We start from the raw sequence: 136,774 nt of genomic DNA on the forward strand, positions 1-136,774 counted from the left end.
CAGCTCCATGAAGTCTGTCTTCATCAGAGCCTGGTACACGTGGCCTTCAGTGAGCACTTGTGGTTGAATGAGCGAACAAACAAGTGAATGAATGGACGATTTCACGCAACTCCCTTCGTTCGACCCCACGTGTGTGGCAGTACTGGTACTTTGGTGCTTTCTGAGTCAAGGACACTTCCCATGTCTTCTGTGTACTGCATCTGGGCACAGAGATGACTACTGGTTCAGACACGACCCCTCCCTTCAGGAACTCACATCTGGGGGGACAAGCCAGCTGTAAGGCACACAGTGCTCAAAGGGACTGTATCAGCTATGTCAGTCAGGGTTGGCAGGAACCAGCAGATAGCCCACTGAATCCAGGAGTCTGAAGCGTGTTTAATAAAGGGGCTGTTTACAGATGTGCGGGCAGGGTGCAGAGAAACCACAGGGGAGTGTGCAGAAGCTGGGGCTAGTTAACAGTGGGGTCCTTACTGTCCTCTGGCTTGAAAGGTGAGGAGAGGAGACTTGTGCTTGGAGGGACACAGCCAGCCAGGGGACCCCTGGCTCCTCCTGCCCTCTAGTCTTCCGGGGAGGCGGGGGACTCCTCACTGGCTGAACCCAGAGGGATGGGCACAGAGCAGGGTGGAGAAGAGTGACAGTGGATCTGGAGCCACAAATGGAGACTAGCACAGAAATAAGCAAAGTACTTTCCTCTCAAAGCCTTTTGGGAACAAGACAGGGTTAAAATTACTGACTCAACTTGTGCTAGAGGAGCCCAGAGAGACTCATGGCGCCAGGAGGCTCAACAGACGGAGGAGGAGGAATGGCATCCAGGCACAGGGAACTGCATGTGCTAACACAGAGGCATGAAGGAGCACATCATGACTGGGAGACAGGAAGGGTGCGGCGGGCAGGGGCTGGGAGGGATGCTGGGGGGCGAAGCTGGAAAGGCAAGCTGGGAAGTTATTATTTAGGGCACCTGGATGACACCAGCTGCTTCTCTCGGAACAATGATGGAAGCAGCCCCTGTGTCCTTGGCTTCAGAATGAAACCCACTGGTTTCATCAATGACGCTCTTAGCTGTCATTGATGTCTTCTCCTGGGACACAGCCCACCACGTAGAAAGGCTCTTCATCTGTTGGCACCACGCAGGTTGTTGGGGGGTAAACCAGTTTATCACCGTGAGCTGAACCTTAGCTTCATGTCTGTCTCTGCTGCTTCCTGGCCAAGTAACCTTGGTTTGTCCATCCACCAGTTCTCTGGGTCCCCTTCAAGAGGCACTTCCCCAGCACCCACCACAAGCCAGGACCTGGGCCAAGGCTCTGGTGTCCAGAGAGGAATGAGGCACAGGTGGTGTCAGGAGTTGGACTTGGGAGTAGGATTCCCATCTTAGCTCTGCTACTAGCTTCCATAACCTCTCCAAATCCCAATTTCCTCATCTGTGAATTGGGAATCATAGTAGAAGCATTTTTTGGAGTTTACTCTATTCCAGGCATTTTTCTAGATTTTTTTTTTGCATTTACTTTCTCCTTTAATTCTCTAAACAGTAATTATTATTATTATTTCCTCAAAAAAACAGTGGAAGGAGGATTGAAACCCAGGCACTAGGTCTGTCTGCAGAGCCCAGACCTTACAGTAGAGAAGGTGAGGAGAGTCAATGAGAAAAACAGATAACAACTGTAACTCATGCTTGTAGCTGTAACAAAACACATTTTAGATATTAATACTGAGCGTTTTGTGCCTGGCGTTCTTCTAAGAATCTAAGCACTTTCCATAAATTAGTGCCTTTGATCCTTGTAATAATGCTATGAGGCATGAGTACTGTTATAAGGCCCATTCCACAGATGAGGAAACTGAGGCACTGAGGAGTTGAGTAACTTGCTTGAGGTCACAGCTTGTGGCTCTCGTTAGGTGAAGGCTAATACTGACAGCAGGAATTGTTCTAGACACGTCACATGGATCAACTTGTTTAGGCCTCACAGGAGAGGAGCTTGGACAGAGAGGGTGGGTGTCTTACCCACAGTCATATCACTAGTTAGTGGTGCTGCCAGGCCTCAAATCAGGAGTTCTGATTTCAGAGTCCAGCAAGACTAACACTATGGGGCACAGTGCCTAGTGCAGAGCACGAACTCGGTAAGTATTGACCAGTCCCAGCCTGAAGCTACAAAATGACTTGGGGCTCCTGAGGTCCCAGAGAGGCCCTGACAAGCTGCTGCCCCATCATGGCTGCCTTGTCAAAGGCTGCTCCCGGTGGAGCCTTCCAGGAGCCCCTGGCTACCCTGGCCTGCTGTTCTGTCCCTGCAGGCCCCGGAACACACAGTGCCCGAAGCCAGGCCCAGCTGTCCTGGACACTGAGCCTCAGGGCCTCCCAGGACCACTCTACATTCCCCTCCAAAGTCAACGATGCCCCAGCTGGCCTCCCTCCTGGAAAATCAGTGGGCTCACTGCCCTCGGCTGGCTTCCTCCAGGCCCACCCAGGCTCTGAGAAGGCTGCTCCGGTGATCTCAGCACCCTGGCTCCACCTGGGCCTGGACCCCACGGCTACACTGAACATCCCTGGCTACAGCTCTGGGGGCTGCACTGCAAAGAGCCTGGATGCCATCTCTTTCAGAGTTGCTGCAGAAATGGAGATATAGTAGCAATTGCTCCTGCTTACTGAGCCCCCCAGGGACATGGGTGCTTCAACCACCCTATTCTTCATGACTATCCCACTTTACAGATGAGAAAGCTGAGGCTCGCCAGGCTGAGGAGCTTACCAAAGACCACCTGACTGGTAAGTGGTGGAGGGGGAACTTGAGCCCAGCTCCTTCTGGGGGATCTTTCCACGAAACCAGAACCATATGGATTCTCCCAGATGGTCCTCCTGCTGTTTGTACCAAGAGGACAATTCAGGGATATTTATTCATGCCTTTGGGTGCTTGGCCCTGAACTTACGGCTGCTGGGGAGACAGGGCAATGTGAGTGGTGTGGGTAACCTGCTCCTAAACCAACAGTGACACAAAGCAGGTGAGTGCTGGGGCCAGAAGAGGAGCCCCAACACTGCCTGGAAGCAGGGAGGGTCCCCTGAAGGCAGTGATGCCTGGGCAGGGTCCTGGGGGATGAGGAGGCGTTAAACAGGTGAAAGGGGAGAAAGGGCATTCCAGGCAGGGCACGGCTATAGATCAGAGATTTGGGAGCCTCGAGGGAACCCCAAGTTCACCAGGTGGGACAGCACAGAGTGGGAGCGGAGAATGGAGGTGACAAGCCCAGAAAGGCACATGGGGACAAAGCCTGGCTGTCGAAATTCTTCCCACACAGCGAGGCCAAGGCCTGGGGGATCTTGGGTGGCCACGTCAGCTCTTGGTCCCCATTTGGTGCTGCCAGACCCCATGGAGTATAAAGGGCTCCGCAAATCATAAAGCCTGTGCACTGGCTTTATATTCGAAGCCCAGAGAGAAAGCAATTGGCCTAAGACTACCCTGAGGAGCCAGAATCACACCCAGGTCGCCTGACTCCAAGGGACACTCTATCCCTGCAGCGCAATCTCATGGCCCTTCTCCTTCCTGGGGGGTGAGTTTCCACCTGATCACCGTGGGGGCAATCAGGGCCCCCAACCCCTGGGATTCCCCTGGCAACTCTGTTGACCGGGCCCCACCCATATCACCTGGGTGAGGGAGTTTCCCTGTCTTTGAAATCAAACACAAACAAACCCCAAACAGAAACTGCCCCACACCTGAGCTGCAGGTAGTCACAGCTCAAGCCTGTGGGGTGTACACACCTTCTGGCTCACACCCAGGAGAGGGAAGGAAGCTGTTTGAATAAAAACTCCCCTGGATGGGTGCCCAGCATTTAACAGTTTGCAAAGTGCTTTCTCCAAATATTCTGTCTTTTTGATCCTCACACCTGTCCTGAGAATGAGGTGTTGCCCATTTTTTTAAAAAATTTATTTATTTATTTACGTATTTATTTTTGGCTGCATTGGGTCTTTGTTGCTGCGCACGGGCTTTCTCTAGTTGCAGCAAGCGGGGGCTACTCTTCGTTGTGGTGCACGGGCTTCTCATTGCGGTGGCTTCTCTTGTTGCGGAGCATGGGCTCTAGGCGCGCAGGCTTCATTAGTTGTGGCTCGTGGGCTCTAGAGCGCAGGCTCAGTAGTTGTGGCACATGGGCTTAGTTGCTCTGCGGCATGTGGGATCTTCCCGGACCAGGGCTCAAACCCTGGTCCCCTGTATTGGCAGGCGGATTCTTAACCTCTGGGCCACGAGGGAAGTTCCAAGGTGTTGCCCATTTTGCAGAGGGGGAACCTGAGGCCTGAGAGGTGAAGTGATGTGCTCAAGGTCACACTGAGAGTTGATGACAGATCTAAGGTTAGAAACAAGCGGCCGCAGGAGGCTGCATCTGCTGCCCACACATCGACCAGATGGCTCGTCCCTGATGAGGGTGGTGGGTAAAGCCAGGAGGCATTTGGTCTGAGTGGGACAGAGGAGGTGCCACTGAGGCCGAGTCCTTCAAAGATGCACAGCAGTCACCAGGCAGAACGGGGGGAAGGGATTTCTGAGCAGAGGGAACAGAGTGAGCAAAGGCCTGGAGGTAGGAAAGCAGGTGGACAGTTCCAGAACAGGGAGTATTCCAAGGCGGCTGGTGCACAGGGGGTGTGGGGATGTGGGCGGTGCTCTCCCTCCATCGCAGGGGCCCCCTTCTCCCTTCCTTTGTCTCCAGTTGCCTCTCAACATCTGCTTTGCTGTCACTGTCAGTGTTCAAATCTGTCTCCCCCGTCATGCTGGAAGGTCCTGGAGGTCAAGGACCCGGTCCGGTTCATCTCTGTGTCCTCAGCCTCCAGCACAGGGCTGGCCTGGCATAGAGACGGAGTCAGTGAATGAATAAAAATGAATAAATGAATGGGTCCACAGTGCTGGGGCTGCGTATGAAATAGCAGCTAACAGCTTTTTGAACACCAACTGTGTGCCACCAGGTGCTTGGCTAAAAACTGCTTTTTACATGTATCCTCTCTTTAATCCCTTGAGGCCTGTGCGAGCATTTAAATTGTATTATCCTAATAATCTCCATTTTACAAATGAGGAACCAGAGGCACAGAGAGGTGAAGTATTATCCTAATAATCTCCATTTTACAAATGAGGAACCAGAGGCACAGAGAGGTGAAGTAACTTGGACAAAGTCACAAAGCCCAGAAGTATCTCTGGAATTCAAACCCAAGCCACAGGCTCATCGGAGAAATTTTGCACACACTCTCAGGCATGCGGAGAGATGTCCTCCTGCACACGTATGTGCACACACACACACACATACACAGATATAGATGCACACAACATGGACGCCCAGGCCACAGCCCCACGCTCAGGTGGGCTCTGAGTCTCTCACCCACTTCTCCTTGGGTTGCAGCTCCCTGTCCTTAGGCAACTCTAGTTCTGTCAGGGTTGTGGAAATGCTCTCTTTACAGTCATCCCTGTCCACACAAACCCCAACACAAAATGCTGGTTCCCTATCATGAAGGAAGCAAAGATTTCCCATCTGCCTCTGGCGTGCCAGGCCATGTGCCAGAATCCTTGCTAACAGTGTCACCCCTGGAGAGCACGCCCAAGGTCGCCCAGAGTCAGAGGTGGAAAGGGAGCTCCGATTTAGGTGGATGGGACCCTCCAGAGCAATGTGTCCCCCACTGCCCAAGTTTCTCACCAGGACCCCCAAGCCCCTTTAAGGTCTGTAGAGGGCAATCCAGTCTCAGGGAACAGAGGAGGGACCAGAGAGGGGAAGGCCTTGCCTGAGGTCACACAGCCAGTGGAGGGAGCTAGAACAAGGGCTGGCGGTGGGGGACAGGTCTCAAGAGCACGTGTCCATCCAGAGCTGAAATTGAGGCTGGCTGGGGGCTTGTCTGGAGGTTTGGGGAAACTGCCTGGACACTGGCTCTCTTTGCCAACTCTGTTTCAAAGCTGAAAGGGACCCTGGAAGGGAGGGGCCCGCTGGGTGTCAGGTGTGCAGACCAGGCCTGCAGTGCTGAGCAGCAGGCGACTTTGCGTGCATGAGTCCCTGTGCTGCCCTTCACACGTGCGCTGGACGGGATTCCTCTCGCGTGTGGCTGGGTCACATGTGCGAGAGGCTGCATGTTGCTGCGTGTGCCGGTGTGTTTGGAAATATATGTGTGTGTCTAACGTTACCCCCACTGCACTCTCACGTGTGCCCGACCTGCTTTGCTCTATGAAACCCCATCTCCTCCAGCGTTTCATTTGATCCCCACCAAAGGGCTGTGAGGGGGTCGTGGAGAAAGGGAGGTTGAGAGGGAAGCGAGGGGAGGGGCACTTGACTGCAGGAGACAGCTACATGTGTTCACGTACAGGGGTGTTCCCGTGTGTGTGTGCGTGCATCACTAGACGGGACCGGAAGTGGTGATCCCTCAGATGCCTCCTGGCTCTGCCGAGCATGTTCTCGCAGGGCTGTCGGGTTTGGGGTATTTGGGGAGCCTGTGTGGGCAGGAGAGTGTGGTGTACATGCCTGGTGAGAGAGAAGAGAAAACCCCTGTGTGCACTGTGGGTGCATTGGGGTGTCTTCCTCCACCAGACGTTTCCTAAGGGCCCGAGGCCTGGAGAGAATGGGGGAGCCAGCCCAGAGGGTGGGGGGGGAGGCCCCTCTGCCCACCCGGCAGAGTCCTGGGCTGGCGTTGGGCACAGCGCCACCTTGTGGAGCCGCAAGGAGGGATCCGTGGCATCACCAGGAAGCTGATGGCCTCCCTGGGGAGGACAGATGGTGATGGGGAAGCGTGGCCTGGGGGACCAGGAAGGCCAAACCACCCCTGGAGCCAGACCCAGCCACTACATCCGTGTTGTGCCAGTTTCCCAGCAGGAAAAAGGTTTGAAATGCCTCCTAGAGGGTTTTCTCCAACATCCCCAACACAGCCCTGAATCCTCCTGGCATCCTTCTCCTTCCCCTGACTCTTAAATCCTATTACACTGACCAAATCCTTAAAACTGGGATATGTGAAAGCTGACCAATTGTCCAGGCTTGCCTTGGTTTGCCAGGACTGAGGGGCTCCCCAGGATGTGGAACTTTCAGTTCTAGAATCAGGGAAGTCCTGGGCAAACTGGACTTGCTAGTCTCCTAGATGAGTGAGTGTGTCAAAGGGGAAACAGCCAGTGTAGTGGAGACAACTTCCCAGGAGCTTAGCTAAGTCTGAAGGGCGAGAGGAGGCCTCTGCCCTCACCCAGTAGGGTCTTGGACGATCTTGTTTTTCCTGGGGGTTTTGGTACCATCTTTGTGGTATTTGGTGACTCCCAGCCTGTGTCTCCACCCAGACCTCTCTCCTGGGTTCAGTCCCCTCATGCGCTGCTTTAGGTGACAGTTCCAGGCTGCCCCACAGGCAAAGCCACCCCGTAAGCCTCAAATGGAATCATTACGTTCCCCGAGCCTCTTCTTCCACCTGTGCTCCTATCTCAGTGAGTCACCCGACAGATACCCGGGCTCATCTTTGATCCCTCCCGTTCCCTCACTTCCCACATCCAGCCTGTCAATTCCATATGCCCCCATGTCTCCAGTTCGTTCCCGTCTCTCTCATCCCCGCTGCCACTACACTGCCATCATTAGCCTCCCCTGCCTCCAGCTATTGCCTGGAGTTCATCTAGACCATGGGCAGACCGTGGAGTCTGGACACAGCATGAGGATGAGTAAAAATGTTAGCTTGGACTTGGTTCCAAGTTCTGGGTCCTGAGAATTCTTGCCATGCCTGCCTGAGGACACTCCTTACCTACCCTGCACTGGAGGGGCTGCGAGGATCCCATTTCCATCCTTTAGGGCCTCTGTCTGGGCAGGCTGACCCTGGCTGCAGGCCCCTCTACTCCATCCCCACACTGCAGTGGAGATCTTCCTGCTGAGGCCCCACCATGGCTCCGCACTGTCCTCAGGATGAAGGTGGAGCTCCTCAACCTTGCCCACAGGCCCTGATGACCAGCTCGCATCACTCTCAGAGTGATGCTTACCTCCATTGCTCTACCTGCACCTGCTATGCTGCTGATTTTCTTTTCTTTTTTTAATTTAATTTAATTTATATTTTTATACAGCAGGTTCTTATTAGTCATCAATTTAATACACATCATTGTATACATGTCAATCCCAATAGCCCAATTCAGCACACCACCCCCGCCACTTTCCCCCCTTGGTGTCCATACGTTTGTTCTCTACATCTGTGCCTCAATTTCTGCCCTGCAAACTGGTTCATCTGTACCATTTCTCTAGGTTCCACATATATGCATTAATATACGGTATTTGTTTTTCTCTTTCTGACTTACTTCACTCTGTATGACAGTCTCTAGGTCCATCCACGTCTCTACAAATGACCCAATTTTGCTCCTTTTTGTGGCTGAGTAATATTCCATTGTATATATGTACCACATCTTCTTTATCCATTCATCTGTCGGGCATTTAGGTTGCTTCCATGTCCTGGCTATTGTAAATAGTGCTGCAATGCACATTGGGGTGCATGTGTCTTTTTGAATTATGGTTTTCTCTGGGTATATGCCCAGTAGTGGGATTGCTGGGTCATATGGTAATTCTATTTTTAGGTTTTTTTTTTCGGTACGCGGGCCTCTCACTGACGTGGCCTCTCCCATTGCAGAGCACAGGCTCTGGACACGCAGGCTCAGCTGCCATGGCTCATAGGTCCAGCCACTCTGCAGCATGTGGGATCTTCCTGGACCGGGGCACAAACCCGTGTCCCCTGCATCAGCAAGCGGACTCTCAACCACTGCACCACCAGGGAAGCCCTATTTTTAGTTTTTTAAGGAACCTCCATACTGTTCTCCATAGTGGCTGTATCAATTTACATTCCCACCAACAGTGCAAGAGGGTTCCCTTTTCTCACACCCTCTCCAGCATTTGTTGTTTGTAGATTTTCTGATGATGCCCATTCTAACTGGTGTGAGGTGATACCTCACTGTAGTTTTGATTTGCATTTCTCTAATAATTAATGATGTTGAGCAGCTTTTCATGTGCCTCTTGGCCATCTGTATATCTTCTTTGCAGAGATGTCTATTTAGGTCTTCTGCCCATTTTTTGATTGGGTTGTTTGTGTTTTTAATATTGAGCTGCATGAGCTGTTTATATATTTTGGAGATTAATCCTTTGTCCTTTGATTCATTTGCAAATATTTTCTCCCATTCTGAGGGTTGTCTTTTCATCTTGTTTGTAGTTTCCTTTGCTGTGCAAAAGCTTTTAAGTTTCATTAGGTCCCATTTGTTTATTTTTGTTTTTATTTCTGTTACTCTAGGAGGTGGATCAAAAAAGATCTTGCTGTGATTTATGTCAAAGAGTGTTCTTCCTATGTTTTCCTCTAAGAGTTTTATAGTGTCCGGTCTTACATTTAGGTCTTTAATCCATTTTGAGTTTATTTTTGTGTATGGTGTTAGGGAGTGTTGTAATTTCATTCTTTTACATGTAGCTGTCCAGTTTTCCCAGCACCACTTATTGAAGAGACTATCTTTTCTCCATTGTGTATCCTTGCCTCCTTTGTCATAGATTAGTTGACCATAGGCGCCTGGGTTTGCTGCTGATTTTCTAACTGCGTTCTGTAGAGAAAGAGGATATGTGTGTAATGGTGCGTGTGTGTGTGAGAATGGTGTGTGTGTTGGTGGTATTTATGTATGTGATAGTTGTGATGATGGTGTGGTGGTTGGGACGATGGTGGGGGGAAAGAATAGGGCTTTCAGACCCCTCAAGTCTACCTCAACCAGAGCAGATCCACTTGCATCTGTTTTAATGCATTGGTTTCTCACATGACTTCCTTTTGCAGCTCTGAAAGGCTTATGAAGAATCGCTGCCCTAAGATGACTTGCTGTTCTCTACTCCTCCTTGCCAAGCGGGTTCCCATCTCTGTGCTTTACCCACGCTCTTCAAAGACCTCCATCTCTCTCTGTAGAAATGCTGCCCTCTCAAATGCCCCTACCTCCAAGAAGCTTTCGGGGCTCAATGGCAGGGACGGGATTGCTCCCTCCTTTGTACACCCTGCTTGGCTCTACCTCCTGTATTCTTGTCTTACTCACATGCCTAGCCTGAGAGCTTACCGCCTCAGTAATCTCCACGCTAATATTCCTTCTTCTCTGCTGACTCCTGCACAGAGATGAACAAAACTTCATCAGGGTTTTCCTTCAGCACAAAGCCTGGGGGCAGGGGGAGATAGACACATAAATGGATGGTACTGTGACATGAGTATCGTATGATGAAGGAGAGCCCAGAGGCCCTGGACCAGGGACCGGTGGAGCAAAAAAAGTCTTCCTAGAGAAAATAATCCCCAAGCATAATTTAAAGGATGGCATGTGAGCCTGAAGAAATGGGGAAAAGTGTCCCAGGCAGAAGGAATAGCATGTGCAGGGCACCCAGAGCGTTAGAGAAAATGGTTGGCTTGTGTGACAAACTATAACTAGAATGTGGACTAAAGAATGTGTGTGGCAAGAAGCAGAACATGAGGCCTGAGAAGTGGGTAGGGAGCCGGGTCATAGAGGGCCTTGGCTGCCAAGCTGTGGAGCTGGAACTTAATCTTCAGAACAATGGGGCCTTTGCAGGGAACTGAAAAGATACTGACAAGGTCAGATTTACTTAAAGAATTTTAAAAAAAAAGAGTTTTTTTATTGTGGTAAAATACATATAACATAAAATTTACCATCTTAGCCATTTTTTTTTTTGCGGTACGCGGGCCTCTCGCTGTTGTGGCCTCTCCCGTTGCGGAGCACAGGCTCCGGACGCGCAGGCTCAGCGGCCATGGCTCACGGGCCCAGCCGCTCCGCGGCACGTGGGGTCCTCCCGGACCGGGGCACGAACCCGTGTCCCCTGCATCGGCAGGCGGACTCTCAACCACTGTGCCACCAGGGAAGCCCCATCTTAGCCATTTTTAAGTGTGCGGTTCACGGCATGAAATACGTTCACATTGCTGTGCAGCCATCACCACCATCCATCCCCATAACTCTTTCCATCTCGGAAATCTGAAACTCTGTACGCATTAAACAAGATCTCTCCATTCTCCCCGCCACCCACCCCCCAGCCCCTGGCAACCGCCATTCTGCTTTCTGTCTCTATGGGTTTGACCACTCTAAGCACCTCATATAGGTGGAATCATACAGTATTTGTCTTTTTGTGACTGGCTTATTTCGCTTAGTATAATGTCCTCAAGGTTCATCCATGTTGTAGCATATTGCAGAATTTCCTTCTTTTTGTAAGGCTGAATACTGTACGTATGGACCACATGTTGTTTATCTGTTCATCCTTCTATGGACATGTGGGTCGCTTCTACCTTTTGGCTCTTGTGAATCATGTTGCTATGAATATGGGTGTACAAATATCTCTTGGAGACCCTGCTTTCAGTCCTTCTGGATATATGCCCAGAAGTAAAATTCCTGGGTCATACGGTAATTCTATTTTTAATTTTTTGAGGAATCACCATATTGTTTTCCACAGCAGCTGTACCGTTTTACATTCCCACCAACAATGCACCATGTTCCAATTTATCTACATCCTTGCCAACACTTGTGATTTTGCTTTTTTGATATTAGCCATCCTAATGTGTGTGAGGAGGTATTTTAAAAAATAATTTACTGAGGTGAAATTCACATGACATAAAATTAACCACTTTAAAGTGCACAATTCAGTGACATTTAGTACATTGACACTATTGTGCAACCAACATCCAATTCCAGAACATTTTCATGGCTCCGAAGTAAGACCCCTTACCCACTAAGCCGCTTCTTCCCATTCTTCCTCCCCTCGGCCTCTGGCAACAATCAACCTGCACTCTGTCTTTATGGACTCTTATCTATTCTGGACATTTCATTTATAGAGCCATACGATATGAAACCTTTTGTGTCTGCTTTTTTTCCCTTTGCTTAATGGTTTCGAGGTCCATCAGTGCTATAGCATCTATCAATACTTCATTCCTTTTTATGGATGAATAAATTCCATTGTAGGTGCAGTCATCCTTTGGTATCTGTGGGGATTGGTTCCAGGACCCCTGTGGATATCAAAATGCACAGACGCTCAAGTCCCTTATATAAAATGGCCTAGTATTTGCATATAAACTAGGCACATCTTCCCGTGTACTTTAAATCATTTCTAGGTTACTTATATTATCTAATCCAATGGACTTAGTTGTAAATACAATGTAAGTACTGTGGAAATAGTTGCCAGCCCTCAACAAATTCAAGTTTTACTTTTTGGAAACTTCTGGGATTTTTTTTCCCCCAAATATTTTCGACCCACAGGTGGCTGAATTCACAGATGAAGAACATGTGGATACAGAGGGCCAACTGTATAAACCACAGATTGTTTATCCATTTATCCGCTGATGGGCCTCTGGGCTGTCTGGGTTTACTTTTGATCCCTCTAGCTATGTCCATGCAATGGTTTGGAGGGGACAAGACTGGATGAGGAAGATGGGCTGGAGGCTGTGTCTGTGATGCAGACCTAGGTCACTGACTGTGAGAAGACAGAAGGGCTGCATCGGTATAGAGGGCAGATGGTTGTAAGATGCTGGAGGGAGGAGTTCAAAATGACTCCCCAGTTCATTGCTCGTGAGACAAGCTATAGGGGAGGAGAACTTTGAGGAGAAGGTCATGAATTTGGTTTGGACCTTGCAGGTTTGAGTTGCTTATGGACCAGATGGAAGCGTCCTCCAAGCAGTGAGAGGTGTGGGCCTGGAGCTCAAGAAGAAGGTCTGGGCAGAAGATTGGAGTCTGACAGTCATCAACCTGTAGCTGAGATTAACAGGAGGGAGTGGGGAGGTAGCAGATGTGGGGAGGCTCAGAACAGGACCCTGAGGGTCCCGTTATACTGTGTGCTCTTGAAGGCAGGTCCTGACCATCTTGCTCACCACTGACTCACCAGGCTGAAGCACAATGACTAACACATAAAAGTAACCACATACATCCTAGCTGAATGAATGAAGGAATCCACAGAAGCCCAAGAGACCCAGGAGGAGAAACCAGAAAAATACGATGTTGGAAAAATCGAGAGGAATGTGTTTCAAGGATGAAGTGGTCAGCGGGGCTGATGTTGCAGCCAGCCATCATTCTGTTAAGATCCAGCAGCTTTGACTTATATTTAGGAAGGAGGAGAGCACTGGTGACACAGGCAAGTGACATGGTGAAGGCGAAGGTCAACGCCCAGTGAGCGTGGAGTCAGATTTGCAGTGGTGCAAAGTTGGGGCAATCCCGAGAGCCCTTGCAGGAGAGGTGCTCGGAGTGGAGAGGGTGAGCTGCAACGTCCCATCTGGTCAGCCTAGGCCCTGGTCAGGAAGCCAGGATCTGACTGAGTGACTTGGCTGAGTCCCCTCCCCTCTCAGGCATTTGAACAGCTGCTCCTGGAGAATCTGCAGTGACTCTATTACATCCTCACTAGCTGCACATCCCCCACCCCCGACTCTCCCCAGGACCCCCTTACTTGTGAATGTGACCCAGGCCCCTTGGCTCTGCATAGGGAAGAGCTCCCTACCTCAGGGAACGCTGATGGGTCTCCTGTCTTTAAGTGGCCCTGGGAAGCAGGTAAGTGGAGAAGGCAGAACTAGAAGCTTCTGGCTGTTCTGCCAGAGTTTCTAGGAATCCATAATAGTTTTCCTTCTCTTCTCTGAAGCTGAGATTTTTCATAAGCCGCAGGCACATCAGATGGGAAGAGGAAAGGCATCTGGGAGAGGCCGAGAGACCCCAGGAGCACCTAAAGTTAGAGGGAGGGCTGGCCTTAAATCCAGATGGCTCACAGGACCCCCACTCCCACCTGCTGCTAGCCCAGAGGTGATGTCCCCATCGGTGGTAGGAGCTGAGGGAAGAATGTGGACACCGGGGCTCTGGGTCTGGCTTCTCACTTCCTCACTGAGTGGCTGCGGGCTAGGACTCCTCTGTTCCAGAGCTGTTTCTTGTCTCTACCATGGATTCACTTGACTGTCTAATGCCCTGACATTCTAGGGCTTCAAACTGCCGTACAGAGACCAACACAGACACAGCACAGCAGATCGCAGCCAATGAGTGGCGAATACACATCCCAGCTCCCTTGCTCCTTGACTGGGACAACTTTGAGGCACGTTCTACACTATCATCCAGAATCCCTTGGTGGAATCCTTGGTTATCAGAAACTTATTTGATAACATCCTCCACTTCTTTCCCTTCCTTGTCTCACCTTCCAACATGTCTGCAGGTGCTTCCTCTCGTCTCAAATCCTTGTTTCAGGGACAGTTCCTGGGGAAACCCAGCCTCAGACAGTATAATAATGATAATGGTAACTGCCTTTTATTGAACCCTTACTATGTGCCAGGCTTCATGTATATTGGCTTCATGTGATCCTCCTGACAAACCTTCCAGGTGGACATTGTCACCTCTGTGTCACTGTTGAGATGGCTCAGGTTCAGAGGGGAGGTGGCCTGACCAAGGACTCTTGGCTGGCAAGCTTTCAATCCACAAGGGGGTGAGGGTCCACTCCCTGCACTTGGTAGGACTGGGTACCAAGGGGCCCAGCCCCAGTGGTTGGTCGCACCCAGAACAAAGGCAGTGTGGGGCACTTTTAAGGCCTGACAGTCCTCACGGCAGAGGCACCATGAACAGTGGCAGCAGTGGGTTCCTTCCAAGGGTGTCACTAGTTGAGGATATTGACGAAGATGTAGCCCTGAGCTGCAGAGGAAGAACAGGCAAGTACCTTATGATGACTGCCATCAACAGGCTGTCTTTTGGCTACTCTTGGGGATTCCCAGGAATAGCCGGGGGACCCTCTGAGAAGGGTAAGTTCCCGCTTATGTAGAAGGAGGCTCAAGATCATTGTCCTTTGGACAAAAATGGGACTCCATTTTGTAATCACAGGTCGGTGAAGCCAGGCAATGTTTAGTTTGTGTCTAATACATTCTTTTTTTAAAATTTATTTTTATTTATTTTATTCAAACAGAAAGTCACAAAAATTATAGTCATCCTCATCAGTTCACTCAGTCCCGTGTAATTAATTTTTTTTTTTTTTTTTTTTGCGGTACGCGGGCCTCTCACTGTTGTGGCCTCTCCCGTTGCGGAGCACAGGCTCCGGACGCGCAGGCTCAGCGGCCATGGCTCACGGGCCCAGCCGCTCCGCGGCATGTGGGATCTTCCCGGACCGGGGCACGAACCCGTGTCCCCTGCATCGGCAAGCGGACTCTCAACCACTGCGCCACCAGGGAAGCCCTAATTTTTTTTTATCTTGATCTTTTGTTAGCACTTTTATGAATTCATCAGTTTTCCATTAGAGTTCTGGAAATGCTTATTCATTCAGCTCAGCAGTATAGTCAGTTACCAGAAACCTGTACTTGTCAGAGTCTTTTCCATGAATTCCTTGAAGATAAAACCCTTTTATACGAACATTTTTGCAAAAACATCAGAGTCCACCCAGAACTGTCTGTAAATGACAAAAGACTTAAAAATGACCACGGTTAAAGATTTGATGAAAGTTCATAATAATGCAATTGATAAGGAAATTTAGTTTTTTCTGAGATATACATTTTAAAGTAATAACTAAAATTATGACTTATAACATTATACCAGAACATATAAGATTTTTCGAAATTTCATGTAATGTCTGAAACATTTATATTAACATATTCCCATACAAATAACCCAAAGAAAGTTTAGTATTAGTTGTTTTTTGGTTTTTTTTTTTATACTGCAGGTTCTTATTAGTCATCAATTTTATACACATCAGTGTATACGTGTCAATCCCAATTGCCCAATACAGCGTCTAATACATCCTTAATGTGTTTGTGTGGACAGAATATGGTCTTTGTTTATGGCAGTCAATGTCTTGCTTTAGGTTTGAGTTTTAAAGCATGGTTCCATATAAAATATTTTGTTATATAAAAAGAAAGCTATTGAGACTTCCCTGGTAAAGCAGTGGTTAAGAATCTGCCTGCCAATGCAGGGGACACGGGTTCCATCCCTGGTCCGGGAGAATCCCACATGCCGTGGAGCAACTAAGCCCGTGTGCCACAACTACTGAGCCTGCGCTTTAGAGCCCACGTGCCACAACTACTGACGCCTGCGTGCCTAGAGCCCGTGCTCCGCAACAAGAGAAACCACCGCAATGAGAAGCCCGCACGCCACAGCGAAGAGTGGCCCCAGCTCGCCACAACTAGCGAAAGCCCATGCGCAGCAGCGAAGACCCAACGCAGCCAAAAATAAATAAATTAAAAAAAGAAAGCTATTTGGGTAATAATGAAGTCATACACTCACGTACAGTAAAATAAGCTCCCTTGACGGTACTCAGGGGCCCACATTAGACTTTACACTGGGCCCATTTTCCCAAGAGGAGCTTGGAAGGCCCCCCCCCCATTTCTGGCCTCAGTTTCCTGATGTGTAACAAGTGAGGCAGCCAAATGAGCCTCAAGCTCTCTGAGGTCCCAGGTTCGATAGGGCCCGTGGCTTTCCCGTGGGGCTGTTTGGCAAATCTAGGCAGGTTCCTGCCCCCCGCCCGTCTAGCCTAGAAGCAGATCTGTAATTGAGCCTGCAGGGTCACTGTGACAGGCACAGCCTTCAGATCTCAGCTGGGGAAGTGGCCCAAGGAGATAAATTGTACTGCGGCTGGCTCTTTCCTGGCTCTGGGGGCAGCCTGGCTCCGGGGTTAACATGGAGAGAAGGGGAGCTGACAAAGCCATTCCCCATGGATGAGACACCCAACAGAGTGGGCGGCACGAGGACCCAGGCCACCGCCGACGGGGAAGGAGTGGGTGCAGAATGCTCTTCTCCTCAGGGCCCGTGAACAGGGGCACAGGATGGTTTAAGCAAAACAGCGATTCGGTCAGAATGAATGCTTTGTCATGGAGTGTTCACACGCCTCTTTCCTCCCCTGGGCTCTGAAGCCAGACACTGTGTGTGAGTCAGCTTGTTGTGCTCAGCACAGGGACAGGGAGAGGATAGGCATAGCTGAATACCAATAATAGACAATAACAATGATAACTAATACTGAGTGTTTATTCTGTGCCAGACCCTGTGCTTATTGTTCTACATATATTATTTACTCCTCACAACAGTGCCAGAGGTTACCCTCATGAGAATAGTTGAGAACATATAGCACAGAGATGTTAAGTAAATTGCCCAGCATCACTTAGCTAGTTGGTGGCTGAGCCAGAATTTAAACCCAGGTAACTTGGCTCCAAGCCTGGGCGCTGGATCACTCTGCAAAATGGTCCATACAGTAGTGATGATAACAACAGTGATAACTTACTGTGTGGGGCACCCATCACAGGGACTATAGGAGGAATTGATGAAGGATGGCCGGAGTCCCCTAGGCAGCCTGGCAGAGGGAACACTGGATGCAAATACAAGGGACTGAGAAAGGTCATTGCATGTTTGAGGAACAATGGTACGCTTGGAAGATAACGGGGTGTGCTGAGAGATGCATGTGCTGGGGGAGGGCAGGGCCCAGATCCAGATGAGCTTTGGTGCCAGGCTAAGGAGCACAGGCTCTCTCCTGTGGGCAAGGGTGGGGCAGAGACATGGCCGGGTGTGAGGACCTCCTCTCACCAGCTCTGTGACCTCAGGCAAGGCACTACCCCTCTTGGAACCTCGGTTTCCTCACCTGTAAACTGGGAGGGATCATTCCTGTAGCATTCTGCCTCTCGGGGCTTGGGCAAGGACTAATAAGACAATAGACCAAAAGGATTTTATAAGCAGTAGCAGATTTGACAGATGCAGGTTGGTGGGAGGGATGAAAAGAAGTGAACAGACAGCAGTTGTGAAAGTAGCCAGCTGTTTTTATCTAGACTACCAGATTGCCTCCAGCTTTTATTGTTATTAAAAGTAACAGCATTTGCATGAGGCTTTGCTACTTGCCATTCGGTCTTTATCACCTCACTTGAGGATCCTCAGACCTTTTAAGTTAGATGTAATCATTCCCATCTTACAAGTGAAGACACTGAGGCACAGAGAGGTGACGTCACCCGCCCCAGCCAGTGCAGGTCAGGGGCAGAACTGAGGCACAAGCTGGGGTTAAAGCTGCACAGTTGCGTTTTTCACTGTCTCACGTGGCCTTGCTTATACTGAGCAGCTTGTCAGAGCCGACACTTCCAAAGTGCAAACCAAGGGCCTGAAAGTACAAGGAGGCAGGAAACAGCAAGGACTGATGACTAGAGCTATTCAGGGTTGGAATAATAGGTCAGTAACCTCGAAGGTCTGTGACAGGTCATAATTTGTCATTTTACTGAGGCCCAAATTTGCATTCTTTGCTGCAAGACCAGTAAGTGGGGAAAAGCCTGTCAGTGGGCCCGTCCAGCTGACTGTGCAGTGGACGCTTCTCAGCTCAACTTTCCGGTTTGTTCCTTCTTGTGGGAGGCAGGGTGGCCTGGGGTTGAACGCACACAGGGTTAGAGACAGTCCCAGCTCTGCCACTTGAAGCTGTGTGACTTTGAGTAAGTAGTTTCCTGTCTCTGAACTTGTTTCCTGATATGTAATACAAGGATAATAATACCTACCTCCAAGGGCTGTTGAGAGGACTAAATGAGATAGTAGTAATTGATGGGACTCTCAGGATAATCAAGGAACTGGGTGGTGCAGTGTGGCCTCTGGGAGGAGAAGTGGGAGACAGGTGCAGAGGAGGGAGGGAGGCTTTCTTCTCCCCATATACTCTTTTGTAATCTCTTGTTTTGTTTTGTTTTAATCATGTGTAGGGGGTTCCTTTTCAAATAAATTAATAGAATTTCAAAAAGTGAGTTAATACACATAAAGTACTTAGCACGGTCTTGACATTTAATACTCCATAAATGTTAGCTTTTATAGTTATTATACATGTTAGTATAAAGCAGTTTTTATGAACTCTGTTTCTCTGTGGAAAATGACTCCCTCCCCACCAAAGGTGAAAACCTTGATGGAGCTGAAGAGGAAGAGGCTAAAACCAGGGATGCTTCTTAGCCAGAAAACAGGAGTTTCACGGGGCAAATGCCTGCCTTTGATTGGGCTTCTTGCTGAAGCAGGCGAGGCTGACACCTGGGTACCTGGAGAATCATGGCAGCTTCTCTGGAGAGGGAGGCTGGCCTTGAATGTGTGTCAAACCATCCGTCCACAGGCCTGGGCTTTGCGCCTGTCTCTGCGGCTGGTGGGCGGAGTGAACTTGGGCAAATCAAGGAACCTCTCTGAGCCATCAGATTTTCATTTGACAAATGAGGGCAATGAGACTGGTCTGCCTTGCAGGGCCGTTGGGAGGGTTTTGAGAGAGTTATGTGGTACCTACCATCATCACCTCTTCATCTTTATCATTGTGAGGCATTTGGCCTTCACCCGGGCACAGTGGGGGCCATTAAAAGGCTTTCCCCCTGGTGCGGTAAGGTTGGATTTTAAGCATTCTTAGAGAGGTTGCTCTGGAGGTCAGTGTGGAGAGGGGACTGGAGGGGGAGAGCGAGGAGGGGACTGAAAAGGATTCTGCTTGTGACCCTCACACCCACCCCATTTGACCTCTCTGAGCAGCACCCCCAGCCATGAACTGGACTCGCCCCGCAGAAGGAGAGTTCTGGAGCATAACTAAGAGAGCTTTTCCTTATCCGCTTGCCCGGGACAGTATTTATGCTAATCCTATTCCCAGCAAAAGCATCTCACTAATAAAAGCGGCGCCTTGGCTTTGGCCTCCACTCCATCTGTCAGTCTCTATCAAGAGGAGCTCTTCCTGGGTAGCAAGGGCCCTACCGCTGGGCTGCGTGAGCCCTCGTGGGCCAGCCTGGAGGTGCCATTCATTGAGCACATATGTACGGAGCCCTGATGGAGGCCAAGCCCTGGGCCAGGTGCAGGGGACCCGGTGGAGAGAAAACAGACAAGGTCGCTGCTCCCATGAAGGGTGCGCTCTGATGGGAGAGGCGAAAACACAAATGAATAAATAAGTGACTAAGGTAAGTTCAGATGGGGTTAAATCCCATGAAGAAAAAACTGTGTCAGAGAGTGACCTAAAAAGAGGGTGGCCAGGGGAGACCTCACTGAGGAGGTGAGTCACCCGGGGCCGTCAGAGTGCGCCAGGCAGAGGGAACAGCGGATGCAAATGCCCCAAGGAAGGGCCACGGTCGGTGAGTTTGAGGGACAGAGACCAGAGCACTGGAGCCAGGGTAGGAGACAAGATGGAGACCCCTGGTGCCACGTGGGACCCTGTAGGCTGTAGTAGGGACTTTGTGTGACGGGAGCCACTGGAGGGCTTTGAGTGGCATGACCTACAGTTTGTTTTAGACATTCATGCTGGCTGCTGGGTGGAGAATCCATTACAGGAGGGACAAGAGTGCCCCCAGGAGACCAGGTAAGAGGCTCTGGCACTGGAGATGGGGGAAGAGTTAGGATCGGGGTTACCTTTTGGAGGTAACAATGTGAATAAGATACAGAGTGTGGCGTACATAGCACAGTGTCTAACATGCAGCAGGAGCTCACTCCATGACGACTGGGGTTTTGATTATTTTGATTTTCCTCTGCCACACAGCCTCTCCAAAATAATATGCTTTAAAAATCCTGATGTTTGGTTAGCTCAAGTACTGGCCCCGAGGCCCCCAGGACAATGCTCTGGGCATTTTCCCTGGTGGGCTGGCCTCAAATCATGTCCCTGAAAGCCACATGGGCTGCTTTCCTCTGAAGTGAACCTCCCAGGGGCCATGCGATCATTTTCTGGCTCTGAAGCAATCCAACATTTAGTGCTTCCTCAGGGAGACTAGCTCTCTGCATCAGGCAGGAGGGGATGCGACTCTTGAACGTAGAGAGATTTACTGACCCAGCACAAACTTCAGAAGCAAGAGAAATCCACAGCTGAGGGAGGGTTTGGCCCCAGGCCAGCAAGGGGAGATCCCAAGCAGGACCCAGGCCAGGATCTCCCCTGGTCTTCCAATCACACTCATCCAGGGCATGTGGACTGAGTTCCTGCTCTGTAGCAGACTATGCTGAGGACCCAGAAAGGAACCAGACACAGTCCCTGCCCTGGAGCTAGCATTAAGGTGGAGGGAGAAACAAATAGTGCCTGACGGTGGTCAATATCAGTAGGTGATCAGTATTTGTTAATTAACAGTTACCCACGCAGTAAGCCCCTGATACTGTACCTATAATTTTTTTTTAATTTTATTTATTTATTTTTGCCTGCGTTGGGTCTTCGTTGCTGTGCGCGGGCTTTCTCTAGTTGCAGCGAGCGGGGGCTACTCTTCATTGAGGTGCATGGGCTTCTCATTGCGATGGCTTCTCTTGTTGTGGAGCATGGGCTCTAGGCACATGGGCTTCAGTAGTTGCGGTATGTGGGCTCAGTAGTTGTGGCTCGCGGGCTCTAGAGTGCAGGCTCAGTAGTTGTGGCACACAGGCTTAGTTGCTCCGTGGCATGTGGGATCTTCCCGGACCAGCGCTCAAACTTGTGTCCCCTGCATTGGCAGGTGGATTCTTAACCACTGTACCACCAGGGAAGTCCCCTGTACCTATAATTTTACTTTGGTATTTCCTCATCTCAAAATCTTTAAAGTTCTCCAAGTAGAAACTCCCAGCCCAGAATCCAGGCCCTTCATAGATTGGGCCTGTCTCATTCTCCAGTCTCCAGTCTCACTCCATGCCATTCTTCCTCTTCATGCACTTTGCCTCCTGCCACACGACACTTAATATTGTTCCCTGTTCTCTGATCTTTCTCTGGCTTAAGCTACCTTTCCTCGTACCTGGAATACCACTTCTCCCATTCACTACCTGGTAAACTCCTATACACCCATTAAAGCCCAGCTCCAAAATTAGCATCTTGGCAAAGCCTTTTTGATTGGCTCCAGACCAGGCCCCTCCACAGGCACAGTTTGCTCCCTCCCCACGATGCTCCTACAGTCCTCCACTCATCGCTCTAGTATGTCAGATTGCTACAGGTCAATGACTCAGTCCCCACATTGGACTGTGAGCTGTGATAAAGAGCCCTTATCCAGTTCACCTCTGTGGCCTGGGGCCCATCACAGGGCCTGGCGTAGAGGAGGGAGATAGTCAATAAGCATTTTTGTTGGGTGATAAGCCCATCAGTGTGGCCATGGTTATAGGTGGATAAGAGGAGCAAGCATGAGGGCAAAGAGGCCAGCAGACACCTGCTAGGGCAGGGCCTTGAATGCCAGGCCTTGGGGTGGATTTCAGCCACTGGAGAAAAAGCTGAGGAAGAACAGGAAAACCAAATCCCACTTAGAGAGATGAAAGAGCAAGGAAGGAGAACTATTTGGGATTATGATAGGGGATATAAATATTAATTATGTTTACACAATGTTGTCAAAGGCTATTAGCTCTGGGTCCATTTTCCAACATAAATAAGAGACGATAACCCTTGCCATTAAGAACTTAAGGTCTATTAATAGACAACAAAACACCTGTACACCTATAAACATAAAAAAATCATCCCTTTCTTGGCCTCTGACTCCATCTCATGAAACATTCCCTCATTCAGAAGCAGAAATCAAGTCATGGAGAGTTGCAATAGCTTTGCCTAAAGTTGTTAGTTGAACAGCAACAAGCCAATGACTATTTTACTCAAAGTCAGTCATGAAGTGCTTTGGAGGAAAAAAGTCTCACCAGTCATAGAATTTATTTTTCACACAGCATCATTGTTTATATGTTTTCTGCATTAAAAAAAATACAATACAGGAGTTGATATTCACTGTGAAAAAAAGTCAGATTGGATTACAAGCCAAAGTATAAAGTCCATACTCATATCAAATAAATAATAAATAGGGGAGAATTCCAAATAATATAAGTAGATACTCCACCCTCCCCCAGGAGGTGGAGTTTAATTCCCACCACCTTTGAGTAGAGTCTGGACTCAGTGACTTGCCTCTAAAGAATAGAGTATGGAAAGGGAAAAATAGAAAACTTCACAGCGGAGAGACCTGGCAAACTCCACCTCAACCAAGCAGTCAAGGTTAACATCACCAGTGATAAAGTCTGAGGATATCATGTACCCCCGGAAGTGACGTGACGAGAAGGGCACCTCACCTCTGTGGTATTCTTCCCCCAAACGCATAACCCCAGTTTAGTCATGAGGAAATCATCAGACAAAACCAAATTTAGGAACATTCTACAAAATACCTGGCCGGCCCTGCTCAAAACTGTCAAGGTCATGGGAAACAAGGAGAGACTGAGACACTGTCATGGAGTAGGGGAGACTGGAGCGGCATCATGACTAAACGCAACTCAAGCTTGGACTGACTCCTGGAACAGATACAGGACATGAGGGGAAAAACTGGCGACGTCCGAATGAAGTCTGGAGTTTAGTTAACAGTAATGTATCAATAGGGGATTTTTAATGTTGACAAATGCACTACATTAATGTATGATGTTAACAATAGGGGAAACTGGGTGAGAGCAGATAGGAACTCCCTGTGCTATCTTTGCAACCTTTTGTAAGTCTAAAATTATCCCCGAATAAAATTTTTTTAAAAAAAATCAGTAAGGAGAGAGCAAGTCCCGCCCCCCCACCCAGACCAGCCCCACTCCATTCAAAGCCTCTCCCTAATTAGGGTATATAGCTGTATACATCTTTTTCTTTTTTCTCTTTTTTTTCAATATATTCCTATAGAAATCGTTTTTTTCCCTTTACATAGACGCATCATTCTGTACATATTATTCTGTAACTTCCCTTTGACACGTAACAATATGTCTCAGTGGTGTCTTCATGTCGGTACTTACAGACTTGTGCTGTCATAATACAGTAGCCACTGGCCACAAGTGGATACTGAGTGCTTGAACATGTACAGATCTTCCTTGACTAACGATGGGGTTGCTTCCTGATAAAAATACACCTAACCTACCGAACATCAGAGCTTAGCCTGGCCTACCTTAAACGTGCTTAGAACACTGACATGAGCCTACAGCTGGGCAAAATCACCTCACACAGAGCCTATTTTATAATGAAGTATTGAAGAGCTCATGTAATTTATTGAATACTATACTGAAAGTGAAAAACAGAACGGTTGTCTGGGTACTGAATGGTTGTAAGTGTATTGGTTGTTCACCTTCGTGGTCGTGTGGCTGACTGGGAGCTGCGGCTGCCGCCCAGCATCGCAAGAGAGGACCCACCGCACATAACCAGCCTGGGAAAAGATCAAAATTCAAGCTTCGGAGTATGTATAGCTTTCATACCATCTTAAAGTCGTAAAATCTTAAGTCAGCCAGTTGTAAGTAGGAGACCATCTGCAGGTAGCCCAAACTGAGATGTGCTCTAAGTGTAAAATGCACATCAGATCTCAAAGACTTGGTACCAAAATAAGAATGTAAACTATCTCATTAATAATTTTTATTTTGATTACATGTTGAAGTGATGATGTTTTGGGTTTATAGGGCTCAAAATCTATTATTGATTTCATCTGTTCCTTTTTACATTTTTAAAGTGGCTCCTGGAAAATTTTAAATTACCTATGTGGCTCACATTATATTTCTATTGTACAATGTTGTTACATAGATCTAAACTCATTCTTTTTATGTGCCGTATAGTATTCCAAAATCTGCATGTACCACAATTTATTTAACCATTCTTCTTTTTTTTGTTGAATTTTTGAATTTTATTTTATTTATTTTTTTATACAGCAGGTTCTTATTAGTCACCTATTTTATACACATCAGTGTATACATGTCAATCCCAATCTCCCAGTTCATCACACCACCACCACCACCCCCGCCGCTTTCCCCCCTTGGTGTCCATACATTTTTTCTCTACTTCTGTGTCTCAATTTCTGCTCTGCAAGCCAGTTCATCTGTACCATTTTCTAGGTTCCACATATATGCGTTAATATATGATATTTGTTTTTCTCTTTCTGACTTACTTCACTCTGTATGACAGTCTCTAGATCCATCCACGTCTCTACAAATGACCCAATTTCATTCCTTTTTATGGCTGAGTAATATTCCATTGTATATATGTGCCACATCTTCTTTATCCATTTGTCTGTCGATGGGCATTTAGGTTGCTTCCATGACCTGGCTATTGTAAATAGTGCTGCAATGAACATTGGGGTGCATGTGTCTTTTTGAATTATGGTTTTCTCTGGGTATATGCCCAGTAGTGGGATTGCTGGGTCATATGGTAATTCTATTTTTAGGTGTTTTTTTAAAATTTATTTATTTAGTTTTGGCTGTGTTAGGTCTTCGTTTCTGTGCAAGGGCTTTCTCTAGTTGCGGCGAGCGGGGGCCACCCTTCATCGCGGTGCGCAGGCCTCTCACTGTCTTGGCCTCTCATTGCGGAGCACAGGCTCCAGACGCACAGGCTCAGTAGCTATGGCTCACGGGCCTGGTTGCTCCGCGGCATGTGGGATCCTCCCAGACCAGAGCTCGAACCCATGTTCCCTGCATTGGCAGGCAGATTCTCAACCACTGCGCCACCAGGGAAGCCCCTATTTTTAGTTTTTTAAGGAACCTCCATACTGTTCTCCATAGTGGCTGTATCAATTTACATTCCCACCAACAGTGCAAGAGGGTTCCCTTTCCTCCACACCCTCTCCAGCATTTGTTGTTTGTAGATTTTCTGATGATGCCCATTCTAACTGGTGTGAGGTGATACCTCATTGTAGTTTTGATTTGCTTTTCTCTAATAATTACTGATGTTGAGCAGCTTTTCACGTGCCTCTTGGCCATCTGTATGTCTTCTTTGGAGAAATGTTTATTTAGGTCTTGTGCCCATTTTTTGATTGGGTTGTTTGTGTTTTTAATATTGAGGTGCATGAGCTGTTTATATATTTTGGAGATTAATCCTTTGTCCTTTGATTCATTTGCAAATATTTTCTCCCATTCTGAGGGTTGTCTTTTTGTCTTGTTTATGGTTTCCTTTGCTGTGCAAAAGCTTTTAAGTTTCATTAGGTCCCATTTGTTTATTTTTGTTTTTATTTCCATTACTCTAGGAGGTGGATCAAAAAAGATCTTGCTGTGATTTATATCAAAGAGTGTTCCTCCTTAGTTTTCCTTTAAGAGTTTTATAGTGTCTGATCTTACATTTAGGTCTCTAATCCATTTTGAGGTTATTTTTGTGTATGGTGTTAGGGAGTGTTCTAATTTCATTCTTTTACATGTAGGTGTCCAGTTTTCCCAGCACCACTTATTGAAGAGACTGTATTTTCCCCATTGTATATCCTTGCCTCCTTTGTCATAGATTAGTTGACCAAAGGTGTGTAGGTTTATCTCTGGGCTTTCTATCTTGCTCCCTTGATCTATATTTCTGTTTTTGTGCCAGTACCATATTGTCTTGATTACTGTAGCTTTGTAGTATAGTCTGAAGTCAGGGAGTCTGATTCTTCCAGCTCCATTTTTTCCCTCAAGACTGCTTTGGCTACTCGGGGTCTTTTGTGTCTCCACACAAATTTTAAGATTTTTTGTGCTAGTTCTGTAAAACATGCCATTGGTAATTTGATAGGGATTGCATTGAATGTGTAGATTGCTTTGGGTAGTATAGTCATTTTCGCAATATTGATTCTTCCAATCCAAGAACATGGTATATCTCTCCATCTGTTGGTATCATCTTTAATTTCTTTCACCAGTGTCTTACAGTTTTCTGCATACAAGTCTTTTATCTCCCTTGGTAGGTTTATTCCTAGGTATTTTAGTCTTTTTGTTGCAATGGTAAATGGGAGTGTTTCCTTAATTTCACTTTCAGATTTTTCATCATTAGTATATAAGAATGCAAGAGATTTCTGTGCATTAATTTTGTATCGTGCAACTTTACCAAATTCATTGATTAGCTCTAGTAGTTTTCTGGTGGCATCTTTAGGATTCTCTATGTATAGTATCATGTCATCTGCAAACAGTGACAGTTTTACTTCTTGTTTTCCAATTTGATTCCTTTTATTTCTTTTTCTTCTCTGATTGCCATGGCTAGGACTTCCAAAACTATGTTGAATAATAGTGGAGAGACTGGACATCCTTGTCTTTTTCCTGATCTTAGAGGAAATGCTTTCAGTTTTTCACCAATGAGAATGATGTTTGCTGTGGGTTTGTCATATATGGCCTTTATTATATTGCGGTAGGTTCCCTCTATGCCTACTTTCTGGAGAGTTTTTATCATAAATGGGTGTTGAATTTTGTCAAAAGTTTTTCTGCATCTATTGAGATGATCATATGGTTTTTATTCTTCAGTTTGTTAATATGGTGTATCACATTGATTGATTTGTATATATTGAAGAATCCTTGCGTCCCTGGGATAAATCCCACTTGATCATGGTGTATGATCCTTTTAATGTGTTGTTGGATTCTGTTTGCTAGTATTTTGCTGAGGATTTTTGCATCTATATTCATTAGTGATATTGGTCTGTAATTTTCTTTTTTTGTAGTATCTTTGTCTGGTTTTGGTATCAGGGTGATGGTGCCCTTGTAGAATGAGTTTGGGAGTGTTCCCTCCTCTGCAATTTTTTGGAAGAGTTTGAGAAGGATGGGTGTTAGCTCTTCTCTAAATGTTTGATAGAATTCACCTGTGAAGCCATCTGGTCCTGGACTTTTGTTTGTTGGAAGATTTTTAATCACAGTCTCAATTTCAGTGCTTGTGATTGGTCTGTTCATATTTTCTGTTTCTTCCTGGTTCAACCTTGGAAGGTTATACTTTTCTAAGAATTTGTCCATTTCTTCCAGGTTGTCCATTTTATTGGTATAGAGTCGCTTGTAGTAGTCTCTTAGGATGTTTTGTATTTCTGCGGTGTCCCTTGTAACTTCTTTTTCATTTCTAATTTTATTGATTTGAGTCCTCTCCCTCTTTTTCTTGATGAGTCTGGCTAATGGTTTGTCAATTTTGTTTATCTTCTCAAAGAACCAGCTTTTAGTTTTATTGATCCTTGCTATTGTTTTCTTTGTTTCTATTTCATTTATTTCTGCTCTGATCTTTATGATTTCTTTCCTTCTGCTAACTTTGGGTTTTCTTTGTTCTTCTTCCTCTAGTTCCTTTAGGTGTAAGGTTAGATTGCTTATTTGAGAATTTTCTTGTTTCTTGAGGTAGGCTTGTATAGCTATAAACTTCCCTCTTAGAACTGCTTTTGCCACATCCCATAGGTTTGGATCGCCATGTTTTCATTGTCATTTGTCTCTAGGTATTTTTTGATTTCCTCTTTGATTTCTTCAGTGATCTCTTGGTTATTTAGTAACATGTTGTTTAGCCTCCACGTGTTTGTGTTTTTTAAGATTTTTTCCCTGTAATTGATTTCTAATCTCATACCATTGTGGTCAGAAATGATGCTTGATATGATTTCAATTTTCTTAAATTTACCAAGGCTTGATTTGTGACCCAAGATGTGATCTATCCTGGAGAATGTTCCGTGCACACTTGAGAAGAAAGTGTAATCTGCTGTTTTTGGATGGAATGTCCTATAGATATCTATTAAATCTATCTGGTCTATTGTGTCATTTAAAGCTTCTGTTTCCTTATTAATTTTCTGTTTGGATGATCTGTCCATTGGTGTAAGTGAGGTGTTAAAGTCCCCACTATTATTGTGCTGCTGTCGATTTCCTCTTTTAGAGCTGTTAGCAGTTGTCTTATGTATTGAGGTGCTTCTATGTTAGGTGCATATATATTTATAATTGTTATATCTTGTTCTTGGATTGATCCCTTGATCATTATGTAGTGTCCTTCCTTGTCTCTTGTAACATTCTTTATTTTAAAGTCTATTTTGTCTGATATGAGTATTGCTACTCCAGCTTTCTTTTGATTTCCATTTGCATGGAATATCTTTTTCCATCCCCTCACTTTCAATCTGTATGTGTCCCTAGGTCTGAAGTGGGTTTCTTGTGGACAGCATATATATAAGTCTTATTTTTGTATCCATTCAGCAAGCCTATGTCTTTTGGTTGGAGCATTTAATCCATTCACATTTAAGGTAATTATCGATATGTATGTTCCTATTACCATTTTCTTAATTGTTTTGGGTTTGTTTTTGTAGGTCCTTTTCTTGTCTTGTGTTTCCCACTTAGAGAAGTTCCTTTAGCATTTGTTGTAGAGCTGGTTTGGTGGTGCTGAATTCTCTTAGCTTTTGCTTGTCTGTAAAACTTTTGATTTCTCCATCGAATCTGAATGAGATCCTTGCTGGGTAGAGTAATCTTGGTTGTAGGTTTTTCTCTTTCATCACTTTAAGTATATCCTGCCACTCCCTTCTGGCTTGTAGAGTTTCTTCTGAGAAATCAGCTCTTAACCTTATGGGAGTTCCCTTGTATGTTATTTGTCATTTTTCCCTTGCTGCTTTCAATAATTTTTCTTTGTCTTTAATTTTTGTCAATTTGATTACTATGTGTCTTGGCATGTTTCTCCTTGGGTTTATCCTGTATGGGACTCTCTGAGCTTCCTGGACTTGGGTGGCTATTTCCTTTTCCATGTTAGGGATGTTTTCGACTATAATCTCTTCAAATATTTTCTCGGGTCCTTTATCTCTCTCTTCTCCTTCTGGGACCCCTATAATGTGAATGTTGTTGGATTTAATTTTGTCCCAGAGGTCTCTTAGGCTGTCTTCATTTCTTTTCATTCTTTTTTCTTCATTCTGTTCTGCAGCAGTGAATTCCACCATTCTGTCTTCCAGGTCACTTATCCGTTCTTCTGCCTCAGTTATTCTGCTATTGATTCCTTCTAGTGTATTTTTCATTTCAGTTATTGTATTGTTCGTCTCTGTTTGTTTGTTCTTTAATTCTTCTAGGTGTTTGTTTTTTAATTCTTCTAGGTCTTTGTTAAACATTTTTTGCATCTTCTTGCTCTTTGCCTCCATTCTTTTTCCGAGGTCCTGGATCGTCTTCACTAACATTATCCTGAATTCTTTTTCTGGAAGGTTGCCTATCTCCACTTCATTTAGTTGTTTTTCCGGGGTTTTGTCTTGTTCCTTCATCTGGTACATAGCCCTCTGCCTTTTCATCTTGTCTATCTTTCTGTGAATGTGGTTTTTGTTCCACAGGCTGCAGGATTGTAGTTCTTCTTGCTTCTGCTGTCTGCCCTCTGGTGGATGAGGCTATCTAAGAGGCTTGTGCAAGCTTCCTGATGGGAAGGACTGGTGGTGGGTAGAGCTGGCTGTTGCTCTGGTGGGCAGAGCTCAGTAAAACTTTAATCCGCTTGTCTGCTGATGGGGCAGGCTCGGTCTCCTCCCTGTTTGTTGTTTGGCCTGAGGCGACCCAACACTGGAGCCTACCCAGGCTCTTTGGTGGGGCTAATGGCGGACTCTGGGAGGGCTCACGCCAAGGAGTACTTCCAAGAGCTTCTGCTGCCAGTGTCCTTGTCGTCACTGTGAGACAGAGCCACCCCCCAACTCTGCAGGAGACCCTCCAACACTAGCAGGTAGGTCTGGTTCAGTCTCTATGGGGTCACTGCTCCTTCCCCTGGGTCCCGATGCACACCTACTTTGTGTGTGCCCTCCAAGAGTGGAATCTCTGTTTCCCCCAGTCCTGTCAAAGTCCTGCAATCAAATCCTGCTAGCCTTCAAAGTCTGATTCTCTCGGAATTCCTCTTCCCGTTGCCAGACCCCCAGGTTGAGAAGCCTGATGTGGGGCTCAGAACCTTCACTCCAGTGGGTGGACTTCTGTGGTATCAGTGTTCTCCAGTTTGTGTCACCCACCCAGCAGTTATGGGATTTGATTTTATTGTGATTGCACCCCTTCTACTGTCTCATTGTGGCTTCTCCTTTGTCTTTGGATGTGGGGTATCTTTTCTGGTAAGTTCCAGTGTCTTCCTGTTGATGATTGTTCAGCAGTTAGTTCTAACCTTTCTTTTTCTAATGTATATTTAGCTTGCTCCAAAAATTTTGTTATCACAAACCATGTTGCAATTAAAATCTTTGTACTTGCCTACTCTGTGCACATGTAAAACTATTTCTCTAGAGCAGGGGCTGGCAAGCTAAGGCCCATGGACCAAATGCAGCCCACTGCCTGCTTTTGCAAATAAAGTTTTATTGGAATACAGCCATTCCCATTCATTTACATACTGTCTATGGCTGCTTTAGCACAACCAGGGCAGAGTTGAGTAGTTGTGACAAGGACCATATGGCCCACAGAGTCTAAAATCTTTATTATCTGTCCTATTTTAGAAAAGTCTGCTGACGCCTGCTCTAAGAGTTGTTACCAACAACTACAAGAGACATGTTTCAGGCCCAGTTCCCTAGGGAGGAGTCTCTGAGATGGAGATTAGCATACAGGAAGTTATTAGGGGTTGCTTTTGGGTGGTGGAAGGGAAAGGAGCAAGATTAGGCAGAGACCAATAGTAAGACCAGTAGTAGTAAGACCTGGTGCAGTAGTTTTGCCACCGCAGTAGTAAGACCTCAGCTGGTGCCACAGAGCTGTGAAGCCCTGGTCCTTCAGAGCTGTGCTGAGTTGGGGCAGTGGAAATAGGCCTTTATAACCCTTAATCAACCTGCCCTGGGGGAGGGTCTGACCTGGGGTGAGGTAACTCTCTTCAGCTGAGGGAATCCCCCGCTAGCTGCTAGCTGAAGGGGAATAGGGTTGGGGGTCTGGGCAGCGTAGGACAGCATCTTCTACAGCCCACAGCTGTGCCATCCAGCCCCACTTCTTCATTTAAGTTCTGGGAGCATCTCTTCCAGGATTCTGGTGGGCCTTTTTTCCCGGGGGAAACTTACAGAGGAAAGTTAGTGGAACAAACTGCAACCCTCACCACCGTGACTGGTCTTGAGACCACAACTGACACTCATCACCTTCCACGTCTGTTATCCATTCTAGATTCCCCTTACCCTTGGTTAGCACCTCTTCTGGTCTCAGTGACCTACATGGTGGCATGATATAGACCCTCCGTCCTGAGACGTCTGAGCCTGTGGTCACCTTATCCGTCTCAGGCCATGGACCCTGCACTTGTCTATTTCCTGTAAGTATTGGGCAAGGGAGTACCAAAGGGATTCCAAATGGATCGACTGAGTACCAAAGACATACCTCCCTGCTCTCCAGTGCTTAACAACAGCCTTACCTCCTCTGGATTATCAGGGTTAATTATGCCTGAAAGAATGGTGACTCTACTTTTTGCGTGCTGGTCCCTTGACACCAGGAGCTCAAAATGCCCAGGTGTCAGACACGGCGAAAAGTTCAAGAGTCATCTTGATGTTTCCCCTGGCTGAAGAGTTGCCTCTTTGGGAACCAGGGCCTCTAAACCTGCAGAACCCAGAGCTGCGGGGACAGGAAGCATAGATGCTTCCTGGGAGTGATGGTAAGCAAGAGACCACTCCTGCTTTCATCCCTTAGTTCCTGGACCCATGTATTCTATAATACCTATTGGAGACAAAGCACTGTGTAATGGTCTTTGATTTAGAATATATGCTGCTTCTAGGAGGACGACATCCTGTCCTCACAGAGTATTGTTTCTGAGCTGGTACCTCAGCCGTGCCTTCTACACATAGTTCCAAGCTGGCAGCTTAAGGATAGTGCAGTATGTGAAGGGATGAGTTGCCTCCATGTCCGTGTGCCCACTGCTGTAGAGTCATGAGAGATCCCATGCCAGTAGATTAAACACTCTGTAACCCTTGGAGAGTTACACAGGATGAAGCCCTACAAGCAAAGCAATACCAAGGATATATGTCTATTTCAGTGAAGATGAATCACAGCTCTTTCCAGGGTAGAAGGGGTTTAACATAATCAACTTGTCAAGTGGCTGGTTGTTTTCCTCAAGGGAAGGAAACATCTGAGATTCAGAGTTGGGTTTTGTAACTGGAAGGTTGAACACTTAGCATCGGCAATAGCTACATGAGTCTTGGTGAGAGGGAACCCATGCTAATGGGCCCATACTTGCCCTTTCTCCATGCCATCATGGTTACTCTGTTTATAGGCACCTCTTTTGCCAGCACTGGGGTGGTCTTAGAGGCTGGCTGATATCGACTGCACATACGTGGTTGTTTAATGCTTCTTCTATGGTATACACTGTCTGGTGGGTGTTAACATGGAATACAGTGACCTTCACGCTTGGTGCCCATTTCCATAGGTCCATCCACATGCCTCTACCCCAGGTCTCCTTGTCCCCGGTTTTCCAGTCTTATCCTTCCAGATCCCTAACCAAACAGCCAAACCATTCACTGCTGCCCATGAGATCCAGTAATAGTCTAACCTAGGGTTCCTTTTCTTTCTCCAAAAAGTGGACGACTATTCAAAGCTCTGCCCACTGAAACTATTTTCTCCTTCCCTGTCTTTCAAGGACACCCCTGTGTGGGGCCTGCAGTGCAGCAATGGTCTATTTTTGGCTTGCTCACATGTACTGAGCCGACTCTCTCATGAACAGATTTTGGCTTTTTTTCTCCTCCAGCTGGATATAAGGAGCTCCCCAGACAATCACAGGTGAGCTGAGGAAGACACACTGGTGCAAATGTGGTGGGTGACATAGGTGTCTGGGCCACCTTTTCATGCAGCTACCTTCTGCCCTGTGGCCCTGCTGTGCCCAATCCCACTTGTGCCAGGTCTATCTCATGACGAATTGCTGCTGGCCTTGTCTGACCTTATGACTTGGTGGATCTGAAGGAATCCAGCTCACGCTGAGCAGCTTCGGCTGCGTGGTCAACTTGATGATGCGTGGTCAGACGGTCTGTCTCTACCAAAACCCTGCAGCGAACCAGGCCCCACGGCGTGTGGGACCTTAGTTCCCCGACCAGGGATTGAACCCGTGTCCTCTGCATTGGAAGGCGGACTCTTAACCACTGGACCACCAGGGAAGTCCCTGGGAGCTGTGTTTTGAAAAGTGTGTCATTCCTGGCTACAGATGACATGGCCCTGCTCCAGAACCCCAGGGGTCTAGACTGTGACTCTCCTACTAGGCCTTGTCATAAACTCCATAGGCATCTTTTCCCACTACAGATACCTCAGATACCATGGGTTCTGCCAGATCATATGGTCCACACAGCAGGGCTACTTGTCTTATAGCCTAGACCTGCTGCTGAGACCTTTCCCACTCTGGGTCCCCATCAAAATGGGCAACCTCTGTGTTATCCAGTATATGGGATGAAGCAGTATTCCCAGGTATGGAAGGAATATGCTGCCTCCAAAACCCAAAGAGGCCTACCAGGCATTGTGCTTCCTTCATAATGGGAGAGTAGATGCAATACTGTCTTTTACTTCGGAAGGAATGTGCCTGGCCTATCCCAGATGACAGGTCCCTAAAAATTTCACTGATATGTCAGGCCCCTGAAACTTCATAGGGTTTTCTCCCACTGTCTGCAATGCATGTGTCTCACTAAGGCTTCTGATATACTCGCTGTTTTTTTCTCGTCTGGTCCAATTAGCTGATGTCTTTACACAGTAGATATGTGTGATGTTCTGCAAGATACCTAGGCAGTGCAGGTCTTTCCAGACTAGGTTGTGAGACAGTGGGAGAGTTAACAGTCTTGGAGCAAGACTAAATGTATACTTTTGTCTGTTCCAAGTGAATACGAACTCTGATCTTCCTTTCTGATAGGGAAGGAAAAGAAAAACATTCACTACCTCATTGGCTACATACTATGTACCTGAGAACATGTTAATGTACTCTAGGAAAGATGCCACATCCACAATTAGAACTACCACTTGGTTGATCTTGCTGTGGTCCACTGTCATCTTTCAGGATCCATCTGAGTTTTGTAGGGGCCAGACCAGTGAATTAAATAGAGAGTTAAAGGGAACACTATCCCTGCATCCTTTAGGTCTTTAAAGATGGCATTAATCTTTGCCATTCCCTGATTACCAGTGAGGTTGAGCATCTTCTAATATGTTAATTGGCTTATTTCCTCCTTTTGAATTCATAATTCATAATTGTCTGCCTTTTAAAAAATGGTTTATCTGTCTCCTTCACTAGACTGTGAGCTTCCTGGGGCCAGAGACTGTTTTATTTATCCCTTTGACCCTTGGGTTTGGCACATGAGAACTCAGTAAATATGCCCTGAATCCAAGATTTTTTTCTTATTTTTTTTTTGGCCATGCTGTGTGGCTTGTGGAATCTTAGTTTCCCGACCAGAGATTGAACCCGTGCCCTCGGCAATGAAAGCACCGAGTCCTAACCACTGGACCACCAGGGAATTCCCTAAATCAAAGATTTTAACAAGATGAAAAAGTAGCATTTGATTGGACATCCTGGTCTTCTTGGATCTTGCAACCAACCTCCTTAGCTTATGGGTAAAAGCCTATTCCTGGCAGCAATTGTATCATTTTGGTTGATTTAAAAGAAAATACAAAGTCATCCAATCAAATCATCTCTCTTCTGAAACCAAGGCAGTGTCACTAAACTAATCGAAGCTCCAAAGCCTTGTTTTCTGGATGGACTCCCTTCGATAGCAATAATGGGCAGTAACAAACTAAGCCCTTGGCCCATCTGGCTGTGATAAACGCATCCAAAACACATTACAAATCTCAGGGTGAGGCTCTGAGGCCTAAGGCTGTAGCAAAAGAAAACCAAGGTTGACAAGCACAAGTTTAAAAACCTGATATTCTATAAATGAAAGAAGGCCAGCTGCCTGTTCCTTCACCACTGAACACAGTAAATGCATTATCTCAGCTTTCTGCCATTTTTCAAACTTGGGACTCTCTTATGATATCTGTTTGGTCAACTCTAAACTTCATTTGTCAAAAAAAAAATCTCTCATTTACTGAATCTCAAGTGTTTCTTTCCTTTGTCTTAAATAGTTGTGTTTCTTTTTCATTACATTTTTTTCTTAAATATCTGTTTATACAGGAACATTTTTATCGTTTTAAAACACATATCTTATTAGGTCCCTCACCTCCTCAGAAACTTCTCATGGCTTCCCATGATCTGAAGGCCAAAGTCCAAACTCTTTCACAAGCCCTCCAGGCTTTTTTTCGTCCCATTTCTCTCCATTACTAAGACCCTTATGCTTCGACCACCCATTTTATTTGCCTTTACTGAAACAAGCCATGCACTTCACACCTCTGTGCTTTTGCACACATACTGACCCCTCTGCTAAGATCTCATAACTGCCCTTCGAGATGTGGTTCAAACGTTAACTGTGTGAAGACTTTCCTTCCCTTAGAATGGTGTTAATCACTGCTTTCTCCACTTTCTCAACATTTTAAATATCTACAGTAAACAATATGCTATACTGTAATTATTTTCCTACCTGTCTGTCTCCCCACCAAACTAAGAGTTCCTGAAGGGTAGAAATTGTATCTCATTTACTGCAGTTTCCCCAGAGCCAGTCTAGTCCCTGGAACACAGGAGCTGGGCAACATTTTTTTTGGGGGGGGGCAACATTTTTTTGTTGAGTGAATGAAAATAGACAAGCTCCCTACTCCAAAGACCAGGACCTCCAATTTAACGACCACAAGAAAAGGATCAATAAGCTGCTGGAGCAGATTCTAATGGTATATAGTCTCCCAAATTTCCCCTAGCAACTGAACACATTTAGAAACCATATTCATGCCTAGGCTTACAGGCAACTCAGAGGTCCCAGGAACATCTCTCACCTCATTTCACGAGCTGACCCTTTCATTTTTAAGAGGCTGGAACTCAGAGGTGCTTCTTAGTGGGTGGGCAAGCTTGCACAGATGTCTGCAAGCCTCCTTTCCTTCAGCAAGCACTAGAATAGCTCCATTAGTGTTCATGGAAATTCTGCACATGCACCAAGGAGAAAACAGCCACAAATAACATAGTCTGCCTTCCAAATCTCCAAAGCACATCTCTGTAATCATTGTAGTTTCCAACTATCACCACTGAAGCCTTTCAGCCAGAGAGCAATTTGTCTTCAACTTACTCTGGGTTCCTAAGTTAACAGAACCTTTTGGTTGTTTAAAAATGAAGCTTCCCACTTCCGGTCTCTCTGCCTGCTACAGCTTCTCTTCTACACAGCCCCTTAACCAGAAACTAAGCGCATAGTTCCTGCATGGAATCAGTCCAAACGCCTTCGCCTAGTGCTCAAAAGGCCCTTCAAATTTGATCCTGGTCATCCAGGGTCTGAAACTTGGGGGACAGGGATGGGCTGAAGATACAAACTGGAGTTGTCATCAGCATGTAAAAGATGCCTGAAACCACAAGAGTGGATGAAATCAACCTGGGAGGCTATATACAGGCAAATAGACCTGTTTTTTGTGTTTTTTTTAACATCTTTATTGGAGTATAATTGCTTTACAATGTTGTGTTAGTTTCTGCTGTATAACAAAGTATAACAAATTGTTTGTATAACAAACAATTAATTAATTTTTGGCTGCTATATGTATATGTAAATCCCCATATCCCCTCCCTCTTGCGTCTCCCTCCCACCCTCCCTATCCCACCCCTCTAGGTGGTCACAAAGCACTGAGCTGATCTCCCTGTGCCATGCAGCTGCTTCCCACTAGCTATCTATTTTACATTTGGTAGTTTATATATGTCCATGCCACTTTCTCACTTCATCCCAGCTTACTCTTCCCCCTCCCCATGTCCTCTTTATTCCTGTCCTGCCCCTAGGTTCTTCAGAACCTTTTTTTTAGATTCCATATATATGTGTTAGCACACGGTATTTGTTTTTCTCTTTCTGACTTACTTCACTCCGTATGACAGACTCTAGGTCCATCCACCTCACTACAAATAACTCAATTTCATTTCTTTTTATGGCTGAGTAATGTTCCATTGTATATATGAGCCACATCTTCTTTATCCATTCATCTGTCGATGGACACTTAGGTTGCTTCCATGTCCTGGCTATTGTAAATAGAGCTGCAATGAACATTGTGGTACATGACTCTTTTTGAATTATGGTTTTCTCAGGGTATATGCCCAGTAGTGGGATTGCTGGGTCATATGGTAGTTCTATCTTTAATTTTTTAAGGAACCTCCATACTGTTTTCCATAGTGGTTGTATCAATGTACATTCCCACCAACAGTGTAGGAGGGTTCCCTTTTCACCACACCCTTTCCAGCATTTATTGTTTCTAGCTTTTTTGATAATGGTTATTCTGACTGGCGTGAGGTGATACCTCAATGCAGTTTTTTTTTTTAACATCTTTATTGGAGTATAACTGCTTTACAATGGTGTGTTAGTTTCTGCTTTGTAACAAAGTGAATCAGCTATATATATACATATATCTCCATATCTCCTCCCTCTTGTGTCTTCCTCCCTCCCTCCCTCCCTATCCCACCCCTCTAGGTGGTCACAAAGCACAGAGCTGATCTCCCTGTGCCATGCGGCTGCTTCCCACTAGCTTTTCTATTTTACGTTTGGTAGTGTATATATGTCCATGCCACTCTCACTTTGTCCCAGCTTACCCTTCCCCCTCCCCGTATCCTCAAGTCCATTCTCTAGTAGGTCTGCATCTTTATTCCTGTCTTGCCCCTAGGTTCTTCTGACATTTTTTTTTTTTTTTAGATTCCATATACATGTGTTAGCATACGGTATTTGTTTTTCTCTTTCTGACTTACTTCACTCTGTATGACAGTCTCTAGGTCCATCCACCTCACTACAAAAAGAAATGGATTAAAGACCTAAATGTAAGGCCAGACACCATCAAACTCTTAGAGGAAAACATAGGCAGAACATTCTATGACATAAATCACAGCAAGATCCTTTTTGACCCACCTCCTAGAGAAATGGAAATAAAAACAAAAATAAACACATGGGACCTAGTGAAACCTCATTGTAGTTTTGATTTGCATTTCTCTAATGATTAGTGATGTTGAGCATAGACCTGGGTTTTGAATCTTAGATCTTCTATTCACTATCCGTGTGACCTTGAGTAAGTTACTAAACCACTGTTGAGCCTCAATTTTCTCACCTTTAATTGGGTATTTTTAAAAATGTCTAGCACAGTGCTGAGCAATCATTATTCCAGCTCCCATAGTCACTAGCAGTGGGAAACTGAACAAGGTACTTCTGCTTGGTGAGCCTCAGGGTCTCATCTGTAGCTCCTGCCAGGTATCCACAAGGCCTCATGGAATGGGTACTCAGCAAATGGTTGCTGAATAAAAGAAGAAATCTAAAAAACTGAAACAATACCTACTAATACAACGAGATGATTCAACAGGATTTTTAAAAAACTATATAAAGATCAATGTAAATGCTAACAAATTATCTTAGAAAAAGTATCTAGCACCTAGAAGGTAGACAATGTTAGTTCCTTTCTTTCTGTCCTTGCTTCTTTTTTTAAATTTCTCTAAAATAAATCTCTGATAAGCTTAATCCATTAAAAGAACAAAAATATAAACATAAATACACACAAAATCATACAAGTATATTCAACATCATTACATTGGCAGATTTCATCTTGATACACTTTTTTCTTCCCCAACTCCTACCTCCTCTCATGCCATCTTCTGACTCCCCTCTCCTCCCTAAGGCAGCCAATGGAAATGACCTGATATATATCGTTTCATACATTTCTCTGTGTTCATATAATCCTGTACAAAGACATACATTCATATATAGGATTTTTTTGTTTCCTTTTTATGAAACTGGGTTCTTATTAAAGACATTTCTCTATAAATTTCTTTTTTTTTTTCACTTAACAATACATCTTGGTCAACCCTTCAGGTCAATGGATACAGCAGTCATTCATTCTTTTTTAAAATTAATTAATTAATTAATTTTTGGCTGCGTTGGGTCTTCGTTGCTGCGCGCAGTCTTTCTCTAGTTGTGGCGAGCGGGGGCTACTCTTTGTTGCAGTGCGCGGGCTTATTGCAGTGGCTTCTCTTGTTGCAGAGCATGGGCTCTAGGCACGCAGGCTTCAGTAGTTGTGGCACGTGGGCCCAGTTGCTCTGCGGCGTGTGGGATTTTCCTCGGACCAGGGATCGAACCCGTGTCCCCTGCATTGGCAGGTGGATTCTTATCCACTGCGCCACCAGGTAAGTCCCATTCTTTTTAATGACTACTCATTGTCAGTCTTCCCCACACACAAATAATGCTGCACAAAACATCCTTGTATGTATTACTTTAGGAAAACTCTCTGCTGGGTCAATGTACATATATGTTTAAATATTTGTAAATATCGGCAGATTATTTTCCAAGAAGGGTGTGGTAATTCATATTCCCACCATCAGTGTATAAAAGTGACCATTTCCCCACATCTTCACCAGAAGTTGGCATTTTATTTTTTAACATCTTTATTGGAGTATAATTGCTTTACAATGTTGTGTTAGTTTTTGCTGTATAATAAAGTGAATCAGCTATATGTATACATATATCTCCATATCCCCTCCCTCTTGCATCTCCCTCCCACCCTCCCTATCCCACCCCTCTAGGTGGCCACAAAGCACCGAGCTGATCTCCCTGTGCTATGCAGCTGCTTCCCACTAGCTATCTATTTTACATTTGGTAGTGTATATACTATGACATATATACTATGTCAGTGCTACTCTCTCACTTCATCCCAGCTTACCCTTCCCCCTCCCTGTGTCCTAATTTAAAATGTTTTCCAGTTTTATCGGTGAAAAATGGCATTGTATTATTGCTTTATTTTGCATTTTCTTGAATATTTTTGAGGTTAAGCATCATTTTTCTTTTTTTTAATATTTATTTGGTTGCACCAGGTCTTAGTTGCGGCAGGCAGGCTCCTTAGTTGCGGCTCACTGGCTCCTTAGTTGTGGCATGTGAACTCTTAGTTGCAGCATGCATGTGGGACCTAGTTCTCTGACCAGGGCTTAAACCCAGGCCCCCTGCATTGGGAGAGCGGAGTCTTACCCACTGTGCCACCAGAGAAGTTCCTAAGCATCATTTCTTGTTTATTGGTCATTTGGGGTAAAAATCTGTGATGTATGCAACTTACTGTCAAAAGAGTGTCAGAAAAAAGCTGAGTGTGTGTGTGAGTGTGACAGAGAGGGTGTCCTTCCTTTTTAATCCATCTCTTCTTTTTCTGAATTTTAAATCTCTCCCCCTTTTTTTTTTTCTGGCCACGCTGCGAGGTTTGCAGGATCTTAGTTCCCCGACCAGGGATCGAACCTGGGCCCCCAGCAGTGGAAGCACAGAGTCCTAACCACTGGACTGCCAGAGAATTCCCTAAATCTCTCCCTTTCTACTGGCTCCTTCTTTTCAGATTACAAACATGCTCCAGTCTCCCCTAACCTAAAAAACCTTCTTTGGGTCTTGCTATCTCCCTCAGATTCCTGTCCAATCATTCTTTATTTTCACCAACTATACTCTTTCTCAACCCAAAACACTTTTCAGTGAACAAGCCATACCTTTGGTTTTAGGGACAAAAAAGCCCCAGTTTATTATTACTTTTAAAAAAAAGCAAATATCACTTACATAATTGTTCAAGCAAGTCTATATACGGGTATTTCATTTGAAAATACATATGTATATAATTTTTCTCCTACAGTAATTCATTTCAAGAGCAATTTCATTATGTATCTTCTACAGAGCCCTAAACCGAGACAGCCAACATATTCAAATAAACCCCAAGGTGTGGGGATGCTTCAGGACAGTTCCTCATTAGAAGCCTCAGCATGGGGGCTCTGGAGACCAACGCAGGTCTTCCAGGGAGAGCTGAAACGTTCAGATAAGTGAGTTCTGGAAAGAAGGGGTAGTTGGCGGGCTCTGGCAGGCTCACCCCTGGGGTAGAGCAAAGAGTACAGACAGGGGAGTTCTGAGAGGCACTGGAGCTATCTAAACTCAGGGGGATGGAACTGAGTGAGCAGCTGTGGTAATTGAGTTTCAGTTACCTGCAGGGTGGCAAAATAAAGTAGTAACTTCATCTGCCTGACACGGAGGAAGTTTAGAGGTGTCCCTGGCATATTCACAGTGGAACTCGTCACCCTTTCACTGTGTGGGGTGATGGCAACCGTACTGCGCTTCCTAGCGCCAGCAAGCGCACATCCTGTTAGGCAGCACCAGCGCACTCCAGCTAATGAAGCATTTCCTGCAGGTCTGTCTCCCAGGGCTCTCTGTATCCTCTGTCTGAAGGAATGGCACCATGGGAAAATTCAGCACCGCCAGCATCAGCCATCGCCCAAACTCAAAAGAGTCTTTGAATGGCAGAGAAAGGCCCATTTTCCTTTCTGCCCAGCCCAGGGTTGGAACCATCCTCAGGTCATTTTTTGTGGGTCTGTACAAACGTGCCGACTGGCAGCGTGCCGTTCTTCACCTGAGCCCGGATTTCAGCTCGATGCTTTAATGTGAAGACCAGGGCTCTCACTGTCCGCCGGTATGGCCCATTAATGAGGCGGGAGCAGAGATGAAACGTTTCCCGTTCAATATTTTCAACCAGTAGGTGATCCATCTGAAAAAACAGCAAAATTATCAAATTAGGGCCTTGCATTGCATAAGGATTAAAAGCAAGAGAGGCTGGAGCACTTTGCTCAGAGGCCTCCATTAATCAACTGAAATTCAAAGACATCTACTTCCTGTCACAAAAGAAACAGGAAGAGCAAATTAATTCCACCCTGGCAATTAAGGAACAAGGCCATGTGCTTTGTGACAGGGACCTCATTCACAACCCCTGCCGGGTGGTAATATTTGCCATTATAACAGGAAACTGGCTTGAACCAAGCAATGGGTTCTGGGCCCTGGGCCCTGTACTTTACCAACCAGGAAACGAAGACCAAGGATAATAAATCAGTATAACAGTTTATACTTTTTTTGTTGTTTGTTTGTTTTTAAAGTGACTTTTAACCCCTTACAGCATTTTAAAAACAATGAGTCTGGATCCTAATATGTGTGTAAAGCAGTTTATAAATCACTTTTCACATTTACTGCTCACAACTCCTATTATCTCATTTTATAGATGAGGAAACAGGTTCAAAGGTAAAGGAATGCTCCAGATCTTACAACTATTAAGAGGCAGAGTTGGGACTCTAACTCGGAGCCCCCAACTCCAACACCCATGTTTCTTCCCTTTCACCATACTCACTGCCCCCTTAACCTTCTGACAGACCAGCTGAGTCTGGAGAGACCTCTGCAGGGTCAGCCAAGCAGAAAGTGGCCTAGAGGATAGGACCTATGGCAATTCTGGGGTGGTCTGGCTCAGGCCCAAGCCCTCCTGAAGTCACAGGCCTAATGAAAGCAGGACAGGTCTGAGACTTTTGCCCACATGATCTGGACCCAGGCCAGACCGGGTTGCTGGTCAGAGACCCCCTCACTTCGTTCCTTTCCAGGTGCATCGCTCACTATTCGCCTCCCTGGTCCTGACCCTGGCCCAGCCTGAACAACCTCAGCTGCTTTTACACACCTCTACGCCCCTGCACAGGTACACATTTCCTCAGCAAGGCGCAATTTCCCTAGGAAACTCATTCCTATTTGTATGTCAAAGCTTAGCTAAAAAACAAAAAGCAAAAAAGCAAATCCTAGTTTAAAGGACTGAAAGTTCCCCTTGGGGCTGCCACAGTGTCCCGAGCTTCCCTTAGTCATTTTCATAACATATTATAATGATCTATTTTTTTGAGTTTGTCTTCCCTGAGAGTGAGTTCCTTGAAAACAGGAAACAAATTTCTCTCACTTGCTTTTTTCCCTTCAACTCTTTCCCTCCCCACCCTACCACACATTCAAATACTTACTCAGCACTATGTGCCTGGGCTGAGGAAAGAGCAGTGAACAAGGTCAACACAGCTCTTGACTCCACAGAGAGCACTGGTTGGCTGGAGACAGATAGAAGCAGGGACTGCAAGTGTACCGAGGGCTGGGAAAGAGGATATGAGCGAGTTCTGGGGCACAGAGCTACAGCAAAGGGACCCAACCCAGGAGGGCAGCTCCTGGCCTCAGGAGGGAATGGCACTTGACGTGAGACCTGGAGAATGACAAGGATCAGGCCAGGTGAGGTGGGCACTTGCTTGGTGATGAATTCAGTGAGTTGTACATATATCTTTTGTGTGCTTTTCCATATATGTACTATACTTATATTTTATTTTATTATTATTTTTTTATTTTTATTTTTTTTTTTTGCGGTACGCGGGCCTCTCACTGTTGTGGCCTCTCCCGTTGCGGAGCACAGGCTCTGGACGTGCAGGCTCAGCGGCCATGGCTCACGGGCCCAGCCGCTCCGCGACAAGTGGGATCCTCCTGGACTGGGGCACGAACCCGTGTCCCCTGCATCGGCAGGCAGACTCTCAACCACTGCGCCACCAGGGAAGCCCTATACATATATTTTAAAAAGGAAAAGTTTAAGGAAAAAATGCACCAAAATAAAAAAAGGATCACCGGACATTTGATAAGTGTCCTAACAAAAGAGAGAGACCAGCAGACCAAAATGAATATAATAAAGAAACCTGGAAGAAATGAGGACCACGCAGGAAACAGAACAGGACTGAGAGAGAGAGAGAAAGAGAAAGGGAGAGAGAGAATGAATATCCAGGTCCAGACATCTGCCTAGGTGTAACAGACAAAAGGTGTTCAGGGAAGTTTGGGGTCCTGATGACTGACTGATTATCTCCAAGGCTGGTGCTGGAGTGAGTGGACGTGGTGCCATGGCTCTCCAGAACCTAGACTCCTTGAGCTTTTCATGGCCTCCTGGGTGGGCACTGAACTAGCCCCCAGCCTGAGGCAGCCCGGGTACCAGACTACTTTACAAGGCTATAAGGGTGGCTGGCCGTCTGCCCAGCATTTGTCCAGCAACATTTGCAAAAGAGGCTCCTCACCCCAATGAGGGTTCCTCGTCCCAGTGTGAGGATGGTTAGTCACTGACTGTTTAGAGATTCACTTAATACGACAGGCAAGAAAAAAGGCTCTTTTTTTAAATTTTTTCTTTTTTTGAGGGGAGTGGTTGTTAGGGGAAGAAGGGTATGTGTACATTTGCAAAAATAAGTCATGGCCATTCCATCAAACTGTAGTATATATAAAAAAGAACCTTGAGAGTGCCTTGAAATTCACAGAACTGGATATTCATACTTCATTCAGCAAATAGTTATTGAGTCGCTACTCTGAGTATGGTCTGATCTAGGTATTAGAGATACCCAAGCAGAAAACACCTGACCCCCTACCCTCTAAGAAGTCACAGCCTAGAAAGGAGAGGCATGTACACAGAAAACCAAGGGGCAGCAGGATAGGTGCTATACCAGCAATGTGATGGGAATAAGAAGCAAGTAGCTAGCAATTCTCATGCATGCTTCTTGTTAAATGAAGGCCAATCGGAATGAAGAAATGAAGAAAAACATTTGTAATATTAAAATGTAAATCATAAGGGAAAATGATTCATCATGCATCCTTGTGTATAACATGTTCATTGAACAAAGTGAAGAATGCCTACCTTATAACTGCCTTTGGATAATCCAAACCTACCCAAGTTGAGAGTCCTTCCCAATGGGTCCTAATCTGGTAATTTAGGTAAGCCCTTTTGGGTGAAAGGACCAGAGTCTTACTAAGACTTTGAGAAAAAGGGGTTTTACTATGAGATACATGTGTATGAATGGGAACAAGAATGCTGTAAGAAACCTAGGGATTTATTTACAGACCATATCCTTTCTCTGTGTCTCTCATGATTTGCCTGGTCTCTTTTTCAAATGTTTTTCCTCCTCTCCATTTGCCTTACTATCAATTCTAACTGCCTTATTCTCTCCCCCTATTCTACACATCTCTACCCATAGCTTCTGCTTCCTCATAACTCCTCCAATATCTCTTCTGTTTCAAAACTCCCACTGTTGCCTCTTGGTATTTCCCAGTTCAGTTTCCCAGAGACAGAGAATCTGATTTGCCTTCCTTATCTATTTGTACCTGTGAGTTGAGTATGTGTTATTCAGTTGTCCAATCCTGGACAAACTGGCAATTGCTGGGTGAAGATATAAAACACATCCACCCAGAGCTGTCTTTTGTCAAGGATTCTGGACTCAGAAGAAATGCTGCCATAATCAATTAGTGATGTCTGCCACATCTGTTAAGCTCTTTAAAAACAAGGGAAGAAGCTCTTCTTCATGTGTATACCTTAAGTGCAGAACTTCCCACACTGTATTGTGACTATTCATTTGCCTACTTCCCTCAGAGACTGTGAGCCCCTCCAGGGCTGGTACCATTTTGGATGCACTTCTAAGTTCCCCATGCCTAGTAGCATAGGTACTGGCACATATTAAGTGCTCAGTAAATATCTGTGAAATGAATTTCCTCTTTCCCCATGTATACCTCCCTCCTTTTCTGCTCTTTTAGTAACATCCTATACATAGCATATGAAATATGTTTCTATTTTATATGTATTTTCTAGTTAGCGAAATCCAACCACTCTTACAAAGGCCAGTTCAAGTGCTGTCTTTTTCATGAAAGCTTCCCAGATTTCCCCATCAGATTTCATTGTTCTGTCCTTTGTGTGTTTATACCACTTGCTAGTAACACTATTTCAGACATATTTCATCCTGCCTCGTATTTAGTCAGTCATTTACAGGCTCTTAGTCAGGAGACAGTAAGCTTTCTTAGGATAAGGACTGCAACTCATTCATGTTTGCATTCTCCTCTGGCACTAGTAGTAGTAGAACTAAACATCTGGTGAGCTGAATACCCACTAGAAGCAAACTTTGTATGAGTTTTCCAATAGCATGATTGGATTTGTACATATATACCCACACTCCTTTTTGACCACTTGAATACATTTATTAAAGAGCTGGTCAAAGCCAGAGGTACAGTCTGAGGCCATTAAACAAAGAAAAAACTAACAGTCCCATATGGGGATGTACCCCTGACCTGGATCTCATTAGCACCATCTGACAACCAACTGGGCCAACCAGCCAGTGTTTCATAACTCTTAACGATAACAGGCTCACTTTGAGAATCAGATTCATTTTTTTAAAATGACATAATAGGAAAATGATCACAGGCCGTGAGGTAGGAAGGAGAGTGGATAATGAGGAAGGGGAAGTAAGAGAATGACACCACAGGGGACGTTCATATGAGGAAAGATCTAAAAGACAGGGAAGAACAAAGAAGATCTGGAAGGGAGAAAGTAAAGGGGAATGGAGTGTGGGTCTCAACAATGGAGATTTTATTCATCTATTCCTTTATTCCAAGAACAAGGAAACAATCCATGAATCTGGAAAGCAAGATGTGTAGAGTAATAAAGAGATGCACTTTTGGGCTGTGTGTGTATATTCTTTATCTGTGGCTTTCACTACTAAAGGATAAGACCAAACAAATAACATAGAAACGTTATTTTCTATAAAAATGTAATGAGTGGATTTGAAAAAACACATGCTAAGATCAAATTGCAAAAGCTTTTTAGTTATTAGGCCAATAACTTATCCAATGGTTTACTACTGCCTGATATAGTACATTTATGGAGATCGGATGTCTGATTTGAATGCACTCAACATTGGTTACTGTCAAAGACCAGATACTGGATTAGATGGTGCTCACCGATCTGCCCTAATATGAAAATGTTTCATATGATGATGGGTGCTAAGAGTTAACTTTATGTAAAAAGTGTTTGTATTTATATTTTCTGACATACCAAACTGATAAAAAAATACTATAAAATGTTGTTTATGCAGGGAAAACAGATTGACTTTCTTCGGCCAAGGAAGATGGCTAAGATGCACACTTTTAATTTTTAAAATTTACTCTTTGGGAACAAAACCATTCAACTATGCTTAATCTGATATTTTTTCCAATTACACTGGAAAGCACTAACGAATGTATCACTTTTTAAACTTTGCTTTGTAACACTTGAGTGCTTACCACTTGATGTGCCAGTTAAAGGATAATTAATGGATAAACTAAAAGGATAATTATTATTGAGTTTAATATAGCAGGCAAACTGCTCATTAATCCTTACAAGCATAGCTTCATTATTATCATTTACTTAAAAAGATACCACAGGGAACTGGTATTTACCACCACATTAACTACATATTATATACCCACACTCTATGTTTCTGCAATAATTTTGGTTTATTTTAAAAATAAACTTCTTTTAAAACATCAAATAGCGAGTCTTGTTGGCTAATCGATACTCCAGAAAATTAGACTTACAACCTTCCTATTTTTTTTCTCTCTTCCAAGGGCTTAATATTCATATTAATATTTCCTTGGGAAAAGTTAAGCAAACACAGTATATTAATTCACTGAACCATCAAATAGACATTAAAAATTATAAATATAAGAATAGAAATATATAGAAAAGTATATACAAAATGACACTAGCTGATATTGATCAAGATTAAAAATACAACATAAATGTGAATAATTGTCAATTTTCTGCAACGTTTTTTAAATAATCAATAAAAATATCTTATGGAACAGTTGGTACATAATTGGCTCTTAATAAGTCTGGGATAATCATAACCTGCCCAGTATTCATTGAAAGAGTTACAGGGACTTCCCTGGTGGCACAGTGGTTAAGAATCCGCCTGCCGATGCAGGGGACACAGGTTCGAGCCCTGGTCCGGGAAGATCCCACATGCCACGGAGCAACTAAGCCCGTGTGCCACAACTACTGAGCCGGCGCTCTAAAGCCTGCGAGCCACAACTACTGAGCCCACGTGCCACAACTACTGAAGCCTGCGTGCCTAGAGCCCATGCTCCGCAACAAGAGAAGCCACCACAATGAGAAGCCTGCGCACCGAAACGAAGAGTAGCCCCTGCTCACTGCAACTAGAGAAAGCCCGCGCACAGCCAAAAATATAAATAAATAAATAAATTTATTAAAAAAAAAAAAAAAAAGAAAGAGCTACAATAATTTACCAAACAGGAAATGCACCAAAATGTTAACAAGACTATGTCTGGATGGTAGGTTCAATGGTGATCTTATTTTTCCTTTCCATATTTTTTCATTTTCTGTCATAAGTTTGTATTAAAAAACCCCAAACTTTATTTTTTAAAAGTAAATAATATACCACAAGCCAATTTGCCTTTCTTTTGTGGATACATAACAGAGATAGAAAGGTTAAAATATTTTTTCAGAGAATGCAGTGACAGATCAGGTATTTAAATCAGACTTCTGAATTGCTTCTTTTGTTAATAATATTAAGTTATTCTTTAAGGATACATTATTAGGGATACCCTGAGAAGAGGAAAAAATATGGATGTTATATGTCTGATTTTTCCAGAATATTAACTGACCTATAAGATTTATTTGATGATGATTAATACTATTGCTAATGAGCAAAAATTCTTCTTCCAGCACGTGTACCTCAAACCACTAACACCATTCTAACTGTTGGTCATGAAGATGATAGGGATTGTGCAATTGACTATATACATTAGAACTAAAGGTACGAGTGCTGACCGAAAATGGAGTACAGTCTTTTCAAAAGACAGCTATGTATTTTGCCATTGATATTCCATAACAGAGTCCATCTCAGAATTTTTGCTTCAGTGGAAAGGGAAAGAATTTTTTTTATTTATTTTTATTGAAGTAGAGTTGATTTACAATGCTGTGTTAGTTTCTGGTGTACAGAAAACGGATTCAATTTTATATATTCTTTTTCATATTCTTTTCCATTATGGTTTATTACAGGATATTGAATATAGTTCCCTGTGCTATACGGTAGGACCTTGTTGTTTATTTATTTTGTATATAGTAGTTTTTATCTGCTAATCCCAAACTTCTAATTAGCCCTCCCCTAACCCCTTTCCCCTTTGGTAACCATAAGTTTGTTTTCTGTGTCTGTGGGTCTGTTTCTGTTTTGTAAATAAGTTCATTTGTGTCATATTTTGATTCCATATATAAGTGATATCATATGGTATTTGTTAGGGTAAGAATTTTAAATGGGAAGGAACCAACATTCATTAAGTGACTTCTAACCACCAGGCACTGTCCTATTCTTTTGTATATATGGTTCATTTAATCTTTCCAATAATCTTAGGTAGTAGGAATTATAACCTTCATTTCACGGATAAAAAAATCAAGTCTCTGAAATGTTAAGAGATTTGCCTAAGGTGTCACAACCAGCACATACTAGAGCCAGGGTTTTAATTCATGTCTTGCTAATTCCAAAGCCTGTACTCTTTATACAATACTGTCCCCCAGAACGTTTACAAATCCAGAATCTTTAAAAAAAAAAAAAAGTTAGAATAAAGCCATAGCGCTTAAGACTATGAAAGTTCATTATGAAAATATGAAGGTCATTTAACCCAGAGTACCTAGTCATCACATTCCAACCAGGACATTACCTCCAATTCCAAGGCTTCTGAGAGTAATTTCTGGGCGTTTTTCCTAAATGTCTCGGTTTTGGAATCACTTCGGACTTCTATAGAAGGTCTATCCTTGTGTTTTTCAATGAAAGTTCTCCACTCAGTGTAAACTTCTCTGGCAAGACAAGCCACTTCTGAATCTGGGTGTTGACGCATCTTGTTCACAGTGTGACCTGAAACAAGAGAACAGAAACCAAAGAAAAGGTTGTTCTGTATTCTTCTGAAAGGTACAGAACTGGAAGGACTAATGTGTGGCACTTAGCAAGTCATTCACACACCTAAGGATGTAAAGGCTCTTGTGCAAATGAAGACCTGTTTCTCAAAGATAACAAGATAATCACTGGGGGAGAATCGCTGGGCTAGCCAATGAAATAAGTCATAAAACAGAAGCACGATACTTAAAATGGAACACCTAAAGTACCAACTCCTTAATCCAAAAATTGCAATAGAAGAAAATGAATTAAGCATTTATCTTGTCTTTTCAGTACATATTATATTTCAGGACAACCAAACAGTCCTAGTTTTTGACAGAATATTCTTTATTCAGCTAATAAATGTGATAAAATTGACAGAATTTAAAAAATTTTTGTGGCCCATGATGAAATAATTCATTCAGGTGACAATCAACAGGGGATGAAATCAGTCAATGAAAAGTTGATGGGGACAATGGTAAAATGGAAAAATGAGGTGTCATCATCTCCACGGATCAATCTTAGCATCCCTAAGAGTGGCACTATCAGATAGAGGTAGCACTTCACAGCCCTGCCCATGAAGTAGTCTTACACCCTCCTCCCAAGGAAAAGATGAACCATAACCCTAGTAACTAGTCGTTCAAAGCTAACCTCCAGTTTATAGAAAATATGAGAGACAGAGGAATAAGTTAAATTACAGCGTAAGAAACAAATCCAGAATGTGGGACATTCTGCAGGACAACATTCAATCATCAATGGCACTTTTAAAAAAAGGGAGTAAGGTTACGGATTGCTAAAGATTAAAAGAGTCTTTTGAGTCCAAACTATCAAATGTGATGTGTGATCCAAATCCTGACTGGAATAAACCAATTAAAATATATTTTGATATAAACAAGAAATACGAATATACACTGGTTATTAAATTATATCAAAGAATTATTGTTGATTTTGTTGAGCACGATGATGGCATTGTAGCTATGTAAGAAAAGATCCATATTTTTTAGAGATGCATACTGAAGTATGTAGAGCTGTAATGACAAAAGGTCTGAGATTCTGCTTTAAAATACTTCAGTAACAGCACAAAAACACAAAAAAGGGAAAGATAAAGTGAATGCGACCAAACCTTAATAGTTACTGAATGTAGGTGAAAGGCCTATGGGGGTTTGTACCATTCTCTTTATTTTTGTGAATGTTTGAGATTTTCATAATAAAAATGGAAAAAGAGGAAAGGGTCAAAAAATATCATATGCAAAAGTACTTAGATAAAAATAAACACATAGAAAAGCAAAAGAAATCAAGTAAACATTTAGAATTAAAGTTCAAAAAGTATTAGAATATAAGGTAAGTATACTTTTAAAAACAATCGATAGCTTTTTTATGTCAGCAATAAACAGTCAGTATAATAGGGGGAAAATCATGCTTAAACTGGTAAAAACCATAAACCACTTAGCAACTCATTAACAAGAGGGGGTTGCATGCCCATGTGCTGTTTGTGTATGTGCCTATCTCCTTAATAGCTCTGGAACCGCTCTTAAACTCCATCCCCATCACCACTGACCTTGCCTTAGGGCATGTCGCCTCCAGATGACTCCAGCAGCCTGACTGGCCTCTCAGCCAAAGTCTGGAACCCTTAATGCCACCTTCCACACTGCAGCCAGAGTGGCCTTCATTTAACTTTATTCGTTTCTCTTTCAGGGATATTTTTTAAAACATTAATCTGACCATTACGCTCCACCACTTAAATCTTTCAATCCTATATCCAAATTCTTGTCTAGTCACACAAGTACCTTCACTATCTGCCACCCTCCCACCTACCTTCTAGCTTCACTTCCAGCTATTACCCCACCGTCATCGATCCTCCAGCTACCTGCAGCTCCTAAGACACTTCAATAGTTTTCTCACCTCTTTACTTTTGAACATATACTCCAATGAGCATTTTGTCTGCCTGGAATATTCCTTCTTCTCTCTTCATCTGGTTAACTTACATTCTGCCTTTAAGACTCAGTCCAGGAGTCCCCTTCTCCAGGAAGTCTTCCTTAATATAATAACCCCCAGTCTTGGCTGGTACCTCTCCTCTGTGCTTCCTTAGCACCTCATGCTCCTGTTCATCACAATAACTATTATAATTAGTTGTAATTATCTGATCAGTTATCTCTCTTGCCCACCAAAGAGAGCTCCTTGAGGGCAAGAGCTGTGACACGTTTATCTTTGGATCTCCAGCAGAAAACAGGGGCAGGAGAGGGGGTCGGGAGAGTGGGTGTTTGGTAAATGTTGGGGAATGAGAAACCCAGATGAGGAAATACATATGTTTTTACTAAAATATGTAACAGAAAATTTGAATGAAAGGGGAAAATATACCATATTATATGATGGAAAGACCAGTACAGAGATGTCAATATAGAAATTAATTTGTAGATTTAATGTAATTACAATAAAAAAATCTTAGTAGGCTGCTTTTATTAGAATACATCCAAATAGCTTTAGACTTATTTTAGAAAAACAAATGGGTAATAGCATAAAATACTCTTATGTATTATGAGGTATAACTAGCCTTATATGCTATTGGAACATATTATAAAGCAACTAAAATTATATGGACTGGCACCAAAACAACAGATGGATAGATCTGTGGAATAAAAAGTGAAGCTCAGGGGACTTCCCTGGTGGTGCAGTGATTAAGAATCCACCTGCCAATGCAGGGGACACGGGTTCAAGCCCTGGTCCAGGAAGATCCCACATGCTGCAGAGCAACTAAGCCCGTGCACCACAACTACTGAGCCGATGTGCCACAATTACTGAAGCCTGCACGCCTAGAGCCCGTGCTCTACCAACAAGAGAAGCCACCGCAATGAGAAGCCTGAGCACTGCAACAAAGAGCAGTCCCTGATTGCCACAACTAGAGAAAGCCCGTGCGCAGCAACGAAGACCCAACGCGGCCATAATTAATTAATAAGCTCAGGAACAAACCCTATTGTATATAAAAATTAATATATAATAAAAGAGGCATCAATGAACAAAAGGAAATGGAAAAGAATTCAATTTTGGGAAAATGGTCAAAACATTTAGAAAATTTCTCAGATCACACCAACTGCATAGCTCAACACTTGCTTGATTTATTTACTCCTCACATGTCGACTGAAGGCCTACTCTTTGTACTAGGTACGTTAGGTACTAGTCATGCAGGGCTGAACAAGAAACTGTCCCTGCTTTAAAGGTTCTGTGAAGAGCATCCTGGAAGTAACTTTGAAGGGAAGACAAGATTCTTTAACTTCTCTCTCTATCCCATTATCTCCCAGGAATTTTTATCTAGTCTTTCTACTGACCAGGGAAAGAAGTACATCAACACTCATCACAAGGAGGAAGGTGAAGGGGAGGCATGCAGAGCCCTCATTAGAAATATCTCAAGGTGCTTCCTAGTTAGCGATGCTTAGTGAGGTGCTTCTGAAACACATGCCACTTAAAGCTGAAGTCACTACTCAACACTTTCCTTTTCTGGCTGGAGTTCTCCATATCCTTGAGATTATTCATTCAGAAAACAATTTTTTGTGCTGTTGGTCACTGTTGTAGATGGTAAAAACACAAAGGTAAATGAGACACTGCAGGACCTCAAAGACCTAAATTCAGGGCATTTTAATACTTTTACAGAGCACCTACTTAATGCCTGGTGCTGAGGATACAGACATGAATGAGACACAGTCCCTGGAATTTAACCTACACTCACCCTGCCAAAGTGTGCAAAGAAGATTTATGTATAAAAATATTCATTACAGTGCTGTGTACAGCAGCAAAAAGTTAAAAACAACCTACAAGCTCACCATTAAGGGTCCAATTTGTTAAATGAATTATAGTCCCTTCAAACAATGAATACTTGGCAGCCATTAAAGACTGCAATAGCGGGCTTCCCTGGTGGCGCAGTGGTTGAGAGTCCGCCTGCCGATGCAGGGGACACGGGTTCGTGCCCCGGTCCGGGAAGATCCCACATGCCACAGAGCGGCTGGGCCCCTGGGCCATGGCTGCTGAGCCTGCGTGTCCGGAGCCTGTGCTCCACAACGGGAGAGGCCACAGCGGTGAGAGGCCCGCATACCACAAAAAAAAAAAAAAAAAAAAAAAATACAGGTAAAAAAGACTGCAATAGCTCTACATGTAGTAACATGGAAAGAGGATTACTTTACTCAGGTTCTCAGAAGAGCATGCGCAGTATAAGCCAATATTTATTTTTAAAATTACATTTGTATATATATATATATATATAAACAAACACATATATTTGTTTATACACAGAGAAAAAGAGTCTAAAAGAATTTATAATGAAATTATTAACAAGGGTCTCCTCTGAGCAGTGGGACTGTATGTATCTATGCAGTTCAGCTCACAATCTCATGGGCTGGCTCAACCTGTAAGCAATCCTAACAGCACGGGATATGCTATACCAGAAGTGCATTCAGGTTTCTTTGGAATAGAGATCCTTCCCTTCATGTGTTCCCCACCTTATCCTTTTCTCTCCCCAAGACAGGCACCGTTGACCCACCTTTATATACAAGAAATGAAGATGCACAAGTCCCACAGAGAGTCCTTCTTCTTGTCAAATCCAATGGACCTTTTCCATCGTGACATTACTTGATACCTCTGTGGCATCTGTCACTGCTGCCTTTTTCCTTCTGAAATATTCTCTTCCATTGCTTTTTGAGATATCACCTGTTACTGATTCTCCTCTTCCTTCTCCATCTCTTCTGCTGGCTGTACATGCCTTGCCCAACCTTTAATTACCTGTGAACCCCAGCTGGGACATTGTCCTTGGCCTCTTCTCTTCTTTCTTCACCTGTTTTCCCTGAGTAATCTTACCCACTCCTGTGGTCCAACTACCATCTGCAAGCAGCTGACTCCCAAATACGTATCTCTAGCCTAAAGGCTCTCACTGAGCACAATACCCAAATATCCAGTCCCCTACTGGACATCTCTACCTGCTTATTTTGCAAGCACCTCTAGCTCAACATTTCTAAAATGGAAAATGGAACTCATTATTATCCCCCTCAGTCCCTCCTCCTGTATTTCTTGTCACACATGGCACTAGCATTCACCCATTATTTTAGGCTCCTTAACATTTTTTTTAAGATTTTTTTTTTTGATGTGGACCATTTTTAAAGTCTTTATTGACTTTGTTACAATATTGCTTCTGTTTCATGTTTTGGTTTTTTGGCCCCAAGTCATGTGGGATCTTAGCTCCCCCACCAGGGATCAAAGAGGTGGGGGAGCTAATGCACCCCCTGCATTGGAAGACGAAGCCTTAACCACTGGACCGCCAGGGAAGTCCCTAGGCTCCTTAACATTTCTTGCATCTTTTCCTTTTCCTCACGTCCCTCTTTATTCTCCCTGCTGCCCTGATTCAGGTCCTCATCACCTCTCCACAGGTCTACTGCAATGACTTACTAATCAATCTCTGTCCCCAGAGTGGCCTTCTCCAATTCATCCTCTATATTAAAGTCAAATTAACCTTTTAAAAACACAGTTTAATCACATCATTCCCTTAACAGAAGCCCTTCAATGGTTCTCTCCTCTGTCCTCAAATTAATTTCTAAGTACAGATTCAAGCCCTCGATGACCTGGAACCTCTTTGGCCATACCTCTCACCATATCTCTCTCTTTCCTTCCTCTCCTCAGTCCCAGCCCTCCTACCCCTTTGGCCTCCAGATGCTAAGTTCTAGCCATAGAAAGCAGTTTGCGTGTCCTTGATAGGGTCAGGCTGTCTGGCCTTCTTACATTTCTGTACTTAGCTCACACTGCTCCCTCTGCCTAGAAGGTTTAAATGCCCACTTTTCCCTCTAAACTTGATGTAAACATCTTGGGTGCAGAGCCCCATACCTTACTCCTTACTCCAAGATATATTCCCAGCTCCCAGCATAGTGCCTTACCACAAAACAATCAAGAAATGTTTGCTGAACTGAATCAAACAGGTATATTACAAAGAAAAAGAAGTTTACATTTGGCTTTCAAATTGGCTTTGTACTAACATTTGAATATGGATGCAGTGGATTGGGAAAATCACACAATTGCAAACAAAATAATGGAACTATACTGTAAAGAATTGAATGAAAAGTTTCTAATTCTTACCCATTGCTAAGAACCCTTCCTGCTTACTACTCCAGATTTTACAGGAATTATATCATTTAATTTTTTATAATTACACAATGAAGTAAATACTATTATATCTCTTTTTACAAAGAAGCTCAGCCAAGCAATTTGCCCAGGGCTTCATGGCTAGTAAGCATGGAAGCCAGGATCTGAGCACAGCAGCCTGACCCCAGAGCCTGCATACTTAATGCCCCAACACCCTGTCCTTCTCTGTTATTAGGGACTGGCACACAGAGAGTGTCCAATAAAGTTCTGTTAAGATAATGTTGTTCACCTTCTTGATATTCCTAAATCAGAAGAGCCAAAGGGCAGAAGTCTTCGACTCTCAGGCCAGGGCAAAGGAATCACTGCTCTTGGCCTGCAGGGGGCAGTACACCTCACAGATACTCCCACAGGAGCCCCACCTGGACTGGTCAGGAGGCTCTCCCAGCACCAGGGAAACCACCCCAAGAAGGGCAGGGGCTATGAGGAGACCTGGGGGATGCAAGCTTTGCAAGCAAGAGGGTGACAGAAGGAAGAGTAACAGCAGGGAAGGCACTGAGTCTGGGGCAGGAAAAGAGGAGAGAGAAGGCCTAGGGAACCCTCTTCTATAAAAAACAAGACAGAATGACAAACTTTAAATGAAAAAGGGAATTTCATGATAACAATAATGACAGTTAGCCACTGCACTGAATGCTTTACATTTAAGTCAATGAATTCTCAGAACAACCCTATGAGGTGCTATAATGATTCCCTGTTTAACAGGTAAAGAACTAAGGAACTAAGAGGTTAAGAAACTTGTGCAGGACATGGCAAGTAAGAAGCAGGGACAAGTTTCAAATGCACGCAGTTTGGCTGCAGAGCTCAAGTATTAACCCTATACTGTTGCCTCCAGTGATCATACAGTCCTACCTCCTCCTGATCCAGATGGAAAAAATGAGGCTCCATGACCTTTCCCCAAGGTCACAAGTTGGTCAGTAGCTACATCGAGGAAGTTAATGATCTGCAAAAAGTCATTATTTGCTCCATGAAGTTTATGTTAAAGCAAGCAGTGCCACTGGCTGGTCTTATGATCTAGGTCAAGTCCCTTGGGTTTAAGAGTTCGGGGCTTCTGCATCCCAGCACATTAAGACAAATTCCCTGCAGGAAGCGGTCTTTTGCTCATTTAACAAACATTATCAAATACTTAGTAAGTACCAGGCCCTGTGCTAGACTTTGGGATAGAATGTTGAACAAGACACAGCCCTTTACTCAAGGAGCTCCAGGTAGGTCTAAGCACAGGAGAAGACACCTAAACAAAAACAGTGCACCAAAGTGTTACAGGTCCTAAGATAGTACTGAAGGGGGAAACCAAGGGCCAGAAGGACAGAGGAGTCAATTTGGCTGGCAAACGGGCCAGGGAATCCATGAAAGAGGCAATTCTCGTCCAGAGTCTTGACAAGCAGTAGAGTGAATAAGAGCATAGAACCTGAAAGGGCACAGAGTAATTGAAGGGCTGTGGCGGGCAAAATAATAGTCCCCAAAGACATCCATGCCCTAATCCTCAGAACCTCTGAATATGTTACCTTACACGGAAAAAGGGACTTTGCAGATGTGATTCAGGTTAAGGACCCCGAGATGGAGAGATGAGCCTGGATTACCTAGGCGAGCCCAATCTAATCACATGAGTCCTTAAAGGCCGAAGAGACAGAAGAGTGGGTCAGAGAGATGAGGTGTGAAAAGAATTCGACCCACCATTGCCAGCTCTGGAGATGGAAGAAGAGAATCACAAGCCACAGAATGCAGGTGGCTTCTAGAAACTGGAAAAGGCAAGGAAACAGATTCTCCCCTAGAGTCTCCAGAAAGGAATGTAGCCCTGCCAACACCCTGATTTTAGCTCACTGAGACCTGTACTGAACTTCTAACCTATAGAAATGTAAGATAATAAATCTGTGCTTTTTAAACCACTAATTTTCTGGTGATTTGTTATGGCACTATTCACAGATAATGAACACAGGAGCATATCAGCAGTTCAGGATTGCTGAATCTATGGGACAACTTAAGAACAGAAGGCCATTTGAAAGTTCCTTGCCACTAACTTATCCCATGAACTTGGGCAAGTCAAATCATAAACCCATTCATTCACTCACTCACTAACTCATTTATTCATTCAACAAACACTTTTTGCTTCACCAAGACGATTATGTTTCATCTGGGTCTTAAAGGACAAGTAAGAGCTTGCCGTGGACAAAGGTGCATCTTTGGGTTTCAGGAGGTGGCATGACATGGCATAAGTCCACCTTAGCTTTGTCGCTTATTATTTGGTTTTCCGACCTGGGGCAAGTTACTTTAAACTCTCTAAGCCTCAGTGTTCTCATTTGTAAAATGAGGAAATCAGTGTTCTCATTTGTAAAATGAAGAAATAATAATATTTACCTTATAGAATTGTTATATGGATCAAATGAAGTCGTAGATGTGAAAGCACTTTGTAAGTACAAGGTTTTTTGTTGTGAATCAATTATAAATGAAAATCAGATCAATATGATGGACTTAAAACTTCTCCCAGAATATTTATACCTACAGTATTGCAGAAGTGGGGCATGCCTGCCTACCAGGTTGAGTGCAAGGTCTAACTCCACTGCCTCATCAGCCATTTACTTAATATCCCCGCCCACTGGTTTCCTTTATAATAAAGGTATTCAGACACAGAGGCCCCATTAGGTGCTAGATCCAAAGGCTTTTGCCCAGCTGGCCCTCAACTTCCCAGACCACTTGAGAACAGGGAAGTTACTCACTTCCCCTGCCTCTCAAAACACTCTCCTTGGGCTTCCCTGGTGGTGCAGTGGTTGAGAGCCAGCCTGCCGATGCAGGGGACACGGGTTCGTGCCCCGGTCCGGGAAGATCCCACATGCCACGGAGCAGCTGGGCCCGTGAGCCATGGCCGCTGAGCTTGCACGTCCAGAGCCTGTGCTCCGCAACGGGAGAGGCCACGGCAGTGAGAGGCCCGCGTACCGCAAAAAACAAAAACAAAACAAAAAAAACCACTCTCCTCCTTAGCCCGCGTGTCACTGCACAGCCCTGGTTCTCATCCTCTCTCTAATTACACTCTTGCCTCTTCACCGGCTCCTCTTCCTCTTCCCATTTCCCTGCCACGGATATTCTCCCCAGCTCAATCCTTCAGCCCTTTAATCTTTTCTTTTACTCAGAGAATTCATCCACTTAAGTGATTTTAAGCAAATGCTTCCAGGCAAATGTCTTCCAAATACATATTTTTAGTCTAGTCTCTCATCTGAGCTTCAGTCCTACATCTCCAACTGCCTGCTGGACATTTGCACCTAAAGAGTTTATGTCAGAGCAAACACTGACTAAAATGAAAATACTAGGAGAAAACTCCCATTTGAAGTACACAAGAAAAGGCACTAAATTCTGATTTAAAAGAGGTGAGCTTGAGCAGATGGCAGAACCCATAGAGATGGTCCAGTAAAATTAAGGCACATATGGCTGGGATTCAGGGCACAATGGCAGTCTGCTAACCAAGAAAGAACACTGCCCCAAGAGACGTGGATTCTCATTACATCTCTGGTGCTAACTCACTATATGGCCCTGGATAAGTCACTTCATCTCTCTGAGTCTGAATTTCCTTGTTTATAAACTGAGGTAGCTAAATGGATTTAAACGTTTATGACATTGACATTTATAAAGTTCAGAAACAGAAAACAAAAACTATAAGATCTCAACAGTAAATGGACAAAGAACACAAACAATTCACAAAAAAAGGACAAAGTGCCAATAAACAAATAGAAAACAATCCATTCTATACAGCAAATGAAAACAAGATGCTATTTTTACCCAGTAAATTAGTAAGATTTTAAGAAAACTGTAGCAATGTAAATTGGAACAGTATTTCTAAAAATCTAAGATTCAGAAATGGATCAGGACAGGAGACGCATAGCCAGGAGTTTTCTGAATTAAGGCCTCAGTTAAGCTGGAGAAGTGGATGGCCTCTCTGGCTAAGTGCTCTAAAGCAGCAGCCAAAGACTGAGGTCTGAGCTTTCTGGAAAAGTACCTCCTGTGAGAGGACGGGGGACAAAGATGGACGAAACAGAGAAAGGCGAGAAACAGGAATAAAGAAAGCTAGAAAGCGCCACAGAGAAAATCTTGTTTGACCCTGTCATGTTCATTAATTTGATGAACATATCCTGAGCATCTGTTATATGCCACACTAATGCTTGAAATGCACTGCTGAATAAAGTATATTGCATGGTCTTGCTGGCATAGAGTTACTGTACAGTAAACAAAAAATAACTCAGTAAATAATTAAATAAGTAATTACAAACTCAGATAAGGGCTTGAAGGAAATAAACATTTAAAAAATAGATAAAGAACTGGCAACAAGTTCAGTATCATTCATATTGACAGAAAAGAGAGTAATCAATGGTCTCAAGTTCACGGTTCTGGGAAGATGAGAACTGAGGTAAGACTACTGGATTTGGATAGAATGAAATCTCTTGTGTCCTTAGAGAGAAGAATAGTGTTTGTGGGAGAAGCCAGCATGGAAATAATTTAATGAAGGAGGGGAAGGGGCAGAAATGGGAGTTGTGATTTTTAATCATATTTAAAGGAATTGGCTATAAAAGGAAGAAGTGAAACGAGGTATCTGGAAAAGATGGCAGACAATTAAAGGAGAAGATTTAAGTGTATCCGAAGGTAGAAAGAGAGAGCCAGTAAAGGGGGTATGGGTGACAACAAAATGAGAGGCATCATGGCATCCTCATCTCCACAGTCAATCTTTACTAAGTCTGGTCCATTCTCCCTGATAAGGTCTCCCTACGAACCTGTCACTCAACAGGTTAGGTTCTTTCCTATTTTAAAAATTAGAACTTTCTTCAATTCCACATTCCTTTCTGATATTGCCACCTCTCTCTTTCCTTTCAATACCAAACTTCTTGAAAGAGTTGTCTGTTTTCACAGCTCATTTCCTTACCTCCTCCTCACTCCTCAAGCTTCTGCCCTTAACCTTGCCTTTGAAACTGTCCTTACCAAAATCATTAATGACCTTACTTTGTAAAATCCAACGTGCAATTTTTAGAATTCACTTCTTTGGCCCTTTGACAACGATGGACACTGCTGACGAATCCCCTCTCAGAAGCCCTCCTTCCCATTCCATGACAGCGTTCTCTCCCATTTCCCTGCTCACACCTTCTCCATTTCCTGTGAGCCTCATATATTGATGCGCTTCAGGATTTGGGACTTGGCTCTTTGCTTTTCCTACATACTCTCCCCGGGCAACTGCCTCAGTTTCTAACTATATGCTGATGATGACTCTCAAGTATATATTTACTGTCCCTCCTTAGCTTTAGCCTTGTACATCCAACATTCTGTTGGACATTTCCTCTTGGATGTCCCACAATAGTGGGACACTAAAGAAACTGCCCAGAATTTTTTGAGAGACAAGGAGACATATGAGCTAAGGGGCACGGAAAATAAAAGATCTAACAAATTTCTAATTGTAGAATGCCAGAACAAATAAATAGAGAGAATAAAGGAGACGTGCTTTTGAAGAGATAATGGTTGTAAAACTTCTACAAATGAACATAAATCTGCAGGTCCAGGAGGTAGAATATATCTAGGTTAAATTAAAAGAAATACATGCTGTGATAGCCTGTCTACAAGATAGCCCCCAATGATCCTCACCTCTTTGTATTCATAACCCCTGTGTAGTTGTCTCCCAACTGTACCCAGGTTGGTCTGTGTGATCAACAGAATATAATAGAAGTGATGGTATGTCACTTCCAAGATTAGATGATAAAAGACACTATGGTTTCCATCTCGGTTATTCTCTCTCGGATCACTTATTCTGGGGAAAGTCAGCCACCATGTCATGAGCAGCCCTACGGGGAGGCCCAGGTGATGAGAAACCGAGGCCTCCTACCAGCAATCCCAAAAGTGAGGAGTTAGGAGCAGATCTTCAAGCCCTGGTCAAGCTTTCAGATGACTACAGTCCCAGCCAACAGTTTGACTATAACCTCTTAAGAGATCACGAGCCAGAAGCACCTAGATAAGCAGCTCCTTGATTCCTGACCCTCAGAAAACCTGTGTGAGATAACAGACACTTAAGCTGCTAAATTTGGGCATAATTTTTACACAGGGACAGGTAACTAATACGCATGCTAAGACCAAACAGTTTTGAATGGCTTACAAAGAGTCTTCTCCATCTGGTCCAGACTCTGTCTCCAGCTTATTACATTTCAAGTACACAAAACTTCTTTTAGTTTTTGCAGTGTACCGTGTTCTCTCCCACCTCCAGCCCTCTGTACAGCTCACGTGATATACCCAGGCCTGACACATTCTTTAACATCTTTTCTACTCCCAACACATATACTCCTTGGGCTAACTTCCCCTCATCATCAGAGCACTCATTGCATTGTATGATAAAGTCTTGTTAAATTGCCTGTCCTTCCATTAGACTGCAGGCTCCAAAAAGGTGGGACAGTATCTGTCTCCTTCATCATTATGCCAGCATAGTTCCTAGCACAAAGAAGGTACTCAGTAAATATTTGTCCCTTACAGCCCACAGGATAGGGACAGGCAGGAGGCTAAAGGTGGAAGAATGTAAACATTCTCAGGCAATGATCCAAATGAATCTTCAGGCTAGCAACTGACCAAGGAACCCGTATATTCCACACAACCTCAGGTTATGGAAAGGCCTGGGATAGGGTCAAGACTCAAAAGTTGGATGGTTTCCAGCTCCTCTTAAGTTATACCCCCTTGTTGTGGTTTCATTATGATTCTTGAATTGGAATCTCTGAACATCAGACACACCCTTTCTTGAAAGCATATTCACAATGGTACTCAAAGGACAAATAGAAATGATTTTTTAAAAATTGTCATCTGTTCTGTATTTGTAGGACAATTCCAGACTATTATGTTGATATTTAAGATCTGATTGTAAGTGGTATTTGTGGTGTGCCTAAATATGAACATATACATACACATATGTACATGTATACATGTCATAAAATATTAACCACTAGTACCCTCTACTGGTGGAAATACCTTATCTGCTCATATGAATGGTCTTATTGCCCTCTAGCGACCACAACCTATAAAGAGAAAATCTAGCAGCAGATGGGAGACTCTCCTTGGCTATAATGATAGGGTTTTATGTTCTTTAAGCATCTAATTTTCTCAGATTCTGGTTTATATTACAGGGGTGCAACTCTCAAGACTCTTGGGGGAACCTCTGGGGAATTTCACACAGCTCTTGCCAGCTGTTAGCGCCAGTCTGAAGCTGCTTTCTCTCCTGCTTCTCATGAACAAGAGGTCAAGGGGAGGCAGAGAAGGCAATGGCTGCACTGGTGAGGGCAAGAACAGCAGCTGTGAACGACTACCCTGGACTCCCCGGGGACTTGGGAGCAGCTTGAAGAACACATGTTGGCCCTCCCTCGCATATTATTCACAGTTGTGTACTGTACTAAAATGGTAATTCAACGCAGTTCCTGACTTACCTCTTAAAATATCTCCAATGCTGTAATAAATGATGTAGCAGCAAATGTTGCTATTATTTTGTTTTTACAAACCATGCTTTGGAAGTTATTTCTACTCAAGATGGAAAAGCCAAGATTTAAGTGAAATGTCGCCTCTTCTATGGAGCCTTTTCTGAATTCCTCAGATGTAAGACTACTCTGTCCTCAGTGCCAGCATATACCTTGTACAGATCAGAATGGTACCATGGACAGTATTTATATGCTTTTATTTTTAACCTATACTATTTTACTACTCCCATTTGTCTACCTGCTTGTTTCTCCACCAAACCCTAAGTTCCTTGAGGTCACAAATCATGTCTTCTTCATTTTTGCACACCCAAGCATCAAGCACACTCAAAACGTTATCCACAGATCATGCTAGTTACAAGTTCATGCAGTAAGTACAGAAACTGAAGCAAGCATTTAAAACTTTGACAAAGTACTTCTACATTTGTTGAGTATAATTTTTTTAAAAAGTAGGGCTTACATTTTGTATATTTTAATTTCATTTTTCTGGTAATTTTTATTATATTTTAAGAGTATTAGTCTGTAACCAATGGAGAATTTTTTAAACAATGATCTCTTACCACAGATAGTTTGAGAAGCACTGATATGATAGATAACGTCTGAGGGAGGGAGGAAAGGAGAAAGAAGGAGATAAAATATAAGCACTTATAAAATTCGGAAGGAACATACCTATCCTTGTTGATTTTAACACTTCCTTGGAGGGTATTTTCTTCTTTAATTCTCGTAAGGCTTCAACTAGATTCTCTTTGGTTTGATCAGGAAGCTCCAACATAGTTTTCCATCTTTTTATGTCTTCTATAACCACAACTCTCTGAGAAAAAGAAAAGTCATTTGGAAAATGGAACATTTTCATTAGAAAGACATCTGCCTTCACCTGAGCTAATGGGGCTCCTATTGACATATGAATTATTGATTATGACCTGAACCAAAGCACAATATATGTGATGGCCCCAAATGATGGGTAATTGCTTAAAAGCAGCTCCTGCTTACTGCAAATCAGGAAGAGGGTTACATCTATTAGGAAAAGTGCAAGTTTTAATCTTACCATGTCAGACACCACTGGGCACTTAGCACTGAGAGGCAGTAAGGAGGGGAAGAAAAGAAAAACGATGCTGAGGTGAATCAACCTTATAGCTCACTTAAGTATCTTAATTCATAGGCAAGGACAGAGAGCAGAGAAGTCATAAAGACATATTTATTTCAACAATAAAAAGCACACTTCAACAGCTCCCTACTTCCTAGATGGTAAAACTCAAACCCTCTCGTTTGAAGAATTTTTTAAAACTTTAAACAAATAAAAAGGTAGAGAATAACTCACTATTTATAATGAAAAAAAGTTAACATTTTGTCATTACACATAAAATAATAAAACACTGTAAAGTTCAAGTCTCCTTACACCCTTCGCCCTTCATTCCCTCCCTTCCGTTTCTAGAAGAAACCACTATCTTAAAGTTGACACGAATCTTTCCATTAAGTGTAAAATATTAACAATTAAGGAATCTGGGTGAAAGGGATGAGGAAGGTCTTTGTACTGTGTTGCAACTTTTCTGTAGTTTTGAAATTATTTCAACTAAGAATTTTTTTTTTAAGTAAACTGGGAGACAAAAAAATAAAGTAGCTTTTATAATTGCACAAAAAAATTTTTTTTTCTTGCTTTTATCAACATTACCCTGGGGAGGTGGGCCCAGGTAGGGACTGGGAAGGGGCACAGGGGCCTCTGATAAATGTCCTGTTTCTCGATCTGGATACTGGTGACACAGGTGTGTTCTCTCTGCGAAAATCTGTTAAGACGTACATATTTGTCTACTTTTCTACATGCATGTGATAGTTCAATAAAAAGCAACCCAAAAAGTCTCAACTCCCTCCCTGGCTGGGGTCTAGCCTAGCTGCTCGTGGTGGGAGAAGGGGATGTCTGGGGACTTCTCTATTTCCCCACCTCTGCTTCTCCTCCTCCCCCATCTGCTTGTTTGCTTTGGTCTTTGGCCCTTCCAGGTTCGAAACTGGGAAAAAAAGAAGCAGTAAGGGAAAGCAAAAGCCTTATTTTTGGTTGTGATGCTACGCTCATCAGGTTTCAGTGCTCTCTAGACTTGGCAGATATTCATGAGATGTTTTTGTGGTTCCGTGGAGAGCTCCCATGGTTGAGATCTCACCTGCAGTTCCCACAACACTAGCAAGGCCTCTTCCAGCCAGCTGCTTACAGGTCCACCCTAAGTCTCCAGTTTCTGGCAACTGCTTCACCCACTCTCTCTGTAGGGGTCCCACTGCCCTTCCAAGGATCCTTGTGAACTGAGCTCCTTTAATTCAACTCCAGGCCAGTTAGCATTTTCTCCACTACGCCCACATCTTTGCCCTGAAAAACTCTGTGCATAACAGCTTTCCCACAGCAGCCACTTCTCCTTCTTGTGGCATCAGTTGCCACCCTGTTTTTAGACTTTCCCAGGCACAGGTCTGGTCTCTGTGCCCACCAACTCCAGGAACTGAGGTCACGTTCTCCGAGTGAAAATACCATAGCCCTCCCACTTTATCCAAAGGAATTCTATCTCCTCTCTTTCTTTACCTTCAACATTCTTTTTTTTTTTTACCTTCAACTTTCTTTATTGCCTAAGGTAGGTGATAGGTTCAGGATTCCAAAACTGGTCTTCATTATCTGCCTTCACAAGCTCTGTATAGATGGTCTAGAATAACATTTGGGAACACCATTTTATAGCTATTCCTTTGTTCTCAGCCTTTAGGAGCCCTAGCCAAAATTGAGACAGAGCCCTTTTTTATGATCCGTTACAATATAAAATAGTTTCAGTGTTAAATGGTATGACAAATAAATCGATGAAGCCAGGTAAGGGATGTTTTCAGTAGGAAGAAGGTGTAAATATAGTGTTCTGCAGCTTGCTTTTTGCACTCAGTATAATTTCTTGATTTACCCATACTGATACGTATAAACCCAGTTGATCTATTTTAATAGTATTGAATATTATTCCATTATTTTTATATACAATGTCTTAGAATTTTAAAATCTAGTCCCCTAATGGATATTTAGGGACTTTTTCCCCCCTCACATTTTCCCTATTATAAACATTGCTTCAATGAACTCCTGCCTATTATACATTCATATGTCTTCCATCCTTTACTTTCAACTTTTTTCTGGGTCATTATGCTTTAATAGCCTATGGCTGCTTTATTTTGCTCCTCCTCCCCTATCCAATCTGAGAGTTTCTATCTTTTAATAGGCATGTTTAATCCATTTGCATTTATTATGGTTACTGATACACTGGACATACTTTCTCTTTGCTTTTTTCTTCTTTTCTTATCTTTTATTTAACAGCCTGAGTTTTCTTTAATCTTGTTTTTTCTTTTATGGTTTGGAAGTTATACATTCTATTTCTATCATTTTAGTGTTTGCCCTTACAATTTTTAAGATACTCAATGAAATCTATACCAGTATCCTCCTCACAAGTCTCTACCTTCTGAAACGCTTATTAGAAATATACATGGTCTCTGCCTGTCCTTCAAGTCTCTTAACTTGTCATATTTCTATTTCTGTGGGATGCATTCTAAGTGATTTCCTCAGATCTAGCTTTCAATTCAGCATTCCTCTCCGTAGCTATGACTTACCTACTTTTAACCTGTTCAATGTGTTTCTTTGTCAACAAATATGCTTTTTCATTGGACAAATTCTGTTTTTTTCTCTAAATCTGCCTGTTTTCTTTTCATACTATCCTATTCTTATCATTTCTATTACTTTCATTATCCTGTGAACGTTTTAAACATATTTAAGGTCTCTTTCAGACTGTTATCTCTGCTTCTTGGAGTAGAAATCCTATTATTTACATCTGCCTGCTCATCCTCCCTCCTGGTAATTTATTTTATTGTAGAGTTTTGTAATTTTTGACCATGAATTCATCTTTAATGGAGACTGTTTTCCACAGGAGTCCTGTGTACTCTAGGTTGTGAAGTGTCTTAACAGGGAAATCTCACCTTTGCCTTTGCCAAGGCCTTTGGATTTCCCTGGTTCTGGGCCAGTTTTCATGTTAATTTTTCAGCTTTGCAGATAGCACGAAGTTAAAAATATATATACACACATAGTAATAAGTGTGAGGTTCTAATTTATTATGGTCAACTCTTTTTGAACTCAAACCCTGAGATGATACAATCTTCATGCTGATTCCTTGGACTGGTGGATGGAATTTTTCTAGTTCATTTTTCAAAAGCATAGTAGCCCTGTGTTGACTCCCAGCTTCATGTGGCCTGAAGCCTTATCTGCTGTCCCCATACTGGCCCTAAAACCCCAGCCCCTAAACTCTGTACCTGGTTTGCATGGAACTATATACAAGCATACCCTGTTTTATTGCACTTCACTTTATTGTACTTTGCAGATACTGCATTTTTTTTTTTTTAACAAATTGAAGGTTTGTGGCAACCCTGCAATGAGCAAGTCTACAGATGCTGTTTTTCCAACAGCATTTGCTCACTTTGTGTCTCTGTGTGACATTTTGGTAATTCCTGCAACATTTCAAACTTTTTCCATTATTATTATATTTGTTATGATCTGTGATCAGTGACCTTTGATGTTACTATTGTAATTGTTTTGGGGTGCCACAAACCATGCCCATACAAGACAGCAAACTTAACTGATAAATATTCTGACTGTTGCACCAACCAGCCATTTCCCCATCTCTCTCCCTCTCCTTGGGCCTCCTTGTTCCCTGAGACACAACAATATTGAAATTAAGTCAATTAATAGCCCTACAATGGCCTCTAAGTGTTTAAGTGAAAGGAAGAGAAACACGTCTCTCACTTTAAATCAAAAGCTAGAAATGATTAAGCTTAGTGAGGAAGGCATGTTGAAAGCCGAGACAGGCCAAAAGCTAGGCATCTTGCATCAAATAGTTAGCCAAGTCATAAATGCAAAGGAAAAGTTCCTGAAGGAAATTAAATGTGCTACTCCAGTGAACACACAAATGATAAGAAAGCAAAACGGCCTTATTGCTTATATGAGAATGTTTTAGTGGTCTGCACAGATCAAACTAACTACATTCCCGGGGAGGGGGGGTGATGGTGTGATGAATTGGGAGATTGGGATTGACATATATACACTAATATGTATAAAATGGATAACTAATAAGAACCTGCTGTATAAAAAAATAAAATAAAATTCAAAAAAAAATAAAGAAGTATAATTGATATGTTAAGAGAGGAGAGAAATCAGAATCATAAAAAAACAAAAAAACTAACTACAACATTCCCTTAAGCCAAAGCCTAATCTAGAGCAAGGCCCTAACTCTCTTCAATTCTATGAAGGCTGAGAGAGGTGAGGAAACTGCAGAAGAAAAGTTTAAAGCTAGCAGAGGTTGGTTCATAAGGTTTATGGGAAGAAGCCGTCTCTATAACATACAAGGAAGCAGCAAGTGCCTAAGTAAAAGCTGTAGCAAGTAATCCAGAAGATCCATCTAAGATAATCAGTGAAGGTGGCTACACTAAACAACAGATTTTCAATGTAGACAAAACAGCCTCATATTGGAAGAAGATGACATCTCGGACTTGCATAGCTAGAGAGAAATCAATGCCTGGCTTCAAAGCTTCAAAGGGCTGGCTGACGATCTTGTTAGGAGCTAATGCAGCTGGTGACTTGAAGTACAAGCCAATGCTCATTTGCCATTTTGAAAATCCTAGGGCCCTTAATAATTATGCGAAATCTACTCTGCCTGGGCTCTATAAATGTAACAACAAAGCCTAGATGACAGCAAATTTGTTTACAACATGATTTACTGAATATTTTAAGCCCTCTCTCGAGACCTATTACTCCGAAAAAAGATTCCTTTCGAAATATCACTGCTCATTGACAATACACCTGGTCACTCAAGAGCTCTGATGGAGATGTACAACGAGATTAATGTTGTTTTCATGCCTGTTAACACAACATCCATTCTGCTGCAAGGAGTAATTTTGACTCTCAAGTCCTAGAAATACATTTCTAGGATACATGCATCTAGAAATAGATTAGAAATACATTTCGTAAGGCTATAGCTGCCATAGATAGTTGAGTCCTCTGATGGAAAAGTAAATTGAAAATCTTCTGGAAAGAATTCACCGTTCTAGATGCAATTAAGAACATTCATGATTCACAAGAAGTCAAAATATCAACATTAACTGGAGTTTGTAAGAAGCTGATTCCAAACCTCATGGATGACTTTGAGGGGTTCTAGACTTCAGTGGAGGAATTAACAGTAGATGTGGTGGAAAGTGCAAGAGAACTAGAATTAGCAGTGGAGCCTAAGGATATGACTGAATTGCTGCAATCTCATGATTAAACTTTAATAGATAACGAGTTACTTCTTATGGATGAGCAGAGAAAGAGGTTTCTTGAGATGGAATCTACTGCTGGTGAAGATGCTGTGAAGATTGTTGAAATGACAATGAAGGATTACATAAACTTAGTTGATAAAGCAGCAGCAGGGTTTGGTAGGATTGACTTCAATTTTGAAAGAAGTTCTACTGTGAGTAAAATGCTATCAAACAGCACTGCACGCTACAGAGAAATCATTCATGAAAGGAGGGTCAATTGATGCAGCAAACTTCATTGTCGTATTTTAAGAAAATGTCACAGCCACCCCTACCTTCAGCAACCACCACCCTCATCAGTCAGCAGCCATCAACATCGAGGCAAAACCTCCACCAGCAAAAAGATTCCAACTCGCTGAAGGCTCAGATGATGGGTAGCATTATTTAGCAATAATTATTCAGCAAGTTTTTAATTAAGGTATGTACATTTTTTTAGACATAATGCTATTGTACACTTAACAGATTACAGTATAGTGGAAACGTAGCTTTTATATACATTGGGAACCAAAAAAAATCGCATAATTGCAGTGGTCTAGAACGGAACCCGCAATATCTCCAAGGTATGCCTGTTATCTCCAGCTCTGGGTTTGGATTTCCTCTTTCTTCCTGGCACCTGAGTGTTTCTCTTTCTTCTTTTCAAGCTCAGTTCTGTATTGGAGACTTTTTTTTTTTTCGTTTTTGGCCGCACCATGCGGCATGCAGGATCTTAGTTCCCCGACCAGGGATGGAACCCACGCCCTCTGTAGTGGAAGAGCAGACTCTTAACTGCTGGACTGCCAGGGAAGTCCCTGTACAGGAGACTTTTTATTGAGCATTTCTACATGGCTGGAATGAGGTTGGGGTTTTCATATCAGATCATTCCAGCATATGGAACTACAGAAGCCTAAGCTCTTTAGTATGGCATAAAAGGTCTTAACAAACATGACTTGGCTCTTGACATCCTTTTCAGCCTCACCGTTGGCTCAACATACATCAAACTATTTGAAGCTGCCTAAACAAACCACAGTATTTCACATCCTCTGCCTCGGATGCTCTTTCTCTGCCTGAACCACATGATAACACCTACTTATTTTGAAAGACTCTTCAAGAATCACCTCCTGTATGAAGCCTTGCTTGCCTCTCTCCAACCGCATCTGACCAAACTCCCTTTTGAGTTTGTAATCTGCACAGGCTTCAATTGCCCCATCTGTACTTTCTGCAAATAGTTATCTACAAAGCTGTCTTCTCCATTAGACTATGAACAACTTGAGGGCCAGAACAATTTCTTACTTGTCTCTCTATCCCCAGTGTGCAGTAGATGTAATTGAACAAAGTTATATCTACCCTCAAGGACTAAGTATAGTACAGCCTTCAAATCTGAAATATTAGGGCAAAAATAGAAAAATATAGCAGCCCGTTCCAGAGAATTCCACATACATACAAAGAATGTTTCCCTATTTTTGTCCACATATGGGCCCCAAAATGGATACTGCAAGTTCTTATCTGAATTATTTAGAGGAAAAAGGGAAGTGGAAATAAAATATGAATGGGGAAGCTATAATGAGTAGTGGAATGGTTACTGCCAGAAAGAAAAGGTGCTCTCCAAAATACCATCTGGTCTTACAGTTGTGGATAGCTGGAATATCAGGTTTGGTAAAACCAATTAAGGAAAATGTTTCGCTCATAAGCAATAAAATGGGCACCATTCCACTGGTGGGGGCAGGGGACAACATATTGGCTAGTCAATCCTACAAAGGGAATATAAAGATTTATAAAGCATTCTTAAGTGCAGAACCTAAAATAATTAGCATCTTTTCAGAATCTTTGCATTTAAAAAAATCTCCCATTGCAACCAACAGAAGAAATCACTTTCCCTTAGGGAGAAAGAAGAGATTAACCAAATTAACCTTTACTATTCAAATGTACACCACATGAGCTTATTGAGTGTCACTTTTATTGAATGTGATAAGGCTATGGCAAAATTACTTGTAATATGCTGATAACAGAAGTACAATGGTCCTAATATTCCAAGATTTTTACACCTCCTCTGCTGGCATTCAGAAACCTCCACTTTTTTTTAGTTCACAGACTGTGGAACCAGATTTTCTAGTTCAAATCCCAGTTCTGCCACTGAAAGCTTCATAACTTTGGACAAGCTACTTAATCTCTCTGTGCCTTAGATTCTTCACCTGTAAAATATAAATGGTAAAACCATCCATTTCACAGAGCTATTATTAGAATTTAAAGAGTTAATATATGTAAAGCACTTAGCACAATGCCTGGCCCACAGAAATGGGCTCAGTAAATGTAAGCAGGAACCATTATTACTATCATCATCATTCTCATCTCTAGTTTTACTACACAGCCTCTTGCTTTCCATACGAGAAAAGAGGGAACTACTTATTAGCTTTTATTGTGTGCCAGGCACAATGCTTAGCCCTTTCAATATGCATTTATTTATTCAGCCCTCATAACAACTCTGCAGGTTAAATATTATTTCTGATGTTACTGATGAGGAAATTGAGGCTTGAATATTCAGCAGATTCTTGTCATTAAAACATGATAGTGGTGTGTGGGAATAGTCACTTGGCAGAACGTGGACCTAGTTAACTCTCTAGAATTCATATTTAACTCAACTTGTTTTTAATTTGCCATTGTATACACAGGAAAGTAAGCATGTGTGCATGCATAAACGAAAGAGAACAGCAAGTACCACTTACTGAATGGTTGTATGTTGCTACTTCCCTCTACCTAGCCAAATCTTTCCATCTCTTTAAGGTGCTCTGACCACTAAAACAGATGCTGAGCTCTTTTCCCTCTTAACTCTTTTTTTTGTCTGCGTTGGGTGTTTGTTGCTGCATGTGGGCTTTCTCTAGTTGCAGCAAGTGGGGGCTACTCTTTATCGCGGTACGCAGGCTTCTCATTGTGGTGGCTTCTCTTGTTGCGGAGCACGGGCTCTAGGCACGCAGGCTTCAGCAGTTGCAGCACACAGGCTCGGTAGTTGTGGCTCGCGGGCCCTAGAGCGTGCGGGCTTCAGTAGTTGTGGTGCACGGGCTTAGTTGCTCCGCGGCATGTGGGATCTTCCCGGACCAGGGCTCGAACCCATGTCCCCTGTATTGGCAGGTGGGTTCTTTTTCTTTTTAAGGCTCATACTTTTATCTTAAATTTTTCTTATGTTCCCTAAAGTACCTAGCATAGTACTGAGCATAAAGTTGTTTCACAGTAACATTTGTGGAGTAGCTTACCATCCAGACCCAGCAAGGGCATCCCCAAATAATGATTATTGTTTATTCAATAAATTTTTACATACAATGTAGCAGGCACTGTGTTAGGTCTTAAAGCAGAATCAGAACATAAGAGACTGCAGTCCCAACAGTCCTAACAGTTCATAATAGATTGGGGAAACTACAGGTAATCAGATAATTACAATACAGTAAGGTAAGTGCTACAACAGATATTTGAACCAAGTGCCAAGAGAGTATCAAAGAGGGAAAGATTAATTCCCCACAAAGGACCCAGGAAGCATTTCATCATTCACTTATTTAAAAAATATTTATTGACCACTTAGTATGTGCCAAGCACTGTGACAGGTCCAAGGGTGGAGAGGTAAATGAAACGCCCAAGGTCCCTGTACTCATGAAACAATCTAAGATTCACTTGAGCGGGATGACAAATGGGTAGGAATTCATTCTGTAAAAGATGCAGGAAAGGGGACCAACATCAAGTCAAAGCCCTGGAGACATGAAAGAGAATAGCTTAGATAGAGAAGAGCAGAAAATGGGGTGTGGCTGGAATGCATTCCCGTGAACGGGGAGCTATAAGAGATGAGGTGAGATGGCACCTCAGACAGAACAGAATAAAAGGGTCTCATATGCCATGCCAAGGCTTTTAGAGTTTAATTCATTTGGTCATTCAGCATGCCGCAGGGTGCAACCAAAAACAAAAAACAAAAAACTAACCATTTCGTCATTCAGAAAAATGCACCATGGTCTTCTATATGCCAAGCCCCGTGCCAGCTACTGGGGCCACCAAACCAATAAGACATAGTCTTTCAAGAAGCTGAGAGTGTAGCGGGACACAGGCATGTAAAGAAACACTTATTATATAGCACAAGTAAGTGCGATGGTAGAGGCATGTTAAGATATAGGGATGGCTTAGAGAAGGGAGAGATTAGATTGGCTCTGTATCTGGTGGACAGAGGGTGGTTAGGAAAGACCTTATAGCAGAGGAAACTTTTGACTAGGTCATGGGAACAAAGGATTTCATAAAGTAGCTGATAACAGCAAACACTTACATAGTATTTAGTATGTGCCAGGCTCTGTTCCAAGCACTTCACATACATCGACTCACTCAAACTTCGTAACTACCTTATAAAATAGATATTATTATTAATCCCATTTTATAGATGAGGAAAGACACAGAGAGGTTAACTTGTCCAAGGTCACACAGGTAGTTTAAGTGACAGAGCCAGGATTTTAACACAGGTAGTTTGGCTTGAGTCTGTGTTCTTAATTACTATACTATATTGCCTCCAAGACAAGAGAAAAAAGCCGTTCAAGGCAAACAGGACAGCATAAGCAAAGGTACAGAGGTATGACAGAACACAACATCTTTGGGAAATTGTGAGTGGTTGACACTGGAATGTAAATAAGAAGAGCAGCAGGGCAAGCAGGTACCAGGTCACAAGAGGGCCTTGGGTACCACGTAAAGAAATGTCTTTATCAAAAGGTAATTTGAAACCACTAAGGGAAGTGGTTTCCTCAGGCAGGGAGGTGACCTGAGTAGATTTTCTTTTTTTTTTTTAAAGACTTATTTCTCTGGCATAAGTGTGGAGGCTGGAATGACAGGGGATGCCAAGGGCACAGAGACAAGTTAACAGACCATGGCACTGGTCTAAATTCAACAATATTTTTTTAAAATAAATTTACTTATTTATTTTTGGCTGAGTTGGGTCTTTGTTGCTGCACAAGGGCTTCCTCTAGTTGAGGCAAGCGGGGGCTACTCTTGGTTGCGGTGCGTGGGCTGCTCATTGCTGTGGCTTCTCTTGTTGCGGAGCACAGGCTCTAGGTGTGCGGGCTTCAGTAGTTGTGGCGCACAGGCTTAGTTGCTCCGCGACATGCGGGACCTTCCCGGACCAGGGCTCGAACCCATGTCCCCTGCATTGGCAGGCGCATTCTTAACCACTGCGCCACCAGGGAAGCCCTCAACAAGATTTTGAATTTAAAGTGGGAGATGTTAAGGGCAAAAAAGGATTTTTAGGAGACAGAATTGAAAACTAGATATAAGAGAGAAGAATTAAGGATCATTTCTAAGTTTCTAGTCCCAGTTTCTTGGTATATGGATATAAAATAAATACAGGAGAATAAAAAACAGGTTTGGAAGAAAAACTATTGCATTTAAAGAGAATGTTATTCCATATGTCTATTGTTTATTCTGATTCCATAATCTTCACTTGGCTCATTCTCATCATCACACACAGTGATTCTCAACTGGGGCCCACGTGGGGACACAAAGGGCAGAAGGGTCAGGTGAAGGTATATTAGAATCTGGGTATTTGTATGTGAGTGTACATGTAGTTCAATTACTACCATCCTCTTTTTCTTCCAGACAGTCTAATATCACAATCCTGCCCACCACCATCCCTCACTGAGAATCACTACTGTGTACAGTTATCCATGGATACCCTGACAAACAGTTGAAAACCTTGAATGTGTTCCAGGAAGTCACAAAACTGCAAAACTAGGAGAGATTTTAAAGACCTTCTAGAGCTCAGTAGGTCTCAACCAAGGGGTACTTGTAAATATGTAGGGCATTTTTGGTCATCACAATGGGACATTGCTACTGACATTTACTGTCTGAGTGCCAGGGATGTTAAATTTTGTGCAACTCACAGGACAGTTCCAAATGATGAACAATTATCTTGCCCCAAAGGACAACAGTGTTCCTTTGAAGAAACACTGCTATAGGTCAAACACTACATTTTCTAGATGAGGACAAAGTGAGATCCCAGAGAAGGAAATGACTTACTAAAGATCACACAGCTGCACAGTAGGGCCTAGAACCCAGGGCTTTTGTTTATACTCCCCTTTACTGCTTTCTAATCTGGGTCTGGTAAGCCTGTGGCACATCTAGAAGAGAAATCCAACTGAGTATATCAGTCAAGTACTCAGGAGGCCACCTTGTTATCACAGTCCTTTGTACATTTTCTCTAGCCCCAGATCTCACTCTCACCTTCAGAGATCTAGTCTAGAGGTGCAAGTTTGGCAGTCAGCAGCATGGGAAGCCTTAAGATGAATAAGATCACCCTGGCCAAACACATAAAATGTGACAAAGCTCTGGGGAGCACAAACATTAGTAGTCTAGTTGAGAAAATAGGAAGCAATAAAGGGAACCGAAAAGAAAAAGTCAGTAATGTAGGAGGAGAGGTTCAAGAAGACAAAGGGAACTAATTACAAACGGTTTTTTGTTTGTTTTTAGTGAAGTAATAATTACCACTAATTGGGTACTTATATCCATTGATTCAGTGTTGGTTGTCTATCCTGTATCTATTCCTTGCTTCTTCCTTGCTAACAGAAATCAGACAGTTTGAGGTTGCAAAGAATCTATTTTAACAGTCTCTCTTCCAATCTCAGCTGTCGCTGTAAAGGCCACGTGATATGGTTCTGGTCAATAGGATATGAGGGTATGGTATCATCACCCAATCTTACTGAGTTTGTACAGGGAACACAAAACCATATTTGGTACTTTAACATTCCATTTAATAGACAAGAAAATTTTGCAAAAGAAGAATAACTTAGGGGGCTTATCCTACCAGCTAGCAAAACATACCACAAAGCCAAAGTAATTAGAAGAGTGTATCGTAGTGCAGGAATTGATAAACAAGGTATGACGGAAACAGACCTGGAGTGGTCAGGAACACTCTGGGGAGGACGCACAGAAATAAGTAATTCATAGGTCTTCCATAGTAGAACTCCTCCAGACCTCCTGGCTATCAAGTCCTTTGCACATTTTCTCCACTCCCAGATCCCCTCTCACCTTCAGAGATTCAATCGTGGCCTGCTTGTAAATCTTTCCTCCAGGAGCTTTCTTCTGAGGACTATTCTGGATTCTGGGTGTTCGAAGGACGAATTTATCCATTGCTAGGGGACTCCAACTACCTTCACGTGTTTGCACCGTGTTCTGCTCAAGAAAGAGGGCAGGTTCTAAAACGTCATCAAAGCTTCTGTGATGTGTGTTCCCTAAAGTGACACAATTGGGTTCTACACACTCTGGAAGCATTCCTGAATTATTAGGACTCTTGGGTGAAATTCACAGGAAGATTTCCTCCTGAAAAAGAAACATCTTCCTAAAAACTGAAAACTGTATACAATGATGGGTCTACTTCCTGAATTAGGAGGTGTCTAGCTTTCAGAAGTGCACACTGTAGAGGGGCTTCCAATACTGGGCCAGGCGTTGAACCTGGTGACTTCTAAAGCCTCTTCCAACTTAGGTTGGGTTGTGGCAGGGTTAGAGTTCCCCCGGGTTCAATGAAGCTGTCTTAATTACCGCACCATAGCCACAGCCCCAAGGGTTCCCCTAGTAACCAATAACCAACAACCTCCTCCAGATCTCAGCAGGGTCCTCACTGCAACCAGTCATCTCCAGGAACTACTCCGTGGTCAAAGGACCCTAACCACGACGATCCTGCTCTGATCCCAGAGCAAAGGGAACCACCACCTTCCTCTGCCCTCAGCACTCAGGAGCCCAGGAAGGGGAAGCCTAACAACGATGTCATGTGAGATGAGACCCACCAGGAATAGCAGCCCTGTCAGCAGCTGGGCCTCTCCAGAACGCACCCTCTGAGGGCCCAAGCCTAGACCTCGGGGGTCAGAACTAAACGACGCTTCCTTCCACTGCTGCAGTTTCTCGTTAGAGGATCAGCCAGCCGGGAGAACACCGACGCCCGTCAGCGGGGTGGAGGGGGTGGGAGTGAACCAAACCACATTCCCCAGAATACACCGCGAAGGGGCGGGCTCGGGCGCACCTAGGGCGGCTGTAGTTCTCCGAGACCAACTTTCCCAACCCACCGTGCGCCTCCCGCCTATGGAGAACCACATGCCCCAGCGTGCCTCGCGAAGCTAAGGAGTCGCTTCGCTCTAGTACTCGCGATGTTTGGACCCACTTCCTCTCGCCAATCTAGAAGTTAGTAGACCTAGAGGTGGGGCGAGAGGCGGCAGTTTCGGGCGGGTCAGGGCGGAGCTGAGAGGACTGCAAAGGCGGAAGCAGCGGCCCGCGGGACTGGGAAGGGGCTGGTCCCGGAAGGAGGAGGAAACCTGAAAAGAAAACAGCAACAAGCTGAGGTGCTGTGACAGAGGCAAACAAGATGGCGGCGGCAAAGGGGAGCCTCTGGGTCAGGGCCCAACTGGGGCTCTCGCCGCTGCTGCTGCTGCTGACTATGGCCCTGACCGGAGGCTCGGGGACCGCTTCGGCTGAAGCTTTTGACTCGGTCTTGGGTGATACGGCGTCTTGTCACCGGGCCTGTCAGTTGACCTACCCCTTGCACACCTACCCCAAGGTAGGGCCCGTCCAAAGCGGGCTACAACCCTTCCGTGGCCTCCCATCTCTCCGCTCTCCCGTACCTCTGTCGGCTTTGGAAGCCTGACTGTTGAATCCACCCTTCAACCGCTGTCTCCCATCTGTGTAACTCCTGTTTTCTTCCCCTAATCTTACCCGCACCGCGCTTCTGCTGTAATTACCGGAAGTTTGTGCCGCACCTACCCTGTAATAGGCTGGGGACACAAAAATAAGCAAGACACGACCCCTTTCCTCTGGGGCCTTGCGGGGCAGCAGGGGAGACGAACACTCGGAGGGGGAGGAGTATCCAAATGATTAATGCGGGGTCCTCACCTTCCAGGGACGGCGGGGGGAGGGGGGCAGTTGCAGATACGCCAGCCCACAAAATGTTAACTCTTAACCCCTGTTCCCTGAGCGCCTCTCTGGGCTGGGACCTTGCAGTCTGTTCCTGGAGTCAAACAAGTAGACAATTCCACCATAGTATGAAATACATCAAGGAGTTGGGAGACGCTTAGGAAGGGCTTTCCGCCTGTGTTGAGTAACTGTACAAGGCGCTCACACTGGGACTGGAATGGCTTAGAGAAAAAGCAGTTAGGTTGCTGCATTCAGAAAACTTACCATTCAGTGCAGCAGAAGACAGAGGGAATAAGTGGAGTGGGAAAGAAATGAAACTGCCCTTAGTAGGGGGATCACAACTTATAGACAGAGTGACCCTTCCTCCCCTCCTTGTCCGCCCTCAGGTGCTGCCTTTCCTTTAATTCCATTCCACTAATCGAGTTGTTTTGCAGCTTCTAAAGAACTGTTGACTCAACATCCTAAATTGTGTGGTGACTCCCCCACCCTTCCAAATATATAATTTGGGTATATTATCCTCCCTCCCCCGCCTTTCTTTAGGAGAGCTTTTGCTGGTCTTTTTGCCCTTGCTTTTCCTTCATCTTCCCTATGCTGTATGCTTAACTGTGTGGCTAGCCCTCTTTGCTCTCTCAAACTACAAAGTGACAGGTTTAGGATGTTCCTTATTGGCAAGTGCTTTCAGGCTTTTGAAATTCTGAAGTTCTAAATGCTGTCACTGCCTGTATGTTTGTTTACTGCTGGATTTTACATTGCTTGAGGATTATCAGTTTTCAAGAAAAAGTGTGGGAGAGGGGATTATCAAATTTTCAGTCAGAGACAAATATAGCAATCAAGAGAGAGAAATGAGGAATTCTGACTTCCAGACCTTCAAATCCATGTGTACTGCTCCTGGATACATTATTTTTTTCTCTTCTTATAAACCTCTCATAAGTAAGAGGATTGTATGAGGAAACTAATATTGATTTGTCCTGGAATTGGGCAGAGACTTATTTTGTATCTTTCTAGTGTTTGGATGTATTGGTTGTTTTGTTTTGTTTTTTCTGAGATTTTCCTAGCAAATTTGTAGTTATTTGAATACATATGCTGCGAGAATAAACAATTCAAAAGGATGAACATTTCTGGAACCTCTAGGTATTTTTATAATATCCACTACTTTCTAACAATTGATGTGATATCTAAGTGTTTTTTACTTATTCAGTACAGCTCTTCTCCGCAGGAACTCTAAATCATCTGGCTCCCTGTGTGTCCTGGCCTTAAAATTGATTAACTGTCTACTCTCTGTTAGCCAGTGTGATGGGAGATTTACCTCCATTATCTCCAATTCTCACCCTGCAAAGTTGGGTTTTACAATTGAGGGAATCGAGGCTCTGAAAGGTTCAGTGACTTGCCCAAGGTCACATAGCCAGGAAGTAGTGGAGTAATAGGAATTCAGTCCTAAAACTGGCTGTATTATGCTGCCTTCTATTAATAAAGTTATATTATTACAAATATTTAATTTACTTATTTCACTGATGTCCGTCAGTCCTCCTTCAAATTATTGTGCTTTACAGTTCAGGAAAAAGCAGTGTGTGTTATAAGAAATTAGATGAATTTACAAGGTCCTGTAGCCTCTCTTGGTCTGGTATTTGTGACTGGCAGATAGAACTCTCATTTTAATGACTCTTTTTCAGAATTAATTATTTGTTGCAAGAAAGTAGGATACTTTACTTGTTTGTAAGTAGATACTTAAAATTATTATATTTTACCCTTTAACTTTCTTCAAAAGTATAATTGCTTAACTTGTCTGGGTCCAAATGCAGGAGACATAAGTCATGTTAATAACAAAGATAATTATAGAGCTAGCCTGGTCATTTTTTAACAGTGTGTGGGCTCTGGAACCATACAAACCTGGGTTCCATTCCCAGCTTCACTTTTTTTTAAGTTAATTGATTGATTGATTTTTGACTGAGTTGGGTCTTTGTTGCTGCACGTGGGCCTTCTCCAGTTGCGGCTAGTAGGGGCCACACTTCCCTGTGGTGCGCGGGCTTCTCATTGCGGTGGCTTCTCTTGTTGCGGAGCATGGGGTCTAGGCGTGCAGGCTTCCGTAGTTGTGGCACATGGGCTTAATTGCTCCGTGGCATGTGGGATCTTCCCGGACCAGGGCTCGAACCCGTGTCCCCTGCATTAGCAGGCGGACTCCCAACCACTGCGCCACTAGGGAAGAGCCCCAGCTTCACTTTTACTATCTGTGCGTCCTTGCTGATTACTTAACTTATCATGACTTCATTTTGTCAACTATAAAAAAAAAAAAAAAAAAAACACCTCACACCTTGCAGAGCAAGTGTGAGGATTAAAGATAGTATACATGGCACTCTTAGCACAGTGCCTAACACATGGCAATAGATAGTTATTTCCTTTGCCCAATGTCATAAAACCAATTTGGTACATACAGTATATTAGTAATGCTGAATAAGAGGGAGAATAGTTAGCCTGACTTAGCTCAGGATAAGAATATGCATGTAAAATCTATAGATAGTAGGGTTCCTTCTTTAAGGAGGATTCATTAAGTTTCCTTCTAATTATTTAGCTGGTATTCAGTTTGGTGGGGAGCACCATTTCCTTGTGCTCTAAATTAGGGAAGGTCTATTTTATATAAGCTTGCCAGTCACTTTGGATACATAGGGCATGAAATATTATCTAGAACATGAAACACTTACTTGGAATAAGATTATGATTTTTAATAGCTACCGATTGAGTGCCTGCTCTGTGCCAGGTATCCTATGATACATTAAGTGTTAGCACCATGCCTGGCACATTATGGGTGCTCATGAAATATATTATTAATGTTATGTCTACTTATTAGTTAGTATAGCATAATATTAATGATGTTGTAGATATAAGATATATAAATAAAATAATAAAGTATAAAATAAAATACTCATCATATTTCAAGATTGGCATATGAGTATTGGTCACTGTTTTACAACTAAGGAGTTGAGGCTGAGAGAGATTAAGCCCCTTGCCCAAGGTTGTACAGAATAAGTGGTGAGGCTGAGCTTCTAACCAGGCCTAATTCCTGAACCTAGGCTCTTTCACCATGCTACAGTCTCTTCTGAAAATGGTACTGGAGGGCTTATTGGATTGGTTTAACACATGAAAACATATCTGAAAATGAAATGGTATGCAGTATAGCTCATACTAATGAGCCCATGCTTCCCCTATGCAATATAAGGAAATATGTGGTGCTCCAAAGACGTAAGAGAATTCTTCCACTGTTTTACAAAGCCTGCAAAAGCTACTCAGGTATGAAATTTATTTTAATTGCTAACTCTTTCAATTTCACTGTAACAATAAATGCAGCTAGAACTGAAGTCCAAAAATGCACTACCATCAAAGTTGTGTAATAAAACTTGTTTAATATTAGACTGCAGCCATCTCCTCTTAATGGATTGTTGCTGCTACATAAATTTTACTAATCCTGCTGGAAAGAAATGCATACCTTTGTATTCCGTTGGTTGCTAACTGGTATATGCACATGCTGTTTCCTTCCTTATTAGGTGCCTGCCAGTTTGTACACAGTGAACTACACAGTAAGTTGAGCGGGCTCCCCCACATGTACTGGTTTGTTTCAAATACTATACATTTAACCAAAGAAAAGCCTGTTGAAGACGTTGTCATTAGTCTTATTAAGCAGTTCACATTTTCCAGAGATGAGTCTTTCCTATCTTGAGCTCTCACACATATACAATGATGCTTATAACTGTTGTTTTCTATTTTTAAAACCAGTTATTATGATTAACACTACTGCCATTTATTGAGCACCTTCAATGTCCCAGGCACTGCACTAGGAATAGCTGTCTTCTGGCATTATTGAGGGGTTTGGAGATAATTTATAGTTTTTATTTCCTTTTTGAGATTTAGATAGGTAAAGTAACTTGTACACACTGACCTAAAAGGTTTTATTCCGAGTCTGGCTGATTCCAGTGGCCTTTCCCATATGTCACATGTTGGCCTTGTTTGTGTTCTCAGTTCAGGTAAACCAAGTTTAAAAAAATCCTTTCACTTAAGCATATTTTTAGATGTATACCTCACTTTATGGGGGCCTTTATGGCACTATTTGCCATGTGAAGCTAGTCGTGATACTTTTCCTGATAAGCCTGATGATTCGTATAAATATTTATGTGGCAGAAGTACACCATTGGTCCCTAAAGTACTTGTTTACTCATTTATACCTCTATTAAAGTTCTGATTATGTCACTGTTATTTTCAACTTTTCCCCCCAAAATATGACTATGGAATATGGAAAAAGGGTGATGTTTTTAACCCACTAGGTTTGTTTCTTGGATATCACTTTTATTATTTATTTGTTAGTTTATTTATTTATTTTGGATGTCACTGTTAAAACAAGGAACTAAGGGCTTCCCTGGTGGCTCAGTGGTTGAGAGTCCGCCTGCCGGTGCAGGGGACGCGGGTTCGTGCCCCGGTCCGGGAAGATCCCACATGCCACAGAGCAGCTGGGCCTGTGAGCCATGGACGCTGAGCCTGTGCATCCGGAGCCTGTGCTCTGCAACGGGAGAGGCCACAACAGTGAGAGGCCTGCGTACCGCAAAAAATTAAAAAATAAGGAACTAAAACTTCTTTGTATGGCAGAGGTCTTGGTATTACCTGGCTCCTATCATTTTTCTTTCAGTCATAAATCTTTTGTTGGACAATTATAATAAACCCTATTAACTTTGCTTTCTTTTTGACCTATTTTCCCCCCCAAAGGAAAAATGCTAGTTTTTGGTAATCCTCCCTGTTCTTGAACTCCCTAGGAAGAGGAGTTGTACGCATGTCAGAGAGGTTGCAGGCTGTTTTCAATTTGTCAATTTGTGGATGATGGAATTGATTTAAATCGGACCAAATTGGAATGTGAATCTGGTAAGATGCTATGCTAATGACATCAGCAGTATATAACATTGGTGTTTTCTTTGAGTTGTGTTATGCTTTTTATGTGCTTTCCTCAGAAAATGACAGGCATACTGTTTATTCATCCAGCATACTTTAATTATTATGAAGTTAAACTTTTAGTAGATACTGCTAGAAATTTCATGGGCTTTAAATTTCATCTGTTTATTGAGACAATGTTTATTTTATGCTGTGGATAGGACACCTTTGTTTAAGTAAGCATTTGGTTTAGACAAATGCAATAGTAATTACCCTTCTTATAATTCATCACTACCTTTTCAATGGATGGTATAATTTTCCTAAGCCTTTCATTCATAGGCTAGCTGACTTAGCTCCAAGTTTTTTACTGAATCAGGCCTTTGACTCAGTATTTAATAGTGTATTCTTTGTGGGTCATGCCAATAAAAGAAGTAACCAGAGTTTTGTCGTCTCTTAAACCACTATTCTTACCTTTTGCCAAAAGTGATGTGTTTAATAAAATAAACCTGTAATCAGGACAAAAATGATATTTAGCTTTTTAAAGAACTGTAATGGAATTTTCTCCATTCATTACCTTACACTGTTTATTCAGTGTAGCAGGAGGTACCTTTCTCCCTATCACTATGCCAGTTCTCACATTTAGCCTCTGTGATATCATAAACTTTTTTTATGGCTCAGTCTCCTAAATGGCCATCTTTATATGTGCATAATGCGGTTCAGTTTATTATCTAGCACCTTTGGGAAGTATATTACAAATGCATGACTGGGTGGAAAGAAAAATAAAATTGTTATAGTGGTAAAGTTATATCACAAGAAAGAAATGGCTCTAGTGAACTAAATGAAGAGTATATATGGTAGAGACTCATTCCAACTTTAGAATCCTGCTGTAGAACATTTTCTAAGTTCAGTTTTCTCAGAATTTAGGATGTTAGACTGATTGCTTTGTTTTATTTTTCCTTGCCATGTGAATACCCTTGCTTCTCAACTAAGTGATTCAGTTCCTAACAGTAATATCATATATTTGTGTAAATTACTAAAGTATATTATTTTGTTCAACCCGATGAAATAGGTCGTGGTAGTTCAGTTTTAGACCTATAGAAATCAATAGAGAGGTTAAACAGCTCCACCTAAGTCACATACACTGCCAACAAGTGGTGAAGCCAGAATTTCAGGATGCCAGTTCAGTGTTTTTTCCACTGTGCAGACCTTAGCTGTGAGGATCACCTCATATGAATGTCATCATGTAGCCAGAGCCTGAGTATGTAATTAATAGATTTATACCTGGAAGATCTGACTTGTGGGAGGCAGAAGATATGGGGTTTTATTAAAAGAATACATTTGCTACTGTTACCAAATGTGGAAATTCATATTGATGAAATACTTTTTAAGTATAATAAATTTCTTTATAAAATTTCTTTATAAGATGCCAATGTTCTCTCCCTTTTCTTTCTCTCCTTCTCTTTTTTTTCTTGTAATTTGACTGTTTTTCTCTTCCAGCATGTACAGAAGCATATTCCCAATCTGATGAGCAATATGCTTGTCACCTTGGTTGCCAGAATCAGCTGCCATTCGCTGAATTGAGACAAGAACAAGTACGAAACAATTCTGCCTTTCAGAAATGCCTGCTTAGATCGCACTTTGTATTGAAATGTATATTGCCCATATGATCCTATTTTAGTGTTACATTTTATAATTAGTCTTCAGCAAACAAATTATATGTTTGCAAATAGAAAAGTCAATTGATTAATTACTTTTGTATAATGCTTTACTGTTAAGATGTATGTTCACACCTATAATCTCATTTTGGTTTTTTTTCTAGGTCCAGTGACAGTATTATCCCCATTTTGCATATGAAAAAACTGAGGCTCAGAAAAATTGAGAGTTCCTTTTTTTCATCCCATCTGCTATTGCCTTAACTCAAATCATCATTATTTCTCATCTGTATTACTAAATTAACTTCCGATCTATCTTCCCACTTCAGCCCCCTCTAGTCCATCCTTTAGTCTGTGTCCAGATATTTATTTTCTGTGTCCAGATATTTATTTTCTAAATGGGAATCTCGTCATGTCATTCTCCTATCTTATATACTTCAGTAGCTCCCCATTACATACAGGTTTAAGTCCAAACCACTTATCACAGCCTGGCTCCTGATTACCTCTTCTATATCATCTCTTATAATTCCCCACCCCTCATACTCTATCCAAACATACTGGGAAAAGTTTTTTAATTTTATTAACTCTGGCATAAGAAGTACAGCCACATGGTACAAAACTCAAAAGGTTTAAAAAAAAAAGTTGACCCATATTACTACTGCACTACATGATCTGCAGTTGGTTGAATTCTCAGATGCAGAATCGCGGATATGGGGAGCCAACAATAATTTGTGTATATACACAGATTTCGGCACCCCTAACCCCTGCATTGTTCCAGGATCAGCTGTATAGTGAAAAGTCTCCTACTCCTGTATCTCTTAGCCACTCCATTTTGCTCCATTAATGTAGCCAGGGTTACCAATGCAGAGGTAATTTATATATATACAAGAATACATGTATTCTTTCTTTTCTAAAATATAAGTAATAAATAAAGAATGTCTACTCACTTTTTTTCACTGCATACATGTTTCATTGTATGGATGTATCATTTAAGCGGTCCCTTATTTGTGGACATGTAGGTTGTTTCTAATTTTTTAAATTTATAAATGATGTTGCATATTTTTCACATTTATATCTATAATAAAATCACAGGAGTAGAATTGCTGAGTTAAGAGGTATATGCATTTTTAATTTTGAGAAATAGAGCAAAATTGCCCTCCATGGAATTTGTATCAGATTTTAAAATTGACATATAATTCATTCTATAAAATTCACCCTTCTAAAGTATTTGGTGCAGTAGTTTTTAGTATATTCACAAACTGTGCAACCATCATTACTACCTAATTCCAGAACATTTTCATCATCAAAAAAAGAAATCTCATACCCATTAGCAGTCACTCTCCTTTCCTCCTCCTCCCAGTCCTTGGCAATGTACAACTTTTATTACAGTTTTAATTTGTGTTTCTCTTATGAGTAACTTTAAAAATAATTTCTAATTTTTAAGACCCATATTTATTTCCTTTTCTCTTAATTATGTACATACTGAACAGTCCTTAATGTTTGTAATATGACATTATTTCTTGCCTCTGTCCCTTCTACTCCCCATCTGCTCAGTGAATCCTCTTGATTCAGAGCAGGTGTCATGTCCTTTGCGAAGCCTTCTTAACCACCTCTGACCCCAGTTTGGGTTATGTGCCTTTCCCCATACACATGTTTCACCCTGTGTTTCACCTCTGTCCGATACAGATTAAACACAGATATACAGTGATAAATAGACACACATGGTTTAAAAATCTTAAAATTTATAATCTTAACGAATGCTTGTTTAGTGAACTAATCAATGAATGATTTCACAGCTATTAAGTGGGAAAATTGGATCATGAATACAGATCTTCTGATTCTAAAAACTCTTCTCTCTTAATACCCCATACTGCCTCTCTTTTGGAATGTAGCAGAACCAAAGCTATCCCTAGAGTTCAGCAAGTTGTATCCCACACTTGTGCTCTAGAGGGGCCCACTGCTCCTAAATAAGCCAAGAAGTCAGAATTGGAGGGGAGGTGATACCAATTAATGTAAAAATCTCATCAGTAGCTTACTGTATATAGTCAGCCCATAAATACTTCCCTCACTCTGCCCTGTTATCAGATACCTTACATTTTATGCATATATTCTTTTTTTTCCCATTGGTGTTCATTATAGCATGGTTTATTTTACATGAAAGCATTAAAGATGAGAATATGATTTGTCCCTTCCCCTTCTACCTCTTGAGGACTTGCTAATCCTTATTTAATCAAATCTTAAGATTCTCCACATTTTTGGACCTAATTCAAAAGCCTGTTATTTTGATAGAGGTGACAGGTAGCTTAAAGTGTGTTTGGTCGCAAATTAAAGGATCCTGTGATTTTAAGCTTCTCATAGTTAATTTGCATAGGTAATGAAGAGTTTACTCTAATGTTGATGACTATGGTAGAATCACTTAATGGTTTATATTCTGTCCCAATAAGGATTTGATTATGTTGCTCTCTTGAATATACATATATAAAAAAATAATATATTTCTCATGGTTTAATTTTTTTTTTTAAGCTCATGTCCCTGATGCCAAAAATGCATCTACTCTTCCCTCTAACTCTGGTAAGGTCATTCTGGAGTGATATGATGGACTCTGCACAGAGCTTCATAACCTCTTCGTGGACTTTTTATCTTCAAGCTGATGATGGAAAAATAGTTATATTCCAGGTGATGACTGTGCTTCATAGATTCATTTAAATACCAACAGTAGTAATGTATGTGTCTTAAATGAATGTCTTAGTATAGAGCCATGTACTTAGTCCCTTACAAATATTTATCATCAAATAATAATTACTTCCTAACCTACATTAAAACATTGGGCATCAGGACCCAATTTGACTTACCCCTCCCTCTGCCCATTGGAAACCTATTTAAAGCCTGTTGTTCCTTATCGTGTAAGAACTCTGAATCTGCTAAATTTTAGAGTGGTTAAATTGATAAAAATGAAACCTCTAGATATGAAACATAAGAAAAATTAATGTAGTTTGAATATAAATAATGTGTATTTATATCACATATGGATATTAGGGAAAAGCAATAGAACATAATTTTTAGTTGTTAATAGTGCTTTTTCTCATAACTCTTAATAAGAGAGCTTGTTGAAGAAGCATATTGCCTTCTAGAGAGGTAACTTTTCTCCTACCTCATTATTTACCGTGTGATATGATAATAATAGCTGCTGTTTTTGAAGGTTCATGTGTACTAGGCATTTACATATATTATCTCAAATCTTCAAACAACTTCATGAGGTTGTATTATCACTATTTTATTGATGAGGAAACTGTGAGTCTAACTTATTTAAGGTCACGCTGCCAGTATAACAAAATTAGGCTTCAGACCTGGGTTACTTTAGCTCCAAGGCTCATATACCACCCTACCATGCTGTCTTCCTTTTAATTTGGTTGTTAAATTCCTCAAACTTACCAGCCAACAAATTATGTTGTGATGCTTTCTCTCAGGTAATAATTAAAGTAAACCCTTTAATTATTATTGCCAATTGAGTGGCTTATTATAAGGCTAGTCTGTGATTTTTAGCATTGTCCTGAGTCTTGGGTACCCTGTACTTTATTTGGTAATATGTAAAACACAGAAGGAGTTTTCTCTCTTTAAGTTCATGAATAAGTTCTGTGTCTGAAAGCTACTTAAGTTAAAGCTTAAGTTGACTCTCAGAGTGGAGTCCTCCTTCATTCCTGATTAGATGTGAGATTAGCTCTGTTCTTCTCTTTATGTCAACTTAAGTGTGACTATGATGGAGAAAACGCCACTCCAGAGAATCAGTGCTACATAGGAGATGTAAAGTATGGAGCACTGAGCTATAATTTATGAATTACTCATACTTAGAGAAGAATGGAATGTTTCAGATGAGAAAGAATAGAGATAATATGTGTTTAACCAGAAATTTTGGCAGTCTGCTAAATTATTCCTGATCAACCAGAATTAGAACTCAGTTTTGCATGGTATGATACTTAATGTACTATGTTGTAATTTGTCCCTCTTTTTTTAAATTTTTTTTATGTTGTCAGGCAATTAAACTGACTAAATTCTTGATGATGCTATAAGTCTGCTTCTTTGCAAGGCACTGGATCTAATGTTTAGCAAGTGCAATTAAAATATATTGTGGTTAACATGTTTTATTTTTTATACCATACTTCTGTTACTTTTTCTCAATTTGAATCTTTGTAGAGATGATATGTTATAGAACTTCCTACTGAGAAAAGCTTAAGAAGAAGTACAAATGACTTAATTGCTTTCATTATCATTTTAGTCTAAGCCAGAGATCCAGTATGCACCACAGTTGGAGCAGGAGCCTACAAATTTGAAAGAACCGTCACTAAGCAAAATGTCCTGTAAGTTTTATTTTAAGTAGCTTGGGATTAAAAACATTAACAGTCAAATCTGGTGGTGTTAGAATTGGTTGTATGATTGTTTTTACACTAATGGAAGGTGAATAAATAATTTTTAAAACTGTGGTTCTCAAACTTTAATATGCATTAAGATCTGTAGAGTTTGTTAAAGCAATTTCTGAGCCCCACCTCCAAAGTTTCCAATTTACTAAATCTGGGATAGGATGTGAGAATTTGCGTTTCTCACAAATTCCTGGATTCTGTTGCGGCTGGTCTGGGGACCACACTTTAGAATCACTATTCTAAAAACATTTAGTTTGCTTTGAAGGATGTTTTGAGTATGAACTAATGAGAGATTCTGGTATCTCCCAACAAACTAACCAAATAGTGAAACTACCATGAAAATATGTTTTTATTCTGTTTTTATTTCTATGCTAGAAGTGAATTTAAACTTATAGGAATAGAAAACATCAGGCTAAAACTGCTTACCTTTTAAAATGTGCTAGCTCATACCTTATTTTAGATACTGATTTTATTAACCTTTTAATTATTTTCGTGGGTGGATAATGACAGCACATAACACAAGGCCATCTTTAGATTTGAACAAACCAAATTCTATTATTACATTCAGAAATGTAATTAAACAGAAAGCATCAATGTCAATAAAAATTTGAAAGTAAAATAGGAAATTCATAATGTTGTATAATATCCAGTTGATTTTTAATGTGCCAGAGGAACTTGCATTCATTATAAAATATGTCAGATTACATTTATAAAAGCAGCTGGATATCTGTACAGTGTATATATCTAGAAGCAGTCATTTGAGACTAGCTTTTGGAATATAGGATATCATAAACTTGTACCTTATTATTTCAGCAGATCTTCATATGAGAAGTTCACACGCACATAGGAACTATCTTGAAGATGGAGAACGTGATGGTTTTTTAAGATGTCTCTCTCTGTATGTATTCATCTTCACTTATGCATATAGGAGATAAAATCTGGCTTGTATCAGAGAGATGCAGTCCTTTTTATTATTTTAAAGTTATATTAGCTGCTCAAGAGTAGAAAACTTTTTTTTACCTTTTACCTTTTCCCTACCAAATCCAAAGTTGTACTTTTGGATATTTTATTAGTTTGTTTAAAAGGTAATTCTCATACTACTTTAATCAAACCCGAGCGGGTAGTTTTTTTCACAGCACAAAAGCATCCTTGTTCTTATTGGGAGTCTTTGATTTATGTTACGATATGTGCTTCTTCAGGCATCTCAGTTAAGCTTTAATTTAATATTTATTGAAAAAAATTCACATATGAGTAAACCCACACAGTTCAAATCCATGTTGTTCAAGGGTCAACGGTATTTACATAGCATTTACATTTTATTAGATATTGTAAGCAATCTAGAGATGATTTAAAGTATACAGGAAGATATGCATAGGTTATATGCAAGTACTGCACCACTTTATATAAGGGAATTGAGCACCCTCAGATTTTGGTATGGGAAGGGGCAACAGTCCTGGGACCAGTGCCCTGGGGATACCAAGGGATGACTGTGTGTCTAAATGGTTTGGGGGTTGGATTTTTGTTTTTATCTATATGGCCACACAGGAGGCTAGGGGAGGTAGATAAGGGCTACAGATAAAGGAGGGCTTTGTGTTCTATACTGAGTGTCATCTCCATGCCAAGGATTCTTTTTTTTTTTTTTTTAATAATTTATTTGACTGTGTCGGGTCTTAGTTGCGGCGTGGGCTTCTCTCTAGTTGTGGCACATGGGCTCTAGAGCACGCAGGCTTAGTTGCCCCTCAGCATGTGGGATCTTAGTTCCCTGACCAGGGATTGACCCCGCGTCCCCTGCATTGGAACGCGGATTCTTAACCACTTGACCACCAGGGAAGTACCCATGCCAAGGATTCTTAAGGGTGGCAAGGGAAAGTGGGCAGGCAAGGGTAATTGTTACCTTGTGCCCTCCTGGGAAGGAATATCAGGCCTTCTGAGGGTGAGGAGGGTTTTATCAAAGTATGCATGCTTCTACTCCTCCAAGGAGTTGTGATATGAGCTTTCTCCCTGCAACCACCCCCCACCCCTAGCCAAAAAAAAAAAGAGAGAGAGAAAGAGACAGTAGGCCATAGCACTTGGTGATAATTATCTACTCTGTGTCAGATACCAGACCAAGCACTTGAGTAGAGAGGTGAACAAGTGTGTATACACTCTAGTGGACTATTCTGTCTCAGGTGTAACACTGCAGTAGCCCACGCTACATGCTTCCTGTAATTTCTTAGAGTAGAAATAGTTTCTTGAGAGGTTTTATCAGATACCAGTAGGGTTCTGTTAGAACCTAAAAATTAATGCTTTTTACTGAATAAACTCTTTAAAGACTGCGTAAGAAAATGAGAATTAAAATTTTCCCTTCCTTTCATTGCTAAACTTGCTTTTGACCTTGTACAGAAAAAAAGGCAGTTTTTCTCTCTCTCAGTATTTTGGATTTTTGTTGCAGTTTGATAAGTTTTATGGAACCTAAATAATTATCTAATTTTAAGTTACAATTTATTCTTTTTTTTTTTTTGGCCATGACACGCAGCTTGCCAGATCTTAGTTTCCCAACCAGGGATTGAACCTGGGGACCCGGCAGTGAGAGCACTGAGTCCTAAACACTGGACTGCCAGGGAATTCCCTACAGTTTATCCTTAATACTGCATTACCTGGCATCTTATTGATGCCTTATTGCCTTTTAACATTTTGTCATGTTTTATGTTATTCTTTTAAATCTAACATTTTAAAAATAGCTTCACTTGTTCTTTAAATCTTAATCTATAGTTTAGTAAACAATAGGGCACTTATGGAAAAAACTCCAGGTGCTGATTCTTGTAACCGGCCTTCTACCCTAAGATATTTTAATCATAAGAAAAATATAACTATCTCTTTTTAAGATATGTGCTAATGGATACAGAATGCTTCATAATAGATATGGTCTTGTAAGTTGAAATTCAAGTAATTGTGCTAAGTTAAATATTTGAAATGTAGTAGAGAAGCTAACTTCTGGAAGCCTGTTGTGAATCCATTTATAAAACAAATGATCATTTCATAATTTATCTATTCTGTACCTTAATTCTTTGGAATATTGGGTTTTCTTAAAGCAAGTATTATCTTAATACCTTGCAAAATAATATATGACATTTGTGTAGCACTGTACAGTTTATAGGACACTTTGATTTGCCTTATCTCATTTAGTAATTTAAAAATACCCTTAACAGTAATTTGCTTTAATTTCATATATTTAGCAGAAAGCCAGTATGTCTGATTTTTTAATTTATAAAAGTAACATAGCCATGTTATAGAAACTTGAGTAATGGAGGAAAGGACATCATATCACCCTAATATAATAGCTATTATAATATTTTCTTCTCTAAGTATGTTTTTTAAAATAGTTTTAAAGGTAGTACACATAAAGTTTTAATTATATTATTAAATAAGTACACAAGATTGATTGCCTGTAATTGTTAAGAGCCTCCTATTTTTTATATTATGCAATTTTAACATAACTAATTGTTGATTTTTTTTTTTCCCCCCAGTAACTCCGGGTGGATTTTAACCATGACTCTTGTCCTCTCCGTGATGGTATTGCTCTGGATTTGTTGTGCAACCGTTGCTACAGCTGTGGAGCAGTATGTTCCCTCTGAGGTAAATTTAATTCTAACTCTTAGGCCTTTTGAAGACTGAGCCATATGATTTACTTTTTAAATGCCTTATTGGTTTAGCTAGAAACGCAAAGCCTTTCTACTAATAGAATGGAGAAGATTTGGTGGTTTTAATCACACACCGAGATTGGCACACATGAGAATTACAGGTTCTCAGCACAAGAATCCCTTTCCAGTTTTCTGTGGTGCTAACTACCATGATGACCAGTGTATGCCGCCTGGTTTGAGTACAGTGTCTCTCTTCTCCCTAGACCTTTGAGACTGAAAAAAACCCAGTGACATCAGTTTCTAAGGTGATATATAAGAAAGAAAGCTTGTAGAACTACTTAAAATTTTAAATTTAACATTGCCACAAATGTTAAGGAATAATTGCTGCTTTAGAAGCAGCAAGGCTAGAGCTTTTGATTTTGAGTAATGTGTTCTGGTATACCCTGATAGAGATGGAAAACTGTCTTGACTTTCTTGGTAATTAAAATTTAACTGGCTCAAGAAACATACTGTTAAGGTAAAGGATTTTTGTTTCAGAAAAAAGGTCTAATTTCTCTATGGTACTGGCACAAAAACAGAAATATAGATCAGTGGAACAGGATAGAAAGCCCAGAGATAAACCCACGCACATATGGCCACCTTATTTTTGATAAAGGAGGCAAGAATATACAATGGAGAAAAGACAGCCTCTTCAATAAGTGGTACTGGGAAAACTGGACAGCTACATGTAAAAGAATGAAATTAGAACACTCCCTAACACATACACAAAAATAAATTCAAAATGGATTAAAGACCTAAATGTAAGGCCAGACACTATAAACTCTTAGAGGAAAACATAGAACACTCTATGACATAAATCACAGCAAGATCCTTTTTGACCCACCTCCTAGAGAAATGGAAATAAAAACAAAAATAAACAAATGGAACTTAATGAAACTTAAAAGCTTTTGCACAGCAAAGGAAACCATAAACAAGACGAAAAGACAACCCTCAGAATGGGAGAAAATATTTGCAAATGAAGCGACTGACAAAGGATTAATCTCCAAAATTTACAAGCAGCTCATGCAGCTCAATATCAAAACAACAAACAACCCAATCCAAAAATGGGTGGAAGACCTAAATAGACATTTCTCCAAAGAAGACATCCAGATTGCCAACAAACACGTGAAAGGATGCTCAACATCACTAATCATTAGAGAAATGCAGATCAAAACTACAATGAGGTATCACCTCACACCAGTCAGAATGGCCATCATCAAAAAATCTACAAACAATAAATTCTGGAGAGGGTGTGGAGAAAAGGGAACCCTCTTGCACTGTTGGTGGGAATGTAAATTGATACAGCCACTATGGAGAACAGTATGGAGGTTCCTTAAAAAACTAAAAATAGAACTACCATATGACCCAGCAATCCCACTACTGGGCATATACCCTGAGAAAACCATAATTCAAAAAGAGTCATGTACCACAATGTTCATTGCAGCACTATTTACAATAGCCAGGAAATGGAAACAACCTAAGTGTCCATCAACAGATGAATGGATAAAGAACATGTGACACATATATACAATGGAATATTACTCAACCATAAAAAGAAACGAAATTGAGTTATTTGTAGTGAGGTGGACGTACCTAGAGTCTGTCATACAGAGTGAAGTAAGTCAGAAAGAGAAAAACAAATACTGTATGTTAACACATATATGTGGAATCTAAAAAAAAAAATGGTTATGAAGAACTTAGGGACAGGACAGGAATAAAGACGCAGATGTAGAGAATGGACTTGAGGACGCAGGGAGGGGGGAAGGGTAAGCTGGGACGAAGTGACAGAGTGGCATGGACATATATAAACTACCAAATGTAAAATAGATAGCTAGTGGGAAGCAGCTGCATGGCACAGGGGAGATCAGCTCAGTGGTTTGTGACCACCTAGAGAGGTGGGATAGGGAGGGTGGGAGGGAGACGCAAGAGGGAGGCGTTATATGTATCTGTATAGCTGATTCACTTTGTTATAAAGCAGAAACTAACACACCATTGTAAAGCAGTTATACTCCAATAAAGATGTTTAAATAAATAAATAGAAATAAAAACAATGACTTTTGAGCTCTTAAAAAAAAGTCTAATTTGATGATTCAACTTAGCTTTCAAGGAAGGAAAATTAATTATATAACTAAACATAAGATAATAAATTCTATTGACATCAGATCCAACTGAAATAAACTTTAGTTCTCATATGCCTCCAGAATGCAATAGAAAAAGAGAGAAAAGAAGAAAGGAGGGAAATTTGAAGAATGGTATTGATTGGCAGAGACAGGAGGGTGGACAATATTCCCAGGTACAGACAAGAATAAGCTACTATCAGGGAAGGACTGTAAGCAGCTGACTTGATTAAAAGAACTTAAATTAGGTAATTAAACCAAATGAATAAAGTTAGACAGGATTGGGAAGAACATTGAATTGTGGAAGTGTTAGACAATGGGTGAATTTCTGTAGAACTCATCTGTTTATGATATGATCTGAACATCCTCTTGCTAATTACCTATTTGTGTTCTTGTTTAGTTCTGATATCCATATTTTAATCATTTTATTGTTCCTGATAAAGTTGAAATTACACATCTTACATAGTATTGCCTTTGCCTATTACTTGCTTTTGAACTGCCCCATGCACTCTAAATCCTCATGACAACAAAGCTACAAACGCAGAGTAGTAAATCTTTATTGACACTGTGGTACTTTATTCCTTCCATTAGCACAATTCCTTCTCTTTACTTCTAGGATGCCCCTTGTAAAAGAAAGATACGCGTAGAGATTGGTGTGGTTATTTCCTGGAAAGATTGAATTACTGGCCTCAGGTGGAATTTACCTTGATAAAATCACCACTACCTGGCTTCTGGTTCCCAGGACTACTGACTAATGTTGAGCATTTTCTGCTGGACACCGTTCTAAGCATTTTATATGAATTAGCTCATTTAGTCCTTTCAGTAACTCTGTGAGATGGCTACTATTATTATCCTCTTTTCCAGATATGAAAACTGAAAGAGAGAATGTATTATTGCCCCAGTGTCACATAACTAGTAAGTGGTAGAACCAGAATTTAAACCCAGGTCATCTGACTCCAAAGCCAGTACCCTTAAGTTTTTTAGTTAACCTAGAGTCATCACTAGGGAAGTTGATTATGTTACTTGTATCAGGAGCTCATCTTCTGTGTAACCTCTTTTGACACTAGGAAGTTGAACACCACTGGGACCACATGTTTCATGTTTTTGAGCCAGGATGCTCAAACTCTCTTACTGAAACAGTTCTTAGATGGACATTTCATAGTTTTTCCTCTCTTATCTCCTTACTTGACTTACGGAATTGATCTCCTCTTCTGGTGTTGTTTAGACATAACAGTGCTTCACATTGTGGTTTTGGTTACATCTTACAGACCTGGGGATCTGTCCCTCCCTTTCAGAATACTCTTGGTCTTTTTCTTCCTTTTAGATGTTGTCTCTGCTGTGATAAATTTTGTCTTGATTGTATAGCTTTAATTCTGTGAGAAGTTCTTTCCCCTTATTTCCAAGTTGTTTGTAGAACGCCTCGTTGTTCCCACATATGCCCAGGCCCCTGGATCATAAAGCCTAAAGCATCAGAACCACACGTGGAGTCCTGTTGGCAGCTATTACATTCCCTCCTGATATCTGCATATGGGTGTCACTTTCTTTCCCCTCTCTAGAACTCTTCTTCCTGTCCTTAACAATCAAAAGTATGGTGACATCCTCAAAGAGCCTATGCTTTCCTAAGATACATCTTCTAGAAAAATATATCGAAAACACTTATTTGAATTCACTGCTTTTAGGCTTTACTTTGTATCTGAAACCACACTTTAGCTAAGTAATAATGTTTTTTCAACTGTTTTTTTGTTTGTTTTTTTTTTGCCGTATGCGGGCCTCTCACTGTTACGGCCTCTCCCGCTGCGGAGCACAGGCTCCGGACACGCAGGCTCAGCGGCCATGGCTCACGGGCCCAGCCGCTCCGCGGCATGTGGGATCTTCCCGGACCAGGACACGAACCAGTGTCCCCTTCATCGGCAGGCGGACTCTCAACCACTGCGCCACCAGGGAAGCACTCAACTGTATTTTTAATTATAAAAATTCTATATACTTGGTATAGAATTTATAAAGTTATATATAAAGAAGCAGGAAAAAAAATCACTCATCCAGAACTATCTCATATTGCCATTTTAGTGGATTTCTTTTCACAATTGAAAACTGTATAGGACTTGCCTGGCAGCACAGTGGTTAAGAATCCGCCTGCCAATGCAGGGAACATGGGTTCAAGCCCTGGTCCGGGAAGATCCCACAAGCCGTGGATCAACTAAGCCCGTGCACCACAACTGCTGAGTCTGCGCTCTAGAGCCTGCGAGCCACAACTGCTGAGCCCGTGAGCCACAACTACTGAAGCCTGTGTGCCTAGAGCCCACGCTCCGCAACAAGAGAAGCCACCACAGTGAGAAGCCCGTGCACCACAATGAAGAGTAGCCCCCACTCGCCGCAACCAGAGAAAGCCTGTGCACAGCAAGAAAGACCCAACACAGCCAAAAATAAATAAATTAATTAAATATATTTTTTTTAAAAAAAGCTGTATTAACTGGGACTTCCCTGGCCATCCAGTGGTTAAGAGTCCATGCTTCCATTGCAGGGGTGTGGAGTCAGTCCCTCGTAGAGGAACTAAGATCCTGCATGCCTCACAGCGCAGCCAAAACAAAAAGGAGAAAAAACAAGCTGTATAAACTATTTCAATATTAATGTTTTGTTTCTTATTGTAAAATATAGCAGTGTAAATACTCCTTCCCTGGTATTTTCTCCTTTATTTATTGTAAAAGTAGCTGAGAATTTAGCATTAGGAAAGTTATTCAGATTTTCTTAATCAAAAGCTACCTATTTTAAACTTTACTTTCATAAAACCTTTTCATTGATTTTATTATTGGAACATAAGTTACTTCTGACCCCTCTCCATAGTAACATGAGACTCCGTGTTAAGAAATACAAGCAATGAGCAATGTTATTTATATTTTGTTATATTATTTATGTATATAATCCTATGTGTTTATAGGAAATCATAGACCTGCTGAGAGAATGTTTCTCTTCAGTATGGACCTGGTATCTTGAGCTCAAACATGAAATATAAAAAGCTTCCTTTTCATTCACTACAAATAAAGCTTAAAATGGTGCTAATAAGGGCCAGGAATGTGGTCTTGGAAACTTATGAGCAGCTTTATTTTTTTTATTTAGGAAAGTTCTGAAATAATTTATCCTTAGCCTGTTTTGTATATAGTAGGTACTCATCATATAGCATTTGATAGTAATGCCAGAAAGAGTTGGCATTTGTTGATCTTAAAGCAGTATCATTTTGAGTGACTTACAAAGATTTTGATCGTTTTTTCTCCACTGTTTTTCCCTGTTCTTTCACATTTATGATGTTTTTTTGAAACTTCATGAAATAATGCTTTTCTCTTGTTGAGCTGTCTATTTAAGATAATAAAGAGTTATCATTCATAGTGGTCCTTGTCAGGCAGGTCAAACCTGACTTATAAAAACAGGGTTCAGCAATATTGGATATTCCTTTCTAGAGACCAGGCAGCCTCAGAAAATTGCCAAAGCCACAAATAATAATATAACTGCTGCCTCAGTGTTAATCTCATTATCTGTTTGCATCCTTTTTTCTTATTTGTCAAGACCATGATCATCTGATTTCAAATGGTTAGTTAAGAAAGGTTTTAGAAGACTTCAAATAACATTCATGTTAGTAAATCACAGACACTTACGGATAACATATGATGTTCAAGAGATTAGAGGTACAATGAAGAATAACATGAAGGTGGAACAAAGTTGAATGTTAAAGGCTGCAATGACTCAAGAAGTAGGGTGGGGGCTTCCCTCATGGCGCAGCGGTTAGAATCTGCCTGCCAATGCAGGGGACACAGGTTTGATCCCTGGTCAGGGAAGATCCCACATGCTGTGGAGCAGCTAAGCCCAAGCACCACAACTACTGAGCCTGCGCCCTAAAGCCCATGAGCCACAGCTACTGAAGCCCGCGTGCCTAGAGTCTGTGCGCCATGACAATGAGAAGCCTGTGCACTGAAATGAAGAGTAGCCCCCGCTCACCGCAACTAGTTAAAGCCCACGTGCAGCAACGAAGACCCAACACAGCCAAAAATAAATTAGGTTAATTTTTTTAAATAGTAGGTGAAACATGTCTTAAACTATAATAAACATTATTTGTCTAAAAAAAAAAAAGACCAAGAATCTTGCTATTTAGAAGCTTTAAGTCTCAAGAGAGACAATCAGAAAACGATGTAAATGCCATAGCTTTTTAATCTAAATTCTGTTAAGAAAATGAGTTTTAGAAAAGATTTATGTACATCTAAGATTGCATAACTGGTTAGTGGCAAAGGCAGGCCTAAAGCCCAAATACATACTAATTGAGTTTATTTTTAACTTTTAGAAGTAATACGTGTGACATAAAATTGACTTCCTCTTCCTCACTTCTCAGATAAACCAGTCAATAGTTTTTAAAAATTTTTCCAAGCAGTTGCCATTTAAAAATTTTATCTTTTATTTCTTGTTTTATCAATTTTAGACATTATGTGATGTCCTCCTACTAAAGGATGAGTTTAGTTCCCTTATACTGTCTTTCACTTCCATCTCTTCAGTTGCTGGGTTTTGGGTTTTTTTTTTTTATATATATATAAATTTATTTCTTTTATTTATTTATTTTTTGGCTGCGTTGGGTCTTCATTGCTATGCGCGGACTTTCTCTCATTGAGGTGAGCGGGGGCTACTCTTCGTTGCGGTGCGCGGGCTTCTCATTGGGGTGGCTTCTCGTTGCAGAGCACAGGCTCTAGGTGCATGGGCTTCAGTAGTTGTGGCACGTGGGCTCAGTAGTTGTGGCTCGTGGGCTCTAGAGCGCAGGCTCAGTAGTTGTGGCGCATGGGCTTAGTTGCTCTGCAGCATGTGGGATCTTCCTGGACCAGGGCTTGAACCTGTGTCCTCTGCATTGGCAGGCAGATTCTTAACCACTGAGCCACGAGGGAAGCCCCCAGTTGCTGGTTTTTATAATGTATATTATTATTTTGTATACATTTAGTGAGTGCTTTACAAATTTCTGTTGACTCCTCATTACTGCCTTTCCTTCTCCCTTTTTACACTGTCTCAATTTTCATTAATTATTATGATTGTTGACAATAAAATATACTCATTCTTCTGTATATATACTTTCATAGGTTGATCTGAAAAATTAAAATCCACTAGGCAGCATTTACAGTATTATGATTATATAAATATTCAAAGTAGAACACTGGTTCTATTAAAACACTGGCAAATATAAGCCTGAATACTTAAAAGTGTTCCCAGGAGAATCTTCCATATATCTCTGCTTAATGGAACCCATTTTTGTTTTGTTCTGGCTTTCTTCCCATTTTCTAAGTCATCTCAGTTGCTACTGTTTCTTGTATGTTATTTTCTTTCTTGATTTCCTCTTTACTTTTGCTGGACCTCCTTAAGTAATTTTTTCATAAAGGATACTTGAGCAATAAACTTCCCAAGGTAACACTTTTGAAAATACCTCTGTTGTACCCTTGTATTTGATTAGTAATTTGAGAATACCGAGTAGCCACAGAATCACTAAACATACTGGTTAGAGGTTATCCACATGCTCCCATCCATTTCCCTGCACGAATTTTACTCTTTCTCCCTGATCTTCTAGATAGCTTCTTCCATATAGATGTTAGAAATAATTTAAACAGTTCCTGGTCACTGTTTCAAGGTTTTTAAATGTTAAATAGAGTTGTGAAAGTTTTTCTCTCATTGTGCCCCAGAGCAAATTATCACATGTTAATTTGGGTTTTAAGGAGGCCTTAGTGTATCAGATCCATGTCCAATCCATCAACCACTGAATTTGTCTTGAAAATATTCTCTTACTGGAAAAGTGTCAGGTACTGGGCCACCTCCTTGGTGCAGGATAGTTATTGCCTTGAAACAGTAGACAGCAGACCACATCTGAAATGTGTTCAAGTAAGCAGCCATCATGACAATCACTTTTAGAACTTTTTTATCACCCCAAAAAGGAAACTTATACTAGTAGTTACTCCCCATTTCCTCCCAAGCATCTTCACCAGCCATAGACGACCAATATGTGTGGTCTCTTGTGACTGGCCTCTTTCACTTAGCATAATATTTTCAAGGTTCATCCATGTTGTAGCATGTATTGGTATTGTAGATACTTAAACTTTTGAAGGTGCTCTTTATTCTAAAAGCACCTTTCCAACGTCAGGTACTTCTGTGTCAGTCTGTCTTTTTAATATAGTCAGTTGCCCTGTCAATAATGTCAGCACTTCAGTTTTTAACTTACAGAATCAGAGATTTATTGCCATATGCATTAACAACAAAATCTATCCCATTTGTTAGTAAAAACTTTTCCTTTTCTATTTTTTCCTTTAGGAGATAGGCCTATATCTAAATAGACCTACTCTCAAAAGATATTAGACATTTCCATTATACTTCAGTGAATTTTATGACATTTGCACTGATTCTGTGTTATGCTTTCATTCTCTCGTTTTAGTATCTATCTTCTTGGATATGTTAGTAATAATTTGAGCTTTTATATGTTTATAAAGACCTTTCTATCAGTGTTAAAGTATTTCATGTACATTCTTTGTTCTACTCACAGCCTTTTAAAATAGTACATACCATTTTCCATATATGTTAATTTAGAACATTTAGTAGCAGAGAAACTTAACCCCAAATCATTTGACCACTTGGTTGGAGAGCTAAGAACTTAAAGGAATTGATCACTTAAGGCATCAAACATCCAGAATCCATGCTCTTGTTATGACCACACTTACTCCATTTAAACCTGAGCAATTTTTCTTGATGCTCAGTTGTTAACTTCTAAGTATTTTAAGTCAGTACATGCGGAAAAGTTTTCTTTGGCCATCCACTGGGAACTGAATCACATATCTGTAACACTTTGAGTAAAAGCATTCTTGAGGACGTTTATAGAAATTTTTTTTTTACCAGATACCCACAGATTAAATTGCTATTTTTGAAGACTTACTTGAAGAGGTTCCTAATTATCCAAATTGCTAATGTTCGTTGATTGTTTTTTGCAGAAGCTGAGTATCTATGGTGACTTGGAATTCATGAATGAACAAAAGCTAAACAGATATCCAGCTTCTTCTGTTGTGGTTGTTAGATCTAAAGGTGAAGATCATGAAGAAGCAGGGCCTCTACCTGCAAAAGTGAATCTTGCTCATTCAGAAATATAAGCTTTTTTTTTTTTTTAAGAAAAGTGTATAGACATCTAAATTTCCATTCCTCATAGTGCTTTTTAAAATGGTTTCATTGGCTATAGGACTTAAAAATCACTATTAAATGCAAATAAGTTACCGAAATCTGTGACGACTGTATTTGCTGTAATTTTACCTGTAATTTTTTTCTAGTAATTTAAGAGATGGATATTTGGGATTGTATTTTTATTTTACTAATATCTGTGCTGTTTTAATTATTATTTGCATTGTTTTTGTTTGTTTCCTTTCTTAGCCAAATTCTGTGAGCTGATCATTGTTTTCCCCCACCTCCTACCATGTCAGTCGCCTTAGTTAATAAGTTGAATACTCAGTAGGATATGACACTCCTGCTCAGCAGTGGCCCACAACCTGTAATTTGAAATTTAGTAGAAAATGCCCTTTAATACTCTACATTTTCAGTTGTATTGAACTGAAATCATTAAAATTTTATTTGAATAATTATGTGCTGGAATTTGAGTTAATATACTAATTTTCCAGATCGTCCCTTTCACCCCTACCCAACCCAGAAAATAATGAGGAAATGTTCTATGTCTGTTTATTGCTATATGATGATCAGGGAGCAAATTAAAGCAAAAATGATTCACAAATGCATTTTATGTTATTTTGCACAGGCTATGGATGGATCTTTCCAAAGAACTATTTTTCTCTGTTAGAAAGCATATCAAGTATAAGTTAAAGATATTATCAGAGAAAGCTTTTCTTTTTTTTTTTTTTTTTTGCGGTACGCGGGCCTCTCACTGTTGTGGCCTCTCCTGCTGCGGAGCGCAGGCTCAGCGGCCATGGCTCACGGGCTCAGCCGCTCCGTGGCACGTGGGATCTTCCCGGACCGGGGCACAAACCCGTGTCCCCTGCATCTGCAGGCGGACTCTCAACCACTGCACCACCAGGGAAGCCCCAAGCTTTTCATTTTGATAGTAAGAATTAGACTCCCATGTTGCACAATTAAGTATAGAATTCACTTTGCAAAAACTGTGATTACCATTCCTTTATTATTATTGTCAATAATACAGATACAGAAATAAGAGTGACATCAAGTAACATAGTACACCACAGTCTTAATGTGATTCAGTGTCATTAGACGTGAAATGTTAAATGACTTTGCTAACCAATACTTTCCTCACATGGGCATTACTGGCAACTGCAGTAGTGCTGTTTGAATAAAGAGTAAGTCACACACTTGCCTTCAGCCTAGTCATTAGCTTTCTCTGAGTCAAAAGAAAATACAATTAACTAATCAACTAAGGCTTTGGTCACAAAATATAGGTTTTGCTTTTTTAAATAGTAGGTTGTCTAGATTTGGAAGATAGAGGGTTAGAAAGTATGTCAGGCAGTCGTCTCTCTGATTTTTTGTGAGAAAACAGTTATAAAACATGAGAAATGGATTGGATTTACCTTAAAAAAAATAAGCCCAGTTGTCTTATTTACCACCCATGGTATACACTTATGTTCATTAATCAGACACACATTTAATTGCAATGCACCCAGTGAGGCCAACTGAGGGGAGTATATTCAAAATGCTGCAGATTTATAGGAGTCAGAGAGCCCACTGTTAGGAAAGGCCTCCCTTATAAAAACAAAACAATGCGAAAGAATATCTCGATAAGAAAGAGCAACTGTATAATTGTCCTATGCTCTTCCACCTTCCCTTGGTTTTGTTTCTCTTTGCTTCCCGAATGAGATACCCCTGAGATACCCTCAATCCTCTTGAAAGCATTGATCCAAGTTTAGACAAACTTTCCCCTCTTGTTTGTAAGAGACAATTCCTTGTATGAGGAAATACCCAATCTTTCCTGTTATTTATCAGGCACTCAAATATTTGTGTCCTGCCTTATTTTCACATGATTAAACCAGACTGATGTTTTCAAAAACAGTTTTACTTTTATTTTTATTTATTTATTTATTTATTTATTTGCGGTACGCGGGCCTCTCACTGTTGTGGCCTCTCCCACTGCAGAGCACAGGCTCCGGACACGCAGGCCCAGCGGCCTTGGCTCACGGGCCCAGCCGCTCTGCGGCATGTGGGATCTTCCCGGACCGTGGCACGAACCCATGTCCCCTGCATTGGCAAGAGGACTCTCAACCACTGTGCCACCAGGGAAGCCCCAGTTTTACTTTTTAAAAAAAGAAAAGAAAAAGCACCACCACCACCACCCCCCCAAAGGTATACAGCATAAAAATATGTGACTTGAAAATTGCAACAAAAGCAAAGAAACTGGCCCCTTCTAAAGTAACAGTTTAGCCCTTTGGGTGGACCCAACTTTACTTGATTCCATTAGACAGGTATCACCTTCTTTCCTACCACACAGCATATTCTTGGGAAGCTTGCCTTGGTTCTAGGCAAATTATCAAGACCCTTGAGTCTCTGGTTCAAACCTCCCAGACTCCTGAGGTCCTTCTTGCTTGGTTCAGGTCCCTGGTGTAAGAGATAGATACACTGATTCAGGCAATTACAAACACAGTAGAAATCACCATAATGAATGATTTAGGCCCAAGATTCCCAATCTTTTCACAAAACTTCATGAATACCTTTTATATATGATATATTTTTTGTAAATCAGAAATTACCAGATTATCTGGTCTATCAATCTTATCTTAAAAGTTCATATGATGTATTATCAGCGAATGTGAGCTGCTCGTTAGCGTGTGAAACCTGGTACTTTCACTCTGAGCCAAAAGCAAAAACTTTATCCCTTATTATTAGTCTGTGTGGCTTTATCTTAGATAAATGTGCCACTTCCATTATGATTTTTTAAATATATAAAATAGTTCTATTATAATTTTTGTGGGCTCTTAAGTATCTTAGGACTACATGTGGAGAATCAGAGGGTTCTAGATCTTTTTCGGTAAAGCTAATCAGGCCCCCCAACCTTTGGTGCAGTCTATATAACATTCTCAGCTGAGTCCCCACACCACGGTAGTGATTTTTGCCGAGATACCATATTAGAGATCCACAGTTTAACCATTCAACAACCACTTGAGAGCCTGAGTGCCAAGCCCCATGCTGGGAGATGGGACTGCAACAACAAACAAGACCCAGTGCCCAACTCTGGTCGCTCAGATTTTAAAGAGGGAGACAGACTATTATTAATGTGGTAAGTGCTGTGACCAGATAAGCATGGAGTACTGTGAGGGGACCCCGAACTTCTGGGAGGAAGTGATAACCAAGCTTAAACCTAGAGGGAAAAGGGAAGCCAAACAAAATATAAGGAGCAGTGTTTCAGGCAGTGGGGACAGTATGCTCAAAGACCTAGAGGCAAGAGGGTGGGGAACAATAATTGTTTAGCAGGCAGACACAGAGCATACAAAAGTATAGCTATAGATAGGGCTTGGCGGATCACATAATAAAGGACCTCATTAAACCTGGACTTGGTCCTGAGCAAGGTGGAAAGCATAGAAAGGTTTTAAGCAAGAGTTGCAGTGCTTTAGAACGATGCACGTGGCAACAGCGTGCACGATAGACCAGAGGGGCAAGTCCAGAGGCCAGCAATGTCTTAGCTCTACGGTAACCACCAGGGTCTATTAAATTTTGTGCTTATCCAGCCACAGAGAAATGGGAAATTCCATTCCCTTCCCAGGGTTTTGTTTTTGTTTTTGAACGCCCAGTAATCCTATTTCATTGTGTTTCACGTATATTTTTGAGCTTTTATGTATAAGGCTGTCTGTTCCTCCACCTTATTGTTTGGATGGTAAGCCTAGTCTTTGGGTCACAGTCACATTCTGAGTATTGCCAAGCAAACTGGGAAGGCTGTCCCATGCATTCCTAAGCTTCTTACCAGATTTCACATTGGGCTAAATTTTTAAACCACAATACTTGGTCAACTTATCACCGTCCTCAAATTCTAGGTTTGCCGGCCCAGCCTCAACTAACCCAGGTGTTCCTGAGCCCCTCCCACCACATTTCCAGTTGCTGAGCAGGTTATGTTTGCATATGAGTATCATCAGTATGAGCTACCTTTTTTATCTTTCTTTCTCTGACTACTTGTTCTAGACTAGAGTCTGGAGGTGGAGGTATGTACAGTGACAGAGATAAAAGATTGAGATAGTGGGAAATGCAGCCTTCTTTGGAAAGCTAGATTGTACAATTAGTGTGGATTTTCTGACTCCTTGCAATATTGTAAGTTCTGAAGTACAGTTTATATACCTTTTCTGAAGTGTGTAATTGTTGAAGCCAGCTTTACATATTTCACTATTAAGTATTCTCTTCCTGTGATGTTAATGACTTATCTGTTTAGAGCAGGTGTTCTTGACCCTTTTTCATGCCATGAACCCGTTTGATAATCTGGTGAAGCCTATGGACTGTTCCTCAGAATAATGTTTTCACATGCATAAAACTAAGCATGCAGGATTGCAAAGTAAACTATATTAAAATACAGTTATTAAGGTATTTTCAAAAATTTGCAATTATGTATATATGTACTTCTTTATTAGCACATAAAATAAGGCCTACTGGTGGTTCTAAATCTATTGGAATTTCAAAGTAATTTCAAACTATTGTTTTGAAATCTCTGCAACATCTGTGATATCTAAATCTGATTTCTATTAATGATAAAGTCACAGTACTGCTAACAGTCCTGTCATTTATTGCCTATGTTCATAATTGAAGGAAATGCTATATTTCAGTTAGACGTTAGTGAAAATATTTAATTTTTTTCTCATCCAAGTTCACTGAACCCCTGGTTTAGAGGTTGTCTAATTTTACTTCGTCGTTTTAAGAGTAAAATATTTTTGTTTGCCTCTTCAATTCTAAATTATTTGGGTTCATTTTACTGTTTCTTGTATGTTTTTCATACCTGAATTATTTTGCAACATTGCAGCAATAATTGAAGGCTTGGATGGAAAGAAATCAACAACTGATTAGAAATGAGAGGTTTCAACCAAAGCTCTTGATAATGTTACCTCAGGGTATACCATCATGCAGTCATTATTGGAGCCCCACATCCGATTATTTCATAACACTTAAGTCTGTAAGCATCAATAAAATTTGAATCATCGGCACTAAGCAATATTATAAGCTGTCTTGTAAAAGTGTCTACTTAGATATTTCATGATGAAGTTTATCTATTGATTCCCCATAACTTTTGCAAAGCCCTTTATAGCACTCTATCATTTTAAATGGGTCCTTCCTTACAGCATCCCTCTAGGAAAGCAGGATGGGGTTTAACATCTCCATTTTAGAATTGAGGAAACCGTCCCAGAGAGGAGAGGTGGCCAGCCAGGGCTCTCAGAGTTATGGAAGGCACAGGGGAGGAGTGGTAAATATTGAGGCAGGGACTTGGCCTCACCTCTAGGCAGGTATGGAAGCTGATCTCTCAGGTCCCTGGCTCAATCTAGTTGTGGCGCCCACTTAGCATTGTCCAACCCAGAGCCAGGCACTGGGCTAAGAAGGAGTCCCAGCCCCCAAGCAGATCTCTTTGTAATTATAAACAAACCAAGTCATCCAGAAACAATATTGCACCCTCCCAGGGTGCAGAACCCTTTCACATATGTGCACTCGCTTCGTTCTAACCACAACTCTTTGAGGTAAGTATTCTTATCCCCATTCTTCAGATGAGGAAACAGAGAGGCTGTGACTTGCCATCTTAAATCAGGTAGGTATTAATTTGGCAGAATCGGGATAAAAACTCAGGTTCGCCTGACTCAAGGTGAGGTTTACTGATCTCATGTGCAGAGGGTCTCCGCTAGCCGCAGCCAGGGTCAGATGGGGCCCTTGACCATAAGGAATATAGGGAAAGGTAAATCCAGGGTAAGGGGGAGAGTCGAAGAAGGCTTCATGAAGTGAGATTATCGCCTGGTTCTGGGCAAGAAAGATGGATTTAGAAAGGTGGAGGGAGCCAGCAAAAATCACTCTAAGCAAGTGACAAGCTGCAGACTGGGAGAGAGATGTATGATCCATGCAACAAATGATTCAAATCCAACATAAAGAAATCCATAAATCAATAAGAAAAAGATAAACCACCCATAGAAAAATGGGCAACAGATAGGAAAAAGCCATTCACCAGGGAAGAAATCCATATGACCAATATACTGGGTTGGCCAAAAAGTTCGTTTGGCTTTTTCCATGACATGGAAAAGCATTGTTAAAATGCAGGTTCTGGCTTGGTAGTTCTGGGGTGAGACCCCATCTCTCACAGGTGAGGATGCTGCTGGTCCGAAGACCACACTTTTGAGAAGTGAGGCGATAGGTAGGAGTAGAGTGTGAACTTTTCAGCCACCCAAGTCTGCATCCCAGCTATGCTTCCTTTCAACTGTGAACCTTGGGCAAGTAACTTATTGTTTCTGTGCCTCAATTTCCTCATCTGTAAAATGGAGATAATAATAGTTCCCATCATCCATGGTTGGGAGGACTGAATGAGTTAATATACGTAACACATGTAGTACAGCATGTGGCAAAATAGGTGTTCAATAAATGTTAGCAATTGGTGGTGGCCATAGGAATTACTAGAGAAACGCAAATTAAACCACACCGAGGGCTTCCCTGGTGGCACAGTGGTTGGGAGTCTGCCTGCCAATGCAGGGGACATGGGTTCGAGTCCTGGCCCAGGAGGATCTCACATGCCACGGAGCATCTAAGCCCGTGCGCCACAACTACTAAGCCTAAGCTCTAGAGCCCACAAATCACAACTACTGAGCCCACATGCCACAACTACTGAAGCCTGCGCGCCTAGAGCCTGTGCTCCGCAACAAGAGAAGCCACGACAATGAGAAGCCCGCGCACTGCAGTGAAGAGTAGCCCCCGCTAGCTGCAACTAGAGAAAGCCCGCACACAGCAACGAAGACCCAACACAGCCAAAAAAAAAAAAACCACACCGAGATGGATGTTGGAAAGTCTGACACTTTCAAGACTGGGGAGACAGAAACTCTCACATGCTGCTAATGGGAGCGCAAACTGGTACAGCCACCTGGAAGAGCAGTTTGGCCATATCTGGTAAAGTTGAGGGGCCCCTGCACTGTGATTCTAGATGTATGTGTATGTGTGTGTCTAGAGAGTGTGTAAAAACCAGCCATTGGAATCATGCAAGGCATATTCAGGAAACTGGTTGACTCTGGGGAGGGAGGGAAGGAATAATAAAACTGGGGAAATAAGAGACCTTCAATTTTTGCTATACTTGATGGAAAAAGAAGTCTGAAGCAAAAATGACAAAAATGTTAACGTTTTTTATCTCTGGATGGTGGATACATTATTCTTCCAAGTTTTCTGTATTAAGTTTTTGAAACTTTTTTCCCAGGGAAAGGGAGGGTGGAAGAAGGGAGAGTTTGGAGCAGGTGGGCCAAGGGGGCCTGGTGCAGTGTTGGGTATTGAGTGGGGAGGACGAAGAGGTCCATCTACTGGGGCACCACCTTTCTTCAGGAATGAGTGGAAAAGAAGTTTAGAGAGGTAGATGGGAGAGCTGAAGCTCAGAGAGGTTAAGTGACATATCAGAGGTCACACAGCTAGTGGTGGGACCATTTGGACCATCAGCTCCAAAGTTCCCACTCTTGCTAGAAGTTTACCCAGGTGTGCCATGGCCCAAGCAGGGAAGGGAGCCCAGCAGGGTGGAGGTGGAGGTTGTACAATGCAGCCCAAGTCCTTTTTCTCCTCAATATAACCTGGCTGTGACACCAGGAAGTTCAGGGATTGAGGCACCAGGGCCTCTCCTCCATCTTTCCAGGACCCCCTGTTGCCCTTCACTCAAGGGTTCTTGGTGACAGCCTGAGCCCTGGAGAGATACAATGCTGCCAGCACAGCCAGGTGTGGCTGTACCTGGACTGGAGCAGGAGTCCAGAGGAAAGGAAATTTCATATCCCTGAAGAGTCTTTTCATAAAAGAACACTAAAGAATCACAGTCAAGAAAGGCCAGGGCTTCCCTGGTGGCGCAGTAGTTAAGAATCTGCCTGCCAATGCAGGGGACACGGGTTCGAGACTTGGTCCGGGGAGATTCCACATGCTGAGGAGCAACTGAGCCCGTGCGCCACAACTACTGAGCCTGCGCTGTATATCCTGCAAGCCACAACTACTGAGCCCGTGTGCCACAGCTACTGAAGCCCGCGTGCCCTAGAGCCCGTGCTCCGCTACAAGAGAAGCCACTGCAATAAGAGGCCTGTGCACCGCAACGAAGGGTAGCCCCCGCTCGTTACAACTAGAGAAAGCTCGCAAGCAGCAAAAAAGACCCAATGCAGCCATAAATAAATAAAAATAAAATAAATTTATCAAAAAAAAAAAAAAAAGGAAAACCAGAGTTTAAGGACATGTGTTGGTCCCAGAATGGCAAAATGGTCATCATGCACGATACCACTCTCCATTCTTATACTCATGGCAGACATCACTATTCAATCACAAAATCCTGAGTCCTGACCTCATAATCCTTCTGAACCTCATGTTCCAGACACTCTCAACAATCAGTTGGAGTTGGCATGCAAGGTGAAATGTCGATGCACCTTCAGCACATGCCATGGGGGTCCTGCCCGTACCCCTCAGCCCTTTCCATTTCAGGGCACATCAGCCTAGCTTGCAGCTGCCAACACTGGCATCTCTTTGCCTAAGGCGGGCCAAGGGGTGCCAGGAATAAATACCCTCCAGCAGTTCTCAGCCAGTGACTGGCAAGAACTGGCAAATGCATACCTCAGTTCCCTTACGCTCGGGTGGGGTGACTCTGATGTGCATCTTCTCCCGAAATCCTTAGCAAGAGAAAGTTCCTCTTGCCCACAGTGGGATGGGTGTGATAACACCCCTGTTACTGGAGCCTCACTTCCCTCACTCCCCCGGTGTTTCCTGGGATTGCTCCCTCTTAAATCTGCTTGCCTTCAAAACTGGTCTTAGGTCTGATTATGGGGATACCCAAACTAAGACATCCTCTTCATCCAGTTCAATTCCTTCTTTTTCTGGACAAGAGAACTGAGACTCGGAGAAAGGAAATGACTTGCCCACGGCAGAGCCAGTGGCAGGGCCCGCATGAGAATCGTGTTCCCCTGACCTATAGCTTAGCCCTTCCCAGCGCTGCCGCCTGTTGAGGGCTGCCGCTGAGTCTGTCCATTCCACCCCCATCCCCGTGGACTTGGTAGTTTATATCCCAACAAAAAAGAAAAGGCTGGTTACAGGTTAGGCAACCCATGGGCATCAGAGGCAGCCTACGTACAGAGGGACCCTCCCTGGAGCCCCCAAGCTCACTTCTGGAGGTGGACACCACTCCTCCCTTGGTCCAGGGCTTCCAACCAGACCCTTACGCTCCCAGGTCTCCTCAGCAGAGGGATGAGCTGAATTGGTAGAAGGCATTATTCAGGGAAGCAACCTGCCCCCACCCCTCCCCCATCACAGGCATCATCTCCGGAAAAATTTAAAGTACACGGCCACTTTTTTAAAGAAAATAATTTAAAATTATATTTGCTTTATAATTTTAGTGGGAAATGCATATTCTTTCCACCTAGGTTACATATTTAATTGAACAAACATCAATGAAAAAAAATGACCCCTGCTTTTTAGCCACCGGAACGTTCATCCTGGGTATTTCCGCCTGGATCTTCATGCAGTTGCGGGGCCTGACATCCTCCAGTCTCATAATTGATGTGCAGGAAAAATCACACCCTGAAAAGTTCCTGGGTTAATGCCCCCACCAAACCCACACTGTGTGACTTGAGGGCAGTTTCTCCCTCTATGAACCTCAGACTCTCCGCCTGTAACATGGGGATGAGAACTCCAACCTTGGAGTGTCTCTGTCAGACTGCAGAGTGGGGAAGGGCCAGGCAGGAGCAGGGCCCTGCTGCCCTTTCCGCAGCATGGGAGGCAGCCTGGGAGGGGCCTGCCCACAGGGAGGGTGCGGCCAGGCGAGGCCTGCTGTCATCCCTCCTCCAGGCTGCCCCTGGTGACAGGCAGGGAACCTGCGCTGAGTTCTCTGCACCCACCCAGGGCCCAGAGACTGGAGCCGGGAGCCGGAGACATGAACAAGATCTTCCCCCAGGTAAGAGCTGCCCTGAGACAGCTCCTGACCAGGGAGAGCCAACCTCAGGCTAAGGGGTGGGCAGTAAAGAGGGGAGACACTGAGGTGACTCCGGTCCTCCACCACCCTGGAGGCTCTCTACGGGGACCCAACAGGTGAACCAGGTACACGGTTCAGGTGATAAGTGCTGGGAGGGGAGAAGAGGCCAAGGGAGAGAACGATCGACATTATGGGAGGGGACATCAGGGGGATCCTCTCCAAGGGGAGCCGCCTGAGCTGGTTTGAAGGATGAATGTTTGCCAAGTGGACAGTGGAGGAAAAGGCATTCCAGGGCACAGTACAGGCATGGGTGTGGGAACGTGAAGTGGACGTGATGAGTTTGGGGCATTCAGCATGCTGGAGTGGGAGGGCCCGTGGTTTCCCCTGAGGCTCTTGGTGACACTTCTGAAAAACTTTTCAGTCTGGCTCCCTGAGGCTGGACCTCGCCTCACCTCAGCCCACCCCTCACTCTGTTCTCTTGGGCAGGGGGATGGCAATGCTGCTGCCGCTGGAAGCAAAGCCCTCCCCAGAAGGCAAGGTAAAGGACGGAGGGCCTGGGGCCAGTCCCTCCCCAACGTGGGGCTCCCTTGAAGCTGGGCCATTGCTACAGAGACACAAAGGGGGCTCCCTAAGGCTCCCGCTCTCTCAGACCTCTGTCCCCTTGCTGATGTCCCCTTGCTCCCAGCATCCTGGCCAACCATGTTGACAGCCATTTGTTTAATAGGGTGGTTCATTCTCTCCATGCACAAGCATGTGTGGAGCACCTAGTGTGTGCTCACAGGCACAGAGCCACATACAGTACCCCCGGCAACCTACAGAGGAAAGAGCTCTGGAGTCGAGTCCCTGGCTCAGAGGGTGACCTGGGTGATTCTCTTTACCTCTGAGGGATAAAATAGGCAGGATTACGCACTTATTTAGCACCTGTTCTTGGCCACTGGCTCACCTTGTGACCAGGACAGTTTGCTTTACCTCTGTGGAATAAAGGAAGGAAAGAACACATTTATTAAGCACCTGCTATGTGTTTCCATCTTGGCCTTCATTTGATCGTTTAAGGAAACAGCCCCAGAGAGGTAGCTACTACTAATAACTATCAAGGATCAAGGATCAAGGCCCTGTTATGTGCCCGGCATCGCAGGGCCTGTTTCAACCCTCAGGACAGCTCTGAGAGGGGCTCCTATTAGGGGGCAATAATAGATGAGGCAGCTGAGGTGAAGGGAGGTGAAGGTAGCTCAGCCAAGCTGGGATCCCACACGGATGGGAGGAGGGAGGCAGGGTTCAAATTCGAATCAGGGTCCCTCTGGTTGCAGAGCCCCGGTGCCTTTGCTGCTCCACACTGGCGCTTGTTTATTTCAAGCCTGGCTCACGGTGGGCATGATGTGGGAAAATGGCCTCCTTTTCCCATCTGTCCCCTGGGGCATCGGCACCTAAGGGCTTTCAGGCTTTGAAGTACAGCCTTCATCTGGCCGTGGGCCCCGAGGCTCTCCCGTGACCCCACCCACCCGGCTTGTGCTGCACAAATGTTTGAGGAGTGGCTGCTTGGCCAACCAGGATGCTGCTCCTTGCCAGCCTTCCCGCTGTCTCCCTGGTTACCTGAGTTTACAAGGGAGCCACAGACTAAGGCTGCAGGGAATATGGGTTTTAGATTTATGCTGCATCTCCTACAGCATAGATCGGCTATCGTCTCCCTTCCCAATGCATGCCCACTCCAGGCTCCGGACACACGGGGCCACTTGCTGTCCCCCATATGCCATCCAGGTGCTCTCTGCCTGGAGTGCTCTCTCCTCGCACCTTCCCCTCTCCTGCCTGTGGAAATCCCACCCTCCTTCAAGCACCATGACACCTTGTTCACGCTTTCTTAACCACACTTGCCACCTGGTTCTGTGAGCAGCTGGTGTACAGGTATAGTCTGAGTACAGAGTAGGCAGCTCTGGAAATATGAATGGATTATATGGAAATGACCTGAACTGACCTGAATTGGGCCCTTCCCTTGTTTCCTGGATCTCTAGATCAGAGTATTCAGAAAGCACCTACTGTGTGCCTGCCTACTATGTCCCCAGGCTGGATCCTGGGGACGTAGATGCATCAGACCCGCTCCTGCCCCCTCTCTGAGATAATTGTGCCCCAGAGGACAGCAGGAGTGCCCACACTCTTCTTTTTACCTGTCTACATCTTGTCTTCTAAGTGCAACTACAAGCTTTTGGAGGGCAAGGGGATCAGAGCTGTGACTGCTTTTGTGTCCTCTACAGAGCAGGGCATCTAGTAGGATCCCAAGAAGACTTTGTTTCATTATTTCACAAGCAAGCAAATATTAAAGGATCGAAGTCAGTTAAAGGAGAAGGACATCACCTATTTCCACAGTACTTCAGATACAGAATGGCACATAGTAGATGCTCAATAAACATGAATAGTAGCTAAAACCTTTACAGCACTTACTATGTCCCAAGCACTGTTCTGATACAATACCTAGCTTAATCCGCTCAACAATTCTAAGGTAGGCATTATGACCCCCATTTTCCATTTGAGGAAACAGACACAGAGAAGTAAAGTGGCTATTCAGTGTGGCCCAACTGGAAAGTGGTGCAGCTGGGATTCCAATCAGCATTCTGACGGGCTCCAGAATGAGCAATCAGTTGGCATGTGGAAAGGGCACCCGTTTGGGCAGCAAATAAGTGTGGATTCACATCCCAGCTCCACACAAGGTGACCTGAACCTTTTCTTCTCTGAGCCTCAGTCTCCTCATTTATAAAATAAATGTTGTCTTGAAAACTACAAATAATGGCTATGAAGGGCCTGCTTTGGTCTTTGCCCCATGGTAGGGGCTTGATACGCAGGTGTACATCTCTCTCTTCCTCCTGAGGAGACAGCCTCATGGAAGGACAGGAGGGTGAGGGGGGTGGAGCAGAGACCTGGGACCCTCATCCTGACTGCCACTCACCAGCAACTGGACCTGGGCCAGAGACAGGTGTTTGGTGGGGGTGGCCCACAGGCAGAGCCGAGAACATAATGGTGGACTTGGGAGCCCTCTGCCTCCAGGACCCCAGTGGGTAGGGACCACTAGTAGCGGTCAGGGCAGGGAATCTCTGGGCCCCACCACTGGCTGCTCCATCACTGGTTTCCCACCCCACACAGCAGACCAGAGCCCTTTCTGCTGCTCGTGCCGAGGGGCCTGCCTCTCAGCCTTCCTGATGCTCCTGCTGGCAACTCTTGCAGCCCTGATTGCCCTGGTCGCCATCCTTGGACCCCCACCTCGCACGCCAGGTCAGGGTGGGCAAGGGAGGGTGGGTCAGACTTATTGGGAGGGGAGGGGGACACAGAGAGATGGGGGAAAACTGACCCTGCCTGGCTTCTCCATGAAATGACTTTTGGACAGTTCCTTAGGGTGCATGTACAGACACACACAGACACTGACATATACACATCTCTGAGCTTCCATTTGCACATCTATAAGCATGAGCTATTGAGAGGACCCAGCTCTGATGCCACCTCCTCCAGGAAGACCTCCCTGCCTGCCTGGTTTAGGAGCCTTGTCTCAGCTCCCATAACTCTCACACTTCCTCTTCCCCGAGTCTGCTCACCCTGGGTGGTGCCATCCATCTGCATGTCTGCCTTCGCCACAGAGGACAGGGACCTGTCCAACATATCCCTGAGGCCCGACTTCAGTGGTGAGCCCCGACACCGACCCTGCCATCATGCAGCTAACAGTTTGGAGAGTGAGGCGGATATTAATCCAATAAGTACAGTAAGGCAGTGTTAGTGGGGGCTCTGAGAGTCTGGAGCAGGGCTCTGACCCAGTCCAGGAGTCAGGAAGGGCTCCTTGAGCAGTGAAAGGGGGCTGAGGCATGAAGGGAAAGTGGGATTGGTTAGTGGAAGCGGTGGCAGGAAAACCACAGGGAACACCCTGTGCAGAGTCCCTGGGATGGGAGGAAATGTGAGGAGAAGGTCAGTGGACACGAAAGACAGAGCAGTGGGTGGGGCCGAGGTCCAGGGCCTCAAAGGCTGCACTGGGAGGGAGGTCACCATCCAGAGAGCCATGGGCGGGGATTAAGCTGGGGGCAGGGTGTCAGCAGACCTACCTTTCTGAGAGATGGCTCTGTCACCTAGCAGGAGGTGCTAAGGGGACAGGTGGAGTAGGGGGTAAAATCCACAGTACCCTACATGCCTGAGCATGGGCACTGGGGATAGATATGAGCACACAAGGAGTTGCCTGCATGTATGTACCTGTGTGTCTGTGTGTTTATGTGTGCGTGTACGTGTGTGTGCAGATATCTATGCACATGTCTGTGTATGCAGGTACATATCTGTGTGTGTGTGCCCGTGTGTGTACCAATCTGTATATGTGCGAGTGTATTGATGTATGTCTGTGTGAGCAGCTGTGTGTGTGTGACAATGTAACTGTCTCTGAGGGTCGGCCCCCTCACACTAGCTGAGGCAGTTCCAGGAGATGAGCCGTGGTTCACGTGTGCACAAACACAAAGGCACAAACCCGCTCCCACGTCCAACCTGCACTCATGCGTGTACACATGCACAGCCTGCGGAGCCAGACCTCCCAGTCCGTCTGTCGGTTTCTCTCCCCTAATTCTTAGGGGGAAGCCCCAGGGTTGGGTGTTCCCCGCAGTGGGATGGAAGGGCAGGCTCTCAGAAGGATGGACACTCAGATGGTCCCCACCATTCCTGGACACTGGGGAGGCGACCCGGCCTCAGGAAAGAGCAGAGGCAGCAGCCTGGGTTATTAGCCGTGTGGCCGGGCATGCCACACCTCTCTGAGTCTGAGTCTTACTTTCCTCATCTAGGAAATGGGGCTAATGGTGACACCTCACAGAGGTTTTTGGGGAAACAATAGAATAAAAATGTGAAGGCGCTTTGCAGCCCGTAAAGTTGTCCCAGATGTAAGGGATTGTGGCATAACGGTCCCCAGCCAGCCCCAGGACGTTGCCTCTGACACCTTCACCTGCACCAGGAACCCCACTGTGAAAGCCACTTCACTGACTTGAGCACTGTCCTCAGGAACTTCCCGTGAGACAGTCATTCAATAAACCATGACTTTCTCTGCATTCTCTCTAGGGTTATTCAAACAGAGAGGCTTTTTTTCTTTTTCGGTACACGGGCCTCTCACTGTTGTGACCTCTCCCGTTGCGGAGCAACAGGCTCCGGACACGCAGGCTCAGCGGCCGTGGCTCACAGGCCCAGCTGTTCCGTGGCATGTGGGATCCTCCCAGACTGGGGCACGAACCTGTGTCCCCTGCATCGGCAGGCAGTCTCTCAACCACTGCGCCACCAGGGAAGCCCACACACAGAGGCTTTTATGTAATCTCCCCAACTGTCCTGTGGGGTGCGTGCTATGATCCCTATCTTGCAGAAAGGAACCTGAGAAACAGAGAGGTTGGGTCATCTGCCCATGGTCACACAGCTGGCAAGTGGTTGAGCTGGGGCTTGGACCCCATCTCCGACGCTGAGCCCAGTGTCCTCCCCACTGCCCCAGCCTCTCACCCCAGCTCAGGTGGGGCTCAGTGGGGAGAACTTGGTGATGCCCTTGTAAACGCCACCCTTGACCCTTCCGGGGCTCGCCCTGCCCACTCAGGGGCCCAGCCCTGCGTGACACAGATGAACAGGACGGGCTTCCTATGCCACGACCGGAGGAGCTGCATCCCAGCCAGCAGGGTCTGTGATGGCATCCACACCTGTGCCCACGGCGAGGACGAGGAGGAGGCCTTGTGCCGTGAGTGGTTACTCCAGGGCCCCTTGGGAGTTGCCTCCCCCAACTCCAGCTCTCCCTGCAGCCATACTGAAGCTCGACCACCCCTGAACATACCAGGCACCCTGATGTCCTCAGGCCTTTGCTTATATGCTGCCCTCAGCCAGGAACATCTTCCCCCGCCCTGTCCCACTCACACGCACACACATGTGCCCACACTAGGAGATGCCTCCACTCTGTGCCTCTCCGTGCCCAGAGAACCTGTGTACAACCCTCAAGGCAGATTTCAAGTGCTACCTCCTCCAGGAAGCCTTCCCTGACACCCAAACTAAATTGCGTTCCCTCGTTTGGGCTCTCACAACCCCTGTGCTTCCCTGCAGCCCAGCCCTAGTCACACTGGCTGTCACTCTCAATTGGCATGTTCGCCACCCCCATCAGCCTGTGAACTCCTATGGGGCAAGCCTAAACTGCTTGACATTGGGCCCAGTGCCTGGTGCAGGGCTGCACAGAGAGGCATCGAGAATGATTTGCTGAATAAATGATGAAATGAGTGAACGAATGGGAAGGTCTAGTCCCAGACCTTAGAGACCTGACAGTTCTCAAGAGAGAGGAGCGTGGCACTTGCCACAGAGGAGGGAGAGAGCCTGGTGAGTCGGAGTGGTGGGATGGGGTAGCTTATGGGGGTAGGGTCATTGCATCATGGACCCTCAAGACCAGAAGAGATCTTAAAAGTCATCTAGTCCATGTCCCAGCTCATGCCCAAATCCCCTCTGCCTCTGCTTGCACATTCCCAGGATGGGAAGCTCACTACAGTTTGAGGCAGCTGCTCCCGTCATTGCCTGGTTTTTCCACGGGAACGTCTCCCTTGTACTGAGTTTAGAGCTGCCTCCCAGTAGCATCCTTGATTGGTTCCAACTCTGCCCTCTCATTAACCCCTGCCCCCCAAGAACCGCATTTCAATCTGTCTCCCATGATGATGGCACTGCATGGATTTGGAGATTGTTTTCTTGTCCCCTATGAGTGTCCTCTTACCCGGGCCGCCCTCTGAACTCCCAGTCACCCCCTTATGTTTGGTCTTCCCCACTCCACCAGCACTCTACAGAACACATACCAAATGCCTATGTCCCTCTCCCTGGACTGGCCCCAGAAGCATCCATGATACTTCTGGCTGGCTCTGGTGAGTCCAAGGAGCAAAGGCTTTTCCCCTCCCAAGCCTGGGTTATACCTCTAATGATGTGGCCTGAGTTTGTGTTAATTTTTGGTATACCTGTCACACTGCTGTCTAACACAGAACCCACTTTCAAGAAAGATACTCTGACTCTCTTTCACAAAGCATGTGATCCCACATTCCCTGAGTTCTGGCACCCAAGTGCAAGGCTTCATATTTATTCTTGTTATGTTCCAGTCGGAGGAGGCTTCCTGGAGGTGAAGGAACTTGAACCTGGACTTGCAGTTGGAATGGTTTTGGACAGGTGTCAAGGAAGACTTTTCTGGAGGGAGGAATAAAGCAAGCAATGGTGTGGAGTGGGAAGGCACAAGAGCTGAGAAGGGAGAAGTGGCTCTGGGCATTCTATTGGGTGAACAGGGAAAGAACTCTCCTCTCTCCTTGATGACCTCCTCCCCCAGAAACCTCCTTTTGCCCTTCCTGGATAGATGGGCAGTGACCCCGAGTTTGACAGCTGCCAGGGTGGCCAGGACAATCCACCTCCAGATAGTCCTGAGGCAGCTGCAGCCAGATGTGGACTTTCTCCTGCCTCATCTCTCCCTCTGTAGGAGACATGCCCCAGAGCTTCCCTGGCTTCCTCGTGGCTCACTGCGGAGACCCCACTTCCTGGATCTACTCAGACCAAAAGTGTGATGGGATCAACAACTGTGGGGACTGCTCAGATGAACTGAGCCCAGGTAGGGGTCTGGGCACAAGCTTGGCTGGGGCAGGTGGCCAGGCAGTGGCCAGAGGGCAGAAGTTAAACAGAGAGAATCTCCAAAGTTCCCCCTGCATCCCCTTCTTGCATCCTAGGAAGAAGTTTTCCACTCCTCCTTGAATGCTTCAAGTGGTAGGGTGCTCACTACTGCTCCAAGGGGCTCCTTCTGGAGAGTCATTCTTCTGTGGTGGGAAACTTGCTTTCGGGGTCACAGATGAGGAAACTGGGACCCAGAGGGCAGTCACGTAAGGAGTATGTACATGGCCCAGCCGGGGTTTGAACCTGGGCTTCCTTCATCTTCTCTGCACCACCCAACAACCCTGTGAGGAAAGGAAGGCAGGAATCGCTGGCCCCAGTTTATATGTAGGTAAACTGAGGCCAGAGAGGAGAAGTGACTTAATATGATGAGTGATAGGAAGGGGGCTTGGGTGTAAACCCAGGTTTCCTGACTCTAAGACGGGTTCTTTCACTGCTCCAGAGTTTCCTTTCAATTTCTTCCCCAGTGTTCAACCCACAAACATGTCCTGAGCACTGTTGGGGGCTGGCCTGGTGCCAGGTTCTGCTGGGGCACAGTCAGGAGTCAAACATATGTCCCACCCCCAGGACTCACATCATGATGATGCCAAAAGGAAGTGCTGGGGTCCTGGAGAGGTTTTTTGTGGAGGGGGTGGATAGGAGAAGTAATCATCAAGGGAGACTTCTCAGATGACGCAGTATTCAAGCAGGCCTTAGAAAATGGACAGGGCTTCAACAGGCAGAGGCTGGTGGGCAGGGAAGAATGCTGGAGGCCCAGGGTCCAGGGCAAAGGAGGGAGGTCTGCGAGGTGCCCTCAGGGAATCATAAATGGGCTGGTGGGACCGAATCAAGGTGAGAGAGGAGGATGGGAGACTATATGCGCCCACTAGTAACTGAACCCTGACTGTGGGCCTGGCACTTTGCCTATCTTCCTTGATAACAACCTTGAAACTGAGGTTCAGACAGAGAGACTTGCTTGAGGTCGCACAGCCTATGAGTTGGGGAGTCTAGATTCTCTCTTCTCCAGGGAAATAAGGAATATAGTCAACCCGTGTCAGATGGGGCAGGGCTGTGGAGGCAATGGTAGGTTGCCTGGTGCGTGGGGCATTCCAGGACAGAGCAGCTGCTCTTCTGTCTTCCCAGTGACCGTGTGCCCGCCCTGCGGCCCTGGCTGGTGGCGCTGTCCCTCGACCGTCTTCAAATATTGCAGCTGTATCCCCAGGAGCCTCTGCCGTGATCACGTGCAGCACTGCTCTGACTGGTCTGATGAGTACTCCTGTCCTGGACCCTGAATGGGTCCAGAGTGGGAGGCTGGTTGGAATGGCACTGATAACCTGTCACATGTGCTATGAATCCAAGTACACAAGGGCAGGAAGGAGCCTTCGAGATCATGTAGCGGGATCTACACACCGTTGTCTCTGAATAGGAATTGCCTCTCCTGCTTTCAAGTTTTTCAGCCTCTGCTTGAATTCTTCCGGTGACGGGGAGCTCACTACCATGTTAGGCAACTCCTAACAAAGACGAAGGGAATCTGCTTCCATGATCGGAGGCCTGCCTCTGGTGCCGCACAGAGGAAATCTGCTCCTCCACTCCAAGACAGGCTTGCAGATACTGACCTTGTCACCCCTTGGAGAAAAGATAAGCCTTGGGCTTAAACACCAAGCTGAGAACTTTAGCCCTTATGGATGGCACATATATGAAGTATATGCCACTTCCTGCCCCTTTGGTACCTAAGGCAGATATTCCTGGGCTTGGATGCAGCCTCAGTGTTTTCTCAGCTCAGTAATCCTAGCAGGTCCCACTGATGGATCACATGAGATGCACATGAGACGGGGTACTTGTCGTCCTGCCCCTAGGAAGCCACCTCAGGAAGCTCTGAGCTGTAGGAAGAACAGCTTGAGGAGCCCCTCCCCCACCCCCCGTCCATCCCTTCTCTTCCCAACCACTCCCACCCTCACCCCGTGACCAGCTGCCCAACAAAACAGCCCAGGTTCCTTCAAGTAGGGATTGTATTTTGGTTTCGGAGCCTGAGTGAAGGAGTTGTTTCTCAGCATACATTTCCAGTTTCACAGCACCCAGGCAGGCAAGGATGGATACCCCCATTAAACAGATGAGGAAACTGTGGCCCAGAGGGAGAAATAACCAGGATCATACAGCAAAGTAAGGGCTGGAACTGGGACTCAAATACCATCCATGGTGTCCCAATCCCAAAGTCTTTCCATCTACCAGTGTGACTCTGTCTTGGCCAGGGTGGAGGCAGAGTCTCTGTAGTGTATTTAAAAAGGTAGCTTGGGGCTTCCCTGGTGGCACAGTGGTAGAGAGTCCGCCGGCCGATGCAGGGGACACGGGTTTGTGCCCCGGTCCGGGAAGATCCCACATGCCGCGGAGCGGCTGAGCCCATGAGCCATGGCCGCTGAGCCTGCGCGTCCGGAGCCTGTGCTCTGCAACGGGAGAGGCCACAGCAGTGAGAGGCCCGTGTACCGCAAAATAAAACAAAAAAACAAATAAAAAGGTAGCTTGAGGGTCAGAAAGTGTCCCACCCTTATTCTGAAAGATGGACTTGGAATCTGGCCAATAAGGGACTCCTGTTGAGGGAGACGGACATAACCCCACTGGAAATTAATAAAATCAGTTCTGTGTATCAGTCTCACGTGAGTTTTGAAATAAATATGGGCACCAAGAGAGACGGGTGAGCTCTAGTTCATTCACTGCCACGTTAATTCATTCACTCACACACTAAACAGTCTCTGTATGCCTGATCTGTGCCAAGCCGGGTGCCAGGCACCCAGGAGTGAGCAGGCCTGGGTCCAACACTGGAGGAGCACAGGATCCCACAGAGGAGGCACCTCACACTGGGAGGAGGGGTGGGACAGCAGAAAATGCTGGGCTGAAGGCGCCAAGGAGGGGCCTTTGGGAGCCAGGACACAATCGTGTTTGGGGCTCTGATGACCTGAAGATCAGTTCCCGGAACGGGATGCCTCAGCGATCCTGCCTGGGGGAGGCTCAGCAATGGGCTCTGGCATCTTCGGCTGAGTTTCTCTCCAAGTGCAGCACAAGCGAGGTACTACGGGCACACTCAGGGCATCCTTGGTTCTGAAGACTGATCCAGAGCAGCCGCTCCTTCCCAGAGGAGGGGCATTTGGGCTGGCTCTGGAGGGCAGGAGAATTTCCAGTGGTACAGGTTGAGGAGAAGGCATTTCCGGCTGAGGGGCCTCATGAAGAAAGGCATGGGAATGCCCAGCAGGCCACATGGCCAAAGCAATAGAACAGTAGGAGGTGAGGAGGTGGGCAAGGACATGATCCTGCAGGGCACAGTGTGTCACACTTCATCCTAAGGGCAGTGGGTGTCATCAAAACATGGTAAGCAAGGAAGTCACCTGGAGCTAGTGACCTTTAATTACAAAAGTCCAAGAAGAACATACCAGGGCATGACCAAGTGGCCAGAGAAGAGAGGATGATCAAGGGCTATTTACTGGTGGAACATGTGTGTATGTGGAGGGGAGGGAAGTAGGGAGAATGAGGACAGCAGGGGCCCCGAAGCCTGAGAGAGGACAAGAGAGTTGAGATGACTGACCCCTGAGGAACAAGAAAAGTTTCAGAAACTCATTCCAGCGTTCAAATACCAACATGTTCCTGACATCCTGAGGATCAGTTGTTGAAAACAAGGTCACTGGGGAGAGGCCAAGGATGAAGGGGCCTATGTTTGCTCATGCTGAAACTGCACAACTCACACTGGGATTTGAACCCGCTGTCTTTTCATTGGGATCGCATACCTGGTCTCAGGACTTAACGAACATCAGGTTCTTTATGTCTCTTGGCAGAAAGAATTCAGTGAGAGACAAGGTGATAGGTAACACGTGCATTTATTTAGAGAGATACATATTCCATAGACAGAATGTGGTCCGTCTCAAAAGTTGAGAATGGCCCTGGGAGAAGCACACTCCACAGATGAGTGTGGGCCATCTCAGAAGGCGAGAGGCCCCAAAATATGGGGTGGTTAGTTTTTATGGGCTGGGTAAATTCATAGGCTAACGAATGAGAGGATTATTCCAACTATTTTGGGAAACGGGCAGAGATTTCCAAGTATTGGGCCACCGCACACTTTTTGACATTTTATGGTTAGCCTTGGAACTGTCATGGCGCCCGTGGGTGTGTCATTTAGCATTTGCTAATATATTGCAATGAGTGTATAATGAGGCTTAAGGTCCACTGGAAGTTGAATCTTCCACCATCTTGGACCTAATGGTTCTAACCAGTGTTTGTTGTATCCTCAAGGGCTATGTCATTCTATTATAGGTTGTGCCCTGCCCACTTCCCTGCTGTTTCAAGATCAGTCAGCCTTGGTGTTTCAGGTGTAGGAGAGGCCCAGTTCCTGCCAGGGGCTGGTGGTGCTGCAGTTGGTCCCCGCAAGAGAGACAGGGAGACCTCAGTGGTCATCCATTCCTGGGCTTCTTCACTGGGCTGTGGCTTTCTCAGAAAAATGCCCAGAGGCACTGGCACCACGGGTTGCACATAATTCTGCCCTCCCCTCCCAACCAAGCCCATCTATGGGCCTGTTGCAGGAAGGGGACCCCTTCCACGGCCTGAGAGTGGGCGTCCTGTCTAACACTTGGAAATGAATTGTCTGAGGAGACATGTGTACTTGAAATAGGAGGGAAGGGGTTAGGGCACAACCTTTCAAAGAACGACATAGCCCAAGGACATGACATAAACTGATTAGAACCAAATGGGTCCAAGATGGAGGACCAGTCAACTTTCACTAGACCTTGAGCCTTAGTATACGCTCACTGTAACACATCAGCAAGCTAAATGACACACCCACAGGCACCATGACAGTTCCAAGGCCAACCATAAGGATCAAAAAGTGGGCGGTGGCCCAATTCCTGGAAATCCCCGCCCCTTCCCAAAATAGCTGGAATACTCCTCCCACTCATTAGCCTATGAAATTGCCCAGCCCTATAAAAGCTGACAACCCCATAACCTGGTGCCTTTCTCACCTTCTGAGATGGCCCACACTCTGTCTGTGGAGTGTGTTTCTCTCTAAATAAATCTACTTCTTACCTATTACTTTGTCTCTCACTGAATTCTTTCTGCGATGAGACATCAAGAAGCTGAGCTTCATTAAGTCCTGAAACCAGGTGTGTGATCTCAGTTGGAATACTATGAGTTTTGACCGAGTTTGAGTCCCGGCAGTGTGGGTTCAAGTCCCAATCTGGGTTTTGGCCAGGTTCGAGTCCCGGCACGTGGGTTCACGTCCCAGTCTGAGGTGCACGGTTTCATACTGACAAAGCAAAAGACTTTATTGGGAAGGGGCACCTGGACGGAGAGCAGGAGAGTAAGGGAACCCAAGAGAACAGCTCTGCCACGTGGCTCACAGTCTCGGGTTTTATGGTAATGGGGTTAATTTCCAGGTTGTCTCTGGCCAATCATCTTGCTTGGCCCATATTTGGTCTGACTCAGGGTCCTTCCTGGTGGGACCTCTTGTTGTGAGACAACCCATGAGTAGTTATCACCGTGTCTGGCCAAGGCAGGCGGTTTCAGTCAACAGTTCCGCAACAGGCCCATGGGGTTAAGATTCTTCATTTTACAGGATGGAGAAACCAAAGCTGAGACCAACTTTCCCCGAGTCCATTCAGCATGTCAGTAGCAGGGGGAAGACCAAAAGCCAGCTTTCTAGGTGCACACAGTTGGCACTTGCTGAGCTCTTACTATGAGCCAGGCACTATGCTAAGTAGGAGCTTTACCTCTCATCCTCCAACAAGGCTCTGAGGGTGGTACTGTGTTTATATGAGGCTTCGAGTGGCCAGGCAGCTTGTGGAAGTGTGTATGGCTGGTAAGGGGGGAGCCAGGGAAACTGAGAAGAACCCTGCAGGGTCTCCCAGGAAGGGGAGGGGGGACCCTTTCCATGCCCCGCCCCCTCATTTCTTGCTTAGTCTCCTAGGCCTTCCCTGAGTTCCAAAGAGCAGATTCAAGCAGTTACTAACTAGGGATGTGTGGGAATATAGAAACAAAGGAAAAGCAGTTAAACAAGAAAAGTAATGATAATAGTTTAGTGAAAACAGAGTCCTAGTTCCTCCTCAAGGAATATGCATAACAATCTGATGCATATCTTTAAGTTGTTCTACAGGAACTGAGAGCCCCGAGCACTCAGGTGGAGGATGGTGACTACCTGCTGACACAAGCACTAGACCCCAGACTGTCGGGACCAGAAAGTTGATGGTTAGGATTCCTGAAACACCGCACTGCTACTTCACAACATATCAGTGAGAAGAAAGTCATGAATCCTGCAGCCTTCACCCCCAAATGTTGCCTTTAAAAATGCTCCCCTGGGGCTTCCCTGGTGGTGCAGTGGTTGGGAGTCCGCCTGCCGATGCAGGGGACACGGGTTCGTGCCCCGGTCCGGGAAGATCCCACATGCCGCGGAGCGGCTGGGCCCGTGAGCCATGGCCGCTGAGCCTGCGCGTCCGGAGCCTGTGCTCCGCAACGGGAGAGGCCACAGCAGTGAGAGGCCCGCATACCGCAAAAAAAAAAAAAAAAAAATGCTCCCCTGAAAGCCATTGGGGAGTTTGGGTCTTTGGAGCATGAGCTGCCTGTTCTCCTTACTTGGCCCTGAAATAAACCTTTCTCTGCTCCAAACTCTGTTTCCGTTTGTCTGGCCTCACCGTGCCTCAGGCACATGGACTTGGGTTTGACAACACCAGGAGTCTGGGCACTTAGCCACGGCAGTTGGCTATTTCATGCTATGTCTCAGGAGGTCTGGGAAGCTTCCAGTGGCAGTGATGTCTGAGCAGGGTGATGAAGGAGCCAGGGACAGGGCAGACCAGGCTGAAGAGCCACAGGGGCCAGTGGAAGAGGGGCACCTAAGGGCACGTGAAGTTGTCCCCCATGGCTGGAGTATGAGGAAGAGTCTTGGCTTCCGGGTTCTGGCAGAGGTATTCAGCAGGAGAAACACATTTGATTCCTCCATGTGAGGAGAGGCTGCAAAGAAGGCTCTCCTCTGTACAGCAGGAATAAGGATGTCATGATCAAACTACTTTGCAGGCATTAGGGGGAAAAGTGATGTCCAAAAGGTGAATACCACTGGGAAACAGTAAAGCTTCAAGCAGAAGAAAGGAGAGGGCCTTTAATGAATACGGCAACAGAAGAAAAATGCACAACTAAAAGTTGCAAGTTAAGTTTTATCCAGGGACCTTACTGAGGACTATAGCCCAGGAGACAGCCTCTCAGACAGTTCTAGGAACTGCTCTGAAGAGGGAAGGGAGGAACCAGGATACATAGGAGGTTTTTGCTGAAAAAACAAAAACATGTAGTCTAACACCAAAAGATTACTGCTAATCACAAAGAGCAGACAACAGAAATGAAAGATTTTGGCACTTTTCTATGTATGGAAAAATGAAAGGATCTGCGTTCATTGAAATTATTCTTTACATATGTATCTTAATTCAAAGCACAGAATGCTTCCTGTTTTTCTCCATCCTGAATTCCCCTCAGGGTACACCATTGGTGGGAGGTTGCAGTACCTAATGGCTCGATCTTTATAGGATTGGGATGGTGGGCAACATTATTTTTTTACTGGACTGGCAGGCAACAGTCCCTGTCCACAAATATTATCAGGCAATATTTAGTGAGCATTTGGTACATGCCTTAGCTCTTATATCGCATTTTCACTTATCCTCACAACCATTCCAGGAACCTGGTTTGGTTATTTGTACCTCACAGGGGCTAAGAGAGATGAAGTTGCTTGGCGAAGATCACACAGTTTTTAAAGGGTGGAGTCAGGATCAAAGCTTGATAGGCTCAAACCCAGAGCCCACCATCCCCACTCCTTGATGGCTCACTCTTTCTTAGCCAGGACTCCCTAGAAGAGGAAGCTGGAGTCCAGGCCAGGGGGAGGCAGCCTGTAAACAGGAGGTGGCTGGTGCTGGCAGAAGAACGGTGTTTGTTCTTTTCTGCTTTATTGGTTCTTCCTTTCACAAAGAAGCAGGTGCTGTAGCAACCTCCCAAACAGCATTCCATAAGCTACGTCCAGGAAGACACAGAGCCCAGGGCAGCCAGCCAGGCCCCTCCCTTGGTTCACATCAGCAGAGCAGGGGATTTAATGCCACAGCCTGCAGAGAGAACTTAGGTATAGAGCGTCAATATTTGCCATCTCCCAGCCTCCCTGGTCCTTGCTCCAAGATCAGTGCCTTAAGTACAACGGGTTCTTTGCTGTGCAAACATGCAGATACAGGTGAATGGAATTTGAAGTGACTCAGGCTTCACCGCAGGGTTTGGACTGGAAATCTGGTCTGGTTTAACCTTCTGCCATCACCGTTTCCCGGGACTCTCCACTCATCCTTAGACTAACGAAACCACAGACATCAGAGAACTGCGAGGAGCTCAGAGCCCAGCCAGACTTTTAATAGGAGGACATTGCTTCTCAGAGAGGCAGAGAGGGAAGGGACCAGCCCAAACTGGCACTGCCTGGTAGCTGTCACTGGGATTCTGAGGGTCACCCAGCAACTCCAGGTCAGGTAGAAGCGATTTCTTTGACTCCATTTTTTTAAAAAAACATTTATTGAGTTGTAATTTACATTAGTGAAATACACAGATCTTAAGTGTATATAGTTCAGTGAGTTTTTTTAAAACAGCTTCATTGAAGTATAATTGACAAACAATAAGCTACACATATTTAAAATGTACACTTTCATAAGTTTTGACACATGTATTGATGAATACCCATGAAACTATCACATAGTTTCATGTCCATAGTGAACATGTGCATCACCCTCAAGAGTTCTTGTGTCCCTTGGTAATCCTTCACTCTCACCCTGCCCTGATCCTCACTCCCATACTTAGACAACCACTGATTTTCTGTCAGTATAGATTAGTTTTCACTTTTCTAGAATGTTATATAAGTGAAATCATACAGCATATACTCTTATTTTTTGGCCTCTCTGACTTCTTTCATTCAGAATAACTATTATGAGATTTATCCAAGGACTTCCCTGGCAGTCCAGTGGTTAGGACTCTGAGCTTCCACTGCAGGGGGCATGGGTTCGATCCCTGGTTGGGGAACTAAGATCCCACATGTTGAGAGGTGCAGCCAAAAAAAAACATATAAAGATTTATCCATGTCGCAGCATGCCCATAGTCATTCCTTTTCATCGCTGAGTAGTATTCCATCGTGTGCATGTACCATGATTTTTGAATTCCAGGCTGAAGAAATGCATTCTTCACTTGTCCATTCATTTGTTAATAGATTTTAGGTTATTCCAAGTTTGGGCTATTACAAATGAAGCTTCTCTGAACATTTATACACAAGTCTTTACATGGTCATGTTAGGGGAACCACTGACTGAATTCGCCCACCCTGGCCAGGCACCACAGCAACCGTTTGAGTTATCTTGCGACAGGAGGTCCTGGTAAGGAATGCAGAACTAACAAGCCACCACCAATCGGAAGAATCCGGAAAAGGTCAAAAGGAGAAAGGAGAAGCCAGTCCATATGTCCTACCAACCTCTCAGATTCTCCTCACTGGAATCCATCTTGGCTGAGCGATGCGTGTGCCACCAGGAAGGTCCCTGAGTCAGAATGATTGGCCAGAGGCAACCCGGAAACTAATCCCATCACTATAAAACCCGAGACTGTGAGCCATGTGGCAAAACAGTCCTCCTGGGTTCCCTAACCCTCCTGCTCTCCACCTGGGTGCCCCTTCCCAATAAAGTCTCTTGCTTTGTCAGCATGTGTGTCTCCTTGGACAATTCATTTCTGAGTATTCGAGCCCACTCTCAGGCCCTGAAAGGTGTCTCCCTTCCTGCAACAGACATATGCTTTCATTTATCTTGGAAAGTAAATGGCTGGATGTGGTAGGCGTATGTTTAACTTTTTATGAAACGACTTGTTTTCTAATGTGGTTGTATCACTTTCCATTCCCATCATTGGAGTAGGAGAGTTGAGTTGCCCTATATCCTTGTCAACACTTGGTATAATCAGTATTTTTAATTTTAGCTATTCTAATAGGTGTGTGGTAGCATCTCATTGTGATTTTACTTTGCATTTCCCCAATGACTAATGATGTTGGGCATCTTTTCATGTGCTTATCTTCCTTGGTGAAAGGTTTGTGTAAATATTTTAAAATTTTATTAGATTGCTTGTTTTTTCATTGTTGGGTTTTGAGAGCTCTTTATATACTCTGAATACACACACCCTTTATCATATAATGATTTGCAAATACTTCTTCCAGTCTATGGCTTGTCTTTTCATTCTTTTGACAGTGTCTTTCAAAAAGCAAAAGTTTTTTATTTTGACGAAGTCCCATTTATCAAATTTTTTCTTTTATGGATCATGCTTTTGGTGTTGTATTTAAGAAATAATTGCCTAACCCAAGGTCACAAAGATTTTATTTTATATGTTCGTCTAGAAGGTTTATAGTTTTAGTTTTTTTTTTTCCCTTTCCAAGAAAAATTCCATTTTATCATGGAATGTTAACAAAGCTCCATTCTTTTGTTTAGATAAATTCCAATAGTGTTTATGCTGATTTCTCCACGGGGAGAAAAAAGAGACCATTTGTCTGAAAAGCCACTGGCAAAAAAATATTCAAGTTCAATTTGGTTTCATCCTGAAGGTTTGAAGTCAAACAATTCTTTGTAAGGATTTATAAATAAGACATTCATTAATTAAACTTCAAAATATTACTTTGAAGTGAATGCTACTGAATTCATTTAACCAGTGGTGAAATTCTGGCAAAGAAATAGAGTAATTAGACTTGTTCAGTAAAGCATTTTTAAAGCCTAGAAAAAGAATCCAGAAGTTTCCAATGCCTCATCCTCCATGTTGAATTACTCTGTTTTGGAATCAGATACTCGGTGTGTAGTTGCAGTAAGGGTATTCTGCTGTGACCTAGATAGAACTGTAAGTATAGCCTAAACAAACTGCTTAAAGTATCAGTATTTCCTATTTGGAATGGCTATCCAATACATATCACATCTGGAAGAAGAGGCTCCTGGGAAGTCCATGAGTGCTTTCAGAGTCTTTTCACAGAGCTGAACATCTGTCCTGACCTCTCTCCAGTTATGAGGCAACCTTGGTGTTTTATGTTTTTTAATTAGGTCTGTGATCAACTTTGAGTTCATTTTTTATATGGTGCAAGTAATGAATCAAAATTCTTTTTGTTTTTCTTTTCGCGCATGGAATCCAATTGTTCCAGCACTATTTGTTGAAAAGACGATCCTTTTTTTTTTGCTGTACGCGGGCCTCTCACTGTTGTGGCCTCTCCCGTTGCAGAGCACAGGCTCCGGACACACAGGCTCAGCGACCATGGCTCACGGGCCCAGCCGCTCCACGGCATGTGGGATCTTCCCGGACCGGGTCACGAACCCGTGTCCCCTGCATCGGCAGGCGGACTCTCAACCACTGCGCCACCAGGGAAGCCCAGACGATCCTTTATTGAATTTTTCTTGCATCTACGTTAAGAAAAAAACGGTAATTCATATATTTGTGGTCTATTTGTTCCATTGACTTATTTGTCAGTCTTGTTGCCAATATCACATTGTCATGATTCCCGTTGCTTTACAATAAGCCTTGAAATCAGGTAGTGTTAGTCCTCCTACCATTTCCCTCCCCCCACAAAGCTGTTTTGGCTATTCTAGCTCCTTTGCATTTCCATATGAATTTTAGAATCAGTTTGCCAATTCCTATAGAAAAGTTCTGCTCGAATGTTGATTGAGATTGCATTGAAATTACAGATCAAGTTTGGGGAGAACTGACATCTTAAAATTGTTGAGTCTTCTCACCTGTGATTACATTTCTCCCTTTATTAGTTCGTCTTTAATTTTTCTCATAACTATAAGTTTTCTCAAAACTATAATGTTTATAGTTTTATAGTGTACAGTTTTGTATGTCCTTTGTCTGATTTATTCCTATTTCATATTTTTTGACAGCAAGTCATATTCTTAAATTTTAACTCCCCATATTTCATTGCTAGTATATAAAAATACAGCTAAATTTTGTACATTCTAGATTTTCTTTTTTGTAGATTTCATCAGATGTTCTATATATATAATCATATCATCTGTGAGTGAAGATGGTTTTCTTTCTTCTTTCCAATCTGGATGACTTGCATTCAATCTCACCATTAAGGATAAGTTAGCTGTAAGTTTTCATAAATGACCTTTATCAAGGTAAGAAATTTTCCTTCTTTTCCTACTTTGCTGAAAGTTTCTACCAGGATTGATGTCAGATTTTGTCAAATGCTCTTTCTGTGTCAGTTGAGATGACCTATGTTTTATTTGTTTGTTAATGTGGTGAATTACATAAATTGATTTTTAAATGTTAAATTAATCCTGCTTTTGTGGGATAAACCCCACTTGGTTGCAATGTATTAAGCTTTTTATATATATTGTTGGATTCAATTTGCTAAAATTTTATTAAGAATTTTTGCAGGGCGGGAAGGGATAAATTAGAAGTTTAAGATTAACATATACATACTACTTATACATAAAGTAGATAATCAACAAGGATCTACTGTACAGCAGAGGGAACTATACTCAATATTTCATAATAACCTCTAAGGGAAAAGAATCTGAAAAAGATTCAGTTATATACATATATAACTATATATATATATATGTATAACTGAATCATTGTGCTATATACCTGAAACTAACACAACATTGTAAATCAACTATACTTCAATAAAAAATAAGTAAAATTTTTTTTAAAAAGAATTTTTGCATCTGTGTTCATGAGGGATATTGGCCTGTATTTTTCTTTTTTTGTAGTGTCTTTGTCAGAGTAACACTAGCCTCATAGAATAGGTAGGGAGTGTTTCCTCCTCTCCAGTGCTCTGGAATAGTTTGTGTAGCATTGGTATTATTTCTTTCTTAAATGTTTGGTAAAATTCATTAGTGGAGCCATATGGGCTTGGAATTTTCTTTGTGGGGAGGTTTTGAACTACAAATCCAACTTCTTTAATAGATACAGGAATATTCAGATTAGCTATTTCTTTTTGAGTGAACTTTGGTAATGTCTTTCAAGCAATTTATCTTTCTTCAAAGTTGTTGAATTTATTGGCATAAAGTTGGTTGTAATACTCCCTTATTATCCTTTTAATAGCTGTACAATCTGTAGTAATACTGCCTCTCTCATTCTTGATATTGTAATTTGTGTCTCCACTCTTTTTCTCCTGATCGGTTTGGCTAGAGGTTTATCACTTTTACTGATGTCTTCTCTCTCTCTTTTTTTGTTGATCTTGGTAGAAATATACCATTCTGTGTGCACTTGAGAAGAATGTGTATTCTGCTGCTGTGGGATTCTATAAATCAGGTTGGTGGTATCACTTACAAATTGGCACTTGCCATCTACCTCTACAAGGATCAAATTATGAGCCACTGAAGCTGCTGACCTTCAACACCCCCTGAAAGGAGCTTAGGGTGGAGATCAGGAATGAGGCACTCTGTGCTCTGGGAAAAACTGGCAGAACAGGTCTTCAGATAGTTATTTTTAGGAGAGGATTTTATGAGCCCAATTCTTGCATCTCCTCATATCTAGAAAAGCACTAAAATCCTTCATGGTGACATCTGCTCCTTGTGACTAGCAGTAACCTGTACGAGACTAGCAGAAACCTTCTGCAAAAAAATATGTGCTTGATTGCATCCCCTTCTCCAAAATCACATATACTGACTTTCCCCCCCACCTATTTGGAGCAGTTTCTCAGAGCTATCAGTAACGCTGTCTCCTAGGCTGCCGTCCTTATTTTGCCCCAAATGTCAATAAAACTTAACTCACAGCTCTCAAGTTCTGCTTCTTTTTTTCAGTCGACAGTGGATAGCGTTGTTCAAGTCTACTATAAACTTGCTGATTTTCTGTCTACTTGTTCTATCATTTATTGAGAGAGGGGTAATGAAATAGCCAACCAGAATTGTGGATTTGTCCATTTTCCTTGCAGGTTTATTAGCTTTTGCCTCATGCATGTCGAAGTTCTGTTATTAGGCACATAAACATTTAGGATTGTTATATCCTCTTGATGAATTGACCTATTTATCACTATGAATTGATCTTCTTTATCTCTGGTATATTTTTTGCTCTGAAATCTATTTGTCTAATATTAATTTAGCCACACCAGTTTTGTTTTGTTTTGGTTTTTTTCTTTTTCTTTTTTTTTTTTTACATCTTTATTGGGGTATAATTGCTTTACAATGGTGTGTTAGTTTCTGTTTTATAACAAAGTGAATCAGTTATACATATACATATGTTCCCATATCTCTTCCCTCTTGACCAGTTTTGTTTTTAATTAATGTCAGTAAGGTACATTTTCCCATTCTTTTACTTTTAGCCTATTTGTGTATTTATATTTAAATTAAATATTAAATATAAATGTGTTTCCTTTAGTCAACATATAGCTGAGTCTTGCTTTTTTATTCAATCTCACAGTCTCCTCTGCCTTTTAATTGGGATATTTAGACCATTTACATTACATTTATTGTGACTATTGATATGGTTGCAATTATATTGCTATTTGTTTTCTGTTTGCCCCGTTTGTTCTTTCTCCCCTTTTTCCTTTTTTTCTAATTTCTTTTGGATTAAATACTTTTTATGATTCCATTTTATCTACTTTGTTGGTTTATAAACAAAATTGTTTTGTTATGTTAGTGGTTCCTTCAGAGTATGTAGTATACATCTTTAATTTAGCACAGTCTACCTTTAAGTGATTTTAAACCAATTCACTTTTTCTTTTTTATAGTTTTTTTTTTTTGGCTGTGTTGGGTCTTTGTTTCTGTGCGAGGGCTTTCTCTAGTTGCTGCGAGCAGGGGCCACTCTTCATCGCAGTGCGTGGGCCTTTCACTGTCGAGGCCTCTCTTGTCGCAGGGCACAGGCTCCAGATGCACAGGCTCAGTAGTTGTGGCTCACAGGCCTAGTTGCTCTGCGGCATGTGGGGTCTTCCCAGACCAGGGCTCGAACCCGTGTCCCCTGCATTGGCAGGCAGATTCTCATCCACTGTGCCACCAGGGAAGCCCACCAGTTCACTTTTAAGAACCTAATAGTACCAACAGTATAATTCCATTTCTCCCCACCTGACCTCTGTGTGCAATTATTGTCATACATTTTATAATACATTGCTGTTATTCTCATTTAAATAGCCAATTGCCTTTAAAGAGATTTAAATAGTAAGAAAGAGCCGTTATGTATTTAGCATGTAGTTATTTCCATGTGCTCCTTATTTGTGTGTGTGTGTAGATTCATATTTCCACCTCATATTATTTTCCTTCTGCTTGAAGGACTTCCTTCAACATTTCATGTACTTTAGGTCTGCTGGTGATAAATTCTTTCAGTACTTTAAAAAGGTCATTCCACTGTTTGCATTGTTTCCCATGAGAAACCTACTGTCATCTTTATTTTTGCTCTTCTGTATATGAGGCACTTTTTTTCCTCTGACTGCTTCAAGATTTTATCATTACTTTTGAACAATTTGATTATGATATGGTGCTTGGTGTGGTTTTCTTCACGTTTCTTGTGCTTACGGGACATTGGGCTTCTTGGCTCTCCTTTCATCAAATCTGCAAAAATTTTTACCATTATTTCCTTAAACATTTTTTCTGCCCCCTTTTCTCTTTTTCTTCTGGATTTCCAATTACGCACATATTGGCTGCTTGAAGCTGCTTTGCTCATCTTTTTGAAGTTATTTTTCCCTATGTATATTTTGTTTTGGATAGTTTCTATTTTTATGTCATCAAATTCACTGATATTTTCTTCTGCAATTTTAAACTGCCATTAATGCCGACAATGCGTTTTTCATCTTATACAATGTTATTTTCATCCCTGGGAGCTGGACTTGGGTTTTTTCTGTATTCTCCATGTCTCTACTTAACTCTTTCAATACATGGAACACAATTATGACCTTTAACGTCCCTCTCTGATGATTCTAATATCTGTGTCAGTTCTGGGTAAATTTAGATAGATTTTTCTCCTCACTATGGATTATATTTTCTTTCTTCTTTTCATGCCTGGTAATTTTATTTTCATATACTGTAACAGCTATACTGTAGTATAATTTATATACCATTCAATTCACTCCTTCAAAGTGTACAATAGTCTTTAGTATATTTATAGAGTCGTGCAACCACCACTATAATCACCTTAAAAACATTTTCATCACCTGAAAAAGAAACCCCACACCCATTAGCAGTCAGTCCCCATTTCTCCCCGACCCCCCATCCCTAGGCAACCACTAATCTACTTTGTCTCTATAGATTTGCCTGTTTGGGGCATTCCGTATAAATGAAATCACACAATACGTGTTTTTTTGTGGCTGATTTCTTTCACTTAATTATTTTTGAGGTCCATTTATGTTGTAGTATGTATCAGTACTTTATTCCTTTTTATTGTTGAGTAATATTCTATTGTATGGGGTATAGC

General features: G+C 43.2%; 3 protein-coding genes across 7 annotated transcripts; 2 read left to right on the forward strand and 1 right to left on the reverse strand.

Moving 5' to 3' along the window:
• Positions 1-40,948: 40,948 nt before the first annotated feature.
• On the reverse strand, positions 40,949-77,869 carry TCEANC2 (transcription elongation factor A N-terminal and central domain containing 2). Of its 4 annotated transcripts, none has more exons than XM_029231058.1 (5): positions 77,747-77,869; positions 76,992-77,135; positions 64,311-64,452; positions 49,790-49,983; positions 40,949-41,987 (listed from the first exon to the last, which is right to left on the reverse strand). In XM_029231058.1, the coding sequence occupies exons 2-5, from the start codon at positions 77,091-77,093 to the stop codon at positions 41,799-41,801; spliced, it is 627 nt and encodes a 208-aa protein (XP_029086891.1). In that variant the 5' UTR covers positions 77,094-77,135; positions 77,747-77,869; the 3' UTR covers positions 40,949-41,798. The 4 variants fall into 4 exon arrangements, with proteins under 4 accessions (XP_029086891.1, XP_029086894.1, XP_029086892.1 ...); XM_029231061.1 differs by having other exon boundaries at positions 77,792-77,823; XM_029231059.1 differs by lacking the exon at positions 77,747-77,869 and adding an exon at positions 77,554-77,620.
• Positions 77,870-78,082: 213 nt separating this feature from the next.
• Positions 78,083-103,242, forward strand: TMEM59 (transmembrane protein 59). Of its 2 annotated transcripts, none has more exons than XM_029229133.1 (8): positions 78,083-78,510; positions 83,657-83,762; positions 85,266-85,360; positions 87,944-88,096; positions 89,694-89,775; positions 90,652-90,733; positions 93,342-93,450; positions 102,604-103,242. In XM_029229133.1, exons 1-8 carry the CDS (start codon positions 78,319-78,321, stop codon positions 102,757-102,759), a joined length of 975 nt encoding a protein of 324 aa, XP_029084966.1. In that variant the 5' UTR covers positions 78,083-78,318; the 3' UTR covers positions 102,760-103,242. The 2 variants fall into 2 exon arrangements, with proteins under 2 accessions (XP_029084966.1, XP_029084965.1); XM_029229132.1 differs by having other exon boundaries at positions 78,212-78,510; positions 90,649-90,733; positions 102,604-103,239.
• Positions 103,243-112,712: 9,470 nt separating this feature from the next.
• LDLRAD1 (low density lipoprotein receptor class A domain containing 1) lies at positions 112,713-121,672 on the forward strand. Its single transcript, XM_029226984.1, has 6 exons — positions 112,713-112,733; positions 113,238-113,289; positions 115,881-116,009; positions 118,330-118,467; positions 120,217-120,345; positions 121,524-121,672. Exons 1-6 carry the CDS (start codon positions 112,713-112,715, stop codon positions 121,670-121,672), a joined length of 618 nt encoding a protein of 205 aa, XP_029082817.1.
• The last annotated feature ends 15,102 nt before the right edge of the window (positions 121,673-136,774 follow it).

Source organism: Monodon monoceros, unplaced genomic scaffold (genome assembly GCF_005190385.1).
Source record: "Monodon monoceros isolate NGI ecotype Baffin Bay Population unplaced genomic scaffold, NGI_Narwhal_1 Super_Scaffold_18, whole genome shotgun sequence".
NCBI classification, from domain to species: domain Eukaryota; kingdom Metazoa; phylum Chordata; class Mammalia; order Artiodactyla; family Monodontidae; genus Monodon; species Monodon monoceros.

What these genes read in the sequence shown, in the direction of transcription:
- TCEANC2 (XM_029231057.1), bottom strand. Translation starts at nt 77,234, where the DNA reads ATGCTTCCAGAGTGTGTAGAACCCAATTGTGTCACTTTAGGGAACACA. An exon ending in GTTAAAATCAACAAGGATAG is followed by an intron (nt 49,984 to 64,310) that starts GTATGTTCCTTC and finishes CTCTTGTTTCAG; the next exon opens with GTCACACTGTGAACAAGATG. An exon ending in CAGAAGCCTTGGAATTGGAG is followed by an intron (nt 41,988 to 49,789) that starts GTAATGTCCTGG and finishes CTGTTTTTTCAG; the next exon opens with ATGGATCACCTACTGGTTGA.
- TMEM59 (XM_029229132.1), top strand. Translation starts at nt 78,319, where the DNA reads ATGGCGGCGGCAAAGGGGAGCCTCTGGGTCAGGGCCCAACTGGGGCTC. An exon ending in CCTTGCACACCTACCCCAAG is followed by an intron (nt 78,511 to 83,656) that starts GTAGGGCCCGTC and finishes TGAACTCCCTAG; the next exon opens with GAAGAGGAGTTGTACGCATG. An exon ending in TTTTTAAGATGTCTCTCTCT is followed by an intron (nt 90,734 to 93,341) that starts GTATGTATTCAT and finishes TTTTCCCCCCAG; the next exon opens with TAACTCCGGGTGGATTTTAA.
- LDLRAD1 (XM_029226984.1), top strand. Translation starts at nt 112,713, where the DNA reads ATGAACAAGATCTTCCCCCAG. An exon ending in AGCCCTCCCCAGAAGGCAAG is followed by an intron (nt 113,290 to 115,880) that starts GTAAAGGACGGA and finishes CACCCCACACAG; the next exon opens with CAGACCAGAGCCCTTTCTGC. An exon ending in CTCAGATGAACTGAGCCCAG is followed by an intron (nt 120,346 to 121,523) that starts GTAGGGGTCTGG and finishes CTGTCTTCCCAG; the next exon opens with TGACCGTGTGCCCGCCCTGC.